This window comes from Bos mutus, chromosome 3 (genome assembly GCF_027580195.1).
Source record: "Bos mutus isolate GX-2022 chromosome 3, NWIPB_WYAK_1.1, whole genome shotgun sequence".
NCBI lineage: Eukaryota > Metazoa > Chordata > Mammalia > Artiodactyla > Bovidae > Bos > Bos mutus.
The window spans coordinates 39,927,664-40,071,842 of record NC_091619.1 but is presented as its reverse complement, the minus strand read 5'-3'; the positions used below and the strand labels follow the sequence as shown (position 1 = coordinate 40,071,842).

General features: G+C 37.9%; 1 protein-coding gene across 2 annotated transcripts; it reads right to left on the bottom strand.

Annotated features, from left to right (window-relative positions):
- Positions 1-62,098: 62,098 nt before the first annotated feature.
- OLFM3 (olfactomedin 3) lies at positions 62,099-118,299 on the bottom strand. 2 transcript variants are annotated; one of them, XM_014483121.2, is made up of 8 exons: positions 118,154-118,299; positions 108,441-108,454; positions 107,113-107,120; positions 105,096-105,236; positions 95,464-95,619; positions 90,568-90,787; positions 63,901-64,007; positions 62,099-62,776 (listed from the first exon to the last, which is right to left on the bottom strand). In XM_014483121.2, the coding sequence occupies exons 1-8, from the start codon at positions 118,297-118,299 to the stop codon at positions 62,099-62,101; spliced, it is 1,470 nt and encodes a 489-aa protein (XP_014338607.1). The 2 variants fall into 2 exon arrangements, with proteins under 2 accessions (XP_014338607.1, XP_005910296.1); XM_005910234.3 differs by lacking the exons at positions 107,113-107,120; positions 108,441-108,454 and having other exon boundaries at positions 105,096-105,242; positions 118,171-118,299.
- Positions 118,300-144,179: the final 25,880 nt, after the last annotated feature.

Here is a 144,179-nt window from a genome sequence, read left to right as displayed (position 1 = left end):
ACTGAGTGATAAAGTTATTCTATACTATTGTCAAACTGTAGTATGCAAACTAATTTTGTTCTGGTTCTTAAAGTAGTCATTGTAAAGAAAAAAAGAGCTCCAAAATGCAAGAATATGTTCCTGTTAGTAAGTTATTTACTTTTCCCATACTTTTTCAAATACTATTCTGAGCTAAATAGCATGTTTACACATTCTCTGATTAAAAACAGTATTCCAGTTACTTAAGAATAGCACATAGCCTTATTCTAGGAAAGAAAAGTAAATTTGAGAAGGCCTCTGTAAGAGATGTTTGCCTTACCTATAAGCACTCATCTTTCCTGGAGACTTCTTTCCGTGCCTACTAAATCAGGATGTACCATCCGTTACCTACTCTGTTACTCAAACTACTTTGGATTATGCTTTTTCTTAAATTAATTTATTTTTAATTGGAAGATGGTAACTTTACAATATTGTGTTGGTGTCTGCCATATATCAACATGAATCAGCCATAGGTATGTCTATGTCCCCTTTTTCTTGAACCTCCCTCCCACCTCCCACCTGATCCCACCCCTCTAGGTTTCCACAGAGTGCCAAATTCAAGCTCTCTGCATCATACAGTAAATTTCCACTGGCTATCTAATTTTACATAGAGTTATGTATATGGATTATTCTTTAATCTTTCTCTCCCTCATCCCTATTTCCTATCCTCATTTCATGCAATCAATTATCATATCCTATTTCTTCTTCTCTGTACCTATTTCTTGACTCAGTTTCATCTCTTCATTTCCTTTCTACCCAACTTGGCCAAATCAGAATGGTGTTTTGCTTATAATACAGAAAACATCTCTGAACTGGTCCTATTAAATCTATGCTTTATAGTAACAGTTTGGTTAATCTTTTATATTGGAAATTAGATCATGCTAGCTACCTCTTTGCTTAAAAGTTTGTGGATTCCACTTGTTCTTCAAATAAAGTTAAAAAGGCTTGGGATTGCGTTGAGTCTCTGTATTACCTGGTTTACTTTATCTCATATCATACTACTTTCTTCTTATTTTATACCTTGTAGTCATGCTAGCTTTATTTCAGTTTAGCCAGTGCCCAGGCTTGTTCCAGTGTCAGGAATCTTTGCATGAAAATTCTGGTGGGAATGCTCTGTTATTCCCACCCTGTCATTTGGATAACACTTGCTTGTTCTTCAGGCTGGACTTTACATATCACTTCATAAAAGAGTCATTCCTTGATTACCCCTATCTTAGATCAGATCCCACTGTTAATTGCTCTCAGCTGCTGTGTTTTCTTGTTTTAATAGACTATATCACAATAGTTTTTGGTTATTGTAGAAATTATGTGTGTAACTCAAATAAAATACAGACATTTTGTTTTCCTTATATCCTATCCTCACAGCTGAGTAGTGTGGAAAAAAAATAGATTCAGAAGATGGGATGGCAAAATATCATAAATAACTAACCTCTAAAATTTTCCCCATCATACCAGTTTATTTTAATCTCTCTTTGAAGGCAGAATTTCTATTTTGTTCACTGATGTGTTTTATGACTGTTGTACAGTGCCTGGCACAGAGTGAGTATGCAATAAGATCTGGTGATTAAATACATGAAGTTTCTCTATGAATCATTTAGAACTCTAGAATTCTACCCCAGAAGGTAGAATAAAATATAATACTGTCCAACTTATTTAGATAAATGGAAACTGTCATTAATATAATATCTTCTCTGGATCAACGGGTTCTTCTAGATATGCTATGTAAATTTTTTACATTTTTGATATTTCATTATCCTTGATAACTAATGTATTTGTTTATTCTTATTGTTTAATTCTAGAGATACTAATCTGAGCTTAATGTAATCTTATTTTTACAAATGAAGAAGTTAAGTACGGCAGAGACTTGTAGATACCCTCCATATCCTTTCTTTTCTTCCATAAAAATAAGATTCTCTACGTGGCACATAGCTCAACATTTCTTGGACTCTCTTACATTGAGCGATGGCTGTGTGGGTAATTCTCCTTATTGTCTTATGAGAGAAGCCGTGTATACTACTGCAGCCTGGAGCTTTTCAGAGAATGCGTGCCTGCAGCACATGCCTTTTCTCTTCCTCTAATTGACCCTGGATGTGGTATGGCAGCCTCCACTATCCTGACAGCAATAATCAGGGGATAGGGGAACAAGTTGCATCCTTGGTAGGAATGTTCATGTATGCAGGAAATAAATTTCTAGCATGTCTGAGATATTGAAATTCTGGATCCAGTAATTTTAAGCACAGTTTTTCTGTATATACAAGGTAGACTTGGAAGCTTAAGTTACTCCTTAAGGCCACCAGGTGGCAACCAATCTCAAGGCTCCTTGGCTCAAAGGCCATCCATCACTTCCAAGGACCACTCTTCCATGGACATCATTTAGAAATGACTCTTTAATTTGTGCACCTTTTTAACCTTAGTCGTCTATCCTGGTTCTTATGTGATTTTTTTTGTCCATTGTACTTTTTGTCTGTTGTACATGTTCAGTTCAGTTCAGTTCAGTTCAGCTGCTCAGTAGTGTCCGACTCTCTGAGACCCCAAGAATCACAGCACAGCCAGGCCTCCCTGTCCATCACCATCTCCTGGAGTTCACTCAAACTCACGTCCATCAAGTCGGTGATGCCATCCAGCCATCTCATCCTCTGTCGTCCCCTTCTCCTCCTGCCCCCTAATCCCTCCCAGCATCAGAGTTAGCATGCTTCAATGGTTCATTCAGTTATTCCTTTGTGTGTGTGTTTTATTTCATTAGTCTTTGCATCTACTGCAAAAGTGTAGGCATTCATTAAAAGTTGAATGCCTACACTTTTGCAGTAGATGCAGAGACTAGTGAAATAAAGTGGCTACTCTCAAGGAGCTCATAGACTGTTGGTGGCCCGGAGGAGACGTGGGTATCCTTAAATAAGAGTACGATTTAAAAGGTAGTGGCTGTAGTAGAATGTGAGTACAAGATTTAAATGCCACAAGAAGGAAGTGCCTGACATGTTGCTAATATTTTTAGTTGATGATTAATTAGCTAATACCCTGGTTAATTTATTTCCTGCCTTACAACTCAGTAAGGTCAGAGCACTTCTGACATCTCTATTTGGACTATAGCAAGCTTAAGCCTAAAAGAGGAGTGTCTGATGAGATTCTGGCCCTTCATCTCCTTCTGACAGCCCTTATACATTGAGCTCTACAGTCTACTAATGAGATCCGAATTGTATCATTAGGCCGGTAGTTTGGTTTCATTATCACCAATTCTTTCATTGTGGCACTGCTAATCTTTCCAATTAGCCAAGGGAAATCACTGCCAACTAATCAGATGACTGGACTGATGAAAATGGTTACTCAGAAATTGTTGTTTAAACTATGATAATTTGTCCAAAAAAATTAAAAAGACATTAGGAAGGATTAACAATCCCAAGGGGCTTACATGGACATAGATTTAAAAACAGGTCTGAATGTTTAGTTAGTTTGTCTTTGAAAATTTTCAAAGTAAAATATTTTCAGATGTTGATAAATTATCTTACTCTTTGAACACTTTCTTCTTTTCTCTGATTAAGAAGGTATTCTGTACCATAGATTATTACCTCCCCATGCACACATATTACACATGCTCACAATACACTTCCATTTTATAATGTCTGCATCATCAAAGGAAACCAAGCTTCAGACATGTTAGTTTTCTATGGGCATATTATTTAAAATTAAAACAGCATTTTATTTTCTTAAAAAATAAAAGCAAAAAGTTTATTGCCAATTGCCTGTGGTGTAATTCCCAGTATCCCAGTTGTTTTTCACAGATGAATATATCAATTTTGAACCAATATAAATCTTCATAGGTCCCACTTAAATTTAACTCCAGATTAGAAAAAAAAAAAAAAAGTATGGAATGGGCCTTTCATGCATCAGGTTGCAATCTTGTTGTGGAAACTTCTAAGGATAATGGCTCAAGGAACAGCTCTAAACTTATTTCATGGTTCTGACCTCCATAAGACCAGCAGTTAATCACTGCAACTGACTGAAGTACAGTCTAAAAATAGACTATGTTAGACATCCACTTTCTTTTGCTATGAAAAGAAATACTTAGAATTACTTTAACATTTATGGATGGCAGGAGAGTATTGAATAGCGAAAAGAATTTACTTCTTTAGCATTAGTTTTTCATCTTACTGGATGTTTTATAAACATGAAGTAGAATTTTAGATCTTGATTCCTTTGTATGTGGAATTTGAGAGAAACACATTTTCCTACTTAATGCCCTCTGATGATTATGTTTGTCCTTTTATATATGTGTGGAGAAAATGATGACAGATTTTATCACCTAAACTTTATCTTCTCTTTTCCACTTTATTCAGTTTACTTAATTCCTTAAATCTTAACATTCAAGTACTATTTCTTAAGATTCTTCTTCCATAATTCTCAATTATTATGTGCCCTTCTATTTAAGTTACAAGATATTTTAATAATAGTGCTATCCTAAGTCTTTTATGCAGATATAATGTTAACATTATTTAGAAAGAGACATTTTAAAGTAAGGTCTTCAATACTGCCTTAAACTCATCTGGAACTAATTTCTGGAGAGTCAAAAGTTATTCTTTTGGAGCTGAACAAACCAAAGGGCATGGATTACTCACTTTGTATTATTTAAATACAATCCCTTTGGTCTTACCTATCTATTTATGCAGAGTCTATCTGTCCAATATGTCTCTGTAGAGAGTTAGAGGTGATTGAGAGAAAAGAGGATTTAATGGTATTAAGTGTCAATTTCAATGAGAAGCCTGCAGTCTGACCAAGATATCTGATGGGAATTCCTTACAAGAGATGGACTTAATTGGGATTTGAACATGTTTTAAAAGCTGTGATGAATAATTCTCCTAGGGAAAATGCATCTAATAAATAAAATTACTAATTGAACTGTAACGTTGATCTTTAAAATAACATACATGATTAGGTGCATATCATCAGAGTGGCCTTCCTGTCTAAATATAAGGCTTTTAAGTGTTTTATTCCTTTCTGCCTATTGACTTTGGTTAATATATTCTGTGGATTTATACTTGACATATTCAGTAGAAAAGAATTAAAGACTCCTTAGGTTACTGTCAAGAATGATGAAGTAACAGAGATCCACAAGGCTTTCATGGACTGCTGGTCTGAAAGCATTTTAAATCTTTGGGATCTCTTCTGTAATACCTCCACTATAGCATCTTTGAGAATGAGCCTTATTTCTACTTTTTGAAAGGGATATATGATGGCTTGTAAATTTTACACAAGAGGAACAAATTTCAACAAAAGTAGGATTTGACTGGCAGGTACCAGCTAAGCACTTGGGAGATGAGATACAAATGACTGAACTCTAAGAAGTGAATGACTGATTGCTGTTGTTTAGTTGCTCAGTTGTGTCTGATTGTTTTGTGACCCCATGGACTGTAGCCTGCCAGACTCTTCTGTCCATAGGATTTGCCAGGCAGGAATACTGGAGTGGGTTGCCATTTCCTTCTCTAGGGGATCTTCTCACCCTAGGGATCAAACCAGAGTCTCTTATGTCTCCTGCATTGGCAGTTGGGAATTTTACCACTGAGCCACAGGGAAGCCCAGATGGCTAGTAAGATGCTACAACTGTGCAAAACCAGCAGGTGTAGGAGAGGAGAACGAGAGGGAATGTGAAGGTTGATTTGACTAATGATGTTTGTAGGGGTGGGCTGTATATCAGGGATATACATTTAGCAAATAGAATCTCCCCCGCCCCGCCCCGACCACAACCTTATGGAATAGTAACTATTATTTTTCAAATTTGAAAGAAGTTGAATTTGTAGACTCCTTGGCTTGTTGGATAAGGTTAAATAACTTCCCCAAAGTCACCATGCTGGAAACAAATACAGGTCTGAGAAATTCCAAAGTGATGCTCAGTTAAGGATTGTTTGGAAAACAAGATGGTGCATTTCAATGAGTGAAAAAGAATAGGTATTGTCGCTTAATATATAGGAAGGATGAAGATGAAAGGAAAGACAAAAAAGAGCTCCCATAAGGCTAACATAAAGCAGGAAGGTTTGCCACTTGAGGTGCTTTTAGGCTCAGATTGAGGATTCTCTCATAAAGAACCAAACATGTACATTTCACATTTCAGCTGTGTGCCATTTTGAAACCACAAATAATTTTAATAACTACTTTTATTTTCTACTTAGTATGCTAAGAAGAGATATACTTAAAGTGAAATGTCAAGTCAGATGGGCCTCTAATTGTTTTATATCTATTGCCTGGCTAACATTTTTAAAATCATCATTACATGATTTAGCATTGCTCCTTTTAATATAATTAAAATAGGATTCACTATCAAACTCATACAACTATCACCTTCAGCTGTTAAGAAGTCATTCATGTGAGAACGTTGAGATTTTGATGCCGAATCATTCGTCATTTTGTAGCCTATCAGAATGACCCATAAAACTAATCTATTTCAAGTGAGTTATGCAATAAAATTATTTGAGTACAATGACAGTTTGGTGTTTCAATTCAGACTGTGCCCACACAAGTGCTGAAAACTGCTTTGGGTGTGACAGTAGCATTTCACACGATGCTCTCTGTTGGTTTGGTGGAAACATTTGGCCTCTGAGCTATAATTTGCAATCCTTAACTTAGATCAGCATGCTACCTACTGAAAATATGTGGTTAAGAATCTAAGAAAAATGATAAAAGTGAGCTTATATACAAAACAGAAATAGACCCACAAACAGAAAACAAACTTGTGGTTACCAAAGGGGAAAGGGAAGGGAGGGATAAATTAGGATTTGGGAATAACATATACAAACTTCTATATATAAAATAGATAAGCAACAAAGACCTACTGTATAGCACAGGGAACTCTGCACAATATTTTATAATAACCTATAGGGGAAAAGACTGAGAAAAATATGTATATATATATATAACTGAACAACTTTGCAGTATATCTGAAACTAACACAGCATTGTATATCAACTATAATTAAAAAAAAATAAATTGAGATTTTTAGAAACATGAGAAATTTTAGAGATTTTCTGGCATTCCCTTTTGCATTTTTAAATGAGAGAAATAAAGCCTGCAAAGAAGAAATGAATAGCCTAGGGCACCATAGCTACTCAGTCACAGAAAAAGAATAATTGTGGTTTCCCAGGTCACTGTTCACATGCCTTGGTTGCCTGAAAGGAAAGTTGCTCAGTTGTGTCTGACTCTTTGCGACCCCATGGACTGTATAGTCCATGGAATTCTCCAGGGCAGAGTACTGGAGTGGGTAGCCTTTCCCTTCTCCAGGGGATCTTCCCAACCCAGGGATAGAACCCAGGTCTCCCGCATTGCAGGTGGATTCTTTAACCAGCTGAGCCACAAGGGAAGCCCAAGAATACTGGAATGAATAGCCTACCCTTCTCCAGTGGATCTTCACGGCCCAGGGATAGAGACCCAGGGATTGAACAAGGGCCTCCTGCGTTGCAGGGGGATTCTTTACCAACTGAGCTATCTGTGAAGCCCTTCAGCCACAATACCTGAGAGTGTGAAAGAACACCCTTTGGTTGTCTGGCAGGGCAGTTTTTCCTGCATTGTTAATATATGCAAATATATGCTAATTCAAAAGGAGATATTTGTCAGGCCTTAGGGAATCCACGTTTAGCTGCTACTAAGGAAGCTATCTCCAAAGAATACAAACTAGAATAAAATTGTTCCAAAGCCTGATTAATTTTTTGTGGTCTACATAGTGCTGCGTGCTCATTTATCCAATTCCATCAGCTGCATCTCCTCTGTCGTAGTCTCTTCATTTTTGCAAAGATCACACAGCACACATGCTCAGAATTATCCCTTTCATTTAAGCATGTAGCCACAACCTCTCACTCAGGCTTTGTGGTTTCTGGTGCAGTGGCAGATGTTGGAGTGCCTTTCAAGTTGAAACTTTTCATGTTGGTGATAGACTGGCGTTAAGCTATTTTTAACTTGGAGTGAGTTCTGGAGATTAAAGCAGACAGTTGACTTTGGAACTAGACTTATTTTAGAGGAGGAGACTAAAAGTAGGAGCAACTTTCTTGCAATCTGTTTTTGAAAAGAAAATGCCTTGAAAATACTAAAAGCAAACTCAATGTTTTGGACATGTGAATATGAAAATAAATCAGTAAAACATGGAAGTAGAAATTCTTAAAAAAGAACAGTGAGCATAGCTCTGATAAACACTATGATGATAAATAATTATAGAGGTCTTACTATATGGCAGATGTAGTTCTAAGTGCTTTCATATGTATTAAATAATTTATATTGTGTTCTGTACAAAACCACTTGAAGTTTTCCATTAGGTACAATATAAATCCAAAATCCTTAACATGTATATCAGTGTTTTTTTAGTACTTTTTTAAAGTTCTCCTGCATATGCCATATGCCCTATGCATTTGGTTTACTTGCTATTTTTAAAAAGTTTATTATCTCCATTGGGCTAGATACTGCTTTAGGTGTTGCAAATGCAAAAGACAGAAATTACTTTTTACTTTTTAAGAGCTTGCTGTCTAGCTTGGGAAATGACTCATTGCTGTTTCTAGACCCTGTAAACTCAATTGGAAGGAATGGATGTTGCTAAGGCCTATATTGAACTCTCACATAATTAACTAGTATTCACCTGAAACAAATAGATTGCCAGAAAGATGGGTTTATTTGGAATTGGCAGAGAATTACGATTTGGGATCTGTAGCTATGGCAAGGCACATGCAAGTCCCTATGGGGCATGGGAAGGAGAATTCTTTTATACAGAGGAAAGGGAAATTGGGAGAGCTGTGTAAAGTAAACAAGAAGTCAGTGACTTTTCATGGGCTGAATTCTTGCCAGGAAAGAAGAGGCACTTTTCTCCTTCCTTGTGGGTTCTGGTACTTTCGGGGCATGAGAACTGCCCCTTTCTGGTCTCCCAGTTCTATTTAATTGGGGTTTCTCTTTACTAAATTTTTATATTTTCCCCTTTTGATCACAGTCCTTCTCTGAAAGTATCACTGATCAAAAGTCAGGTTTTCTAATTTCAGCAACCTTTTGTCCTTTGGTGTCAGGAAAAGCCTTTCCTGGGTAGATTGCTTCACACTGGAGGGAAAGTGCATAGATTGGAAACCTATTAGGGTCACATTGAGTAACAAGGAGAGGGAGGAGGGAGAGCTCTAAGGTACTTTTTTCTAAAGTTCATGTGTTGTCAAGATCATAAACATCAGAAGTAATCGGACATGTTTTGTCATTATCAAAAGCTTGGCCTCAAACATTAACAGGTCTAACAGGTCTAGTTGGAATATCATGGGAAAGCAATGTCATCCAAAGCTGTCTACTTCAATTCTGAGAAATCTTTACTTTCATGTGACCAGATGATATGCAGGTCCAATCAGGTATGTCGTGTGAATACAAGAGTCTGTTCCTTGGAACTTGGCCACACAGGTTTGGCTAATAGGGGCCTTTCCAGAGAGATTGGATAGAGTCCTTCTGGAGGTATCTTTTCTGGTTGTCAACATCTCCAGTTTGCAGAGTGTGATGCTTAAGGTTTTTAACTCTCAAGGGCATATTGTAAAAAGATTGCTCTACCAAAACATGGTAATTTTTTAATAGAAGCAGTTAGCCTTTTGCACCATTGACGTATTTTCTCTTTTATCAGTAGTGGTTCAAAAGAAACAGGACCCAAGTTCACTGGGCATCTTGTGACTATCTTCAGAGGTGAGAGTTTATGAGTTTCAAAAGGGGTGGATCTGAGATTTAAAAGGATCAGAAACAATGCTTTTTGATCAAGTTATTTGGAGGGCCTCCACAAATTTTGCCAGTTGAGTCTTAATAATGTGTTAATGTGTTTGGCTAACACCAGAGGATTAAGCATGGTACGCACAGTGAAAATTTTGTTAAAACTGGCCATAGTTTAATGCATGTGCGATGGTGAGGAGTGAGAATCTGAGAGCCCCTGGTAAAAAAAACTAGCTTGATTTGTTCCAAACTAGAGCTTTCTCTTTTTATCAAACCAGCAATTGTTGAATTTTTAATCTTGTTTTTCTTTTTTTTTTTTTGAGGCCAGTTTTTCTAAATTATAATTTGGGGAAATATCCCTTTGGACCATGAGACAGGTTTGACTATTTTTGGTCTCTTTTAAGGATTGCATCCCTGGAACTTTCCTGGAAGGCAATTAAGATTTTGTCTTCCAATGCAGGGGATGCAGGTTCAATTCCTGGTTGAGAGCTAAGATCCGGCATGCCTCGTGGCCCAAAAACAAAAACATAAAGCAGAAGGAGTATTGTAACAAATAATAAAGACTTAAACAATGAGAAAAGAAAAGAATAGCATTCCTCCAGGAATATCAGCAAGGTGATTTCCCTTAGCTTCCAAAGAGTCAAGTTGAGAATGCCCCAATCTTAATGATAGCTGGAGTTGCAGGTAAAAGTATTAATTATTCCTGAACATAGGGGCTGTTTTAAATTTTATTTCCACTGGAAGCAAGAAAACCATATTGCTTCCACAACTTTCCAAAATCATGAGCTACTCCAAAAATGTATCTGCTATCATTATAAGTATTGGCAATTTTGTCCTTGGCTTAAAGAATAAGCCCCTGTAAGAGTGAATAATTCAGTCTATTGGACCAAGTAGCCATAGGTGATGATGCTGCCTCAACAACACCAGAAAGACTTGTAATAGCTTGGTTAATTCAGTATTTACCATTGTCACCTTTTAAATAAGAACCATCAGTGAACCATGAGAATTTAACATTACCCTATGGAATTTCTTGTAGATCATTGAGAGGAGTCAGGAGGTGGTCCATTAGTATTAAGCAGTAAAGAAGGACTTAATCAGATAGAGGGAAGAATAGCCAAGTTATTACAATCAGATCAGATCAGATCAGTTGCTCAGTCGTGTCCAATTCTTTGCAACCCCATGAATCGCAGCACGTCAGGCCTCCCTGTCCCTCACCAACTCCCGGAGTTCACTCAGACTCACGTCCATCGAGTCAGTGATGCCATCCAGCCATCTCATCCTCTGTCATCCCCTTCTCCTCCTGCCCCCAATCCCTCCCAGCATCAGAGTCTTTCCCAATGAGTCAACTCTTCGCATCAGGTGGCCAAAGTTATTGCAATGCAGAAGAATTATGTGAGGAACAGTTAACAAAAGTATTTCATAGGAGGTGAGGTGGCTGGCTGAGAAATGTTAAATGTGATGAGAATTCTAGAGAGCCTGTACTACATGAGGTACAAAAATGGTTAAAGGCAATCCTACGATTATTTTCTCCATGGCATTAGCGAAAAGGACAGTGGTCATAATGGTTCTAAGGCAAGGGCATTAGCACATGCTGAGAGTTCAATTTCTGGCTATAATACGCTATGGATTGGTGGTGATCTCCATGTTTTTGGGTGAGTACCCAATGACCATTCTCTTCCTTTTTATATAAAGAGAGTAAAAAGAAAGTCACAAGGAAGGTAAAAAGAAAATCTGATAATTGGGATGCCCAAGGGCAGTGGGTTCATCGAGCTCTCCTTTAAGGCTTGTTTGCTATGTTGTCAGGTTCTGCCCAGGAAATTAGATTAGGGTTGTTATTGTTTAGTATAACATAGAGGTTTGGCAATGAGAATTTTACAAGCCAATTTTGGCAGAGAAAACCTTACATTTGGCAGTTACTTTTGGGTTTGGGGAAACTTAGAACACCATGAAATCTATCTGGATCTAGATATAACTTTTGTTCTGATATTAGATGCCATAAATTTAGAATTTGGGTTTTGGAAAACTGTAATTTTTCTTTGAATACCTTATATCCGTTAAGGCTAGACACTTTGGCAAGTGGATGCCACCTTCCTGTTACAAGACTTGAGAAGGAAAGCAAAAGAAGCGAGTCATCCACGTATTGCAACAGAGTAGAAATTCTCAGGAACTTGATACCATCCAGATCAACTTTCAGGATTTGCAAGAAATAAGGAATCAGTATAATTCAGAGTCATTACTGTTTAGGTGAAAGGTTGTACTTTTCAAGTGAAGGGAAAAAGGTATTGGCTAGCTTCATCAACTGGAATACTAAATGCACTGCATGAAATAATTCAAGTAAAAAATTTGCTTCCAGTGAAAATGAATGTTAGTAGTGTATGAGGGTTAAAAATAATGATGTCAAGGGATAACAGTAGTTTATTGTTCAGAGGTCCTGGTCAAACCTTTACACTTGGCCTAAGGTTTTTCACTGGTAAAATGGTTGTGTCACAAGGGCTCAAAGAAGGTATAATCAGGCCTTGCTTCTTGTCATCTTCTATTATGGACTTAATGCCTTGAAGGGCTTCTTTCCTTGTAGGGTGTTGGCTGATTCTGGTAAGAGGCTTTTAGGGGTTTATTTAAATCTTGATTAGGAGGTGCATTGTGAATTTTGCCAGCATCAGTTGGAGATTTTGCCCATAAGGAAAGTGGTAGCTGATTAATAGGGCAAATTGATCAGTGTTTCCAGTGTCAGCTCTAGGACTATCAGAGCTGATTCAAATATGTCAAGGGGACATTTAATTCTCCTGGTGGGCTACTTTGATAAACACTCTTAAATTCTAGAATTATCAATATTTTCCCCTTCTGAGAGAAAAAAAAAACCTGGCTTGATAGTTCTCTAAGTCTCTGCCTAATAAATGGATTGGGGCAGAGGAAGTAAGAGGAAAAGAGTGTGTGTGTATCAAATGGCCTAAATGAAATAATAGATTTTTTAAAATTTATTTATTTTAATTGGAGGCTAATTACTTTACAATATTGTAGTGGTTTTGCCATACATTGACATGAATCAACCATGGGTGTATATGTGTTCCCCATCCTGAAACCCTCTCCCAGCTCCCTCCCCATCTCATCCCTCTGGGTCATCCCAGTGCACCAGCCCTGAGCACCCTGTCTCATGCATTGAACCTGGACTGGCAATCTGTTTCACATATGATAATATACATGTTTCAATTGGATTCTCTCAAATCATCCCATCCTCTCCTCCCACAGAGTTCAAAAGACTGTTCTATACATCTGTGTCTCTTTTGTTGTCTCGCATATAGGGTTATTGTTACCATCTTTCTAAATTCCATATATATGCATTAATATACTATATCGGCGTTTATCTTTCTGGCTTACTTCACTCTGTATAATAGGCTCCAGTTTAATCCACCTCATTAGAACTGATTCAAATGTATTCTTTTTAATGGCTGAGTAATACTCCATTGTGTATATTTACCACAGCTTTCTTATCCATTCCTCTGCTGATGGACATCTAGGTTGCTTCCATGTCCTGGCTATTATAAACAGTGCTGTGATGAACACTGGGGTACATGTGTCTCTTTCAATTCTGGTTTCCTCAGTGTGTATGCCCAGCAGTGGGATTTCTGGGTCATATGGCAGTTCTATTTCCAGTTTTTTAAGGAATCTCCACACTGTTCTCCATAGTGGCTGTACTAGTTTGCATTCCCACCAACAGTGTAAGGGGGTTCCCTTTTCTCTACACCCTCTCCAGCATTTATTGCTTGTAGACTTTTGGATAGCAGCCATTCTGACAGGTGTGAAATGGTACCTCATTGTGGTTTTGATTTGCATTTCTCTGATAATGAGTGATGTTGAGCATCTTTTCATGTGTTTGTTAGCCAACTGTATGTCTTCTTTGGAGAAATGTCTGTTTAGTTCTTTGTCCCATTTTTTGCTTGGGTCGTTTATTTTTCTAGAATTGAGCTGCAGGAGCTGCTTGTATATTTTTGAGGTTAATTCTTTGTCAGTTGCTTTGTTTACTATCATTCTCTCCCATTCTGAAGGCTGTCTTTTCACCTTGCTTATAGTTTCCTTTGTTGTGTAAAAGCTTTTAAGTTTAATTAGGTCCCTTATTTTTGCTTTTACTTCCATTACTATGAGAGGTGGGTCATAGAGGATCCTGCTGACATTTATGTCAGCGAGTGTTTTGCCTATGTTTTCCTCTAGGAGTTTTATAGTTTCTGGTCTTACATTTAGATCTTTAATCCATTTTGAGTTTATTTTTGTGTATGGTGATAAAAATGTTCTAGTTTCATTCTTTTACAAGTGGTTGACCAGTTTTCCCAGCACCACTTGTTAAAGAGATTGTCTTTTCTCCATTGTATATTCTTTCCTCCTTTGTCAAAGATAAAGTGTCCATAAATGCGTGGATTTATCTCTGGGCTTTCTATTTTGTTCCATTGATCTGTATTTCTGTCTTTGTGCCAGTACCATACTGCCATGATGACTGTGGCTTTGTAGTATAGCCTGAAGTCAGGCAGGTTGATTCCTCCAGTCCCATTCTTCTTTCTCAAGGTTGCTTTGGCTATTCGAGGTTTTTTGTATTTCCATACAAATTGTGAAGTTATTTGTTCTAGTTCTGTGAAAAATACTGTTGGTAGCTTGATAGGGATTGCATTGAACCTATAGATTGCTTTACATAATATACTCATTTTCACTATATTGATTCTTCCAATCCATGAACATGGTATACTTCTCCATCTATTTGTGTTCTCTTTGATTTCTTTCATCAGTGTTTTATAGTTTTCTATATATAGGTCTTTTGTTTCTTTAGATAGATATATTCCTAAGTGTTTTATTCTTTTCATTGCAATGGTGAATGGAATTGTTTCCTTAATTTCTCTTTCTGTTTTCTCTTTGTTAGCATATAGGAATGCAAGGGATTTCTGTGTGTTGATTTTATATCCTGCAACTTTACTATATTCATTGATTAGCTCTAGTAATTTTCAGGTAGAGTCTTTAGAGTTTTCTATGTAGAGGATCATGTCATCTGCAAACAGTGAGAGTTGTACTTCTTCTTTTCCAATCTGGATTCCTTTTATTTCTTTTTCTGCTCTGATTGCTCTGGCCAAAACTTCTAAAACTGTGTTGAATAGTAGTGATTAGAGTGGGCATCCTTGTCTTCTTCCTGACTTTAGGGGAAATGCTTTCAATTTTTCACCATTGAGGATAATGTTTGCTGTGGGTTTGTCATATATACCTTTTACTATTTTGAAGTATGTTCCTTCTATTCCTGCTTTCTGGAGGGGTTTTATCATAAATGGATGTTGAATTTTGTAAAAATATTTTTCTGCATATATTGAGATAATCATATGGTTTTTATCTTTCACTTTGTTAATGTGGTGTATCACATTGATTGATTTGCAGATATTGAAGAATCCTTGCATCCCTGAGATAAAGCCCATTTGGTCGTGATGTATGGTCTTTTAAATATGTTGTTGTATTCTGTTTGTTAGAATTTTGTTAAGGATTTTTGCATTTATGTTCATCAGTGATATTGGCCTGTAGGTTTTTTTTTTTTTTTTTTTGGTGGATCTTTGTCAGGTTTTGGTATTAGGGTGATGGTTGCCTCACAGAATGAGTTTGAAAGTGTACCTCCCTCTGCAATTTTCTGAAGAGTTTGAGTAGGATAGTTGTTAGCTCTCTAAATTTTTGGATAGAATTCAGCTGTAAAGCCATCTGGTCCTGGGCTTTTGTTTGCTGAAAGATTTCTGATTACAGTTTCGATTTCTGTGCTTGTGATGGGTCTGTTAAGATTTTCTATTTCTTCCTGGTTCAGTTTTGGAAAGTTATACTTTTTCAAGAATTTGTTCATTTCTTCCAAGTTGTCCATTGTATTGGTGTATAGTTGCTGATTGTAGTCTCTTATGATCCTTTGTATTTCTGTGTTGTCTGTTGTAATTTCTCCATTTTCATTTCTAATTTTGTTGATTTGATTCTTCTCCCATTTTTTCTTGATGAGTCTTGCTAATGGTTTGTCAATTTTATTTATCTTCTCAAAGAATCAGCTTTTAGCTTTGTTGATCTTTGCTATGGCCTCTTTGATTTCTTTTGCATTTATTTCTGCCCTAATTTTTAAGATTTCTTTCCTTCTACTAAACATGGGGTTCTTAATTTCTTCCTTTTCTAGTTTCTTTAGGTGTAGAATTAGGTTATTTATTTGACTTTTTTTTTCTTGTTTCTTTAGGTAAGCCTGTATTGCTATGAACCTTCCTGCCATTCCCTCCTGGCCTGAAGAGTTTCTATTGAAAGATCAGCTGTTATCCTTATGGGAATCTCCTTGTGTGTTATTTGTTGTTTTCCCCTTGCTGCTTTTAATATTTGTTCTTTGTGTTTGATCTTTGTTAATTTGATTAATATATATTTTGGGTATTTCACCTTGGGTTATCCTATGTGGGACTCTCTGGGTTTCTTGGACTTGGGTGGCTATTTTCTTCCCCGTTTTAGAGAAGTTTTCAACTATTATCTCCTCAAATATTTTCTCATGGCCTTTCTTTTTGTCTTCTTCATCTGGGACTCCTATGATTCAAATGTTGGCGAGTTTAACATTGTCCCAGAGGTCTCTGAGGTTGTTGTCATTTCTTTTAATTCTTCTTTTTCCTCTCTGCTTCATTTATTTCTACCATTCTATCTTCTACCTCACTTATTCTATCTTCTGGCTCAGATATTCTACTGTTGGTTCCCTCCAGAGTGTTTTTGATCTCATTTATTGCATTATTCATTATTGATTGACTTTTTTATTTCTTCTAGGTCCTTGTTAAACATTTTTTGAATTTTCTCTGTCTTTGTCTCCAGGCTATTTATCTATAACTCCATTTTGTTTTCAAGATTTTGGATCATTTTTACTACCATTATTCTGAATTCTTTTTCAGGAGACTGCTTATCTCCTCCTCTTTTGTTTGGTTTGGTAGGCATTTGTCATGTTCCTTTACTTGCTGAGTATTTCTCTGCCTTTTCATCTTGTTTAGATTGCTGTGTTTGGGTTAGCCTTTCTGTATTCTGGCAGTTTGTGGTTCCTCTTTATTGTGGAGGGTCCTTGCTGTGGGTGGGGTTGGATGGGTGGCTTGTCAAGGTTTCCTGGTTAGGGAAGCTTGTGTCGGTGTTCTGGTGGGTGGAGCTGGATATCTTCTCTCTGGAGTGCAATGAAGTGTCCACTAGTGAGTTTTGAGATGTCTATAGGTTTGGTGTGACTTTGGGCAACCTGTATACTGAAGCCCAGGGCTGTGTTCCTGCATTGCTGGAGAATTTGCATGGTATGTCTTGCTCTGGAACTTATTGGCTCTTGGGGGATGCTTGGTTTCAGTGTATGTATAGAGGCTTTTGGATGAGCTCTTATCAATTAATGTTCCCTGGAGTCAGGAGTTTTCTAGTTTTGGACTTAAGTCTCCTGCCTCTGGTTTTCAGTCTTATTCTTACAGTAGCCTCAAGACTTCTCCATCTACACAGCACCGATGATAGGTTAAAGATGAAAATCTTCTTCACAGTGAGGGATGCCCAGACAGGTTCACAGAGTTACATGGAGAAGAGAGGAGAGAGGAGGGAGATAGAGGTGACCAGGAAGAGAAGAGGGGGAATCAAAAGGTGAGAGAGCCAGCTAGCCAGTAGTCAATTCCCTATGTGCTCTCCACAGTCTGAACCCCTCAGAGAAATTCACAGAGTTATCAGAGAAGAGAAGAGGGAGGAAGGAGACAGAGGTGATCAAGAGGAAAAGAGTGGGAATCAAAAGGAGAGAGACAGATCCAGCCAGTAATCAATTCCCTAAGTGTTTCCTCAGCCTGGAACACACAGAGAGATTCACGGAGTTGGGTAGTGAAGAGAAGGAGGAGAGAGGAGATAGAGCTGACCTGGTGCAGAAAAAGGAGAGTCAAAAAGGGGAGAGAGGAATCAAGCTAGTAATCACACTCCCAAGTAAAAATGAGTACTGAAGATTGGGTTCTTAAAGGTACAAAATTGATAACATATACGAAAAAGCAAAGATTAAAAATCTGGAGTAGATGTTAGACTCTCTAAAATATAATAGGAAAAAAACAAAACAAAGTCACAAAAATTATAAAAAAATATATATGAAGTTTGCTTTAAAAATAGGGTCTTTTTTTGGCAAAGTAATAATAGGTTATAAAAATGAAAATTAAAGGAGTAATAGAGGACTTAAAAATAAAAAAAAAATTAAGAAAGATGATAGTAGTAAAAATATATCCAGGCATTTCTCTGGAGCTGTTGTGGGCAGTGTGGGGTCAGTTCAGTTTCAGATAGTTCCTTGATCCAGCTTATATTTCTCAAGATCTATAGGCCCCTTTCAATGTAGTCAGTGCTAACTACAGGGTTTTAATCTGTTGCACCTGTCACTTCCAAGGCAGTTCCCTCTATTTATTTTAGCTTCTTCTGTTTGCTGGTCTCTTCAGTGTCTAATTTCTTCCCTGACACAAGGGGGTGAAGGTGGTCACTTTTAGGCTCACTTGCTTAGTCGTGCTGTGGGGAGGGAGGAACACTGTAAACAAATATCACTGGCATCTGTGGGGAGTGCTCGCAGTGTCTAGGCCACACTGGGTTTGCCCCCGCTCACGGCGTGTGGGCTTTCCAGTCTACACTTCTCAGGCTCTAGGTTGCTCTGCTGGGGAACTGTCTGAGATGGGCCCTGGTATGTGTGCACTTCCCAGGTCTAAGCTGCTCAGGTTCTGGTTCTCAGGTTCTCCACAAATGCGCAGACTTGGTTGGGCCTGTGTATTGTGCCCTTCACAGGTCCGAGCTGCTCAGGCGACCAGGTGCTTGGTGAGCACAGTCTCCCCAGGTGGGGAGTGTGTCTTATCACCTCCCTGGTCCCAGCCACTCGGTTTCTTGTGTAGCAGCAGGCATGCCCATTTCAGGTGTGCCGTGTTTCTCTTCTGGGGAGCTGATCTCTGGCTGCGACTCTCCCAGCGGATGTCAACTGTTCAGAATCCCAAGAAGTCTTGGTTAGCAACTGGGTGCCTACTTGCAGTTTGGTAGAGGATGCCTCTCTGGGGCTGAGATTGCCCCTTTCAAGCTCTGGGTGGCCCCGCCTGAGTCCCTGTCTCCGGCAGGGGATGGGCCAGTCTGCAGCCGGCTAGCTCTCCTCTGGTATTCGCTCAGTCCTTTGTTCTGTGAGGGGCCTGGCCGTGCCTTAGGTTAGGGCTTTTCATGGGTTAGTTTTCTCTCTCTCTCTCTCTTCTCTCTCTCTCTCTCTTTTCTCTCTTTCTCTCTCTCTCTGGCTATCCCACAGTTTGGGTTGCTATCTCAGGTTAGTTCCCTCAGATTGCCCCTCAGGGCATTCAGGCCTGTCCTTATCCTAAGCAATGCAGCCCGCGCCTCCCTGTTCAGCCCCCACTTGCTGGTGGTGGATGCAAGTGCTGGGAGTTGCCATTAGGCTCGTAATCTGTGGGTTTTATTTATTTATTTATTTTTCCTCCCAGTTATGTTGCCCTCTGAGATTCCAAAACTCCCCACAGACCCGCTGTTGAGATTGTTTCCTAGTGTTTGGAAACGTCTCCTCTTTTAAGACTCCCTTCCTGGAAATGGATCTCCGTCCCTACCTATTTTGTCTCTCTTTTTATCTTTTATATTTTGTCCTACCTCCTTTCGAAGACAATGGGCTGCCTTTGTGGGTGTCTTACGTCCTCTGCCAGCATTCAGAAGTTGTTTTGTGGAATTTGCTCAGGATTCAAATGTTCTTTCAATGGATTTGTGGGGGAGAAAGTGGTCTCTCTGTCCTATCCCTCTGCCATCTCAGGACCTCATCCCAAAAAATAGATTTAGACACAGGAACCTCTTGAGGTTTGTTTTGAGATAGGTCCCCACTATCTGAACTGTTCCAGTACTCCAAGGCAGGCTCTGCTGTACAGTCGTGGGGTTGAATCTCAAGAGTTTGGTTCTGGTGTTAGTTAAAACTGGAAGAAAGTCATCCCCAATCTGGAGAAATGCTTTTTCAGCTGATTAAGAGAAGGGATTGGTAAAGGCCCTTGTAGTTCTGCAGAGCCCCGTTTTGGAGAACTGGAAGGGCATTGGAAAGCCTGGTTAGAAGGTTGAAGGTACCTAAAGTTCTTAAATTTGTGATGGTCTCTTTTCCCTGACTCTTTGCAGTAACAGGAGAAACTAGGAGGGTTTGGTTTTGTTAGGAACCTTCACTTGCTGGAACCGAAGACTAAGAATTTGGTGGTCTTCCTTAGAGGTGGCTTCTCTAGAGTATTGCAATAAGCATTTCACTCAGTTCTGGAAACTTTTGAGCTGTGTCATGTTGCAGTCCAATTTAGTTTTAAGGAAATTAAATTTAGGAGACTTAACAAGTTCCCTATAATAGCCATTGAGACTCTAAATTGCCTTTGCTCAGTTCAGTTCATTTAGTTAGAAATGTGCATGAAGAAGGACTATGTTTTTTAAACATGAAATTGGCTGAAGTCCTTGTAAGGTGGACATCCTCAAAATACTTAGATAACTGTGTTCCAGTTCCTAGTTTTTCCTCTAGAGCAAAGGATAATTTTCAAACAGCTTAAACTAGCTTATAGCACTAAAGGCTTAATCCAAACAGCTTGTATGCCAATCTCAGCCAAGTCTTATGGAGGCAGCTTGGTCCAGGAAGAGCCAGAACAAAGGCTTTTTAAAATTTTAATAGCCAGTCTTCAAAAGATAGCCCTTCTAGAGTAATAGGCTAAAGACTTCAAAACTCAGTAGTGTTTTGGAGAAACAACCTCTGTTACCAAAGGAGTAGCTGGAAGACTTAGGCACTTTCAGGAGAGGCAGTGTTCCACAGGAAATAGGCTGAGGGCTAGCCAGTTTCAATAAAACAGTCTGATCTCTAAATCAAAGCGGAGTGTCATAAGAGTACTTGCGTAAATATATCCTGAATAAAGCCAGGAGAGCTTAAAATGGAAAGAGGATGTGAGCTGGGGTTCAGAAGAACATCATTCCTTCAAACTCCAGGGTCAATGGAAAAAGCAGTGAGGGACAATGGGCTCAACTGTGGGTATTGCACTTGTTTGCGCACAGGCCCCTGAAACACTGGGAGTCTTCTCTGGTTCCTGTAAAGGTCACCAGAATATTGACCTCAGACAAACAGACTGTCAGATCTTTCTCCAGATAAGATGAGTCACAGTCACAGAGAATCACAGTTTGGGGTCTGCAACTGCGGCAAAGCTTTAGAAGAGTCCCTGCACAACAAGGGGAAGAGAGTTACATTTATAGAGGGAAAAGGAAGCTGGGAGGGCTACAATAAACCAAGAGTTCCTGGCTTATTGTTGGCTGAGTTCTTGCCAGAAGAGAAGGGGAGTCTTTCTTCTTGTTGGGATTTGTTACTGTCACATGGTGTGAGAGTTCCCTTTCTGATCTCCCAATACTAAACTGAGGTTTATGTTTATTTTTTATAGTATTTAATTGCTGTATTTTTATCAGTTACTAGTTAATCATCAACTATATTCCATATATTGATGACACATTCAAGTCTGAGATCCTGCTTATGATTTAAATGCTTTACAAAGCATTTAATACATATTAGAAAGATACATACATATTGGAAATACATACTAGAAAGATATCAGCTTCTTTAAGCTTATTCACAGTTAGGGAAAGGTAAAAAGGAGCACAGTGGAGAAGCTATTCTAAATGTAGAAGGAAAATAGGAAAGAGTATTTGCATAAAGGAAAGGAGAGCTATCAGAATTAAAATATTATTGACTATGCCAAAGCCTTTGACTGTGTGGATCACAGTAAACTGTGGAAAATTCTGAAAGAGATGGGAATACCAGACCACCTGACCTGCCTCTTGAGAAACCTGTATGCAGGTCAGGAAGCAACAGTTAGAACTGGACATGGAGCAACAGACTGGTTCCAAATAGGAAAAGGAGTATGTCAAGGCTGTATATTGTCACCCTGCTTATTTAACTTATCTATGGAGTACATCATGAGAAATGTACTCTCACTAGGCTGGAAGAAGCACAAGCTGGAATCAAGATTGCCGGGAGAAATATCAGTAACCTCAGATATGCAGATGACACCACCCTTAAGGCAGAAAGTGAAGAGGAACTAAAAAGCCTCCTGATGAAAGTGAAAGAGGAGAGTGACAAAGTTGGCTTAAAGGTCAACATTCAGGAAACTAAGATGATGGCATCTGGTCCCCTCACTTCATGGGAAATAGATGGAGAAACAGTGGAAACAGTGTCAGACTTTATTTTGGGGGGCTCCAAAATCACTACAGATGGTGACTGCAGCCATGAAATTAAAAGATGCTTACTCCTTGGAAGGAAAGTTATGACCAACCTAGATAGCATACTGCAAAGCAGAGACATTACTTTGCCAACAAAGGTCCGTCTAGTCAAGGCTATGGTTTTTCCAGTGTTCATGTATGGATGTGAGAGTTGGACTGTGAAGAAAGCTGAGTGCCAAAGAATTGATGCTTTTGAACTGTGGTGTTGGAGAATACTCTTGCGAGTCCCTTGGACTGCAAGGAGATCCAACCAGTCCATTCTGAAGATCAGCCCTGGGATTTCTTTGGAAGGAATGATGCTAAAGCTGAAACTCCAGTACTTTGGCCACCTCATGTGAAGAGTTGACTCATTGGAAAAGACTCTGATGCTGCGGGGGATTGGGGACAGGAGGAGAAGGGGACGACAGAGGATGAGATGGCTGGATGGCATCACTGACTCGATGGATGTGAGTCCGAGTGAACTCTGGGAGTTGGTGATGGACAGGGAGGCCTGGCGTGCTGCGATTCATGGGATTGCAAAGAGTCGGACACGACTGAGAGACTGAACTGAACTGAACTGAAAAAAAAAAAAAAAAGGATATTGAAAAGTGTCAAGAAGAATGAGGACTGAGTTAAGACCCTTTAATTTGTCTTCTTTCTGTAAATTGGTAGTAATAGAAGCCAAGTATCTAGTGATTACAGAGGAAATGAATGAATGTGTGCTAAGTCACTTCAGTTGTGTTTGACTCTTTGCAACCTTTTGGACTGTAGCCCTCTGTCCATAGGTTTCTCCAGGCAGGAATACTGGAGTGGGTTGCCATTTCCTTCTCCAGAAATGAGTGAATAGGGTCTATGAAGTAGTCATTTAAATAGTTTTCATTGAATGGAATTAGCCCAATGTTAGCTTTAGGAGCCATAGGGGATGTCAGTGTCCAAACCTTGAGTCTCCAACAGTTACTTTGTTGGATAATCGTTTATTGTCCACTGATTGTTCAGTTGCTTAGTTGCCTCTGACTCTGTAACCTCATGGACTGTAGCATTCCAGGTTCCTCTGTCTTCCATTATCTCTCAGAGTTTGCTCAAATTCATGTCTATTATGTTGATGCTATCTAACCATCTCATCCTCTGCCACCCCCTTCTCCTTTTGCATTCTGTCTTTCCCAGCATCAGGCTATTTTCCAATGAGTCGGCTCTTTGCAACAGGTGGTCAAAGGATTGGAGCTTCAGCACCAGTCCTTCCAGTGAATATTCAGGGTTGATTTCCTTTGATCAAATTGACTGATTTGATCTCCTTGCAGTCCAAGGGACTCTCAAGAGTCTTCTCCAGCACCACAGTTCGAAAGCATCAATTCTTCAGTGCTCAGCCTTTTTTATGGTCCAGCTCTCACATCTGTACATGACTACTGGAAAAACCAGAGCTTTGGCTATACAGACATTTGTTGGCAAAGCGAAGTCTCTGCTTTTTAATACACTGTCTGGATTTGTCATTCCTTTTCTTCCAAGGAGCAAGCATCTTTTAATTACATGGCTGTAGTCACCATCCACAGTGATTTTGGAGCCCAAGGAAGTAAAATCTGTTACTGCTTCCACTTTTTGCTCTTCTATTTACCATGAAATAATGGGACCAGATGCAATGTTACTTTTTTTTCTTGTTGAGTTTCAAAGCAGCTTTTCCACTCTCTTCTTTCATCCTCATCAAAAGGCTCTTTAGTTCCTCTTCAGTTTTATCATTAGAGTGGTGTCATCTGCATATCTGAGGTTGTTGATATTTCTCTTGGAAATCTTGATTCCATCTTGTGCTTCGTCCAGCCTGGCATTTTGCATAATGTACTCTGCATAGAAGTTAAATAAGCAGAGTGACAATATACATCTTTGATGTACTCCTTTCCAAATTTAGAACCAGTTCATTGTTCCATGTCCAGTTTTAACTGTTGCTTCTTGACCCACATATAGGTTTCTCAAGAGGCAAGTAAGGTGGCCTGGTATTCCCATCTCTTTAAGAATTTTCCAGTTTGTTGTGATCCAAACAGTCAAAGGCTTTAGCATAGTCAGTGAAACAGAAGTAAATGATTTTCTGGAACTCCCTTGCATTCTCTATGATCTGTTGAATGTTGGCAATTTGATCTCTGATTCCTTTCTTTTCTGTACCCAGCTTGTACATCTGGAATTTCTTTGTTCATGAGCTGCTCATGAACAAAGCCTAGCTTGAAGGATTTTGAGCATAACCTTACTATGAATACAATGTGAAATGAATGTAATTGCTTGGTAGTTTGAACATTCTTTGGCATTGCCCTTATTTGTAATTGGAATGAAAAATGACCTTTTCCAGTCCTGTGGCCACTGTTGAGTTTTCCAAATTTGCTGACATACTGAGTGCAGCACTTTCATAGCATCATCTTTTAGGATTTGAAATAGCTCACCTGGAATTCTGTCACCTCCACTGGCTTTGTTCACAGTAATGATTCCTAAGGCTCACTTGACTTCATACTCCAGATGTCTGGCTCTAGGTGAGTTACTACACCATTCTGGCTATCTGGGTCATTAAGACCTTTCTGGTACAGTTCTTCTGTGTATTCTTGCCACTGCTTCTTAATCTCTTCTGCCTGTTAGATTCTTACAGTTTCTGTTCTTTATCTTGCCCATCCTTGCATGAAATGTTCTCTTGATCTCTTCAATTTTCTTGAGAGATCTCTAGTCTTTCCTTTTCTATTCTTTTCTTCCATTTCTTTGCATTGTTAATTTAAGAAGACCTTCTTATCTCTTCTCTGGAACTCTGCATTCACTTGGATATATCTTTCCCTTTCTTCCTTGCCTTTGTTTTCCTTAGCTACTTGTAAAGCCTCCTCAGACAACCCCTTTGCCTTCTTGCATTTCTCTGTCTTTGGGATGATTCTGGTCACTGCGTCCTATACAATGTTATGAACCTCCATCCATGGTTCTTCAGGCACTCTATCTTCCAGGTCTAATTCCTGGAATCTATTTGTCACCTCCACTGTGTAATCATAAGGGATTTCATTTAGGTCATACCTGAATGGTCTAGTAGTTTTCCATACTTTCTTCAATTTAATCCTGAATTTTGTAATAAGGGGCTCATGATCTGAGCCACAATCAGCTCCATCTTGTTTTTACTGACTGTATTGAGCTTTTCCATCTTTGACTGCAAAGAACATAATCAATCTGACTTCAGAATTAACCATTTGTTGATGTCCACGTTTAGAGTCATGTCTTGTGTTGTTGGAAAATGATGTTAGTTATGACCAGTTTGTTTTCCTGACAATACTTTATTAACCTTTGCCTACCTCAATTTGAACTCCAAAACCAAACTTGCCTGTTACTCCAAATATTTCTTGACTTCCTACTTTTGCATTCCAATTCCCTGTGATGAAAAGGACATTTGTGTGTGTGTGTGTGTGTGTCAGTTCTAGAAGTTGTTGTATATTTTCATAGAACTGGTCAATCACAACTTCTTTGGCATTAGTGATTGGGGCATAGACTTGGATTACTGTGATGGTGAATGTTTTGCCTTTGAAACAAACCAAGATCTTTCTGTTGTTTTTGTGATTGCACCTAAGTACTGCATTTCAGACTCTTGTTGACTATGAGGGCGACTCCGTTTCTTCTAAGGGATTCTTACCCACAGTAGTAGATATAAGGTTCATCTGAATTAAATTTGCCCATTCCTGTCTCTTTCAGTTCACTGATTCCTAAAAATTCCAATGTTCACTCTTGCCATCTCCTGCTTGACCATGTTCAATTTACCTTGATTCATGGACCCAACATTCCAGGATATGCAGTATTGTTCTTTACAGCATTGGACTTTGGTTTCACTCCACTCCCCACCCCTGGCACATCCACAGCTGAGCATCATTTCTGCTTTGACCCAGCTGCTTCATTCTTATTGGAGCTATTAGTAATTTCCCTCTACTCTTCCCCAGTAGCATATTGAACACCTTCTGACCTGGAGGGAGGTGGGGGTTCATCTTCAGGCATCATATCTTTTTGCCTTTTCATGCTGTTCATGGTGTTCTCCAGGCAATAATATTGAGGTGGGTTGCCATTTCCTTCTCCAGTGGACCACATTTTGTCAGAAATCTTCACTATGATGCATCTGTCTTGGGTGGGCTTGCATGAAATGACTGATAGCTTCATTGAGTTACACATGCCTCTTTGCCACAGCAAGGCTGTGATCCATGAAGGGGACATTATCCATAGGAAGAGCAATAGAGCCTGTTTATATTAGCTCTTTTACATGAAGCATTTGTATTTTAAATTTTTTTCATACTGTGAAGATACCATAATCAACAGATAGATTATATTTTCAAGGATATAAACCCTACTGGACCCTTTCAAAAGATTTTGAAATTTTGATTGATGATCCAAAGTCTGCAATCTTTAGGAATACACAAGAGCTTGAAGCAGTCTATAGACAATGATGGAATTACTTGAAAGTTAACCTGGCTTTTTTTTCCAAGAGTTAATATACCAGAAAATTCTTTGGCTAAATTTCAGTTATGAACATAATTTTTCTTTTTGAAAAAAGAGTGTTCTTGCTCTGTTCTCAAAGTGTATCATAACTCTAAAACTTTTTTAAACTTTCCAAACACAGAAAACTATAGGTTTCAGACAGTACCAGATCTCTAACTGGGGTCTCTCTGCTCACCTTAAGCAGCGTCTGACTTAGCAGTAGAGCTGGCAGATGGCTGAATATTCATCTCTTCTTCGTTTTCTCATTGTTTGTAGGAATAAATTAAAATTTTGCTTATAGAAAACAGTGTTTTTGGTAGCTAGGTTATCTTTGTATTTCAGAATTTTGGGATGGGGAATTTAACTGACATGTTTGGCTATGAGTGAAGAAAGGTTGAATTTTGAGATGTTGAAAAAGTTGACAGTTTTGAGCTATTTGCTTTGACTTCCAAAGATTCTTGTGTGACTACTTGGTAGGCATCATAAAAGTTTGCTGGTTATTAGAGTTAGAAAAGACTCTGATGCTGGGAAATATTGAGGGCAGGAGCAGAAGGGGACGACATGGGACAAGGTAGTTGGATGGTATCTTTTATTCAATAGACATGAATGTGAGCAAGCTCTAGGAGATGGTGAAGGACAGGGAAGCCTGGCGTGTTGCAGTCCATGGGGTCTCAAACAGTCAGACATGACTGAGTAACTGAACAACAACAAGTCTATGATGGGAATTCCTAGCCTTTGAAATTTGAGGGAGTTGTAATTTTTTTTCAAACATTAGGAAACATTGTCACTATTATTTTGGCAGGACTAAGTGGATAACTGATGTTTTTGTTTAACTTGAAGTTGTACACTTTCTCTTTGCTAACAGCACCTTGATTTCATTAGGGGATTATACCTTCCTCATGATTAATATATTGTTCATAAGGATTTGATTCTTTCTCTGGATTTATGGATGGACAAATAGACTATTGGATTACTGTATCCTTTGGCTCAAATGATTGATTTGAGGTTAGTCATGTGACCTAACCATAACCCAGTAAGACTTTTCTGGAAATAGTAGGAGAGAACATATTTCATTCCACTAGTGGGGTTACCAGTCAAGATGATGTAAGCTTGAGTCTTTTGAGGCCATCTGATATCTGAGAATAAAGCCTTTAAAAATCGAAGTAAGTTTTATGATGTGAAATAAGTCAGATGGAAAAAGAAAAATACCATATGATTTATACATATGTGGAATATTAAAATAAACAGTAAATGAGCAAAAGCAAATAGATACAGTGAACAAATTGATGGGTTGCCAGAGGATGGGGACAAGGGTTGAAATGGTTAGAGTTAACTGTATTACAGATGGTAACTAGACTTTTGGTGGTGAGCATGCTGTAGTGTATACAGAAGTTGAATTATTATGCCGTACACCTGAATCTTATTTAATATTATAAACCAAAGTTACCTTAATTTAAAAAAAAAATCTGCCACCATATGTGTATATTAGAAAAAAATTAAAGAGCTAATTTTCTGCTTAAAACAAAAGCAAAAGCAAACCAAAGCAGAGCTGAGAGATAAAGAGAAACCAAGTCCTAAAAACATCATTTGAATCCTGGAATAAGCCAAATCTGAACTTTACAACCAGAAATTTTTTTTTTTTAACATTGCTTGAAGCCATAAATTCTCTTTTTAGCTTAAACCAGTTTGAGTTAGGTTTTAGTATATGCAACAGAGGGAGTTCAGACTGATAATTGGAAAGATCTTTCAGAAATACAAACAGTGCCATTTTTTATCACCATAATTTAAAAAGAATATTTTCACAAAAGATAGGAAAATAAAAGATAATTATTAAGATAGAAATAATTTAATAAGATTATTGCCTTTAATGCTCTCATTTCTTGGCAAGCAAGTTAAAACCATATCATAGGGCACTGAGGAACAGGGGGTCTAATAGAATAGTAATGGAATTGAGACTCAAGAGACAGGATTTAAGTCTTGCTTCTGCCAGTGTTGGTGATTATCAAGGAATTATTGAAGTTCTCTCATCAGTGCTCTCTCAGTGTTTAACTGGAACAAATGATTTCTGAATAGGTACCCCATATGTTCTTTCTGAAGAAAAAGGCAGGCTTGTTTATATAAAAATGTCCAAAAGTTTCAAGTCACCATAATGCACATTTATTTCTTACCTATGATTATGACTTAAGGACCAGATAAAGTTTAATCTCTAATGACTTTGACAAATTAACCTGTTCCTCTTCTTTCAAAGATTAAAATATTTGACTTTGAAAGATTAAAACAATTGACTATTCAATTTCTTGAAGTTTTAAAGTTTTTGCTAACATTCTGGATAAGATTTTAATTTGATATTATAAAATGCACTCTATTGAGTATGTTAGAGTTAAATGAAATAAAATGATTTTTTTAAAGAATGCTCACATTGTGTGAAAAATGAACATCTGTTTTATGGGCTAATTATGTGATGTATAGAAAGTTTCTTGTTGTTCATAGCTGTATTTTGAAGGATTAGTCAACGAGCCATGTCATAAACACTGTTAAAATGAGATTTTTGTGCATGAATGAATCAAGCTATTTTCTATACGCTCAGCAAATTTTTTAAAATGACAGACTTGTTTTAAATGAATTTTATGACCAGAGTGAAACAACTGACTTTACATAATTTTAGCAGGCGAAACATCTGGTTTAGTGAAGTCCAATGTTTCTTTACCAGGAGGCTATTCTCTTTGATTTTGTTATTTTCAAAGTTCTAGATGCTAAGCTGAGCTCCTGTACAATTTTAGGTCAAAGAAAAGGAACATGGGTGTGTTTCTGTGGAAGAGACCCTGTTTTATAGTGAAGAACTTGCATCACATCCAATCATGTTTGGCAAAAGTAAGAGGGAAAGCAGATGAAGCAATTACTGAGGTTGCCCTGGAGGTCCCAGGTCTGCACAGCATGTTGGTTTACACTGTCTGCTTACTGACCTCTTTCCATGCAGGTGAGGGTTTCTCCTCTGTTTGCTTTTGCTGCTTCCTAGTGTAGGAACCAGAGGTAATGGACCATTTTGCACAGTATATAGGAGCAAAGTGAAAGCAGCTATTTCTCCTTCAGATATCTACTGAAATGTCACCTGCAGTGAGAATACATTAGGGAAGAGCAAGGTCATACACTTGGCCATGTAAACAGCTTGATCAGAACCAATGGCCCCAGTTTTTTAAAGGCTACAACTTCAATTATGACTTGGCCTAAATATGTCAGCACCTTCTTTGTGTGTGTGTGTGTGTGTGTATAAACATTTAATTTTATTTATTTATTTTTAATTTATTATTATTATTTTTTTTACTTTACAATATTGTATTGGTTTTGCCATACATCAACATGCATCTGCCATGCCTTCTTTTGAGGGCAACTATCAATCAGGTGGGGACTATTTCATTTTAATATTTTCCCGCATTGAGCTGATTTGCTAATTCTACTTGTACTGAATGTCTTCCATAGTTGTGCTTTGCTGTATGACATGGATTTAGCTGCTTCTAGGTACCAGTGATAAATAGTGTGGTAGATACAGCGTGTGGACTCTAGAGCCATATTATCTTGAGTTCTGACACTATTAGCTGTATGACTTTGGGAAACTTACCTAATCTCTCAGTGCCTCAGTTTCCTTACATATAAAATTGGTTCAAGATTTGTTGTGAAGATCAAATGAACATGACTGGCATATTGTAAGAACTCTATCAGTGTAAAATATTATTTTCATTATTTATTAAGCTTTGTTGGAGAAGACTCTTGAGAGTCCCTTGAACTGCAAGGCGATCCAACCGGTCCATTCTGAAGGAGATCAGCCTTGGGATTTTTTTGGAGGGAATGATGCTGAAGCTGAAACTCCAGTACTTTGGCCACCTCATGCAAAGAGTTGATTCACTGGAAAAGACTCTGATTCTGGGAAATATTGAAGGCAGGAGGAGAAGGGGACGACAGAGGATGAGATGGCTGGATGGCATCACTGACTCGATGGATGTAAGTTTGAGTGAACTCCGGGAGCTGGTGATGGACAGGGAGTCCTGGCATGCTGCGATTCATGGGGTCGCAAAGAGTGGGACACAACTGAGCGACTGAACTGAACTGAACTGAAGCTTTGATATATCATTCAGTCTTTTTTTTTTTTTTTTTGATGATTCAGAAAAATGAATGGTATCATCACACAGTGATTCTGGAATGTTTATTCACTATATCTGTTACGTCCATATCATTGTCATAAGTGCTGCTGAAGACAGTAAACCAGATTATTAGCCCCTGAATATCTATGGTGATGTCTGACATGGGGATACTAGTGACAAAAAATTAACATTGGCAATTTTTAAGGCATCTTTGCAATTTGTTTTTACTGTGTCAGTTAAGTTCGCAAGCAAAACATGTATAGCAGATATTGCTACTCAACATATTGGAGGCACTGAACACAGCATTGGAAAGTCAAAGAAATAAACTGAATACTTTGGGCTGATGGAAGTATGTTGAACCTTAGCGTCTCATCTCTGTGCATTTATGTTTAACTTGAGAACACTACCTGGTTTCTAAGACAGGGCCTGATACACAATCAATATTCGTTGTGCTTTTAATTTACAAAGCATCTCATCCAGAATTTCTCAAGCTTGGCTCTATTGACTGTTTGGGCCAGATAATTCTTTGTTGGCATGTAAGATGTTTAGCAGCACCCCTTGTCTCTGTCTACTAGGTCCACAGTCCTTTCTCCCTTCTCAGTTGCTATAACCAAAAATATTTCCATACATTTTAAAACATACTCCAGGGATCATATTTAGCTTCATTTGAAAACTATTGATCCTAATTTTATCATCATATTTCCTTATAGGAAGAATGGCCACATCAGGCTTGTCACTTACAGCTGGGAGGATTGAATTTTGATGTTTATGTGTCTTATGCAGTGTCCTCTGGCTAGTGACTAGTGGAACCAGCAGTTGAACTTGACAGGGCTTTTGGCTGAATCCTCTACCTTCTGACTTACATGACCGTGTGTGGCATAAAGGTAAATGTGGTGGTGGAAGTGGGCAGGATTGACATAGCTCAGTAGAGTGCAAAGGCTGCCTGGCTGATTCAGCTAGGCTTGCTGGAATCATGACCACACAGCGATTCTTCAGCGATGTTTCTGTTCTTAGTGTTATCTTTGAAAAAAAAAAAAAAAAGGCCACAGTTATAGTTTCTGGGGATAGTCCCCAAAGGAATATGCTATCTACTTTACTTAGGGGCAACAAACTGTCTATCTTATTTACAGAGATGGAAAGGGTAGCTTGCTTCAGTTTTCCTGGTGATGGACACAGTTTCCTAATACGGAAAGACATTCTGATTGTGTTTATATTTGTGATAGTCTAACTTAATTTTCCTTTCTTTCTTCTAGTGAAATATTCAAATCATTCCTGGAGGGAAAAGGTGAGGAAAAGAGTGCCTGCTGTCTTAGAGTCTGGTGTAAATCACTGGTAGAGACTAGCCTGTGAAATACAATAGCTGCTGCTTCCAGGAGGTTTTTACAGACACAGGAGATCTAAATTTTACATAACTGTGAAGATAAATTAGGGCCTTCTCCAAATGATGCTCCCTGAACTATAAATCTCCTTTGCAGTTTCAAATTCTATCTAAACAACTTGGCATTAAAATTCATTCACTAAGATAAGTTGGGCTAGAGCAGGTGTAAGCAATGATCACGATTAATATAAAGAAGCCAGAGAAGAAGAGATAAAGTGGAAACAACAGAAACAGAATGAGGCAGCTGGAGAGAGTTAGAGTACAATTTGAAAATAAACTCATGAAAATGATTTATAAAGAATTTGGTTAAAAAAATGCAGGGATGAGAACTCACGATTTTAAATCAGACCTCTTTACCCATTACAGTGAACAAAAACATACTCAGGATAGGTTTTAGCTAAGAAAGTAGATACCATCAGAAGTGAGTTTAACAGAAGGTTCAGCATGGCTTCCAAACTTATTATTAACATCATCAGTAAATCTTCCTTTATTGCATCAAAGTCAGAATCAAGGTTCTTGAAGCAAAGATGGGACTAAAGCCATCTGAAATCAAAGGTTTACTATTGACTAATTCTGTAAGCTTAGATCAGTTGTTCTAAGGTTTAAGCCTAAACTGAATGATATGGGAGACTTGTAAAAACACAGATTACTAGGCTTTAACCCAGAGTTTTTGATTCAGTAGTTCTAGGGAGAGGGTCCAAGAATTTACCTTTGTGACACGTTGCCATGTGATGGTGATTGACAGGAGGCCACTGGGGTTTTCCCTACTGGGACCTATATGAGCATCATTTTCCTTAGGCATAGAATGTGACCAAAGACTATCTACCACTATAGTACTTACATGTGCAAAGTCTTTAAAGTATATATATTTTCTTAAAAATTTTTCAGCTACAATCTAAGACTATTTCACTGATTTGGCCTATTTTATTGGGAACATAATCAGATTATTCTAGTACAATAAAACTGTCAGTGGTAAATTCTAATGTCCTCTTAGAAATTCTGTATTCTCAAAAATGGACATAAATGTTATTTTTTTTTTTTTAAGAGGAGGCAGAAGATTGGCTCTCATGTCTTTTCAGATGGCCTGTCTCTGAATATGCTTTCCTTTAGCTTTCTGATAGCTTTTGACAGTTAGGAAAATGGAAAATACTCTGGTAGTAGGTGAATTCTGAAAATAATACTTCCACAGATCAGTGATAATACAGTTTTTAACCTCTCAAAATTCCATATCTCCAACAGGTACTACCCTCTAAGCAGTGTTATGATTTTTACTTGAACACTAATTTATAGGCCTGAACACTTTACAAATCTCCTGTGGAGACTCATGATTTAGAGAGTGGCTAACCTGAATTCTATGGAGTTCTAAAGGACAGAAATGTTAATTAAAAAGTAGTGGGAATTTGAATATTTTGCAATACAATCCTCAAAACTGTATATAGAAATATATTCAAGAATAAAAACTTTAAGCATCTGGGGAAGTGAAATTATTCTTTGGAGTTTTGGAGGAATATTCTCATGTTTAAACAGACATTTTGAGTCATACCATGTTCTAGATTCTATGCTAGTTGCCAAGGAAACATTTAAATGAAGGATTGATCTTAATTTTTTTTTTTTTACATATTTTTATTTATCTATTGGCTGCTCTGGGTCTTAGTTGTGGCATACAAACTATTATACATCCTTGCAGCATGCGGGATCTTTAGTTGTGGCCTGCAAACTATTAGTTGTGGCATGTGGTTCCTTACTTGCGGTATGTGGGAGAAAGGAGCAGTTACTCAACAAGAGACTGACCCAGACTTACCTGTGAGTGTCCAGGAGTCCCTGGCAGAGGCCTGGGTTGGCAGTGGCCTGTTGCAGGGTCCAGGGCACTGGACCTTTTGAAGGAGATAGACATTATCTTCATTACTTCCACCATAGTTTGGCCTCAGGCCAAACAACAGGGAGGGAACACAACCCCACCCATCAACAGAAAATTGGATTAAAGATTTATGGAGAACGGCCCTGCCCATCAGAACAAGACCCAGTTTCCCCCACTGTTAGTCTCTCCTATCAGGAAGCTTCCATACGCCTCTTATCCTTATCCTTCAGAGGGCAGGCAGAATGAAAATGACAATCACAGAAAACTAATCAAACTGGTGACATGGACCATGAAAGTGAAAGTGAAATGGCTCAGTCATGTCTGACTCTTTGGCTGCAGTCCATGGGGTCACTAAGAGCCAGGCACGACTGAGCGACTTCACTTTCACTTTTCACTTTTCACTTTCATACATTGGAGAAGGAAATGGCAACCCACTCCAGTGTTCTTGCCTGGAGAATCCCAAGAACAGAGGAGCCTAGTGGGTTGCCATCTATGGGGTCACACAGAGTCGGACACGACTGAAGCGACTTAGCAGCAGCAGCAGCAGCAGCAGGACTGTAGCCTACCAGGCTTCTCCATCCATGGGATTCTCCAGGCAAGAATACTGGAGTGGGTTACCATTTCTTCTCCAGGGGATCTTCCAGACACAGGGATAGAACCCAGGTCTCCCTCATTGGAGGCAGACGCTTTAACCTCTGAGCCATCAGCCTTGTCTAACTCAGTGAAACAATGAGCAATGCCCTGTAGGGCCACCCAAGACAGATGGGTCATGGTGGAGAGTTCTGACCAAACGTGGCCCACTGGAGAAGGGAATGGCAAACCACTTCAGTATTCTTGCTTTGGGAACCCAATGAACAGCATGAAAAGGCAAAAAGATAGGCCTGAAAGATGAACTCCCCAGGTTGGTAGGTGCCCAGTATGCTACAGGAGAAGAGTGGAGAAGTATCTCCAGAAAGAGTGAAGAGACAGATCCAAAGCAAAAAGAACACCAAGTTGTAGATGTGACTGGTGATAGAAGTAAAGCCCAATGCTGTAAAGAGCAGTATTGCATAGGAACCTGGAATGTTAGGTCCATGAATCAAGGCAAATTGGAAGTGGTCAAACAGGATATGGCAAAAGTGAACATTGACATTTTAGGAATCGGTGAACTAAAATGGACTGGAATGGGTGAATTTAACTCAGATGACCATTATATCTACTACTGTGGGTAAGAATCCCTTAGAAGAAATGGAGTGGCCATCATAGTCAACAAAAGAGTCCGAAATACAGTACTTGGATGCAATCTCAAAAACGACAGAATGATCTCCTTTCATTTCCAAGGCAAACCATTTAATATCAGGGTAATCCAAGTCTATACCCCAACCAGTCATGCTGAAGAAGCTGAAGCTGAATGGTTCAATGAAGACCTAAAAGACCTTTTAGAACTAACACCCAAAAAAGATGTCCTTTACATTATAGGGGACTGGAATGCAAAAGGAGGAAGTCAAGAGGCACCTGCAATAACAGACAAACTTGGCCTTGGAGTACAAAATGAAGCAGGGCAAAGGGTAACAGAGTTTTGCCAAGAGAGAGCACTGGTCATAGCAAACACCCTCTTCCAACAACACAAGAGAAGACTCTTTATCTGGACATCACCAGATGGTCAATACTGAAATCAGATTGATATGTACTTTGCAGCTGAAGATGGAAAAACTATATACAGTCAGCAAAAACAAGACCAGGAGCTGACTGCGGCTCTGATCATGAACTCCTTATTTGCCAAATTCAGACTGAAATTGGAGAAAGTAGGGAAAACCACTAGACCATTCAGGTATGCCCTAAATGAAATCCCTTATGATTATATAGTGGAAGTGAGAAATAGATTCAAGGTATTAGATCTGATAGACAGAGTGCCTGAAGAACTATAGAGGGAGGTTCGAGACATTGTACAGGAGGTAGCAATCAAGACTATCTCCAAGAAAAAGAAATGTAAAAAAAGGCAAAATGGTTGTCTGAGGAGGTCTTACAAATGGTTGTCTGAGGAAGTCTTCTGAGAAAAGAAGAGAAGCTTATGGCAAAGGATAAAAGGAAAGATGTATCCATTTGAATGCAGAGTTCCAACGAATAATAAGCAGAGATAAGAAAGCCTTCCTCAGTGATCAATGCAAAGAAATAGAGGAAATCAACAGAATGGGAAAGACTAGAGATGTCTTCAAGAAAATTAGAGACACCAAGGGAACATTTCATGCAAAGATGAGCACAATAAAGGACAGAAATGGTATGGTCCTAACAGAAGCAGAAGATATTAAGTAGAGGTGGCAAGGACACACAGAACTATACAAAAAAGATCTTCATGACTCAGATAATCTCAATGGTGTGATCACTCACCTAGAGCCAGACATCCTGGAATGCAAAGTCAAGTGGGTCTTAGGAAGCATCACTACGAACAAAGCTAGCAGAGGTGATGGAATTCCAGTTGAACTATTTCAAATCCTAAAAAATGATGTTGTGAAAGTGCCACTAAATATGCAAACAAATTTGGAAAACTCAGCAGTCGCCACAGGACTGGAAAAAGCTGATTTTCATTCCAGTCCCAAGAAAGGCAATGCCAAAGTGCCGGGAGCCAGTGTGAGGAACTCCGCCCATGGCAAAAGTCATGAGGAAGGAGGCTCAGCATACGCAAAAGTGGGATCAAGCCTCAGGATTCCCCCTGGAAATTCTCGAGCATCTACCCCCAAAACCAGAGTCTGCCTACTTTACTGCTTTGTGCTCTCACCTACACCTCTGACTTTACGGGGGGCTGTCGCCCACCACCATCTCTCTCTCTGAAAAAGAGTTAACTTACAGCACCAGTTAATAAAATTCCTGGGCGTGACAAGAGTGTTTCAACCTACAAAACTCCTCTGAAGTTTCTCTAGCCTGCTTGACAGGCTTGTCCAGCCACATGTGATTGTTCACAGCCTCCCAACCGTGAGAGGCACAAGATGCTCTAAACTTTCTAAAAACAGATTCTTTTGAGAAGTTAGAAAATTATTAGTATAGTATTAGTGGGCTAGTTATGAATTATACTGGTGGAGGGTTTCATTGTTGAGCCAATATTTGCTGCTACATCTCCATATCCCTTGCCCCTTATATACATTAATGAATATAACTAACATATAAGAGAAATAAGTATTAACCTTGATATTAATCACGTTGGACCTTAGGCTAAGTAAATTCTTTTCTTGATTATAGCCCACTGCACCTTTGCCCTGTAGGAATGCAAATTTATCTGGTGCCTTCGGAGAGTGGTGCCTGACTTAAGAAACCTTTGGAGAAAATAAGTTTTCTGGTTGACTAATCATCATCAGAAAGGGTCATAAAATGTTAGCAGGCCTCTTGGCCAGAAGATGATGTAAATCACCTGAGAACTTTGTATATCGGAAGGAATGCAGGAAAAAAGCGTGGTTTCAATAAGGGTCAGGACTGCTGATCCCACGTGACTTTGTATTTTCCACTTATCTCTATGTATAATTCAAAGTATAAAAGCGAACCTGGAAAATAAAGAAACGGATCAGTTCCTGGAAAGACTGGTCTCCTCATGTCGTTCTTTCTCTCACCTTCTGGCTGAATTCCCATCTGGAGAATGAGGTTCGCCAAGCCTACTAATTTTGCCTAGGCTTCTAAGATCTGACCGGGGAGGCTTTAGTGTCTCCTCTCCTTTGGGAGAAAGGGAGGATGCCTGCTGCCTATGTAGGTGGTGCAAATTCCTTGTCTTGGAATTTTATTGGTTTTCCACATAAACCAAGTTATTCAGCCTCTTTTCTCCACTGAATTTCACACTGAGCTATCCCTGTTTAACCATTTTTTATATCTTTAACTAACACTTAAATACGCTATTGTTTCCTGATCGCCAACGCTGTCTCCCCTTCGAATTCCCTAGATCCACCAGGGCAGGACCCTGGCACCAAAGAATGCTCAAACCACCACACAACTGCACTCATCTCACACTCTAATAAACTAATGTTCAAAATTCTCCAAGCTAGGCTTCAACAGTACATGAACGACTTAGAAATGGCAGAGGAATCAGTGATCATATTGTCAACATCATTGGATCATCGAAAAAGCACAAGAGTTCCAGAAAAACATCTACACTCATTTATAGACTGCGCCAAAGGCATTGACTGTATGACTCACAGCAAACTGTGACAAATTCTTAAAGAGATCGGAATACCAGACCACCTTAACTGACTCCTGAGAAATCTGTATGCAGGTCAAGAAGCAACAGTTAGAATGAGACGAACAACAGACTGGTTCCAAATTGGGAAAGGATTATGTCAAGGCTGTTTTTGTCACCCTGCTTACTTAACTTATATGCAGAGTACATTATGCAAAATGCTGGGCTGGATGAAGCACAAGCTGGAATCAAGATTGCCAGGAAAAATATCATAACCTCAGATACACAGATGACATCACCCTTCTGTCAGAAAGCAAAGAACTAAAGAGCCTCTTGATGAAAGTGAAAGAGGAGAGTGAAAAAGTTGGCTTAAAAATCAACATTCAGAAAGCTAAGATCATGGCACCCAGTCCCATCATCCCATGGCAAATAGGTAGGGAAACAATGGAAACAGTGAGAGATTTTATTTTTGGGGGCTCAAAATCACTGCAGATGGTGACTGAGCCATGAAATTAAAGCCATGAAATTAAACTGCTCCTTGGAACTGGAGAAGGCAATGGCACCCTACTCCAGTACTCTTGCCTGGAAAATCCCATGGATGGAGGAGCCTGGTAGTGTGCGGTCCATGGGGTCACCAAGAGTCAGACATGACTGAGCAAATTCACTTTCACTTTTCATTTTCATGCATTGGAGAAGGAAATGGCAACCCACTCCAGTGTTCTTGCCTGGAGAATCTCAGGGACGGGGGAGCCTGGTGGGCTGCCGTCTGTGGGGTCGCACAGAGTTGGACACGATTGAAGTGACTTAGCAGCAGCAGCAGCAGCAGCAGGTCCTTGGAAGAAAAGCTATGACCAACCTAGATAGCATATTAAAAGACAGAGACATTATGTTGCCAACAATGCTCCATGTAGTCAAAGGTATGTTTTTTTTTCCCCAGTAGTCATGACATGAATGGATGTGAAAGTTGGACTATAAAGAAAGCTGAGCACCAAAGAATTAATGCTTTTGAACTTTGGTGTTAGAGAAGACTCTTCAGAGTCCCTTGGACTGCAAGGAGATCCAACCAGTCAGTCCTAAAAGAAATCAGTCCTCAATATTCATTGAAAGGACTGATTGTGAAGCTGGAACTCCAGTTGTTTTACCACTTGATGCAAAGAATTCACTCACTGGAAAAGACCCTTATGTTAGGAAAGATTGAAGGCAGGAGGAGAATGGGATGAATGAAGATGAGATGGCTGAACTTGATTGACATGAGTTTGAGTAGGCTTCCAGAGTTGTTGACGGACAGGGAAGCCTGGCATGGTGCCAACCAAGGGGTGGTAAAGAGTCGGACGTGACTAAGTGACTGAACTGAACTGAACTGTTGTGGGATCTATGTAGTTCCCTAAACAGAGATCTATAAGCAGGGATCAAGCCTGGGTGCCCTGCACTGGGGGCATGAAGTCTTAGCCACTGGACCAACAGGCAAGTCCCCATCCTAGTTTTTAAGAAGCTTACAATATGTGAAGAAGATTCTTACAAGTAACTATGTATGATAGAATATGAAGTCTTCAGTGGGAGTATGTATGAATTGAATGAGAACAGATAAAGGGTAGAAAAAATAAAAGTATAAATGGGAAATCATTTATAGAAAGAAATATCTCATAGGTTACCAAATAAGCATTTTAAATTATGTAGGCTATTCAGAACCAAACGGACTGCTAGCTATGTGTTTTAAGCAGCAGAAGTAAGAAGCTGCTAGAAGTTTCTAAGGTATTTTTGTTGCATATTATTGAGGCCTAAATAAGGATCCTTTGATTACCGTGTCTTTCTACCTGTCCTTTCATCCTTCTCAGATCAGATCAGTTGCTCAGTCGTGTCCGACTCTTTGCGACCCTATGAATCGCAGCACGCCAGGCCTCCCTGTCCATCACCAACTCCCGGAGTTTACTGAGACTCACGTCCATCGAGTCAGTGATGCCATCTAGCCATCCCATCCTCTGTCCTCCCCTTCTCCTCCTGCTGCCTATCCCTCCCAGCATCAGAGTCTTTTCCAGTGAGTCAACTCTTCACATGAGGTGGCCAAAGTACTGGAGTTTCAGCTTTAGCATCATTCCTTCCAAAGAACACCCAGGTCTGATCTCCTTTAGAATGGACTGGTTGGACCTCCTTGCAGTCCAAGGGACTCTCAAGACTTTTCTCCAACACCACAGTTCAAAATCATCAATTCTTCAGTGCTCAGCTTTCTTCATAGTCCAAGTCTCACATCCATACATGACCACTGGAAAAACCATAGCCTTGACTAGATGGACCCTTGTTGACAAAGTAATGTCCCTGCTTTTGAATATGCTATCTAGGTTGGTCATAACTTTCCTTCCAAGAAGTAAGCGTCTTTTAATTTCATGGCTGAAATCACCATCTGCAGTGATTTTGGAGCCCAGAAAAATAAAGTCTGACACTGTTTCCACTGTTTCCCCATCTATTTCCCATGAAGTGATGGGACCAGATGCCGTGATCTTGTTTTATGAATCTTGAATTTTAGGCCAACATTTTCACTCTTTTCTTTCACTTTCATCAAGAGGCTCTTTAGTTCCTCTTCACTTTCTGCCATAAGTGTGGTGTCATCTGCGTATCTGAGGTTATTGATATTTATCCCGGCAATCTTGATTCCAGCTTGTGCTTCTTCCAGCCGGGTTTTTCATGATGTACTCTGCATATAAGTTAAATAAGCAGGGTGACAATACATAGCCTTGATGTACTCCTTTTCCTATTTCGAACCAGTCTGTTGTTCCATGTCCAGTTCTAACTGTTGCTTCCTGGCCTGCATATAGGTTTCTCAAGAGGAAGATCAGGTGGTCTGGTATTCCCATCTCTTTCAGAATTTTCCACAGTTTATAGTGATCCACACAGTCAAAGGCTTTGATATAGTCAATAAAGCAGACATAGATGTTTTTCTGGAACTCTCTTGCTTTTTCCATGATCTAGTGGATGTTGGCAATCTGATCTTTGGTTCCTTTGCCTTTTCTAAAACCAGCTTGAACATCTGGAAGTTCACAGTTTCACGTATTGCTAAAGCCTGGGTTGGAGAATTTTGAACATTACTTTACTAGCGTGTGAGATGAGTGCAATTGTGCATTAGTTTGAGCATTCTTTGGCATTGCCTTTCTTTGGGATTGGAATGAAAACTGTCCTTTTCAAGTCCTGTGGTGACTGCTGAGTTTTCCAAATTTGCTGGCATATTGAATGCAGCACTTTCACAGCATCATCTTTCAGGATTTGAAATAGCTCAACTGGAATTCCATCACTTCCACTAGCTTTGTTCGTAGTGATGCTTTCTGAGGCCCACCTGACTTCATATTCCAGGATGTCTGGCTCTAGGTGAGTGATCACACCATCGTGATTATCTGGGTCATGAAGATCTTTTTTGTACAGTTCTTCTGTGTATTCTTGCCACCTCTTAATTTACTATTATTCTTTAAATACATATATTAAAGTGCTCACAACCTCTTAATCATAGTTATCTTTGAATCCAGGTTTAATGGTAAAATTGTAGATGTTAAATTTAGTTCTTCAGACTCTATATTGTCATTGAATTGATATCAGAGCTAAACCTAAATTTAAGATCTTTTGATTTAAATATGAATGGAATTTCTGCTGTATAATATTGCTTCCTTTTGAAAGTTGAAACGGAGTTGTGTTTTGAACATACTCAAAGAAGAGTAGACCTCATATAAGGAATTTTTTTTAGACCTGGAGTGGCAGTTGTTCTGGTGAATGGATCTGGGTGGGAGAGTAAATTGTTTAAAATGTGAAACTTGAATTAAATTTCATCAGTGAGCCATGGAAATAAAGACTTTAAAGACTTTAAAATTTTAAATATATGTACATTTTTGGAATGTTAAATTATGACCTTTTGATCAGGGTTATCCCTGTGTGTGTGGTCTCCTGAACATAGCAGCAAGTCTTTTCATCATCAACTAAGATGGATGGACTTGTTATGGACTGAATCATATCCCCTCAAAATTTGTATGCTTGTCTTAACCTGTAATGTGACTATATTTAGAAATGGGGTCTTTAAAGGTTAAATTGGAAAAGGCTCTGATGCTGGGAGGGATTGGGGGCAGGAGAAGAAGGGGATGACAGAGGATGAAATGTCTGGATGGCATCACTGATTCGATGGACGTGAGTCTGAGTGAACTCCGGGAGTTGGTGATGGATAGGGAGGCCTGGTGTGCTGCGATTCATGGGGTTGCAAAGAGTCAGACACGACTGAGCGACTGAACTGAACTGAAAGGTTAAATGAGGTCATAAGGGTGGAGCCCTAATCTGACAAGACTAGTGTCTTTATTAGAAGAAGAAGAGGCACCAGAGATCTCTCTCCCCTGTGCATGCACAGAGAAAAGGCCAGGTGAGGACATGGTAAGCAGGCAGCTGTCTATAAGCTAAGAAGAGGGGCATTGCCAGAATCCAACCCTGTTGGCACCTTGGTCTTGGACTTGATCTTGGTCTCCAGAGCTGTGAGAAAATAAATTTCTGTTATTTAAGCTGATTAGTTTCTGATATTCTGTTATGGCAGCCTGAGCTGATTAATGTATTACTTAATAGTAAGAAAAACATCTATTTTATTGATTACACCAAAACCTTTGACTCTGTAGATCACAGCAAACTGTGGAATTCATAAAGAAATGGGAATACCAGACCACCTTACCTGACTCCTGGGAAATCTGTATGCAGGTCAAAAAGCAACAGTCAGAACCGGACATGGAACAACAGACTGGTTCCAAATTGGTAAAAGAGTTTGTCAAGGCTGTATATATGTCACCCTACTTATTTAATCTCTATGCAGAGTACATCATGTGAAATGCCAGGCTAGATGAAGCACAAGCTGGAATCAAGATTGCTGGGAGAAATATAAATAACTTCAGATATGCAGATGACACTACCCTTATGCCAAATAGCAGAGAAGAACTGAAGAGCCTCTTGATGAAAGTGAAATAAGAGAGTGAAGACGCTGACTTAAAACTCAACATTAAAAAGACTAAGATTGTGGCATCTGGTTCCATCACTCCATGGCAAATAGATGGAGAAACAATGGAAACAATGACAGAATTTATTTTCTTGGGCTCCAAAATCACTGCATATGGTGACTGGAACCTTGAAATTAGAAGATGCTTACTCCTTGGAAGAAAAGCTATGACCAACCTAGACAGCTTATTAAAAAGCAGAGACATTGCTTTCCCAACAAAGGTCTGTCTAGTCAAGGCTGTGGTTTTTCCAGTAGTCATGTATGGATGTCAGAGTTGGACTATAAAGAAAGCTGAGTGCCGAAGTATTGATTCTTTTGAACTGTGGTGTTAGAGAAGACTCTTGAAAGTCCCTTGGACTACACGGAGATCTAATCAGTCTATACTAAAAGAAATCAGTCCTGGATATTCATTGGAAGGACTGATGCTGAAGCTGAAAGTCTAATACTTTTGCCACCTGATGCGCCTCAATTGAAAAGACCCTGATGCTGGGAAAGATTGAAGGTGGGAGGAGAAGGGGACGACAGAGGATGAGATGGTTGGATGGCATCACCTTTGTGATGGACATGAATTTGAGCAAGCTCTGGGAGTTGGTGATGGACAGGGAAGCCTGGCATGCTGCAGTTCATGGGGTTGCTAAGAGCCGAACATGACTGAGTGACTGAACTGAACTGAACTAAATAGTAAGAAATGTTACGTGTGTGTGAACTCAGTTCTGTCTTACTCTTTGTGACCCTATGGACTGTGGCCCACCAGGCTCCTCTGTCTATGGGATTTTCCAGGCAAGAATACTGGAATGGGTTGCCATTTCCTCCTCCAAGAGATCTTCCCCACCCAGGGATTGAACCTGCATCTCCTGTTTTTTTTTTTTTTTTTCCTGCATTGCAGGCAGATTCTTTACCACTGAACCATTGGGAAAGCTCATAATAGTAAGAAATATCATATCCTAATGCTACCCATTTGACTTTATTGATCTCAACATCTATATATTATGTGACTAGAGATTAGAAGATACTTTTTGTTTTTCTAAATGGATTTTTCTAAAAATATTTTTGAAAAGGACTTACAGGCTCCTTAATTGAAAGATTAGAAAGTAAGAAACTGCTTTGTCACAAAGATGAGATGATTTTTTTATAATAGTTTAATATGATGATGGACTTTTTGGCCTTTGAAATTATCTAAATATCTATTCCCTGGATAATAGCTACTTTCTGATATGCTTTAACTCTGTTTACTAAATACATTTCTTAAATTCATCTATATCATGTGCTGTGACTAATGTAAACAGAACAGCTATCAAATTCATTTCATTAAGAGATTAGATGGAGATTTTGCAAATTTCCCATGAAATTTTAATGTACAATTCTTTCCTTAATTAAAAACAAACAGCCTTGCTTTTGGGGATTAGGCCATCTAATTATGTATAAAAAGAGAGAGAATACATTTATAAAGAGTATTTGAGTAAAAAGGGAAGAGAATACAATCAAAGAAGGAATGACATCCTGGAAAGTGGTATGCAAGAATTAAAAGCAAGAACTGTTTTTAAATCATCTGTTCTTCAGATTCCCTCAATGGTCAATGCTCCAGTGAAAGGCAAGAGTCAAGTTTATGAGACTTTGGGAAAGAGTGCAGATACTGAGATTGTTGATCCAGACTATAGAGAAAAGCTTGCCCAAGATTTCAGAGTTTATTCTGACCTCCACTACTAACTCACTACATAACCATAGGCAGGTGAGTTAATCTTTCTGTGACTTCATTTATGCCTTTGTCAAATGGAAATAATGACACCTCTTCATGGGAGAATTTTGAGGTTTAATTAAATAGTGCTTTGAGCTTCTTAGATTAAAGTTGCTGTAGAAATGCAAAGTGAAATTATTGAAGTCATTTTTCTTATTCCTGTGTGGAACATGATGATTGAAACACACTTATTTTAATAGAAAATGGACTAATTGCCTAAAGAAATATTCCTTATGGAATATGACACATGTAAACAATAGGCCAAACCTCTTTATAATAAATAGGATCATAATCTAATTCCTTAAAAAAGTTTATATAATTTTTAATGGTTATATTCCATTCACAGTTATTACAAAATGTTGGTTGTATTCCTTGTGTTGTTCAACACATTCTTGAGTCTATCCTACACCCAATAGTTTGTACCTCCCACCCCCTCACGCTATATTGGCCCTCCCCCCTTCCCCACTGGTAACCATTAATTTGTTCTCTGTATCTGTGGGTCTGCTTCTTTTTTTTGTTATATTCGCTAGTTTGCTATATTTTTTAGATTCCTCATATAAGTGACGCCATATGGTATTTCGGAGAAGACAACGGCACCCCCATTCCAGTACTCTTGCCTGGAAAATCACATGGTTGGAGGAGGAGCCTGGTAGGCTGCAGTCCATGGGGTCACTATAAGTCAGACATAACTGAAGTGACTTAGCAGCAGCAGCAGCAGCAGCAGCAGCATATGGTATTTGTCTTTCTCTGACTTATTTCACTTAGCATGATGCCCTCCAAGTTCATTCATGTTGCTACAAATGGCAAAATTTCATTCTTTTATTGGTTGACTAGTATTTCATTATGTATATATATGCCACATCTTCTTTATTCATTCATCTGTTGATGGACATGTAAGTTGCTTCCATATCCTGACAATTGTAAATAATGCTACTGTTAATATTGGGGTGCATGTGTGTTTCTGAATTAGTGCTTTGAGGGTTTTTTTTTTTTTTTATATATACCAAGATTGAAATTGCTGAGTCATATGGTAGTTCTGGTCTTCCCAGCTAGTGCTAGTGCTTAAGAGCCCTGGTGCCAATGCAGGTGACATGAGACATGGGCTCGGTCCAAGAGTCAGAAAGATCCCCTGGTATAGGAAATGGCAACCCAGTCCAGTATTCTTCCCTGGAGAATTCCATGAACAGAGGAGCCTGGCAGGCTCCAGTCCATGGGGTCGCAAAGAGTCGAACACAACTGAAGTGATTTAGCATGCACACATGGTAGTTCTATTTTTAGTTTTTTGAGAAACCTCCATACTGTTTCCCACCAACAGTGCACAAGAGTTCTCTTTTCTCCACATTCTTGCTTATATTTGTTATTTACATTCTTTTTGATGACAGCTGAATCAACAAATATGAGATAATATATCTCATTGTGATTTTGATTTGCATTTTCCTGATGATTAGTGATGTTGAGCATTTTTTCATGTGCCTGTTGGCCTTCTGCATTTCCATTTTAGAAAACTGCTCAGTTCTTCTGCTCATTTTTTAATTGGGTAGGCTTTTTTTGATGTTGAGTTGTATGAGCTGTTTATATATGTTGACTATTAACCCTTTATCAGTCCTGTAATTGTCAAATATCTTCTCCCATTCTGTAGGCTGTCTTTTAATTTGGCGATACTTTGCTGTGCAAAAGCTTTTAAGTTTAATTAGGTCCCATTTACTCATTTTTGCTTTTATTTTATATAGAAGAGAGATCAAAAAAATATTGCTGTGATTTATATTAAAATAATGCATAATCTAATTCTTAATTTAATGACAAAATTTTAATCTGTGGCAAGTGAGTGCATGCTCAGTCATGTCTGACTCTTTGTGACCCTATGGACTGTAGCCCACCTCGCTCCTCTGTCCATGAAATTTTCCAGGCAAGAATACTGGGGTGGATTGCCATTTCCTACTCTAAGAGATCTTTCAATCCAGGGATCTAACCTGTGTCTTTTGTATCTCTGTACTGGCAGCAGGATTCTTTACCCCTGTACCACATGGATAGCCTAAAAAAGACTTGTTTTTTTCAATAATTATTTAACATGTAAAAATTCTAATATCTTGAGGTAGTAACAGTGGAATCTGGCTTATAGTCTGGTCCAGACATGTGATGACTCCAACACTACAGCTTATAGGCTTGATTCATTCAGTTCCCCAGTTCTTTTTCTTGCAAATTGATTGCCCATTGCTTTTCTCGTTAAAAAACAAAAAACAAAACAGTGCTGTTTCAGAAAGTGTTAGTCGCTCAGTCCTCTTTGAGACCCCAAAGACCGTATCCCACCAGTCTTCTCTGTCATTGAATTCTCCAGATAAGGATCCCGGAGTGGGTTGCTATTCCCTTCTCCAGGGGATCTTCCCAACCTAGGGATCAAACCTGGGTTTTCTGCATTGCAGGAAGATTCTTTACCATCTGAGCCAGCTGTTTAAGTAAGGAAGATGCCAACTTTCTGAAGGAGGAAGTTTCCATGTGAAAAATCATTTGTGTGTACATTCTTATCTGGGGTATGATCATGTGAGCAAGTGGCTCAGGACCATTGAGAAAGAGGAGGTCAAGGAACTGAGGGGCTTCAGTAATAGAAGATCATCTACAGTGGTAGTGTTAGAGAGAGTGATAAACCAGGATGCAAATTCTGAAATATAAGAGTGAGACCTGAGAGTCTATAGATGATTCTACAAAGAGCTGTAACAAGTGTTGAAACCTGGAGACAAGAGGTTCAAAATTGAGTCATGGCACCATTGGAATGAAGGGAGAATAAGTAGAAATGAAGAGCAGAGGGTACCCAAGCTCTTCATACCAGAACTTCATACCAGTTCCCACCTGAAACTCTAACCTGGGGACACTTCCTGCTGGGAGAGGAAATAGCCTTCTTTTGAGAGAGGAAGTCACGTCCTTCAGGGAGAAGCAGGTTTCTTTTCGATCAGGTTATATTACTGAGCAGAGGTTTTTAGAACTGATTATGTGCTAGGACCTTATTAGAAACTTTAAAAGCAATATTGTGGCTGAGCCCCATTTCAGGCTAACTAACTCAGGATCTTTGAGGGTAGATCCCAAAGAACAGAATGAAAAATCAAACAAAACCTAACTAATATCTCTCCAAGTCATTAGGCAGGGTTCAAAAACTAGTACCATAAGCTTAGTTTGAGTTTGATCAAGGTGAAGGGAACATTGAGAGCAGAGGTTGGAAAGGTAGGGGATCTTGCTTATAACATATTTTGAGTTCTGTAGGACATTCTGAGCGGCAGTCAGAAGTCTGAAAGTGGATGTGTGATGTCATAGCAGATTGAAGTGACCTATGTTCCTAGGTTTGTTGGACAAAAAGATGTCAGACTTCATGACCACAGGCTGTGTTCATTAGACAGGGGCATTGGGGATGCTGGGAGTTCTTTCCAGGGTCACACAGAGTTCTCTGCCTTCCCTTTCACTTTTCTCCATTAGACGCAAGGAGGACAGGAAAGGGAAAAAGTTTATTCTTAGTAATCAAGGCCCCTTTTGACCCTGACAACGAAAGTAGTGATGAGTATGAGCATAATCCAGAATACATTTTCTGTTTGCTTTCTCATTTTTTGATAACCAAAATGTCAGCCTTGTTGAGCATTATTATTATTTTTAAATAACATTGACTAAGGTACTTTGTCAGGAATTGTGAATTCTTGTTTTATGACCATCTCTTATATTTAGGAAACCTGTATCTTGGGTTGAACATGTGTATCTTAGGAAACCTGTATCTCACACAGATGAACAGTTTAGGCTTTGGTGAAAGATTATTCAGTACTAGCTTATAGTTTATAGATGTTGTGCAATAAAAGTGAAATTATATTGACACAGTCTTCCTGACAACATGAAAGGCAGAAGTAGGTCTCTGCTAGTGATTAAAATTTAACATGATTATTCTGAGGATTAAATTCTGCTCTCTAGATTTGAATATCTGTAAGTTGCTGGTAAGATTTATAACTCCTAGTGTGTCTGAGGATCTAGGTTGTAGAAAAATCTACAACGTCAACACAAACTGGAGATCCTATACGTTTTAAGAATTTGGTAAGTCAATAAAGTGAACATAGCATTTATATGTAAAGAATAACTTTTAAAACTGAACTCTCCCTACCACACCTTACTCTCTTTTTATACTACAGCACTTCTGTGGCATTCAGGGGAATCAGAACTTACATGGAACTGGAACATCAGCAAATGGCTCAGGACATCTAATTTATGCAGAATTGGTGCCTGTGTCATATATAGCACTGCAGACTTTATGCTTCTCTACTCAACTGTATTCTGTTCCCTGAGACCATTACATCACTCTCACAAGGCATTTATTTCATTTTTCTGGCTGAAACAGTGGGTGTAGGCAAAGCTCTGCAGGATGTTATGGGGAGATTCTAAAGGCAAGTTACTTATGACTGCAACAGATGTTGATGATTTTTAGGGAACTGCTGACTTTATATTGTGAGTCTCTTTCTCTCTTAGGGAAAAATAAGGAATTTCCAATTTCTTGCTAGCTGTAAGAACCATAAGGGCTGAACAGCCTAGCTATAAAAGTGGAACACTAAAATTCTGACAAAGAAAAATATATCTGACAAAAAAATGAAGGCACCTCAGTTCTTATAGAAAGCAAATTTTTCTCTCAATGTTTGTCACTCCACAGGTATGAATAAAGGAAGATGTAAGAAATTTAACCCTACATTTTGAAATATGTATCTCTATCATTTGATTTTAAGAAAAAGGTGAGCACAGAAGTGCAAACAGTATCAATATTTCTAGATATTATCAATCATTCCTGCTGTTAGTCTAGTATTAGTAGTATAGTGATAATAGCTATAGAAAGTTCTTATAATAAGCATATGGTTCCACTGTTATTTCTTGACAGTATAAAACTGAAGTATTTGGCTTGTGTTAGTGTGGACTCAAGACTTGAAATTTCTCTTAATCAGCTACTTAATCACTTTGTTTAACCAATTATTCTGTTATGACTGTAAATATAAAAAATTCAAAGCAATTCTAAAATTAATGAGGAAATAAGCAACTAAACTATATCAAATATTAAGATGCACAGTCTGGAGTTCAGACTGAGATATTTGTTTATTTTCAGTAACTTATTGGTTGATTGATTCATTCAGTTATTTATTGGGATATTACTATATTCTTGGCACGAATTTAGGCTCTGCAGATAAAAACATGAGTAAGACAACTATGATCCTTACTATGATGGAGCTTCGTTGTTGTTTTCGCATTCTGTGAGAAGTAGAGAAAATAAGCAGTTTCAATGACATGAAACTGAATCTTGCAGCTACGTTTGATCAAGAAGCATTTAACAAGGTGGTCCATGTCTGCCTCCTGCTTTTATGAAAGTCACAGCACACCTAGTCAAGTACTGTGGACTTCAGAGTTCATGGAAGGAGTCCCTAAGCCTGCCATTAATTATCTTCAGTGTCCACAGTAATTAGTGCCTAGCTTATTTAATAGGTATACCTGAAATAAAGAGGGACCATAAATATTTGCTGAATCAGGGAATGGATTGTCTCAACTTAGAATCAATTTGTGTAGGACCTAAACTTACTGTTTTATTACTGAGTTTAATTCTAGTTTCTCCCATTGCCTGATTTTTTTCCTTCCTTTTTAAATCACACATTCTGGTCCTAACTGTCCTTCCCCCCTCCTCCTTTTTTTTTTTTTGGTGAAACTGAAATATTGGGGTTTTGAGAAAGTTTCATTAGACATAATAAATTTCAAAATTAGCCTAAAGAAAGCCCCAGGAAGGTTAAAGGCCCCAAGAAGGAATTTTACTGTAGCCCAGAACTGTTTATTCTTTAACAAATAGTCCAGTTCTCTTTGAGGATTCATTAGATGGGGTTCTGTTTTTTAGAAACACTAGAAATTTTGTCATTCCTCCAGAGCAACATCAACAATTTGAGTTGCTATGATATGTTGGTTCAGATATGGGGTTTATTTGAAGAGATTGTATAGCATCATTAGTCAGCTTCTGACAACACTAATCTTATGAAATAGCACACACACAGTTGCAAAAGTAATTAATTAAACTGTGAAGTCAAGGACAAGGTTTTGTGTCTGTTTTATAAATGTGACCTAGTGTTTCCCTGAAAATCATTTCACTACATCACTATATATTCTGGCAGCAACAAAATCCACATGTTTCTTTGTGAATTTGTCTGAGTCCTATTTTTCTTTATATTTTAATATCGATGCTTTATTTGAAATTATTTGGACTAAGTGAGCTTTACATTTGGCCAAGAGGCATAAGCAAAAATTCTGATAACAGAAGAGGCATGAAAACATTGAGAATGTGAATATGAATTTAGAGAAAAGAAGGCTTATAGTATGCAAGTAGACTTTATGATTGGACTAGAGAAAGTATATTGGGTAATAATTGGGAAAAAAAGTTGTAAATGACAGGTGGAATTAGAGCAGCCTGAAATTGATGTAATGAGAAACAGAAAACCATGGTTTTTTAATGAAAGGGGTGTGTGGTAATTTTTATTGAGGTGAGCCTGATGGAAGAATGCAGATTAGATTTTGTGAGGAGAGGCTGGAGAGAGAGAGAGAGATGTCGGTAGCATTTGGCGTTTTTGTAGGTAGAATATGGTAAGAACTTGTATTACTTGAGACATTGAGATGAGTCTTAAGATGGAAGAAAAATCCTTTGAAAGATAAGACAACATTTTTTTTTTGTATTTTAGTGAAAGATTGGATGTAGAGAATCAGGATGATGGAAGAGTTAAACATGTCTAGAAGAATAGTGGTATTATTGATGAAATATAATGGCTTGGCTAGTCAAGTCAGCAACATAGAGAGTTTACAGTTTGCCAGGGAATACTGTGTTAATATAGTGACCCCAGGAGACTCAGTCCAGGATGGAAGACAGGCAAGCAAACAGATACTTGTATTAAAAGTGCTGTGATTGAGGCAACTACCAAGTAGTATGACTACACAAAAAGGGGGCAAATAGCATAGCTGAGAAAATAATTAGGAAAGCTGCTTAGAAGAAGCACAATCTAATCTTTGAAACAGGCAAGAACTGACCAGATAGGAAAGATACTATAGATAGTGCTGTACGTAGAAGGAGTAGCAGGGGAGTAGGGGGAATGGGAGGACTGAAGTCTAAGTATTTATTTGTTAAGGATGATGGAGTGTTGAATGTATTGTATATTAAGGAGATTTTACTTTATTCCCTAGGGATGATCATTCAAGTAAGATTAGTTCATTTATGGATATGCCACCTTTTTATTGATGGATCAATTGTATTATAAGTACCACTTAGATAGAAATTTTGAATTTGAAGATATGACATAGATTTAAAAGTCATTAAGTAGGTAGTTGAAGCCATGTGATAGGATGAGTTCTTAAAAGGAGTGCAAAGAAGAAAGAACCATGGATTAAATAAAATCCATGGATAAAATAGATAAAACCATGATTTATTGGGGGATTGGACATCCCTAGTAAGCTTAGTCAAGGAACAGGACAGTATGAAATTTTTGTCTTAGTTTTAACACAATACAGCTAACTCTGTAGAAACTACTTGGAAACTTTTGGAAACTGAATTAGTAAACTTCCACTTTTATCTCTCCTTTCCTCATGGTGTTTTCCTTTTGAGTCTGAGATGTACAAGTATCCAAGCCCCAGTTCATGCACAGCTGTTATTGATCTTTGAGAATTAGTGATTAGGAGAAGGTTAGAGTTGAAAGAAAACTGGGGGACCTCTAGGTAAGTGGCTTTTATAATTAGGGGAAAAAACATGTTTTCTGACAATAAAATCTTAAAATAGAAGCATTTAAAAAAGTAGGTAAAATGAGTTTGCTTTCATTGGAGGTGGTGGGGTGATGGGGAGATTGTGGTTCATTGTCCCACATCAGTTAAGTTCTTTTATCACTTGTGGTAGATTCTGAGGAATCCCTCTAGAAACCTCAAACTCTATAGGGCTGCTTTTGAAAACTACTGATAGACCCCAGTGTTCTCATTTGCAGAAGCCAGCAAACTCACTCAAAGACATACAGTTAGATCCAGTTTTAGAACAAATGGTCTGCCTTCTGGGAGAGTTTCTTGCACTGTAGGAGGAACTGTTCTTCAATAATGTTACTTAGAAGGTGCATTTACTTAGAATCATTGACAGATTAATGAATATCAGATTTCTTATTTGTGCACTCCCTAAAAACACAGAATAAGGAAGAAAGGGAACACATGAGAGGGGAATGATGAGTGTTTCACTCTTCCCTGCCCTGTTAGCCCATGCCTCTTTGATAAAACCTGTTTGTTCTGCCAAGACGTATATTTCTAAGAGATGTCTTACTTTCAGGAGAAAAAAGGCAAAATAGGGAACCAGAAGCTGAGTGGGTGAAAATATAAAGGCTTTTTCCTTTTAGAAGATGAATTTTAAGGCAAGAAATAATGCAAATGACTGTGGTTGCTGTAGAAATAAAATTTACTTCTGAAATTTACTCTGTTATGGAGAGATCAGTTTAACGAAAGAGTAAATTAAGCTCAGTTTTTTCTTCTTTATATTTATGTTTAGAATCTGACCTTAGTAAAAATGGAAATTATTTTCAATAAAATCAATTTGGAGAAGTTAATTTCTTAGGGTATTCTGAGAATGGAACAATGTTTTTAATGTTTTTAGATATGGGAAGGTAATCACCTTGTTGTTTAGTCTTATACTTCTTTGGTTATTAATGTTTCAGTTCAGTTCAGTCACTCAGTTGTGTCTGACTCCTTGCGACCCCATGAACCGCAGCACGCCAGGCTTCCCTGTCCATCACCAACTCCCAGAGTCCACCCAAACCCATGTCCGTTGTGTTGGTGATGCCATCCAACCATCTCATCCTCTGTCATCCCCTTCTCCTCCTGCCCCCAATCCCTCCCAGCATCTAGGTCTTTTCAAATGATTCAGCTCTTCACATCAGGTGACCAAAGTTTTGGTTTCAGCTTCAACATCAGTCCTTCCAATGAACACCCAGGACTGATCTCCTTTAGGATGGACTGGTTGGATCTCCTTGCAGTCCAAGGGACTCTCAAGAGTCTTCTCCAACACCACAGTTCAAAAGCATCAATTCTTTGGTGCTCAGCTTTCTTTATAGTTCAATTCTCACATCCATACATTACTACTGGGAAAACCATATCCTTGACTAGATGGACCTTTGTTGACAAAGTAATGTCTCTTCTTTTGAATATGCTATCTAGGTTGGTCATAACTTTCCTTCTAAGGAGTAAGTGTCTTTTAATTTCATGGCTACAGTCACCATCTGCAGTGATTTTGGAGCCCCCAAAATAAAGTCTGCCACTGTTTCCACTGTTTCCCCATCTATTTCCCATAAAATGGTGGGACCAGATGCCATGATCTTCATTTTCTGAATGTTCAGCTTTAAGCCAACTCTTTCACTTTCCTTTTTCACCTTCATCCAGAGGCTTAGTTCTTCTTCACTTTCTGCCATAAGGGTGGTGTCATCTGCATATCTGAGGCTATTGATATTTCTCCCAGCAATTTTGATTCCAGCTTGTGCTTCTTCCAGCCCAGCGTTTCTCATGATTTACTGTGGAATTATTCTGTGTCAGACACTGTGCTAGGAAATATAAGTATAACTCATTGTCCCTATGCTTGAGGCATGTGTGTGCTCAGTCATGTCAGACTCTTTGTACAGACCCATGGACTATAGCCCACCAGTCTCCTCTGCCCATGGAATTTTTCAGGCAGAAATACTGGAGTGGGTTGCCATTTCCTCCTCAAAGGATCTTCCCCGACCCAAGGACCAAACCCGTGTCTCTTGCAGCTCCTTCATTGGCAGATTCTTTACCACTCAGCCACCTAGGAAGCCCTATGCTTGAGGAGTCCACACTAACTTCAAAAAAAACAAATAGAATGTGATGTGATAATTTTGATAATATGAGATCAATACTTTGAGAGAATGAGATTTTTAAGCTTCAACAATAAGGTGGTACTTTAAGTGAATTCTGAATGATAAATAGACATTTAGAGAGTAAGATATCAGTTTTAAATGTCAATTATGAAGAAACACATAAAATCCTTTAATGTAACTTGGAAAGTGGGGAGATTGCTTTATCAGGGGATATTCTATAAATCCATAGCTGATGAAAGTGGCCCTTGGCCAAAGCAAAAAGTATAATTATGTAGGAAATAATCAGAGGTCAGTAGATAAAAGAGGTATTTCTAAACAGGGCATCTCTTTTTGGGCATGGGGATGGAGATTAGAAGGTTAATTGAATAGAGCAGGAAACTGTAAGTGAAACCAACAAATTAGAAGGTAATATTTGAGACCAGTATCTGGAATAACATTGATTTAGATTTTACATATGATTAGGTTTTATTTGTTTATCCTAGATATCTGATAATAGAAGGAGCAGGTGTGTTGAAAGAGACAAAGGTGTGATAGAAAGCAGGGTTGTGGATGGAATGGTTTTTTTTTTATTAACTGCGGTAGGGAGGAAAAATACACTGGGGGACAAGTGAAGGAAAGATAAGGATTCTGGTTGAAACATATTGAGTGTGAGGTGCCTGTGGAATATCTATGAAGAAATATAAACATTGAAACATAAATGTCCTGTTTACTCGGTTGTGAAATCAGAATGATGTATTTTGCCCTCCCTATTCCCAAGGATGTTGTAAGGCCTTAAAATAGAAATGCAATAGCATTGAAAAATAGAAAACAATGTACAATGAAAGAAAAGTTCTTTATGTTATACTTGTTTAGTCCACATTTTCTAAGGAAGAATGATAGAAAAAGCTAATAATAAATTAATTATGCATTTTAACCACTTTACTGGGTTAGACTTTACCAGAAGAGCAACAATGTCATTTGAGTGTAAGAACTCATTACTTATATAAAGACATGTTTAACTTCTTTTTCAATGTATACTGCATATTTCAAGAGTAAATTCTAATGGAGTTTGATAAAGATATTACAGATATATATTTTTATTATTTTGGTTCATATTAGGGTGGAAGTAAATGAATGTCTTCTAAAGTAGCTTGGGAAACAAACAAAATATCACTGATGGCAGGAGCCTCAATTCTCTACTCAGTATGACTTTATCTATGTGTGTGTGTGTGTCTATATATATAAAATGAGTTATTTTTTTTAATAAAATTATTTTTATTTCCTGAAGCTATTATGCATCTTAACTGCAGTAGCTTCTAGACCAAGGCAAGTGTTATACTCTTTCCTTTTGCTGTTTATGTGCTGCTGTGGTAGTTAATTTCAGAGGAGGAGTTAAATTTCATGGAGCATACTACCTCTGCTCAATTCCAGTCAGATTCTAATGGTGCTGCCGAAAAGCTGTGTTAGCATTATAAGGGAATGTCCTCCAGACGCCAGGAAATGTAGGACAGGCCTCATAATAGGAACATGGCCTGCAGATCAGGCAAGAATGTGCTCTGAAGGCTGTGTCACAAAGCAATAATTGGATTTGGCTCAGTCATAAAAAAGTCCTATTAGAGGCTTTTTGGTTTTGTTTTGAAGATTAAGGGGACAACTTAATCTTTACAACAACAACTTAATCTTGAGTTCTTATGAAGAAAAAAAATTGCTGTTAATACTAGGATGTTAATTGCTTTGCTATGATCTTAGTTTTTTGAATGTTGAGTTTAAGCCAGCTTTTTCAGTCTCTTCTTTCACCTTCTCAAGAGGCTCTTTAGTTCCTCTTCGCTTTCAGCCGTAAGGGTGGTGTCATCTACATATCTGCGGTTATTGATAGTTCTCCTGGCAGTCTTGATTCCAGCTTGTGCTTCATCCAGCCCAGCATTTTGCATGATGGACTCTGAATATAAGTTAAATAAACAGGGTGACAATATATAGCCTTGATCTACTCCTTTCCCAATTTTGAACCAGTCTGTTGTTCCATTTCCAGTTCTGTTGCTTCTTGACTGGGATACAGGTTTCACAGGAGGCAGGTAAGGTAGTCTGCTATTCCCATCTCTTTAAGAATTTCCCACAGTTTGTTGTGATCCACACTGTCAAAGGCTTTGGTGTAGTCAATAAGGAAGAAGTAGATGTTTCACTGGAATTCTCTAGCTTTTTCTATGTTCTAACAATGTTGGCAATTTGATCTCTGTTTCCTCTGCTTTTTTTCTAAATCCAGCTTTATATCTGGATGTTCTCAGTTCATGTACTCTTGAAGCCTAGCTTGGAGGATGTTGAGGATGACCTTGCTAGCATGTGAAAGAGTGCAACTATGTGATAGTTTGAACATTTTTTTGGCATTGCCCTTTTTTGGGATTGGAATGAAAACTGACATTTTCCAGTCCTGTGGCCACTGCTGAGTTTTCCAAATTTGCTGGCATATTAAATGCAGCACTTAAAGAGCATTATCTTTTAGGATTTGAGAGAGCTCAGCTGAAATTCTATCACCTCTGCTAGCTTTGATTATAGTGATGTGTCCTAAGGCCTGCTTGACTTTGCATTCTAGGATATCTGGCTCTAGGTGAGTGATCATACCAACATGATTATCCGTGTCATTTAGATTTTTTTTTTATGGTTCTTCCATGTATTTTTGCTACCTCTTCTTAGTATCTTCTGCTTCTATTAGGTCCATACCATTTCTGTCCTTTATTGTGCCTATTTTTGTATTTTGCATGAAATGTTCCCTTGGTATCACTTGTTCCTTGGAAGAAAAGCTATGACAAATCTAGACAGCATATTAAAAAGCAGAGACATTACTTTGCCTGCCAAGGTCTGAATAGTCAAAGCTATGGTTTTTCCAGTAGTCATGTATGGATGTGAGATTTGGACCATAGAAATGGCTGGATGCCAAATCATTGATGCTTTTGAACTGTGGTATTGGAGAAGACTCTTGAGAGTCCCTTGAATAGCAAGGAGATCAAAACAGTCAATCCTAAAGGAAATCAACTCTGAATATTCATTGGAAGTACTGATGATGAAACTAAAGCTCCAATACTTTGGCCACCTGATGCAAAGAGCTGACTCAGAAAAAACCCTGATGCTGGGAAAGATTGAAAGCAGGAAGAGAAGGGAACAACAGAGGATGAGATGGTTGGATGGCATCACTGGCTCAATATACATGAGTTTGAGCAAGCTCTGGGAGATGGTGAAGGACAGGGAAGCCTGGCGTGCTGCGGTCCATGTGGTTGCAAAGTGTTGGATGCAACTGAGGAACTGAACAACAACAAATAGCTGAGGGATGTAACTTGGTACTAAACTACATAGATGAGTATGATTTACCAGCAGGTTTCTTGCAGCTCTGTTCCTGAGAACGTGTTTATATTTACCATATTGCTTCATATCTATACCTACGAGTGATGTTTTAAGATGGTTATTTTTATGAAAGTACTAGGAATGCATGACAAGGTACAAATTTATGTTCTTTCTATATTATTTTCAAGTCATGTTCAATAATAATAATTTATACTTGTAAAACTTATGTGGCAATCAGTGAACTGAGCTTCAAAGAAGGTATGTTTTCTGTCAGTGAGTTTGATATTTTGGAGACAAGGCAGACTGCAAATATGATTAAATTCTTCTAAACCTGATGAAGAGGGATATCACATAATTTTCAGGTGTGATTCAGAAAAAATCAGCCTGGTAAAGTCAGTTTGTGGAGGATTTCCTTCTGATTGGTTATGTGGTAGAGTAAACGCTTTTCTGTTCTTTGTTCAAGAGATTGCCATCAATGGAATTCATCAATTATAGTTAATAACTAAAAGTTTGGTGAAATTGGTTTTTCCTCCACAAGCTAATGTTTTCATTGTGTTTTTTTCTGGTAGAAGTTCAACAATTCAACAGAACACATTTTATTAAGCTCAGGACCTTTTCTGAAGAGTCATTGATTAGGACAAACTATCAGCTAAGAGATTTATGCTGAGCTTACTCAATTTTAGAAACAACTCATTCCATGATCTAGATGTTAGTGTGGATACAGGCCACTAAGCTGAATGATATGCAGTGCCTCTGAGCCTTTCCAGAAATGATTGTTTGTAGCTATGAGAAGTCAGAGATTAAGGCTTTGTGTCATCCTATAGTATCTAAGTTATAATTACTGTTCCTTGCGTATTGTGCTAGGTAGACCACTTTATAGTAGTTTTCTCATGGTCCACTTATCATGTGATGATGGAGAGGAAAAATATGCTTTATCAATAAACTGACATTATTTTATATTGTCATATAAGAACTCAGATTGTGCATTTAGTAAAGTGCACATCATACCTACCCTGTCAAGTTAGCAAGACGCCATTTTTAAAATTTATTTATTTTTAATTGAAGGATAATTGCTTTACAGTATTATGTTGGTTTCTACCAAAAGGGTGCCATTTTTTATTCTTTTTTAAAGGACACATATTTCTAGGAGGCTTGGTTTTTAGAAACTATACAGTGTTGATGATTTTTCATATTTGTTCTAACTTGAAGGGATACTTAATTTTGCTGACAGTTGTATCCAGATTTAGCTTTTTCAGAAAATATTTGGTAATCCTGAGTGCTAAGGAGACCAGATAGGGTTTTTAAAAAATCTATTTAAGGAGAATAAAGCTAAGGAATAAATCTATTTAGGGAGAATAAAGCTAATACCATGTAAAATTTACCTTAGTAGAAAAGCAACTGGTTTCATTTGTTTATGAACATAAGTATAATTTTATATTTATGCTTTTAAAATAATTCTTCTGTTTGAAAGATTTGTACTTTTGATGGTACTTTCAGATCTGAAGACTATTTTCTTGATAGTACTAAAAATTGATTTTATGAAAATAAGATTTCATCAGAGAAAATACTATGAATTATAAAGATGAGATATATAAATATGGTGATAGGAACCATAGATAGAGATTTTGAGTTCATGATAAATATTATCACAAACTTATCACTATATGAAATGTTGCATATGGAAACTCACTATTTTCTTTCTTTTTATCTCTACATTTTGGTAATGCTCTGACACACCGGCATTTTCTGAATGCATAGATATAAGTGCATGTGCAAGTAGTAAGTATTATGATTCAAGCTCCACAAAAACAAACGTCACACAAACACAGTCAGACCATGATCATATTATTATTTAAATGACATAGAAGTTTGTTAATGATCTGGTTAATTCAGAAAAATACCAGTTAAACAGTTCACTTAGAATTAAAACTTTCTGAGCTTGGATTTCTTTACTGATTGAATAACAAGTATGATTTTAAAACAGTCAATGTTTCCCTCATAAAATTCATTTGTTGGACATTAAAAAAAAAAAAAACAGTGATTAGAATAAGTTCTTATTTATTTCAGGCACAAACTGATAATTTATTAAGAAAACACTTTTAAACTAAGTGTTTAATGCAAATCACACTTTTAAACCTATATTACCCCCATTGCAGTGACAGTAGTAAAATCTGTGCTTGCTCTAGCAGCACATACACTATAATTGGATATGGTGATGAACTCTTCCATAGAAAACAATAAAGTGCTTTACAAGCCGTACATCTCACAAAAAAGCTGTGAACATCCAGGTTTTGAATTTACATTGTATCATATTACATTATTTCCTTGAAAGTAATGGAGACCCAGATATCCACTAGAGGCCATCTACTAAAAATTCATTCATTTCTGAAATTGACTTTCTTCATACAAACTCTTGATGTACAAAATATTGGCTTAATATTTTTGTAGTGTGTGTACAATGACAAGTGAGTCCCCTAAATTTTCTAACTCTCAAAAGCAGAGGAGAACATATGTAAGTGTTTCAAAGAGAAGACAGCATTGCAAAAGAACACAGAATGGTCATTAAATCATGCTAATATCTTTTTGTAGGTTAAAAAAAATTGTTAAATTTTAACAATTTCAAGATTGAGTTTTTCATCCTAAAATGTTGATGGTAAGATATTTGAGAATGATATTTTACTTGTGACATTTGAAGTGAATTACTCTTTAAGAATTATTTCTTTATACAATGCCTTATCTGATTTATTATATCTTTACTTTACAAAGGAAATGATGATATTATGTATATGTGAAACTAAACATTTACAACAATTTAAGTTATATATTGTTTATTATAGAATATACTTTTTAAATTGTAAAACCAACCCACACTGGTTTCCATAAAACTGCCTTAAGTATGAAGAAAGTACATCCAAAAACCATGACATGTTTCATATATATTGATTATATGTTTTTGGTGTGATTAACATAAGATATTATTAAAGCTCTGTTTTTTTTATTACACCACTTCTGCACACAATGAATCAGGGTAACAAGGGGTTGTCTTCTCATCTTGTGTTCTGAATTGATTATTTAAACATTTAAACCACTTGGGCAACTCCCAAGTTTTCCCACAATTTTCTTTTGTACAAATCTTGCCAACAGCTCTTCAGAATTTATAAGTCTAGATGACATTACAAAAATTTAATCTTAAGAGTTTTCATATGTGCTTCATGTATTTTTAGAATCCTGATATAAGGAGTTAATTATTGCCAGTTGTATGTAAAATTTAAGTTAAAACATTGATATACTTAATTATATAAGAACAAAATTTGAATGTGTAATAAATGAGTAGAGTCCAGTCCAGTTGTGACCATGCTGCATCTTTGCAAGCAACTATATGGGTTGCTCCCAGTGGAGTGAACAGAGTAGCTCATCCTTACTGAATCAGTTTTAGGATTCCATGTCAGTGATCCAATAAACTTGGGGTAAAATAAAGAATCTATGTAAGAGATCTGGCTTGATTTTCTTTTTAGTTTATAATGCTTATGTAAAGGAGTAGGTTGAGAAGATACTTCTTTCTTGACCACTCTCGAAAAGTGACCCATAATGATTACTGAGATTAAACTTCAGTGTATTTTATAAAAAAATATTACTTACTTTCACAGAAGTGAAGAGATACAATTGCACAATGGTGGTTACAATGGTAGAAATACGTATTGCCAATAAAGTGTTAGCAAGAGATTTAAAAATGACTGTACAGCACCGCATCAGAGAATCGTATAACAGCAAAATGATTAATATTATTTTCTCATATAAATAAGATCTTTAAATCTGTTTTAGAAATAAATGAGGGGAAAGTGTTTTTTCCCCTAATTCCTACCAAAATATTTTCTGATGTGGAGCAAAACACAGTAAAAAATGACAGATTAAAAAAAAAAAAAAAGACATTCATGCATTTAAGCCACCATTAATTTCTGACTCTAATATAAGGCAGATCATTAATCTTTTGTAAAAGTATGACTTTAGCCACTTAAGCTCTTTTAGTGCTTTTCATGACAAGGACATGATAGGCCTTGTAAATTAAGAAGTTAAGATGTGTTTCCAACAGGTTAATTTATACAAGTTCAGATGTTTTTTGAAACACCAACTTTATAATAAAATAACGCTTTGGAGAAATGATGAAAGTTATAATAAAGAGAAAACAGAAGGGGTCCTATAGAGTTGATCACAAATGACACTGTTTAGATTGATGACAACAAATTACATTTGCTTATGTGTCATCCTCAGTCTTAATGATGTGGAAAAGGGTGACATTGAACAGGACCTGGTGACCATTGTTCCAGGCATACAGAGCTCTATCTCTTGCATTGTAGTCAAGCATGGATATGTGAAAGTATTGGTTATGAAAGGGAATGTCCGTGTACTCATATGTGGAGGTTTTGGTGGAATAGGAATAATACACCTTGGCTCCAGTTAAGTGGGAGTTGGTGACATACAGTGTCCCACAGATCATGAAGGATTCCCCTGCACTTCTCTTGGGATAGCCAGTGTTCCAGCTCTTCATCACCTCCAGTGTATCTTGGTTAAGTTGGCTGATGACAATATTGCCTGCATTCTGGTTAGTTGCATACACAGCCCACAGCCCGATTTCATCAGCCATTAAGTCGATGTCAGAGAACCCACCCCATGTGTAAGGATAAACGTTGTGAAAACCAGCATATTCCAGGCTTCGTTGGGCAAGCACTCTCCCCAAATCAAAGCTGTATTTGATGATGATGTTACTCTGATACTTGTTAAAATAGAGTGAGCCATTGTAGACAACATGATTAGTTCCTGCCCATTTGAAAGGGAGGTTGTATGTTCTTGATTCAGCCCCACTGACAAAGTCAGCAATTGATTTGTACTCACGGACAATTTTATTGTTGGTATAACTGTCCATGTACCAAACCTGGAAAAAAGGGGGAAAATGGAATAATTAAATTATATACGTTTTTGAGAATTCCAAAATAAAGACACTAAGAATCAGGACATATTACTATTGTTATTCTCAGGCTCTGGAATGTTCTCTTTCTACTTACCTGCTGCAGTGTGATAGTACTGCAGACTTTGACAAAAAACAGGGGCATGGCCTATATGGAAAGGAACAATGTACTGCCTTGAAATCGATTTGTTTTTTTGTCCTTTCTTTTTTTATTGTTTTTAAAATTTTTGATCATTTGGTGCTTATCACTGAGTGAACCATATATCAATGCAAAACACATCACTTTGTTCATTTACCTGATCAACTTGATTAGTGATAATTGCAAAAATCATCACATTTGGAAAATTTATTTATTCCACCCCTTGCTCTGAAAAATGTATGGTCTACTTTTGTACATTCAACTTATTTTCCCTTTATGGACACCACAGAACCTTCTAGTAATAATTGTTCATTGGATCATCCTATAGGTACAAGCACCTTTTAATGAAATAATTTTACTAATTAAGCTACTAAACTTAATTGGATATAATTTGTTTGGATATAACTCTTGAGAATCCTAATGTATACTGAGTTCAGTAATAGAACATTAATAGAACCACAGTATGTTTCTAATATATTGATTTTCTTAATATGGATATTGCCAAATACCCGTAAAGTTTCAGCAATGTTTTCTTTAAAATTACCCCTAGATTCTAGGAATATGTGGCTTGTTTAGTGAATTGGTTAACTCTTGAGATTTTTACTTATTTAGTGTTTTTTTTTTTTTTTTTTACACTAAGGAGCAAATTATAGGAGTATAGGGAGAATTTTGTCCACTTATAATTAGCTCTTTAAAAGCATAAAACAGGTTTAAAACCAATAAAAATTAGGCTCACTATACTGATAAATTATAGGATAGAACATTTTACTAAAGTAAGTTTGACATATATCTGTAGATATGTTAATATTATCAAACTGAAAATATTTGCAAACAGTAAGTATAGTACTTTTCAAGTAGAAATTGATGTCCTTGAAAACAAGTGAATAATCTAGTAGACATAAAATTTAATAAAACATAATTCTAAGCAAAGGTATTTGAGGAAGCAACATACTCTGTTATTTTTCTCAGATGCTAAAGGATCTGTCATCCAAGCACCAAATCGGGTTCCAGATGTCTTGACTGTAATTGGGCCTGTGATTTTCATCAGTTTGCCACAGGCTGAAAATAGAGTAATATAAACATGTTGGGTGAAAATGGCCAATGATTCCAACACACATATTTACACCAACAGCAAAGAAACGAATCCTAAAACAAAACAAAGAGAATTAATATCATTTATTCTAAATAAATGATCATTCATGTTGGGTGCTAAGATTTAACTATAATTTGAATCATAAGTAGTGGCTTTTTCAGTGCTGTAAATCCAAAGTGTGGAGTTTTAAAATGAGAAATTATTTCTATAATCTGGACAGAAATAAATGAAGAAAGTCATTTTACCAATTCAGCTGCTGTTTCTAAGTAGTCAGAAAAGTTAAACTATCCATGGACCTGTTTACCTGATCTTCAGCTCAGCTTCTCCTCACCTCACCCTCTCTCTTCATGCTTTGAGACTTTGGACTACTTTTATAAGCCAGAAAGAATTCTATAAGCTGATTTTCAGTTTCTACTGGTAAATGAGCAGCTCCTGTGAAAGTTATTTTTATAGAATATAATAATAACACTGTAATCACAGTCTGCCTGAATGAGGTAAAGTTTTAAAGGGTAAAATGCCTTTAGGTCTGGTAGAGCAGCCCTAAGCTTTAGTAGAAGGGGAAAAAAAAAAAAAAATCCCTCAAAACTCAAGCCCTCAGACCCTGTAGTCCCATGCCATGAAAGATACAGAGTATAAATTGATATAATAAATGATACAAAATAATGACTGCTGAAAAATTATAGTTTTTATCACTCTAGTTATGAATAAAATCTTAGGAAGAGCTTAGACATCATAAGTGCCAAAGTCTAAATGAAAAAGGAACCCAGGCATTTTGTGAATTTTTTTTTTAACAGCAAAATTTAAAAGTAATTTATCATACACATTCTGAGTGTCTATCAATGTTGACTTTGGTCTAAACAAAAAATATTTCCTATTCATTTATACCACTTTTTCCTTTCTGTTCTTTTTTTTCCACTTAAAAAATTGTTCTAAATGGCCCATGCTGCTTATCCACCTCTGCCTGTCCTTAGAATTGATAAAATTCTCCTTAGTAGCTGTTGGTTCCTGTGTGTTTGGAAAGAAAAGAACAGATCCCCAAAACAAATAAAGGGCAAAACTAATTGTAGCTTTGGGCTTATCCTGGCTAATTTTTCTCTATGTATGTTAATCATAAGAATAATTTATAACTGGCAGAATACTAAGCATGCAGCTAGAAAGATGATAAATGCTAACATTATATTTTGTTCTATTACTTTATTGATAACTACACAGTAAGTAATCTCCAGCTTTTTATAAAGTCTAAGCGCAGGAGCAGCCAAGAGGAGCTACCCACCGCCCGAGGCCAGGGACAGCGGCCCAGGCGAGCAACCCCACACCCAAGGAGCAGTGGCTGCGCAGGCGCAGGAGGGCCCAGAGGAGCTATTCCACGTTCAAGGTCAGGAGGGGGGCGGTGAGGAGATACCTCTCATCCAAGGTAAGGAGCAGCGGCTGCGCTTTGCTGGAGCAGCCATGAAGAGATACCCCACGACCAAGGTAAGAGAAACCCAAGTAAGACGGTAGGTGTTGCAAGAGGGCATCAAGGTAGACACACTGAAACCATACTCACAGAAAACTAGTCAATCTAATCACACTAGGACCACAGCCTTGTCTAACTCAATGAAACTAAGCCATGCCCGTGAGGCAACCCAAGATGGGTGGGATATGGTGGAGAGGTCTGACAGAATGTGGTCCACTGGAGAAGGCAATGGCAAACCACTTCAGTATTCTTGCCTTGAGAACCCCATGAACAGTATGAAAAGGCAAAATGATAGGCTATTGAAAGAGGAATTCCCCAGGTGAGTAGGTGTCCAATATGCTACTGGAGATCAGTGGAGAAATAACTCCAGAAAGAATGAAGGGATGGAGCCAAAGCAAAAACAATACCCAGTTGTGGATGTGACTGGTGATAGAAGCAAGGTCAGATGCTGTAAAGAGCAATACTGCATAGGAACCTGGAATGTCAGGTCCATGAATCAAGGCAAGTTGGAAGTAGTCAAACAGGAAATGGCAAGAGTGAACGTCGACATTCTAGGAATCAGCAAACTAAAATGGACTGGAATGGGTGAATTTAACTCAGATGACCATTATGTCTACTACTGTGGGCAGGAATCCCTTAGAAGAAATGAGGTAGCCATCGTGGTCAACAAAAGTCTGAAATGCAGTACTTGGATACAATCTCAAAAATGACAGAATGATCTCTGTTCATCTCCAAGGCAAACCATTCAATATCACAGTAATCCAAGTCTATGCCCCAACCAGTAACACTGAAGAAGCTGAAGTTGAACGGTTCTATGAAGACCTAAAGACCTTTTAGAACTAACACCCAAAAAAGATGTCCTTTTCATTATAGGGGACTGGAGTGCAAAAGTAGGAAGTCAAGAAACACCTGGAGTAACAGGCAAATTTGGCCTTGGAATACGGAATGAAGCAGGGCAAAGACTGATAGAGTTTTGCCAGGAAAATGCACTGGTCATAGCAAACACCCTCTTCCAACAACACAAGAGAAGACTCTACACATAGACATCACCAGATGGTCAACACCGAAATCAGATTGATTATATTCTTAGCAGCCAAAGATGGAGAAGCTCTATACAGTCAAAAAACAAGACCAGGAGCTGACTGTGGCTCAGACCATGAACTCCTTATTGCCAAATTCAGACTTAAATTGGATAAAGTAGGGAAAACCACTAGACCATTCAGGTATGACCTAAATCAAATCCCTTATGATTATACAGTGGAAGTGAGAAATAGATTTAAGGGCCTAGATCTGATAGATAGAGTGCCTGATGAACTATGGACAGAGGTTCATGACATTGTACAAGAGACAGGGATCAAGACCATCCCCACGGAAAAGAAATGCAAAAAAGCTAAATGGCTGTCTGGGGAGGCCTTACAAATAGCTGTGAAAAGAAGAGAAGTGAAAAGCAAAGGAGAAAAGGAAAGATATAAGCATCTGAATGCAGAGTTCTAAAGAACAGCAAGAAGAGATAAGAAAGCCTTCTTCAGTGATCAATGCAAAGAAATAGAGGAAAACAACAGAATGGGAAAGCCTAGAGATCTCTTCAAGAAAATTAGAGATACCAAGGGAACATTTCATGCAAAGATGGGCTCGATAAAGGACAGAAATGGTATGGACCTAACAGAAGCAGAAGATATTAAGAAGAGGTGGCAGGAATACACAGAAGAACTGTACACAAAAGATCTTCATAACCAAGATAATCATGATGGTGTCATCACTGACCTAGAGCCAGACATCCTGGAATGTGAAGTCAAGTGGGCCTTAGAAAGCATCACTACAGACAAAGCTAGTGGAGGTGATGGAATTCTAGTGGAGCTATTTCAAATCCTGAAAGATGATGCTGTGAAAGTGCTGCACTCAATATGCCAGCACATTTGGAAAACTCAGCAGTGGCCACAGGACTGGAAAAGGTCAGTTTTCATTTCAATCCCAAAGAAAGGCAATGCCAAAGAATGCTCAAACTACCACACAATTGCACTCATCTCACACTCTAGTCAAGTAATGCTCAAAATTCTTCAAGCCAGGCTTCAGCAGTATGTGAACTATGAACTTCCAGATGTTCAAGATGGTTTTAGAAAAGGCAGAGGAACCACAGACCAAATTGCCAACATCTGCTGGATCATCGAAAAAGCAAGAGAATTCCAGAAAAACATCTATTTCTGCTTTATTGACTACGCCAAAGTCTTTGACTGTGTGGATCACAATAAACTGTGGAAAATTCTGAAAGAGATGGGAATACCAGACCACCTGACCTGCCTCTTGAGAAACTTGTATGCAGGTCAGGAAGCAACAGTTAGAAGTGGACATGGAACAACAGACTGGTTCCAAATAGGAAAAGGAGTACGTCAAGGCTGTATATTGTCACCCTGTTTATTTAACTTATATGCAGAGTACATCGTGAGAAACGCTGGGCTGGAAGAAGCACAGGCTGGAATCAAGATTGCCAGGAGAAATATCAATAACCTCAGATATGCAGATGACACCACCCTTATGGCAGAAAGTGAAGAGGAACTAAAAAGCCTCTTGATGAAAGTGAAAGAAGAGAGTGAAAAAGTTGGCTTAAAGCTTAACATTCAGAAAACGAAGATCATGGCATCTGGTCCCATCACTTCATGACAAATAGATGGGGAAACAGTGGAAACAGTGTCAGACTTTATTTTTTTGGGCTCCAAAATCACTACAGATGGTGATGGCAGCCATGAAATTAAAAGACGCTTATTCCTTGGAAGGAAAGTTATGACCAACCTAGATTGCATATTGAAAAGCAGAGAAATTACTTTGCCAACAAAGATCTGTCTAGTCAAGGCTATGGTTTTTCCTGTGGTCATGTATGGATGTGAGAGTTGGACTATAAAGAAAGCTGAGCGCCGAAGAATTGATGCTTTTGAACTGTGGTGTTGGAGAAGATTCTTAAGAGTCCCTTGGACTGCAAGGAGGTCCAACCAGTCCATTCTAAAGGAGATCTGCCCTGGGATATCTTTGGAAGGAATGATGTTAAAGCTGAAACTCCAGTACTTTGGCCACCTCATGTGAAGAGTTGACTCACTGCAAAAAACTCTGATGCTCGGAGGGATTGGGGGCAGGAAGAGAAGGGGACGACAGAGGATGAGATGGCTGGATGGCATCACTGACTTGATGGACGTGAGTCTGAGTGAACTCCGGGAGTTGGCGATGGACAGGGAGGCCTGGCGTGCTGTGATTCATGGGATTGCAAAAGTCGGACATGACTGAGTGACTGAACTGAACTGAACTGAAGCTGAAAATATTTCTTCTCTCTCTTATTTTTTTTAGAAAACTAGCTGTGATAGCATCTTTGTACATTTTATATAAATGAGTTACTTTATAATTTCCCAAGACTGGATAAACTGAGCCAATCAGAAGTCAAGTGGCATTATCTATATTGAATAGCAAGATCGTTGGTTAAACCTATTAGCTCAAGTTGGTATAAACTCATGAACAGTATGTGAGTAAAATGTATCAGTTTGAACTAGAAAAAGGTAAATATATCCTGGGTTGTGTTGTGCTTATTCGTGTCTAACTCTTTGCAACCCCATGGGCCATAGCCGGCCAGGCTCCTATGTCCATGACATTTTCCTGTCAAGAATACTGGAGTGGGTTGTCATCTCCTACTCCAGGGGATCTTCCTGACCAAGGGAATGAACCCAGGTCTCCTGCATTGCAGGCAGATTCTTTACCATGGCACCATGTGGTAAGCCCCAAATGTATCCTGAAAGAGTATAAGTTGAATGTATTCTCTGAATGCACTCAATAAGTGAAAGCTATATACTCTTTAATGGTGGCTTACATAAATATTTGTAAATGCACAGATGACAAAAGTGCATGAAAATTTAAAGTATACGTACGTTGAGATAAAAAGACATCCCTTTTACTAAGAAAACACCACAAGTAAAATATGTGGCTTCCTCCTTAGGTGTGAACAATAAATTATTTCATTGAACAAAATATAAATATCAAATGTAGGTGAAATATGAAAAGTAACTGACATGGATGATAGTGCTTTTATTGCCTTTATTTTGCAAGATCTCATCAAAATGATGGTAAAGAAGTAAAATGTGGGGGTGGGGGTCAAAGCAAAGAGAATGGTACCAAAGCCTTGAGAGGAGAAGAAATTTTTAACAGATTTCTAGAAGGCAGAAAGTGATGGAGAATGGTAATTAATTAAAGGTGTAGGATTAAATGAGATGCAATCATGTCTATGCAAAGCAGATAAGAGCTGAGGATGGAGCTGCTCCGCTTTGAAGAAAAGTAAGGGACTCAGCATCTAAGAGCACTCAAAATGTCAGTGCAGGAAGATCCTGAACTCACCTTCTTCCATGGATACAGCAAGTCTGCAACTACATATGGAATAGTTCCAATGGAGTATTACTCCCTTGGAAAGGGATCTGAAAGCTGAATCAACAGAGCCTCCACAACAAAGGGGACAGCATTGAGGTGGGAGAAGAGGCAGAGGTGGGCCTCTTGACAAGAGAAAAACAAAGCACCAGATTAAAAAGTTCATGGACCATAGGTGAAGAGGATCCACTTCCTGATCTTTAAGCATCTTCTGGAGATGGGTAAAGCAATTGGAATACTACCTGTGGACTGAGACACCCGTGGGAGCAATTTTGCAATCTCAGGCCACCTTGCTGAGGCCAATGCTGGTGGTTGCCATTTTGAAATTCTTCCTCTAACTTGTTAGTGCCAGTGGGTACAGAGGAGGTGACTGTTGCTTTTCATTCTAGACATACACGTACAATATTGAATTATAATTTAAAAAGTTAATATAGTTGCAAAAACTTAAAAGTGGACATTAAAAAAGCAAAAGTCACATTTATATACTGCCTATTGAAAAATCATTCCCAGATTTTTATTTGCCATGCTTCCTTGCAGGTCTAGGAGGTAGTTGGAAATTGAAGATGCAAATAGTCTCCAGAATTGGAAGCTGTGAATCCTCTGCATTTTAATTTGATTTCAGTACTGTAAGCACTAGAGTGAAATTGTGTTCTCTAAACTTCTTGCTCTGTTGTACAATTAATAATGCAATCTCTCTCTCTTCAGTTTTTTTATCTTAAAAAGGTAGAATCCATATTATGAATTTTAACATTCATCAGTCACTTCATATAGGTGTTAAGATAAGCTAGTAAGTGATAACATTGGTTACTACATTTGCAGGAGCTGTACTAAAAGGTACTGATCATGTGATTCTAGTAGAATTGTTTTTTGTTTCAGAATAGTAAGTGATTATGACCTTGGAATAATATGCGGCTATTGAATATCTTTCTCTATAGAAGGAATAATTAGATTAAAAGGTCTTAAAAAATATCTTTCAAAGGTAAATAACATTACATGATCATTAAAAAAGTAGATACAAAGAATCTCAGATGCCATTTTAAATTAGTTCTGGAGATAGATCAATATAATGTACCACATATGAAACATAAAGTAGGATAATGTTCACCCCCACAAAACTTTATACCCAGAGGAAATAACCAAATGGTAACACAATCAATAATAAATTATGATGATGTCAGACTGTTTTGATACTGAAAGTGAATAGAGATTTTGTAGTTACAAAGTTTAATATAACATTTTAGATGGACAGACCATAAAGTTACACCCCAAACTGGGGTTTTTAACCTGTCTTCTCAGCAAAATTGACCTGGTTGCCGTAGGGGGCCTCCAGTGTCTGAAGACTGAAATATAGCTTGGACAAAGCAAGAAGATGCAAAGCTCATATTTCCTTCAGTCATACACATACTTTAGATGTTAAGTTGTTTTCTGGGCTTAATGCTTTTTGGGACTAAGATTCTCACTATGAATCTTATGAATCAACATTTCTAGAAACATAACACTTTGGTGGTTTGGGGTATCTTGGCTTCTGAAGTGTTTGGCTCTACCCCAGTATTGTATCTATATGGCAAAGAGATACTGCTAAGCCTTATATTGTTTAGACCAGGAAATTAAGAAAGAAATTACACCAGAGGTTAAAAGCTTCTAAACCTCAACTAAAAATGACTTTGCTTTCCTCTTGCAGCAGTAGGATTTTCCTCTGACGTATGATAGAGGGTGAAATAAATAGTTATGATTTAAATGTGAAATAAGTATTTTTAAGCAACCATTTACTGAGAATTTACTATGTACCAGGACTGTGCTAGATACTGAGGGCATAAGGTGAACAGGAAGACAAAATAGGTTCATAGGTTCTAGCTTCTCAAAATATGATTGTTTACATGCTACCCTTTCTGTTCCTCTTCTTTTCCTTTTTTGAATTCCACTGGCAAGGAAAGTTAAGTAGAGTTTATTTCAGACCAAAACTATTTGGAGAAAAAAAAAATATGTAGCATTGAGTGCCCTAAATATCTGTTGATGATAAATAAAATTTATAGAAATTCAGCCCTGGGTACTGAACTATATAATAACACTTCTTTCATTAACACAGCCTTCTTAGATACTAGAAATTTATCTCATTTTAAGCCACATTTAACTGTACTCTTCTTCAGAACATACCCATGAATGGTCAAACATAGAAACAAGCAAATTCAACTAATCTCCCATGTTTTGTTTTCTGTAAAAAATGAAGGTGAGAGTCTTGAAAGGATAAGTTCAATGGAGTTATATTTGTCTAACAACATGGAGTTATTATGTCTAACAACACTTGATAAGGGTAGTGGTCTTATCTGTGTGAAAGTAACTTATGTCTATTATCTAGTAAATCAATATAAATTTACAAACATTTAACTCTGGGAGATTTCAGTGAATAGGTTTATAAGTTAGATGAAAAGCATTTTCAAAATATGCCTGTGAATCTGTGTTACCTCTGGTTTCAAATAAAAATGTTTTGTATTTAATCTGGCCAGGGAAGATCCTATAAATCCTTAAGAACTTTGTGTTTTGTGTACTTTGATTTTTCTCTGTATATCTTTCTGGTACCATTGTCTTTGTCTTTCCAGTACCATTCGGAATTTGATCTCAGCCCACCATAAGTTTTAATCCCAAAGTGACAGCCTTTCAGTAAACCAGTTGTTGTAATATTAATGTAAAAAGTACACTTGAAGTGAAGAATTCACTTTTGTTTTGTTGAACAAAGCTAGTGGAGGTGATGGAATTCCAGTTGAGCTATTCCAAATCCTAAAAGATGATGCTGTGAAAGTGCTGCACTTGTATGCCAGCAAATCTGGAAAATTCAGCAGTGGCCACAGGACTGGAAAATGTATTTTCATCCCAGTCCCAAAGAAAGGCAATGATAAAGAATGCTCAAACAACCACACAATTGCACTCCTCTCACAGGCTAGCAAAGTAATGCTCAAAATTCTCCAAGCCAGACTTCAGCAGTATGTAAACCATGAACTTCCAGAATTTCAAGCTGGATTTAGAAAAAGCAGAGGAACCAGAGATCAAATTGCCAACATCCGTTGGATCGTTGACAAAGCAAGAGAGTTCCAGATGCCAAAGCCTTTGACTATGTGGATCACAAAAAGCTATGGAAAATTCTTCAAGAGATGGGAATACCAGAGCTCCTTACTGCCTCCTGAGAAATCTGTATGAAAGTCAAGAAGCAACAGTTAGAACTAGACATGAAACAACAGACTGGTTCCAAATTGGGAAAAGCATACGTCAAGGCTGTATATTGTCACCCTGCTTATTTGACTTATATGCAGAGTACATCATGTGAAATGCTGGGCTGGATGAATCACAAGCTGGAATCAAGACTGCCTTGCTGGGAGAAAGATCAATAACCTCAGATATGCAGATGACCCCATACTTATTGCAGAAAGTGAAGAAGAACTAAAGAGCCTCTTGAAAGTGAAAGAAGAGAGTGAAAAAGTTGGCTTAAAACTCAACATTCATAAAACTAAGATCATGGCATCTGGTCCCATCACTCCATGGCAAATAGATGGGGAAACAGTGACAGACTTTATTTTGGGGGGCTCAAAAATCACTGCAGATGGTGACAGCATCCATGGAATTAAAAGACACTTATTCCTTGGAAGAAAAATTCAGTTCAGTTCAGTATCTCAGTCGCGTCTGACTCATGAATTGCAGCATGCCAGGCCTCCCTGTCCATCACCATCTCGTGGAGTTCACTCAGACTCATGTCCATCAAGTCAGTGATGCCATCCAGTCATCTCATCCTCTGTCATCCCCTTCTTCTCCTGCCCCCAATCCCTCCCAGCATCAGAGTCTTTTCCAATGAGTAAACTCTTCACATGAGGTGGCCAAAGTACTGGAGTTTCAGCTTTAGCATCATTCCTTCCAAAGAAATCCCAGGGCTGATCTTCAGAATGGACTGGTTGGATCTCCTTGCAGTCCAAGGGACTCTCAAAAGTCTTCTCCAACACCACAGTTCAAAAGCATCAGTTCTTCGGCGCTCAGCTTTCTTCACAGTCCAAATCTCACGTCCATACATGACCACTGGAAAAACCATAGCTTTGACTAGATGGACCTTTGTTGGCAAAGTAATGTCTCTGCTTTTCAGACCAACCTAAACAGCATATTAAAAAGCAGAGACATTACTTTGCCAACAAAGGTTAGTCTAGTCAAGGCTATGGTTTTTCCAGTAGTTATGTATGGACATGAGAGTTGGACTATAAAGAAAGATGAGCATGGAACAATTGCTGCTTTTGAACTGTGGTGTTGGGGAAGACTCTTGAAAGTCCCTTAGACTGCAAGGGGATCCAACCAGTCCATCAAAAAGGAAATCAGTCCTAAATATTTATTGCAAGAACTGATGCTGGAGCTGAAACTCCAATACTTTGGCCACCTGATACAAAGAACTGACTCCCTGGAAAACACCCTGATGCTGGGAAAGATTGAAGGCCGGAGGACAAGGGTATGACAGAGGATGAGATGGTTGGATGGCATTACCTTCACGATGGACATGAGTTTGAGTAAGCTCTGGGAATTGGTGATAGACAGGGAAGCCTGGCATGCTGCCGTCCATGGGGTCACAAAGAATTGGACCTGGATGAGCCACTGAACTGAACTGAGAATGATGAGAAAGACAGTGATGAGAAAGACATAACACCTCTGTTCTGGTGAAGCTTACATTTTGATGGGAAGAGCGAGAAAATAAATGAAAAAATAAGCAACCTAGCTAATAGATCAGATAAGAATAAATTTAGTGTATATTTAAGTAATTTGATAAAGAGGGACAGGGGAACTGCTTTAGATGGGTGAGTAGGGAATACCTTTCAAAGAAGGTGGTGTTTAATTTGGGATCTAATTGACAAGGAGGAAGCTATGGATCCTTGAAGAGAGATATATTTAGACCGTGAATCAGCTAGAGGAAGGCAGGATTCTAAAGTAACCGGAGGCATGGTTTAAGAAATTTGCCTGGATTTGAATCCTGATTTTATCACTCACTCCCTGGGGGTCTTGAACAGTTGGTAACCTCTCAGTGTCTGGTGGGTAACAGCAGTAATAGTACCTAACTCAAACACTTATTGGGAGGATTATATAAAAATATATGCCAAGTGTTTTGATTAGTGTTTTATACACAGTTAATTGTCTAATAAATGTTAGCCATTTTTATAGGTCAATAAATCTTAGCTATTATTATTGTTCTTGCAAAGGAACTGAATTTGAATATGCTTGAAAGTTAAAAGGAAAACTGAATTTAAAATGAAGAAGGCCAGTGTATCCGGAGAAAACTTGGAAAAGTAGATGGTGAGGTTGTAGAGGTGAATAGAATAAAGCTTTGCAAAATCACAGTAAGTATTTGAATTTTATTCTAGGTTAATGGAAAGCTATTGGAGGATTTTAAGAAAATGGGAAAGTGACAAAATGTAAGTTGTATTTAAAAAAGATCACTCTAGCTATACGTGGAAAATTAATTGTAGGGGAGATATAGGCAAAGAGACCCATTGAATGTTATCACATTGGGCAGATGAGAGATAATGAAAGTGGTAATGAAGACTGGATGAAGCACAAGCTGGAACCAAGATTGTTGGGAGAAATATCAATAACCTCAGATATGCAGATGGCACCACTCTTATGGCAGAAAGTGAAGAACTAAAGAGCCTCTTGATGAGAGTGAAAGAGGAGAGTGAAAAAGTTGGCTTAAAACTTAACACTCAGAAAACTAAGATCATGGCATCTGGTCCCATCACTTCATGGCAAATAGATGGAGAAACAATGGAAACAGTGACAGACTTTATTTTTGGGCTCCAAAATGAATGCAGATGGTGACTGCAGCCATGAAATTAAAAGATGCTTACTCCTTGGAAGAAAAGTTATGACCAACCTAGACAGTTTATTAAAAAGCAGAGACATTACTTTGCCAATAAAGGTCCATCTAGTCAAAGCTGTGGTTTTTCCAGTAGTCATGTATGGATGTGAGAGTTGGAGTATAAAAAAAGCTGAGCATGGAAAAATTGATGCTTTTGAACTGTGGTGTTGGAGAAGATTCTCAAGAGTCCCTTGGACAGCAAGGAGATCCAACTAGTCCATCCTAAAGGAAATCAGTCCTGAATATTCATTGGAAGGACTGATGCTGAAGCTGAAACTCCAATATTTGGGTCACCTGATACGAGGAACTGACTCATTGGAAAAGACCCTAATGCTGGGAAAGCTTGCAGGCGGGAAGAGAAGGGGATAACAGAGGATGAAATGGTTGGATGGCATCACTGACTCAATGGACATGAGTCTGAATAAACTCTGGATGTTGGTGATGGACAGGGAGGCCTGGCGTGCTGCAGTCCATCGGGTCACAAGGAGTCAGACATGACTGAGCAACTGAACTGAATGAAGATGGAGAAAAGTAGATGTATTTTGGTTTTAAATATTTTTTTCTTTCTTGGATAAAGTCAATGGGACCAGGCTTTGGATTAGATATTAGAGTGGGAAGTAGAAAGAGAAAGAAAATCTCAAATTGAAAAATAATTGGGGGTACTCTTTCTACCCCTTCTGATGCCTATGTCAGAAGCTTTCTCTATCTCCTTTATACTTTAATAAAACTTTATTACACAAAAACTCTGAGCGATCAAGCCTCGTCTCTGGCCCCGGATTGAATTCTTCTCCTCCGGGGGCCAAGAATCCTGGTGTATTCGTGTGATTCAACAACAACCTTTCATCTTGGGGGCTCGTCCGGGATCCTTCAGGACAAGGTAAGGATGCTTGGAGCTTTAGTCCTTTGTTCTCTTAGCGAACACGTTTTCTGCTGTGCTTTACTAACTCTACAGTGTGCTTGTGTAAATGAATGGCATGCCCTGCGTACAACAAGTAAGGGGCCCTGCTCTGCGGTTCCACGGTGATCTCATACGGCTTATGGCAAAAACCTGTCAGGGTGTTATACTGACCTGCCAATGCCAAGAGGCACCCAATGTCTCCTTCAGGAACCGACCAGAAATGGGCAAAGCGTGTGGACCGAACTCTCCTTTCTCGGTCAAACTTTTCGGTCTCTTTGACCATTTTATAACTCCTTGGGAATTAGAAGTACTAACCTAATCTATCAGATCATAGACTTTCAAGGGACTTGTGATCTATATTGTTATTGTGTACTGTGGCTTAGGTCCCAAACTTGAATTGGTAGTCAAGAAAGCGCCTAGCCTCACTAGGAATTGAAAGTTATGGATATTGTTCCCCTAATCTATGTAAATGAAACTATTTGTATGGTGATCTGCCCTTCTTCAAGATTCAAGTTAATCATTTTATGGCCCAGGATAAACCATTTGGCACCAAGACTACCCGAAAATGCATCTTATGGGTGAGGGGCCTAGTGCCATTCTGAATTTTAAGACATTCCTTTCTTTCATTAACAGACTGCTAGTGACTATATAACACCCAGCTGAAGACTAGCAGGCGGGTACTCTTTCTACCCCCTTCTGATGCCTATGTCAGAAGCTTTCTCTATCTCCTTTATATTTTAATAAAACTTTATTACACACACACACACAAAAAGAAAAATAATTGAAATATTGGCTTGTTCAGATGGTCAGATTATAGGGTTATTTACTCAGATTAAATGCTCAGGAAGGAATGGGTTTGGAAACAAAACTCAAGAATTCTGTATGAATTATTTTATGTTGTTTCATGACTATTATCCTTACTAGTAGAGAGGTAGAGATGACAGTATACAAATCTAGATAGTGGACACCCTTCTGAGACAGTTTTCAGAGTCTTCAGCACACTGATATTAATGAAAGCCAGAGCCTTGAAGAGAGGGCACACACAAAGAAGAGGAAAGCATATAAACATAATTCTGGGACATCACAGTATTTATAGCACCCAGTAGAGGAGCCCAATAAGAAGCTATGAATGGAATAGGGAAAATAGTGTAGTGTTAAGAAATCCTAAAGAAGAACATGTTTTAGGAAGGATGAAGTACTGACCTCAGGGGAATACAGAGATTGTTCAGAAATAATCAAAGAAATGATCATGGAATTCGGCAGCAAGAAGTCATTCATGATTAGAAGAATCAAATGAAGACAATGTTGAGATCAGAAGCTGAGTTAGAGTTGGTTTTGAAAAGACTGTAAACTAAAGCAGGAGCTATAAAAGATTATTTTAACTAAGAAGCAGAGAAAAGAGGGTGGAGAAATATGATGTTATGGGAAAATTTATTTACTGTAACATCTTGTACTGATGTTACTCTTGTTGCTTAATAAAGATTTGTTTGCCTTTATAAATAATCTAGTAAAGAGGGAGAAACTTATAATACAAATGGAAAAAATGAATTTCATAAGCAGATGATAGATGGTGATTGCAGCCATGAAATTAAAAGACAGTTACTCCTTGGAAGGAAAGTTATGACCAATCTAGACAGCATATTAAAAAGCAGAGACATTACTTTGCCAACAAAAGTCCGTCTAGTCAAGGCTACGGTTTTTCTAGTGGTCATATATGGATGTGTGAGTTGGACTATAAAGAAAGCTGAGTGCAGAAGAATTGATGCTTTTGAACTGTGGTGTTGGAGAAGACTCTTTAGAGTACCTTGGATAGTATGGAGATCCAGCCAGTCCATCCTAAAGGAGATCAGTCCTGTGTGTTCATTGGAAGAACTGATGTTGAAGCTGAAACTCTAATACTTTGGCCATCTGATGCGAAAAGCTGACTCATTTGAAAAGACCCTGATGCTGGGACAGATTGCGGGCAGAAGAATGGGACGACAGAGGAGGAGATGGCTGGATGGCATCATGGACTCAATGGATATGGGTTTGGGTGGACTCTGGGAGTTGGTGATGGACAGGGAGGCCTGGCATGCTGCTGCGGTTCATGGGGTCGCAAAGAGTTGGACACGACTGAGTGACTGAACTGAACACTGAACTATCTTTTTATGGTTTTGTTGTTGTTTGTCTTTCTGTTCTTACTTCCACAGTTTCTCAGGAAATGTTCTTTGTTCAATGTATTTCATCCAGGTTAGAATCCTGAGGTGAGTGATAGGAGATCTGGTTTCTGAGTCATAATATTAAATCATCATATTATATTGGATAATGTACTTATTTTCCAGGATGGAGTTTTCTCATCTCTGAGATGCAAGTTCTGAAGCTTAACATTTTGTTACTTTAACTAAGGGGACATGGAATGGATAGAAGCTTCTCTTAGAAATGGTTATTAGATTCCTAAGCTAAAGTTCATCTTGTCAAGTGAAATTAATAAATTAAAATTTCAGGAATTTATAAAAACTGGCCGCTTTTTTAGTTATAATTTGTGGTAGTATTAAGTAAACACAGGTATTCTCATTCTGACCAAGCACAGAAGTTACACAGTAAAATAAAAAATAAAAGTCATTTCTGTTTCTTGGTTCCCTCGAACTGGCTTTTGCTCAAGTAAACATTATTTTTCCGACTTTTCTCTCACTTCCTATGAGGACAAAGGAAGCCAGACAGAAAGGATAATTTCCCAAAATGCCTGAAAGATAAATGTTCCTGCAAAAATGATTGGCATAGAAGGAAGTTAGAAGTCTTGCTTCATTGATTTTCTCCTGCTGTGCTCTTCTGTCTGCTGTGAGACACATGAAAATATTAACATTTCTACATATGCATGGTTTTGTATGTTCAGAAAATATACTGAATGGGTAGTTGAAAAAAGTAACCATTTTAATACTCTGAGGATTTTGAGACATTAAGTTTTTTATGATCAGTTGCAATCCATATTTATCAGTAAGTAGTTCAGGAAAAGATATCATTTGGGATTCCACAGGAAGATCAGTTGTTTGGATCAATGAAGCATAAAAACCATCTGTCTTTTTGTTTATTTCTTTAATATATAATTGTACTTTGTAATATCCTGGACTAGTAGCTCAGGCTTTGAATCCTAAGGCCATGACCATATAAATAAATGGAGTGGCAAATATGTTTATGACTGAATGTTATTTCTTTTCACTTAAGGCTGTTGGAGAACTCATGTAGCAAGAAGTAGATATGATTTGATCTTTGAAGTCTGTTTATTAAAGCTGCTTAGGTTTGTCTCCATCATATATTGGATAGTAAAATCTGCTTATATTTATATTATTTAACCTTTTATTTGCATGTCTAATCTCACCCACTGCACTGCTGAAGGAAAGTTGGGGGATAAGAATGGACATATAGATGCTGTATTGCATGGCTTAGAATGAGTTTTCAGTGCGTGTCTGGTAAATGGGATCAAGAATAACATGTGTCTAAATACCTCCACTATCCAAAATTAACAGAATTTTACTCTTAAATTATTTTAAAAACTGCGTGAACTTTTTCTGAGCTTAAGCTTATATTATGCATGCATCTTTAAGGAGAAACCTATTTAATATCCAAACTAAATGGAGCAGAATTGTATCCTGAAAACCAGTAATTTGGCAATTCACGCTTGCCTCTGAAAAACACAGGTTTTATATTGTTAAAAGGCTTATAATTTAGTTGTAATCTAGAAAAATGTAGGAAATAGAAAAGGAAGATAAATAATAAACAATTTATGGTAGAACAAAATATATAAAGTACTCCCAAAATGTCATAAAATCACTAGGATTTCAGGGTTCCAGAAGAATGAATCATCAAGTTCATGGACACTATAGAAGTAGCATTCTATATTGTAATTTTGAATTTTAGGAAGAATCAGTTCAGTTCAGTCACTCATTCAAGTTCGACTCTTTGCAAACCCATGGACTGCATCATGCCAGGCTTCCCTATCCATCACCAATTCCCTATCCATCACCAATTCCCAGAGTTTACTCAAACTCATGTCCATTGATTCAGTGATGCCATCCAACCATCTCATCCTCTGTCCTCCCGCCTTCAAATTTCCTAGCATTAGCGTCTTTTCCAGTGAGTCAGTTCTTTGCATTAGGTAGCCCAATATTGGAGTTTCAGCTTCAGCATCAGTTCTTCCAATGAATATTCAGGACTGATTTCCTTTAGGATAGACTGGTTGGATCTCCTTGCAGTCCAAGGGACTCTTAAAAGTCTTCTCCAACATCACAGTTCAAAAGTATCAATTCTTTGGTTCTCAGCTTTCTTTGTAGTCCAACTCTCACATCCATACATGACTACTGGAAAAATTGTAGCTTTGACTAGACGGACCTTTGTTGGCAAAGTAATGTCTCTGCTTTTTAATATATTGTCTAGGTTGGTCATAGCTTTTCTTCCAAGGAGGAAATGTCTTTTAATTTCATGGCTGCAGTTACTATCTGCAGTGATTTTGGAGTGCCACCCCCCCCCCCCCAAGTAAAATCTCTCACTGTTTCCATTGTTTCCCTGTCTATTTGCCATGAAGTGATGGGACCAAATGCCATGATCTTAGATTTCTGAATGTTGAGTTTTGAGCCAAGTTTTTCACTCTTCTCTTTCACTTAGGAAGAATAGGACTTAGGAAGTGCTTATTCTTCACAGTGGAAAGTGCTATTCTTCACTTAGGAAGAATAGGATTCGAATCACTCAGTAGTGTCTGACTCTTTTCCACCCCATGGGCTGTAGTCTACCAGGCTCCACCATCCATTGGATTTTCCAGGCAAGAGTACTGGAGTGGGTCGCCATTTTCTTCTCCAGGGAATCTTCCTGACCCAGGGCTCAAACCAGGATCTCCCACGTTGTAGGCAGATGCTTTACTGTCTGAGCCACTAGAGAAGTTCTCAATTTAATTTGAGGAGGTATTCTTATAAATATCTCCCATTAAATCTCCAAGTTAAATCCCAGGCACACAGTTTGACTTTTCTGTTAATTCTTCCTTTCACTGAGATTTTTACTGTCTATTGCTTTAAGTGGTAAGTAGAGCAAAAATATAAGGTATTCTGAATGAAATACTGCATTGCTCTTAAAAGAACAGATGGCAACAAAAACCAAGACTAAAAAAAATGGTTGTGTTTTTGTTGTCTTTTTTCCCCAAAAGATAGTTATTTTACAGTTGATGTACACTGATTTATTTCTTGAAAGCAACATAAAGCTTTTTATTTTAAAAATAGTATTTGCTCTCAGAGACCCTATAGACACTAATTTTTACCTATTATGTTTCAGATATTTTATCATATTCTATATAGATTCAACTGAAACAAGACACAGATGATCCCTGACTTCTCAGTGCAGGGATAACTCCATAACGTAGTAAAGATTAAAGAAAAGCAAATGGGAATTTTGTGTAAAATATCTGAAGTGCCATGGGGGAGAGGGGTGGGGGCATGTGGGAGACTATGCTAAGGGAATTCAGCCATGTTAAGGAGCAATCAGAGAAGTCTCCATAGAAAAGTTGGTATCTGGTCTAAAATTAAAAAGCAAGCTTTGAATTTGGATAAGTAAGGTGGAGAGGAAATTCAGAGTCCAGGAGGGGAAGAAGCATGCAAGATTGAGAAATTGAAAGGATTAGAGTGAGTGCATGATGAGAATTGGAGAGAAAAGGCAGAGTGAGGCAGAATCCATGTCATCGAAACAAACCATGAACAGCTATTTAGATTTAATTTTAAAGGAAAATCATTTAAACATGGTGTGCTATAATTAGATTTGCATTTCAAAAAGAGTATAAATATCTATTGTGGTGGAGCAGGAATGACTTCAGGTAAGGGGAGTGCTTCAGAGGTCTTTGTAGTATTCCATCTGAGAGGTGATGAGTGGTGTTCTTGATTAGGGTGGTGGAAGTGTGGATGTAAAGAGGTGGCTTTGAGAAATCCATGAGCAAGGGGTAAAGATGTGGTAATTGTGTGTGAGTGAAGTTCAGGGAAGAATCAAAAATGACTCTGACGTCTTTCTACAGCAATTGGGTTCTTTTTTTGTTGTTTTTTTTTTTTTAATTTATTAATTTATTTTTTTACTTTACAATATTGTATTGGTTTTGCCATACATCAACATGCATCTGCCATGGGTGTACACATATTCTGGCCTGGAGAATTCCATGGACTGTATAGCCTATGGGGTCTCAAAGAGTTGGACACAAATGAGCAACTTTCACTTTAGTAACAAAGAAATGCCCAGGATACCTCAGTACATTTAACTCAGTAAATAAATATGGGTTCTGTTTACTGAGTTAAAAGTACTGAGGTATCCTGGGCATTTCTTTGTCACTAAAGTGAAAGTGAAAGTTGCTCATTTATGTCCAGCTGTTTGGACCCCATAGGCTATACAGTCCATGGAATTCTCCAGGCCAGAATACGGGAGTGGGTAGCCTTTCCATTCTCCAGGGGATCTTCCCAACCCAGGGATTGAACCCAGGTCTCCTGCAATGCAGACGGATTCTTTACCAGCTGAGCCACAAGGGAAGCCCACTGTGGCTCTGTTACTATGTACCCAACAAAAGATACCATGCGTGAGAAAGAAATCTCAGTCTTTGAACTCAGAAGGATTTGGGATTAGAGTTGCTGCCTCCAACATGTACTTTTGGCAAATTTAAGCTGAGTATCTGTTCCATAAATTGCTAGTAATAATACCCGACCCACAGTTGCTGCAGCAGTTATGACTAACATACATAAAAAAGCTGGCAGTGTCTGTCAAGCAGTAGGCTCTCAGCATTGCTGCAGTTGTCTGCCTATGTGCTTATTCCCCACAATAATGCAAGCTTCTTGGCAGTAGAATGGCACTGCCTGCTACTCATCTTTGTATCCCCAAATACCTGGTTAAGTGCCAATGCACACTGGAGAGTTAATAAATATTTATTGAATGTACAAATAAGATTATTGTCACAATTTGGTTTTTCTTTTACAACTAATTTGGCATAAACATGATAAAGATTGTAACCCCAGTTGAAATTACTTACAATTTCAAGTTTCTAATGCTGTTACTTCTGTTAAACATCGAGGCTTAGAACTGTTCCTGTAATAGAAGGGTGTGTCTTGTATTTCACTAGATTGCACCAAACCATTGCCCTAAAATAGAACTAACATAAAGAAGTGGGAGAGGAGTGTAAAGGGCTGGAAAGTCAGAAAGCCTGATTATAATCAACATTAGATTTCTATTGGTGATCTCAGGGGTTGTACAAGAGCATTAACTGTGCTTTTCCAGTTAGATTCTCACAGGCATATAATTATAGTTTGCATGCCTTGGAATGTGATATGATTTAATTAAGCACAGGGGACTTATTCAGTCCCTCACAGGAGAAAATTAAGTACTTAGGAAACAGCATTACTGTACCTTATTCAGGCCACTAGGGTGCATTGCTGTTGAAGCTTTTTTTTTCTTCTAATTTTTATTTTCTCTAAAACTTTAATTCCCTAGAAGAAATAAGCTGAATGGTGCCCTAGTGATCTCAGTGTCTTATGACTCCTTCTCATGACCTTATTAAGTTAAACTTTGCAGGCAATGACACTAGTTTGTTTTTTAGTTTCTTAAAATTCGTGTGATGTACACTGACATTTTCCCTAAAAACAAATCAGCTGCAAAGGTGAGTGGAAATGTATTCCTCATAGTTGAAGTTTTATTTTCTTTCCCCAGTCCATTTTTACACTCTACTAATTGCCTGTTGTATGTTGAGGATTTTGTGAAGAACAAAGATGTCACTGATGGATAAGCCTTCTTGCTCCTGTTACTATATTGCTGATATCATAATTATTCAATATCCCACTCTACATCTGAGCAGCATAGTAGCTGGATTTTAGACCTTTTTGGAACATTGAACTCCTGATATGTTTGTTTTTTTTTTTCCCTCTACATTTACTGTGAATGGTCCTAATTTTATTTAACATCTATTTTCTGAGTCTGTATGTTCTAATATTTTGATATTCAGGCACTTCTTTATGAGATACTGCTGGGTAGGCAGCTAGAAGTGTTCACAGAGATAAGTTGGTCCAATCTGTACAAATTTTCAGGGATTATAAAAACTAAGTAAAGTGTTACTCAAATTATAACTTGGTGTCACACAAAGTTATATATATATGTATTTTTTGATGTAAATATATGTACCTAACCAAGTACTTCCATTGAAATTGGAGTAATTCTTTTTCTAATGAAAAAATATGAAGATTCACTTATTTTTTCAAGAACCAGTGTGACTCTCACAGTGTCAGGGCTGTCTCTCTCTACCTGGAGATGTTTTCTATATTGTAATTAAGCCAATAGCAAACCTCTTTGCTCAGAGAGTCTCAGTAAATGGTTTTGATGAATTGGCATAAACATGGTGTGATGGAGAAAAGTACCCAAATGTTCCAAACCATTCTTGGGGCAAACGTATAAATGAGTTAGAATCACTGGTTGTGGCACTGGCCTCTTTGTTAAGTGAATAGGGATCTGAGGGTTACCGATAATCTAAAGTGAAGTACTTGTGATGTGAGACTATTTTCAGTATTTTGTAAGGTCATATCAATTAATCAAAGAGCATTCATCTCATTAAATAAAAAAGTAAATACTAATGTTATTGCTATTTGATATCTATATCAAATAGCTGGATGAAGCTATTTGGGCTGGATGAAGCACAAGCTGGAATCAAGATTGCTGGGGAAATATTAATAACCTCAGATACACAGATGGCACCACTCTTACGGCAGAAAGTGAAAAAGAACTAAAGAGCCTCTTGATGAAAGTGAAAGAAGAAAGACAAAAAGTTGGCTTAAAGTTCAACATTCAGAAAACAAAGATCATGACATTCAGTCTCATCACTTCATGGGAAATAGATGGGGAAACAGTGGAAACAGTGGCAGACTTTATTTTTTGGGCTCCAAAATGACCACAGATGGTGACTGCAGCCATGAAATTAAAAGACGCTTACTCCTTGGAAGAAAAGTTATGACCAACCTGGACAGCATATTCAAAAGCAGAGACATTACTTTGCCAACAAAGGTCTGTCTAGTCAAGGCTATGGTTTTTCCAGTAGTCATGTATGGATGTGAGAGTTGGACTACAAAGAAAGCTGAGCGTGGAAGAATTGATGCTTTTGAACTGTGGTGTTGGAGAAGACTCTTGAGAGTCCCTTGGACTGCAAGGTGCTCCAACCAGTCCATCCTAAAGGAAATCAGTCCTGAATATTCATTGGAAGGACTGATGCTGAAGCTCAAACTCCAATATTTTGGCCACCTAATGTGACAAGCTGACTCATTTGAAAAGACCTTCATGCTGGGAAAGATTGAAGGCAGGGGGAGAAGGGGACGACAGAGGATGAGATGGCTGGATGGCATCACTGACTCAATGGACATGAGTTTGAGTAAACTTAGGGAGTGGGTGATGGACAGGGAGGCCTGGTGTGCTGCAGTCCATGGGGTCGCAGAGTTGGACATGACTGAGTGACTGAACTGAACTGATATCTATATTGTTGCTAGATTGTATATTTTTGATTAGGTAAAATAAAAATAGAATAGCATGTTTTCAGGTTGTTTTACTTGTTCTTCATTACCTAGATACAGTTTTGGTTCAATAAACTTTTTGTTGTAGTTACCAAAAACATGTTAACTAATTAATACAATTTATTTGACACATTCTTTCAAACTTGTGGTCCATGGTGGAAAATTAATAAAATGAGTCTTTGATATATATTGCTGATTGCAGTCCTGAGGCCTAAGGACACCATAGAGACATTATCCATGTTTCAGTAAGGAGAAATATGTTGAATTTGTGTCTGCATAGATTAACCCTTTTTGTCCCAAATATAATTTTTAATATTGGGGGAGATTCTGTGTCAGAAGTTATATGTGGATTGGAAAAAACAAACAGCATTGTGAAAGAGCTGAGATGAGTGTAGAATTACCTAACTGTAGTAGACATTTTTTTCCAGCTAAGCAAACTTAGAAAGAGTATATGTCAAAAGTAAGTGAGTAAGTAATTGTTAGTCACTCAGTCATGCCAGACTCTTTGTGACCCCATGGGCTGCAGCCCACCAGACTCCTCTATCCATGAGACTTTCCAGGCAAGGATACTAGAGTGGGTTACCATTTCCTTCTCCAGGGGATCTTCCCAACCCAGGGATCAAACCTGGGTTTCCTGCACTGCAGGCAGATTCTTTACTGAGTGAGCTACAAGGGAAGCCCTATATGTCAGAAGTAAAGTTCACTTCTAAATAGCAAATCCCAAGAGTTTTCTGTGTTATTCCTTCAAAAACATAACTTGGCACACTCCAAGGTGATGACTAGGTGTAGAGCGTTTCTGTTCCTTGTCTTTGTTTTAGTAGAATCCATTTGTGCTAAGTAGGTGCCTGGACTTAGCATACAAAACCAGTGGCTTGGGTTTATTGTAAAATGGTAGGAATGACAGAGCGAATTGATATACAAGGTCTTTAATGGTTCACTAACAACAAATGGACCTCTTCCACATCAAACTGAAGCCCTACATAGACCAGTCCTATGTACTGTCATTTACAGAAAATCTTTACCCAGATGTTTTATGGGCTAACACCACCCTTATGGCAGAAAGTGAAGAGAAACTAAAAAGCCTCTTGATGAAAGTGAAAGAGGAGAGTGAAAAAGTTGGCTTAAAGCTCAACATTCAGAAAACTAAGATCATGGCATCTGGTCCCACCACTTCATGGGAAATAGATGGGGAAACAGTGTCAGACTTTATTTTTTTGGGCTCCAAGATCACTGCAGATGGTGACTGCAGCCATGAAATTAAAAGATACTTACTCCTTGGAAGGAAAGTTACGACCAACCTAGATAGCATATTCAAAAGCAGAGACATTACTTTGCCAACAAAAGTCCGTCTAGTCAAGGCTATGGTTTTTCCAATGGTCATGTATGGATGTGAGAGTTGGATTGTGAAGAAAACTGAGCGCTGAAGAATTGATGCCTTTGAACTGTGGTGTTGGAGAAGACTCTTGAGAGTCCCTTGGACTGCAAGGAAATCCAACCAGTCCATTCTGAAGGAGATCAGTCCTGGGTGTTCTTTGGATGCTGAAGCTGAAACTGCAATACTTTGGAGTTTCCTCATGTGAAGAGTTGACTCATTGGAAAAGACTCTGATGCTGGGAGGGATTGAGGGCAGGAGGAGAAAGGGACGACAGAGGATGAGATGGCTGGATGGCATCACCGACTCAATGGACATGAGTCTGAGTGAACTCTGGGAGTTGGTGATGGACAGGGAGGCCTGGCGTGCTGCAATTCTTGGGTTTGCAAAGAATCGGACACAACTGAGCAACTGAACTGAACTGAAATATGCATTTTAATACTTCTTTGAACCACTAAAGTAACTTAGATATTGAGAGCCCTCAAACAATTCTTTATTTGGGATTTTTTTCTTGTTTGGTGCAGACATCATTTAGCAAGCTATAAAATCAGTCTGTACATAGAACTAAATTATTTCTTGATTAAAAAAAGAATAAAATATAACAGCAGAATTTATGTCAGTAATGTTTACCTATTTTCCATTTGCAGTAAACTCCACAGTTTGAATTATAAAAGCAAACCATATAAAGGAGTTTTTAAGTGTTGTATTAAATGACTTTTCCCTTGCTTAGTCCTATGCCATCTTGACACAAATATGTGGCTGAAGGAGATAATTTTTTTTTGTAAGTAAAAGAGATTATTCTGTTAGTTTTTGAAATACCTAATATTTACTCTGTTGAAAGTTTAGAAATTGTTATAGGACTGCTTATAGAATTAATTTATTCAGCAAACTTTACTAATTTAATAAGATTTTTAGGCACTGAGAGATACAGTACTTAGAGTGAATATCATAGACACTGTACTTATTCTTGTGGAACAAAACTCTAACAAAAGAGTCATCCAGTTACACACAAAATGATAATGAAACATGGAAAGTCCAATCATTGATGAGATATCAAGATTTGAGAGCACCTAGCAGGAATGCAGAGGGTACGGGGGGAGGGCTGTGAAGATTCTGGTGAGGCATAACATTTAAATTGAGACCTGCAAAATGAATAAGACTTTGTCACCTGTGGCAAGTGAAAGTGTATTTATTGATAAAGAAAAGATAAACAGAGGAGAGAGTGTTTCAGGAAAAGGGACAAACCAAGCCTCAATACGGTCCTATGGTTAGAGTGTAGACCACGTGTGAAACTGGGACGTAGTGTGTAAGGGGAGAAAAGACAGGACCTGAAGTGAGGATGTGGGCTTCCCAGCTGGTACTAGTGGTAAAGAATTCACCTGCCAGTGCAGGAGATGTAAGAATCATGGGTTTGATCCCTGGGTCGGGAAGATCCCCTGGAGAAGGAAATGGCAGCCCACTCCAGTATTCTTGCCTGGAGAATCACATAGACAGAGGAGTCTGGTGGGCTGCAGTCCATGGGGTCACAAAGAGTTGGACATTACTGAAGTGACTTAGCAGCAGCAGGAGCAATGAGGATGTAGGGAGGACCACACATGAAGGGCATCCTAAGCCTCATGCCCCAGGAGCAACTGTATCCTAGGAGCAACTGTATCCTAGGGCATAAGGGAAGCATAGGAGATTTTAAATAGAGGAAAATCATTTCAGATTTATATTTTAAAAAATCTCTTTGGCAATAATGTGGACAGTGGGTGGAGAAGAGCAAGTAGTGGAATCTACTCAAGTCATGACCTTAAGTGAAAAAGTATGGACCTTGCATGATGAGAAATAAGGAACTGAGGGTTACTGCACATGTGTTTACCCTTGGGGGTTTATGTTACTGCCTTCTGATTAATTTTGTTGGATTCTCTTGGAAATCCTGAGATGACTGCTGTAGGGCCTCCCATGTGGTTATTCCCCACTTTATTTTGAGATTGTGATTATTGAATGCAACATTTTGCAATTCAGCTGTTTTTATCATTTGGATTGCATCTGTAAAATAAGTAGTCTTTAAAATGTTCTTGTAAGTCATCCAAATTTTGAGTATTTATATTTATTCTCTGAGTGTTTTTTTACTAGAAATTCTTGTTTTCAAATTCTTCAGTCCTCTTCCCAGTTTATTTCATATTCTAGAAAAGTTTTTCTTTTCCTTGAGAGAACACTTTCTATGGTTATTGAGCACCCCCCTTCCAAATCCTATCATATCACATCAACAACTAAAACATTATTTCTAAATGGACTTACAACCCCTCCTTATTCAATTCGTAGACCCTTATTTATTTCATATAAGTTACAAACTAGCCTCCTGATGACTTCAATTGAGTAATTAGCTTATACATGCAACAGAAAAGTTTGTAAACTCAGACCAGGTTGAACCACATATTTTAGTAGTTAAGAATTCGAGTCCATGACTCAAGTCAAATGCTTGGCCCCTTGTAGAGCAAATATGCATTTGAGTAGGTGCCTCCTTTTTATTTCTTGAGTGGATCAGATCATGTGATGGCAGCTCTGCATGGTAGAGGAATGGTTGTCGTTTCCTTTAACATCGCTGTTTCACATTTGTTCCCAGGGCAATATCCTTTTCCCCAGTCTCTAACTTGCTCCACTACCAGAAATGGCTTCCCTCTTCCCAAGCAGTGATTGATCATCACCTATCCTCTCTGTCTGAAACAAAACTTATTATTTTCATAGTGTAGCTGATAGAATTGCTGTGTCTGTCAGACCTCTTTATTTCAAGTGATCAAACAGTCACAGGGTGCTCTGAAAGTCAGGCAGCCATTAATCAGAATGACCAGGAATGCTTAAGCCTTTAAGGAACACTTGCTTTACACTTAGAAAGCAGGCACTAGTTGCCCTATAATTAGGAGTTCATGACTATTTGCAAAATGCAAGAGAGCAGTTTTCATTGACACTACTTGAAAACACAAGCTGGACAAACGGAATTGCTCTACTCACTTAGCTTCTTCATGCAGTCACGAAGTCTGGTTTCCAAGCTGAGCACCCTCTGATGTAGCTCCTCATAGTCATAGGCACCGATCTCCTCCTGAATTCCCGTGAGGACAGCAGACAGATTCCGGATTTCCTCCTTGAATTGGGTGATTAACTTGGCGTCTGTTTTGTACTGTTCTAGCACAGGAATCAAAGGCAGGAGCTCGTCCATCTTCTCTTTCAGCTCCTGTGAAAAGCAGCCAGTTGTTTCTGAGAGTCACTTAACCAGATCAAGCAGCTACATTCTTCGTCATGATGCTACAGGAAGATTATTAAAAAAGATTCATAATGCCTTACTGATTTTTTTATTGAAATTGGGTATTTCAGGAGCATGTAAGTGGCCACATGATCATTAGTAGTAAATCCACTTATCTCACGATTCAGTACAAGAACATCTCTTTAAATGGTTAGATGATTTTCTATGCAACGAACTGATCCTTATCATAATGACAGAACTTCCTATGGTAGCAGTTAGGGGTTTATGTAAAATATTGCTTTCTGGTGACTTTTTATAAAGTGAACAATGCATTATTTAGTCAGGAAATATCAGTATGGTCCATCTTCTAAATATGAATTATTATAAATAGGTCAAATACCCTGTTTAGCCAAGTCTACTTACCCATTAATTAATTATCAATAATATAAGGGTATTTATAGAAAATTTTGAACCCTGGAAGAGCTTTACACTAACAGAGTTTTTCCAATTTTAGGCTTGTTCCATTTCTCCCTTCTACTCCTCGCTCTTTTTAATATCCTTCTTAGCATAGCATCATTAGGAATGTAAGTTCATCAAGTATAAAAAAAATCATGCAAAGCTTTGCAAAGCTCAAAGAAATGTATGTTGCTGTTTACTGTTTTGAATTATTACTTATACTCTGACTTCATTTGCCTTAGCATAGGTAATTTAGAGCTCTTTATGTAGGGCAGAGTTGCTTACCAGTGTAGTGAATTAACTCTTTCAAGGACTAAGGTGGTTATGATTTATGTAATAAATGAGCATAGAGTTTTTTGAAATGGAAACACTGATTTTTGTCTAGAGAACAAGAAGTATACTTTGCCAATGCAGTTTTTCCCTCATTCTTATTTTAGGAATGAGCCAGACCTCCAGTTTCACTTTCAGTTTCTGGCCATGTCACCTTTTTTTCCTTTCCTTTAAGTTGATGGTGGTACCCAGTAAAAATATTCCATGAGTTTGATTCAGTTGTAAATTTATTACAAATGTTCTCATTTGTGGAAGAGCTGTTACTGCTATGATCATTTGAGAATAATCCATAGGTGTTGTCAGAAACCATGCTGTATGCTAACTAATTTAAGGAGCTGAAAATTGCATTTTACAATTACGTTTAGAAGATGTTATTACTGTCAATGTGTTAAAATAACAAGAGCTCCCATTGCCACCCTGATTTATGGGCTTCTGTATCTTGTGGGGAAATTTCCATGTGTTCTGTAAGACTGGAATTCTCAGCATTTATCTGTATGTCCATGTTGAGTGGGAGGGGGCAGAGGGTCTTAATGATGAGAAACATTAATAAATATCACAGTCAAAAGGCAGAGTTGCAGAGCTTTGCTCATTTTAGTGTCTCATTTTGAAATAAACTTCTTAGTTTGAGCATTTTGTGCTATCCCTAAAGGAAGACACAATTGCTTCATTAGAATTTTAATGAGAAGAGTTCTGATAGTACCATTTACTGCACATTATAACAACTGTTACAGTGATGAGTTTTACATTCTACTTATGGGTATATTGAAAAGAGGGCAATTCAGATGACATTTTTGGTGGCATTTTATTTCCCCTAAGCTAAAATCTATATATAGATATGGGTAAAAGTGTTAGTCACTCGCCCATGTCTGACTCTTTATGGCCCCATAGACTGTAGCTCCTCAGTCTTCTTGTCCGTGGAATTCTCCAGGCAAGAATACTGGGGTGGGTTGCTATTCCCTTCTCCAGGGGATCTTTCTGACCCAGGGATCGAACCTATATCTCCTGCATTACAGGCAGATTCTTTACCATCTGAGTTACCAGTTTATATGTATATAAATTTTGGAATCTTTTCAAAAATTTATAATTCAATTATTGGCAGTCAGTTCTAACTCAGGGCAATTGTCAGAGAGCAATGGAAAGTCTAACTAATGTATGTATCAAATACTTCAAATATGAAAGTAGAGTAACACAGATCTGTGTGCTTAATAATCCTTTCTTGAATTTCACATTCTACTACATTGCTCTTATAGCAAAGAGTATAGCTAGACTGTCTTACCCAACCAAGATCTCTTCATAGAAGAATGACAGTCTCAAGTATGATATTGAGACAAGTTTTTTTTTTTTTAATCATAAAGGATACGGAAGATACAACATACTTAGATTTTTTGGCAAGTTGAAGATGGTGTGCTAGAGGAGGATTTTCTTCCAAGGTAAACGTATTAAATGGTAAACTTACTTTTGGAATATGCCATTTCTTCTTCTCAAATATGGCAGCTCAGCAGCTAGAGCAAAATCTGACTCGTGGTAGGACTTGGTGAATAAACACATTCAGCAAGTATATATTGAGCATTTAATTATTATTATTATATTTAATTCAGAGAACTATGGTTTAGTTGGAGAGGCAATGTAGCATTGGTTTAAAGAGGTTTAACTTAGGAGTTGGACTTTGTAGTTCTGATACATATTAGATATACGATCCTAGATGAGTTGCATGATTTCTTTGTACACGAGTTTCTTCATCTGAATGATGGGAATAAGCATAGTGTCTACCTTACAGGATTTTTGTGAGGATTAAAGTAGTTAATATATAATATATTTAAAGTTATTGAAACTATATGTTGAATACATGTAATTCTTCAGAAAAAATGATGCTATTATCATTATTGCTACATGAATTTTGACATACAAGTTCAGTATATACATGGATTACATGAACTAGGAAAATCAAAATCATTATGTTCTATGATGCTGCCTGAAAATTAAGTTTTCTTATCGGCAACTTGTCTGCTGCTAGACACACTTACAGAATAGGCAGTTTTCTCTCTCTTTTATTTTTTCTCCCAGCCTTGTATCTTTTTGTTTCTTTGTCTCCTATCTTCTCCCTAAAGTTCCCATAGATGCACATACATCATCATGTGTCACCAACTCTGCCAGCCCTGGTCCTGCAAGCAGTTCTTTGGCATGAGTTCTATGTTGTCCATCTAACTTTGAATGATTTTCACTTTGAGCCAGAAACTCCGAGCTCCTCTCCTTCTGTCCCTCTTCCTTTCTGGGAATGCTCCCTAGGCACTCTAAGTGCCAGCTTGTCATTTCTTACTTGGTTGATGGCTCCAGCATCAGGCTCACTGTATTGCTGTATACCCTAATCTTGAATATTGAAAATTGACATAGAAAATCTTTTGGTTTTCTTGCTCTCCTGTGTGATTTAATATTTTCTGGGGAAGAAAGTGAGCACTAGTCCAAAACCATTTTCTTGATTATTGGTAAATCTTTCCCTGAAAAGATTTTTGATAACCCTTCCCGTGAAGTTGTCTAAACAAAATTAATCACTTCTCCCTTTGTGCTGTCAAGTAATGTTTATGCCTCTTTTTACTGTCAGTGTGACCAGTTTGTTAGGTCTCTTTCACAGAAGAGAGTCTATGTGTTATATACCCAGCAGAGGGCCCAACACTGTTTTGTGCACACTATGTGCTCAATAAATATTGGTTAAAATTAATTTGTTTGCTTGTCAACCTTATATCCTTCTGTGTTTACCATTTCTCCATAAATTCTCTGTCCTTCTAAGTTTGCTTATTGTCTCATTCACAGTAATCTTTCAATTTATTTTTATCTTCTAGGCCTTGCTCTGATTTGTTATAATTTCTTAACCTTCTGGCTTTGCTTGCTTCTTTCTTTAACCTCAAGATTCATCACGTTAGTCCCCTCTCTCATCAGTACCCTGAACTTTCTTACCCTCTTGTCCTTCTTTTGTATCTTTCTGATAAAACTTTAAAACTGGCTCTCTATTCAGGCTCCTGAGCAGCAATGAAGGAAATGACAAAACAATGATAATTTCTGCCATATTATACTGTGTCATCCAGAGATCCTATTTTGTGACCCTATCTCCCTGCCAGTCACAGTTATGTGTGAAAATAACTTCTGATGTTTGACCAAGAACTTGAATTCAGGACCATTCCCTCAGCCTTAGCAACGAATCTTACTTCCTAATTGGCAGGGAAAGCAGAGGCTATTATGTTTGTAAAATCTTAGTCTGTTTTATAAACTATGTCCTGTGCCTTTGTCAGGCAGACTGTGTCTTTTTCATAGAAGATCAAATGGCATTATCATGGTCAGATTTTATTTCAGTCTATGACAGTGTCACATAGTGTGCTCAAAAGCACCATTTCTCCATTTTCAGTGTTTCTAGATACTCAATAATGGCTTAAAACATGAAAAAAAAAAAAAAACTTTATTTGTAAATAGTGAAACCAACCCTCTTCTATGTGCGGTTAATAATGGTGGTATTATTGCTTCTTTTAATAATTTATATTCTCTATATTTCTCCTCATATTAGCAAGGCATAAAATCATCATAAAGTCTTTGACAAATTTAGTTATTGATTTTCCTATATTTCCCATTGGCATACACATTGAAATGCCTTTAAATCTATCCACAATATCCATCTAGCTCAAGGAGGGTGAGGCTGTTTTCAGAGTAAGTTTTCTATGCATTCCAACCAGCTAATGGTCAGTTTCAGTGGAGAGATGATTGATGTCCCCATTGAGTCTTGAACCTTATGCATATGGGCTGATGAACAGTTATTTCTAGCTGAGTGTCATGGTGGCTGTCCGTTGTACTCAGTGTCTTATTTGTATTAATAAGACAGCTGAAGTCACACCTACTTGAAAATGCTTGGTCATTAGTGTCTTCCGGTCATCTTCAATCTGCCGAAACTTGGCTTTCAGCCCTTTCATTTGTGTTTCCATTTTTAGGACGTATTGGAAATCTCTTTGAGTTCTCAAGTTTAAGACTTCAATAGATTGGGACATATTCTGAACCTGTTAAACAAGAACACTGGCTGTACATTATTGTCTATACTACTGAGGTATATGCAAAAAAAAAAAATCAGTTTTTCCCACTAATAAAACTGTCAGTGCCAAGTCCATAATTACATTTCCACAGGACATACTTTCAGAAGGCAATTCTTCATACGAAACATTCCAATAATGTAGCAAAAGAAAATTACTGCTAGGCAGGAAATAATAAAATGAACATTCTAGCATTAGAAATGACTAAATATAAATAAGAATTTGATATATCATAATAATAAATTAAAAAAAAAAGAATATTCATTCCAGGGCTTAGTAAGCTTATGATGGCTCAATCTGTTAAATGTTAAGATAAGTTGTTTCTATCAGTACTAAATCTGACATCCTCAAAGTCTGGGATGCAGAGCAATTTTGGGGGTAGTGAAGTGTCCAACAGATCTAGAATGCATTTATTCCAGTACAGTCACTTCAGGCTGCATGTGCTATACTCCCAGGGGTGAGGCTGAATTGAGCAAGACGAATGGTAGTAGGGCTGGGACACCTCCTAACTTGGAGAGGGTACTATTGAAAAGACCTGGAAATCCCTTTGCTGTTCACCTTTAACTGTCACAACATTATAAATTTGCTATTCCCCAATACAAAATGAAAAATTTTAAATGATGTGCATCAAGATATGGAAGGATTATAAGAGTACATATTAGGTGGTTGATATTATTTTCCTGGTGGGTGGTGAGATATGGGTGAGAAGAGAAGTAACAAAATAAATATTGCAGAAAGATGTCCCTGGTAATTACTATATAGAAATCCATCTGCATAGAATTATATTTTTACTTACATAAATGAATACATGAAAGCATGGTCAAAAATGGTGAGATTCCAGGTGAGTTTTGCTTCATTTGGGCTTCCCTGGTAGCTCATCTGGTTAAGAATCCGCCTGCAATTCGGGACACCCTGGGTTCAATCCCTGGGTTGGGAAGATCTCCTGGAGAAGGGAACAGCTACCCACTCCAGTATTCTGGCCAGGAGAATTCCATGGACTCTATAGTTCATGTGGTCACAGAGTCAGACACAGCTGAGTGACTTTCATTTTCAACTTGCTTCATTTAATATATTTTTATCTGTTATTCCATATGTTTTAAAATAAACATGTATTATTTATATAACACATAAAAACTTATTTTCATTGTAAAACTTGTGAATTACAAATAAGAAAGGGATGATTTGTTCAGAGACAAATTTCTGTCATCAGGTAAAGTCACAGAGCTTAGTGGACCAGCTAGTTTTAAAGAGCCCATTGTCAATACATCCCTCAGATCTAGACTATTCAGAAAAGGTAGTGAATTCTTCTGCTTTGGCTTGCCTCAGTTCCTCCACTGTTTTTTCCCCAGAGGTCATATTTTTCTGTTTCTCTTTCAGCTGTCTTAATGGATAGTCCTGTCCTTTACAAATCTTGTCTTTCAAGACATACTACAATCTCACTTATATTAACCTAATTGTGAATTGTGTGTGAATGGGAAGCACAAAAGTGGCTGTCCTTCTGTAAATTCCCTGAGGTTAGATGCTGTGTCTTATTCATACCTTTTACTCCCGAGACCTTACACAGAACCAGGGATGGAATAATTGCTCAATAAATATCTACTGGGTAAAATTATCTTATTTTTATCTATTGGGTAAAATTACCACAGACTTGTCTAACTCCATGAAACTGTGAGCCATGCCACGTAGGGCCACCCAAAACAGATGGGTCATGGTGGAGAGTTCTGACAAAATGTAGCACACTAGACAAGGGAATGGCAAACCACTTCAGTATTTTTGCCTTGAGAACCCCATGAACAGTATGAAAAGGCAAAAAAGATAGGACACTGAAAGATGAACTCCCTAGGTCGTTAGGTGCATAATATGCTACTGGAGATCAGAGGAGAAATAACTCCAGAGAATGAAGAGAGGGAGCCAAAGCAAAAACAACACCCAGTTGTGGATGTGACTGGTGACGGAAGCAAGGTCTGATGCTGTAAAGAGCAATATTGCATACGAACATGGAATTTAGGTCCATGAATCAGGACAAATTCGAAGTGGTCAAACAGGAGATGACAAGAGTGAACGCTGACGTTTTAGGAATCAGAGAACTAAAATGGACTGGAATGGGTGAATTTAACTCAGATGACCATTATGTCTACTACTATGAGTAAGAATCTCTTAGAAGAAATGGAGTAGCCATCATAGTCAACAAAAGAGTCTGAAATGCAGTACTTGGATGCAATCTCAAAAACGACAGAATGATCTCTGTTCATTTCCAAGGCAAACCATTCAATATCATGGTAATCCAAGTCTATGCCCCAACCAGTAATGCTGAAGAAGCTGAAATTGAATAGTTCTATGAAGACCTATAAGACCTTCTAGAACCAACACCCAAAAAAAGATGTCCTTTTCATTATAGGGGACTGGAATGCAAAAGTAGGAAGTCAAGAAACACCTGGAGTAACAGGCAATTTGGCCTTGGAATACACAATGAAGCAGGGCAAAGACTAATAGAGTTTTGCCAAGAGAACACACTGGTCATAGCAAACACCCTGTTCCAACAACACAAGAGAACACTGTACACATGGACATCACCAGATGGTCAACACCGAAATCAGATTGATTATATTCTTTGCAGCTGAAGATGGAGAAAGCCTATGCAGTCAGCAAAAACAAGACCGGGAGCTGACTGTGGCTCAGATCATGAACTCCTTATTGCCAAATTCAGACTTAAATTGGAGAAAGTCGGGAAAACCACTAGAAAATTTAGGTATGCCCTAAATCAAAACCCTAATGATTATACAGTGGAAGTAAGAAATAGATTTAAGGGACTAGATCTGATAGACAGAGTGCCTGGTGAACTATGGACAGAGGTTCATGACATTGTACAAGAGACAGGGAGCAAGACCATCCCCATGGAAAAGAAATGCAAAAAAGCAAAATGGCTGTCTGAGGAGGCCTTACAAATAGCTGTGAAAGAGAAGTAAAACTCAAAGGAGAAAAGAAAAGATATACCCATTTGAATGCAGAGTTCCAAAGAATAGCAAGGAGAGATAAGAAAGCCTCCCTCAGGGATCAGTGCAAAGAAATAGAGGAAAACAATTGAATGGGAAAGACTAGAGATCTCTTCAAGAAAACTAGAGATACCAAGGGAACATTTCATGCTAAGATGGGCTCAATAAAGGACAGAAATGGTATAGAACTAAGAGAAGCAGAAGATATTAAGAAGAAGTGGCAAGAATACACAGAAGAACTGTACAAAACAGATCTTCATGACCCAGATAATCATGATGATGTGATCACTCACCTATAACCAGATATCCTGGAATATGAAGTCAAGTGGGCCTTAGGAAGCATCACTATGAACAAAGCTAGTGGAGGCGATGGAATTCCATTTGAGGTCTTTCAAATCCTAAAATTTGATGCTGTGAAAGTGCTGCCCTCAATATGCCGGCAAATTTGGAAAACTTAGCAGTGGCCACAGAACTGGAAAAGGTCAGTTTTCATTCCAATCCCAAAGGCAATGCCAAGAAATGCTCAAACTACTGCACAGTTGCACTCATCTCACACACTAATAAAATAATGCTCAAAATTCTCCAAGTCAAGCTTCAGCAATAAGTGAACCATGAACTTCCAGATGTTCAAGCTGGTTTTAAAAAGGCAGAGGAACCATAGATCAAATTGCCAACATCCACTGGATCATCAAAAAAGCAAGAGAGTTCCATAAAAACATCTATGTCTGCTTTATTGATTATGCCAAAGCCTTTGTGTGGATCACCACAAACTGTGGAAAATTCTTCAAGAGATGGGAATACCAGACCACCTGACCTTCCTTTTGAGAAACCTGTATGCAGGTCAGGAAGCAACAGTTAGAACTGGACATGGAAGAACAGACTGGTTCCAAATAGGAAAAGGAGTACATCAAGGCTGTATATTGTCACCCTGCCTATTTAACTTCTATGCAGAGTACATCATGAGAAACGCTGGGCTGGAAGAAGCAAAAGCTGGAATCAAGATTGCCAGGCAAAATATCAGTAATCTCAGATATGCAGATGACACCACCCTTATGGCAGAAAGTGAAGAGGAACTAAAGAGTTTTTTGATGAAAGTGAAAGAGGACTGTGAAAAAGTTGGTATAAAGCTCAACATTCAGAAAATGAAGATCATGGCATCTGGTCCCATCACTTCATGGCAAATAGATGGAGAAACAGTGGAAATAGTGGCAGACTTTATTTTTGGGGGGCTTCAAAATGACTGCAGATGGTGATTGCAGCCATGAAATTAAAAGATGCTTCCTCCTTGGAAGAAAAGTTATGACCAACCTAGACAGCATATTAAAAAGCAGAGACATTACTTTGCTAACAAAGGTCCATTTAGTCAAGGCTATGGTTTTTCCAGTAGTCACGTATGGATGTGAGAGTTGGACTATAAGGAAAGCTGAGCGCTGAAGAATTGATGCTTTTGAACTGTGGTGTTGGAGAAGACTTTTGAGAGTCCTTTGGACTGCAAGGAGATCCAACCAGTCCATCCTAAAGGAGATCAGTCCTGGGTGTTCATTGGAAGGACTGATGTTGAAGCTGAAACTCCAATACTTTGGCCACCTGATGTGAAGAGCTGACTCATTTGAAAGGTCCCTGATGCTGGAAAAGGTTGAAGGCAGGAGGAGAAGGGGACATAGACCATGTGGTGGCTGAATGGCATCACTGACTCAATGGACATGAGTGTGAGTAAACTCTGGGTGTTGGTAATGGATAGGGAAGCCTGGCATGCTGCTGTCCATGGTGTCGCAAGGAGTAGGATACGACTGAGCGACTGAACAGATCTGAAAATTATCTTTGGCTTTCAGTAGCAGTAAAAGATAACAAGTTAATATTTTAAGAAATATATCTTTCTCCTGTCATTGGTTAGGCTATAGTATTACATGGCTCTGAAATATTTCTTAATTTACTATCATTCCTACATTCAGAAAGCTTTGTTTAAAAAAATCTTTGATTCAGCACAAAATTATGGAGGCAACATTGAAAGCCTGGTGACTGCATCTTAGATAAATGCAGTGCTTTCAAAATAATTTTCAGCTCCCTTATGAAAGCATGAAAGAGGAAAAGCCATTTGTGTTAAAGAAACACTTGACACATTTAAATGCGGTATTTGTCTATGAAGACAGTCATCATTTGCATGGCCAATATTCTCCTAGGATTTCTGTGTACTTTGGCAGAGTCCACAGAGTTAAGGAAGATCCCCTGGAGGAGGGCACGGCAACCCATTCCAGTATTCCTTTCTGGAGAATCCCTGTGGACAGAGAAGTCTGGTGGGCTATAGACCATGGGGCCAGAAAGAGTCGGACCTGACTGAGTAACTAAGCACAGCACACAGAGTTAGAAATTGATAGACAAGTGAGATATTTTGGATAGTTAAAACACTCTCTCTTTTATTTTGCCTCTAAGTTACCCTATGAAGTTAATTTTCAACTTTATTTGTGTTATGGGAAAATGTACTGAGAGAATTTTTGCTGAGACTTAATTGTGACCTTCAATATTGAATAATCATATATAATTATAAGAACTACCTTTGGGGTGTGACTAGAAATGGAATAGTCTAGTTGGGAAGGATGGTTCTGGGCTGCCTTTTGCTCTTCCTGATGGCTGTACCTCAGACCATTTACTTTCCCACTGGTCATGGAGACCCACTGAGAATCAGTTTCTTGCTGAGACTAGAGACTGGACCCCCACCAGCATTACACTTGTGGGAAGGAGACTTCCTCCTCTGTTAGTCTGCTTATCACTGATGTTCTTCCATTCAGCTGCCTACTCATGTCTCTCTCCACAGTGTGGCAAGCTTATTGTCCCCCTTCATTCATAGTTTTTTTTTTTTTTTTTAATTCTTTATTTATCCTGTTAATTAGGATAAATGAAATATCTGAGTCCTTTCTAAACTTAAACACAAATTAACTTAGATTTTCACCCCCATTTATAATTAGCGTCCAACTCTTTGCAGACCCCATGGACCGTAGCTGGCCAGGCCCCTCTGTACATGGAATTCTCCAGGCAAGAATACTGGAATGGTTGCCATTCCCTTCTCCAGGGGATTTTCCTGATCCAGGAATCAAAGCTGGGTCTTCTGCTTTGCAGGCAGATTTTTTACTGTCTGAGCCACCAGAGAGGCCATGATTAGTGCAGAGGCTACTTAAAAAATTAATAATAAAGCCCTACAGTTCAATATGCTTGGATAGCATTGGGGTTAACACAACTAAACAGGTATTTCACTACTGTAGGTCTCCACAGATCCTTTAATATTAAACTCAGTGATGGAAATCTTCAAGAGTGATGTATCATGTACTGTTGTTTAAAATTATTTTATTGGAAGGATGTCACCAGCTTCCTTTTCCAAAAATCACATTTTAGGCAATATTGACCTAGACAATGGAGGTATGTACAGAGAAGCTAAATAGCTGACAGACAAACTTTTTTTAGGTAAAAGATTTTAGCTGGGACACACTAAGGCCTGATGTATTGTAAAACCAATTGTAATCTTTCTAATATTTAGAAGTATAAATGTACTTGTTTAAAATATTTTACAGAGCTTGTATTAAATAATTGTGGGTACCATAAGTGGCATTTTGAATGACGCTGGCATGGTGTTAGAAAATGCAAAATTGATCTGGTATGGATTCACAGTCTACTGATTGAGTGGCAATGATAAGGTTTTTAGCCTCAAAGAGCACCATTTTCCTTTTATGTAAACTTCGAAGGACATCTGCCTGCTATGAAATTGGAATGGAGCAGATACAAATATAATAGATGGGAACTATTGTTATTAATATTATTCTTATTATGAGTATTCCCTTATATGATTAAATCAATCCTTTGGTTAATAGTGAAATGGGCTACTTAATGGTCAGGCTTCTATTTGCTGTCTGGTACCTTGGATATTTGTAAAGCTATGAAGTCAATAGGGGCTTCCCTGGTGGCTCAGATAGTAAAGAATTTGCCTGCAATGCGGGAGACCCAGTTTTCATCCCTGGGATGGGAAGATCCCCTGGAGAAAGAAATGGCAACACTGTAGTATTCTTGCCTGTAGAATCCCATGGACAGAGGAGCCTGGTAGGCTATAGTCCTTGGGATCGCAAAGTGTCACAAAGAAGTGACTGAGCCACTGACCATTTCACATTTTCAGAGAAGTCAGCAAGGGACTGGCTGAATCTGAGTGAACTCTGGGAGTTGGTGATGGAGAGGGAGGCCTGGCGTGCTGCGATTCATGGGGTCGCAAAGAGTCGGACACGACTGAGTGACTGAACTGAACTGAACTGAAGATACTGTTAATAAATTTTGTCTTTTGTCATTTAGGTATTGAATTTTTAAAGATGTAATTTTCTAGAATTTCTTTAAAGCTAAACAAATTGCCTATTGAATGGTGTGGTCATATAAATTTCAGTGATTGCTTTCAATCGGTTACCTGTAGTTGTACTCTTCTTGCCTCATTCGTCCCTCACAAATTTTAGGTTTTATTATAGCTCTGGAATACATTTCACTCTGGACATGTAGAGAGTATTATCTACTTCCTGACTTTCCCAGTTTATTTTAATTTTTCAACTGATTTTTGAGCCAATGTCTATTTTTAGATGTGTGTATGCAATAATATTGGAGAAGGCAATGGCACCCCACTCCAGTACTCTTGCCTGGAAAATCCCATGGACCGAGGAGCCTGGTGGGCTGCAGTCCCTGGGGTCGCTGGGAATTGGTCACCACTGAGCAACTTCACTTTCACTTTTCACTTTCATACATTGGAGAAGGAAATGGCAGCCCGTTCCAGTGTTCTTGCCTGGAGAATCCCAGGGACGGGGGAGCCTGGTGGGCTGCCGTCTATGGGGTCACACAGAGTCAGACACGACTGAAGTGACTTAGCATAGCATGCAATAATATACTTAAAATAGTAATACAAATAAGACAGTCATGTCTAAGAAAATGTTTCTCATCAAACTTGTAGAAAGAAGATATTTTTTGTGTGTAGAAAAGAAGATTGGAGTAGAAAGTAATCTGAGAAGAAATACAAACTAATAGAAAAGCAAAATTGGACTTAAAAGATTAAATCTTTTTACCAGCCTAATTAATTTTGTTAGTAACCAAACAATACTAAACTGCATGTTTCAATTTTTTTCAGAGATATAAAGAAAATCTAGATTGGAAAACAATACACAAGAATAACCATAGTTCATATGTCATGATTTCTAACAGGTGATAGCTGGAGTCATTAACTTGAATGACAATTAAATTTGCTCTTGTCTGGGAGACAGATTTTGAAGGAACAGGGAAGACTGGATCTTGTTTAAAAAGAGTCTTAAGAAAAGAGAGCAAATAGATGATGATAACTCTGAGGATAAGGGCATCAGAAAGACTAATCTCTGTATGAAAATATGAAAAAAAATCTTCTTAAAATCTTAGGGCATCAAAACACTTTCAAATAATGTGCACTGAGGAAAGTTATTTTATTTATGTGGCAGTGGAAGAGAGTTACTGCAGCTTAAATTCCATAAAATAGGAATGTCTGTATTAACAGATTCAATGCTTTCATTTTTCTAGTTTCTCTATTTTCTGTTAAAGCTTCCTATTTTGTGCCATAATTGTGTAGATGATCATGGAAATGATATTACACAGAGTGAATTGTTGAGCATGATATCCTCTGAAAACACATACTACCTAATTTATCTTATTATCCCCAAGGGTATTTAAAGTTCAAATATGTTGTCATCCTTCCATGAGTCTGGCCACTCCGGCTGTCCAACTGTATTCAGGGACTGACACAGTGAAAGTCTGAATGAGAAAAATTGAAAGAACCATTCATTGTTTTTTTTCTTTTGTCCCTAAACTAAACATAAATAACCTTTCATGAGATGACTTTCATCTGTGAAAGAGAATAAATCAAGGGCATTCTGCATTTGATTGTTATGGATCCAGCTTAAGTAAATTATATGGAGAGAATGCTCTTGAATGAAATTGAAGAACTTAATGTTCAAAGGAATAACTTAGAGGATGATGATAAATACTTAGAATTATTCATTATCTGTCCAGATAGCTTGCATATTGTATGCCATTATTTTTACTTCCTTGCAAGGTTGTTAATGAGATCCAAAAGTATGAGCTCAATGAGTTTAGTGTGATCTTGACAGCTGAGGCTAAATTTCTGACACAGGAATAAGGCTTTGTACTGTTTTTTTTCTTAAGGGGAGATCAATTGGATATTGAGAAATATGATGGAAATTAGTCTTAGAGCAAGATTGGAAACAGTAAGAGTCATAAATAGAACAGTAGAGCAGGAATCTTGAGGTACTGCTTTCAAGGGGGTAAAACATTTATTTGAGAAGGGGGAAAAATTGAAAGACTCCTCCTTACGCTAACCTGCTTTCCCATATTTCCTTTACAAAGAATGGTAGATTTCAGTAAGAATATTCACACGGGATAGAGGACACCTACCTTTTCCAGCAGCTGGCGAAGCTGCCTGCTTTTGGCATCCCGGGAACACAGGTTTTGTTCTGGAGCAACCACTGTGCAAATGCATCGTCCATCAGGATCCTGTGCTGAGCTATATACCTGCCACCCTTCTTTGGGACTAATCTGAGTCTGAGGAAACCAACAGCAAACATACAAAACACACAGAGAGTTAAAGAGAGCATGAGTTTGCATAATTTTAGGCAAAGTATCTTTTTATTTTTACAGTTTTTCTCTAAATAGTTTTCTCTTAAATAGTTTTTCTCTAAGTTAAAAACGAGATTGAACAATTCAAGTAGGCAGCACATGTTCATTCACTTACAACTTCCTTTTCAATGGACAGAAGGAGACTCCACCTTTTTCTGTTGGTTCCATATTATTGATTTTGACTGTATATTATTGATTGTTTATCCTACACCACTCCCTAATGCTTTCTGTCATATTTGGACATTTTAATGCAACTTTAGAAGTATCTGCTAAATACTTAGTCACATATCACCAGTCTTTCTGCATAAGATCTGTTAGTTTGTCTTTTTCAACACAAATGGTAATTAGTAGTATATATATATATTTTATGATTATTGTTCATGTGTAATCTTCTGAAGCAAAATTCTCTCCCAGAGAGCTTCCTATGTATTGAAGGGTCAATTATTAATAAAGCTGGAAAGGTATCACCTGAGAACGTAGGGTAAAAGTAATTAGACCAACATTGTTTCGCAAAGGATATAGAGTCTCAGAGGAGTTAAAGACAGTATTTTGGCAGAGGCCAAATTACTCTGGCAATATTGATCTTCCCAGATTACTTTTATGCACTTATCACCTGCCTCCCTAGAAGCTTATCTCAAAATGATGTTTCTGTTCTATTGCAGTCTGCCTCCTATTTATGTTTCTAGTTTTACCCCCTGTATCTTCCTATAAGAAACTTTTTCCCATCCAAATTGGTCTTGGTGTGTCCTGAAAGCATGCCCACCTAGATTCACACCTTTGTATATTTTACTCATTTTGTTCTATTTGAAATACCTCCCTAATAAACCTTCATTTATTCAGCCCTTATGGTTTCCCCTTTGGATTCCCTGGTGGCTAAGCTGGTAAAGAATCCACTTGCAATGCAGGAGACCTGGGTTCGATCCCTGGGTTGGGAAGATCCTTTGGAGAAGGAAATGGCTGCACACACTAGTATTCTTGCCTGGAAAATTCTACGGACTGTCTAGTCCATGGGTTGGCAAAGAGTCGGACATGACTGAGAGAGTTTCAGTTTCACTTTATGGTTTCCCTGGTGGCTTAGTGGTAAAGAATCCACCTACAATGCAAGGGACATGGGAGACATGGGTTCAGTCCCTCGGTCAGGAATGTCCTCTGGAGGAGGAAATAGCAATCCACTCCAGTATTCTTGCCAGGAAAATCCCATGGACAGAGGACTGTGGCAGGCTATAGTCCTTGGGGGTCTCAAAGACTTGGACACAACTGAGCATCTGATAGATAGAGTGCCTGATGAACTATGGAATGAGGTTCGTGACATTGTACAGGAGACAGGGATCAAGACCATTCCCATGGAAAAGAAATGCAAAAAAGCAAAATGGCTGTCTGGGGAGGCCTTACAAATAGCTGTGAAAAGAAGAGAAATGAAAAGCAAAGGAGAAAAGGAAAGATATAAACATCTGAATGCAGAGTTCCAAAGAATAGCAAGAAGAGATAAGAAAGCCTTCTTCAGCAATCAATGCAAAGAAATAGAGGAAAACAACAGAATGGGAAAGACTAGGGATCTCTTCAAGAAAGTCAGAGATACCAAAGGAACATTTCATGCAAAGATGAGCTCGATAAAGGACAGAAATGGTATGGACCTAACAGAAGCAGAAGATATTAAGAAGAGATGGCAAGAATACACAGAAGAACTGTACACAAAAGATCTTCATGACCCAGTTAATCACAATGGTGTGATCACTGACCTAGAGCCAGACATCCTGGAATGTGAAGTCAAGTGGGCCTTAGAAAGCATCACTACGAACAAAGCTAGTGGAGATGATGGAATTCCAGTTGAGCTATTCCAAATCCTGAAAGATGATGCTGTGAAAGTGCTGCGCTCAATATGCTAACACATTTGGAAAACTCAGCAGTGGCCCAGGCTTCAGCAATATGTGAACCGTGAACTTCCTGATGTTCAAGCTGGTTTTAGAAAAGGCAGAGGAACCAGAGATCAAATTGCCAACATCCGCTGGATCATAGAAAAAGCAAGAGAGTTCCAGAAAAACATCTATTTCTGCTTTATTGACTATGCCAAAGCCTTTGACTGTGTGGATCACAATAAACTGTGGAAAATTCTTCAAGAGATGGGAATACCAGACCACCTGACCTGCCTCTTGAGAAATTTGTATGCAGGTCAGGAAGCAACAGTTAGAACTAGACATGGAACAACAGACTGGTTCCAAATAGGAAAAGGAGTTCGTCAAGGCTGTATATTGTCACCCTGTTTATTTAACTTATATGCAGAGTACAACATGAGAAACGCTGGACTGGAAGAAACACAAACTGGAATCAAGATTGCCAGGAGAAATATCAATAACCTCAGATATGCAGATGACACCACCCTTATGGCAGAAAGTGAAGAGAAACTCAAAAGCTTCTTGATGAAAGTGAAAGTGGAGAGTGAAAAAGTTGGCTTAACGCTCAACATTCAAAAATGAAGATCATGGCTTCCGGTCCCACCACTTCATGGGAAATAGATGGGGAAACAGTGGAGACAGCGTCAGACTTTATTTTTCTGGGCTCCAAAATCACTGCAGATGGTGACTGCAGCCATGAAATTAAAAGACACTTACTCCTTGGAAGGAAAGTTATGACCAACCTAGATAGCATATTCAAAAGCAGAGACATTACTTTGCCAACAAAGGTCCGTCTAGTCAAGGCTATGGTTTTCCTGTGGTCTTATGGATGTGAGAGTTGGACTGTGAAGAAAGCTGAGCACCAAAGAATTGATGCTTTTGAACTGTGGTGTTGGAGAAGACTCTTGAGAATCCCTCGGACTGCGAGGAGATCCACCAGTCCATTCTGAAGGAGATCAGCCCTTGGATTTCTTTGGAAGGAATGATGCTAAAGCTGAAACTCCAGTACTTTGACCACCTCATGTGAAGAGTTGACTCATTGGAAAAGACTCTGATGCTGGGAGGGATTGGGGGCAGGAGGAGAAGGGGACAACAGAGGATGAGATGGCTGGATGGCATCACTGACTCGATGGACGTGAGTCTGAGTGAACTCTGGGAGTTGGTGATGGACAGGGAGGCCTGGTGTGCTGTGATTCATGGGGTCGCAAAGAGTCGGACAGGACTGAGCGACTGATCTGATCTGATCTGAGCATCTGAGACTGAGACATGGTTTCAGCCTCTTCTGAAGGATTTTCTGTACTATTCACTGGACATTTAATATGCATTGTCTAGTAGTATTATCTATCTTTCTTATGTCTTGTTTAAATATTAGTCTATATCCAACTATGGGATATATTGGCTATTTCCTGTCTGCTATATTAATTACATTCTATCAAGTACAAAAATAAGTAACTCATTTTTGCCTAGTTATTTTTCAGAAGAGCTGTGCTTTGAGCGTAGATTCTGCATTGACAATCAGAAATTGTGGTTGCCTTGAGGCAGTTTTCAGAGAGACTCTTTTTCATTCCTCCAACTGCTGAGGGTATCAGAGGCTTGACCCTCAACTGAGTTTTCTCTGGGGTTTGTTGAGGCTGAGGAATGCTGCCTGCTCAAGATTAGACCCTATTCCAAGGGACAGCTCACATGCATTGACTTGCTAATGGAAGGATACAATCAAGGATGCCAAGAATCAGGAATAATAGTTATTCCCATTTCACAGAAGAGAAAGTTAGTTAACCTGCTTAAGAATGTGCAGCTTATATGCAGTAGAGTTTTGTATGAAGCAAGAGTGGTACTGTTTAATAGATTGAGAGCCACATGGATAATTTTAAATTTTCTAGTGGGCAGGTTTAAAAAAATAAAAGGATATAAGTGAAATTAATTTAATAATATATTTTATTTAACCTGATATATACAAATATTATATATATACATACATATACAACATGTATAATCAATATAAAAAATATTCATGAGATATTTTACATTGTTTTTCCTCCTTTTTTGCACACTGTTTGAAATTGATTGTGCATTTTACTCTCATGGCATACCTCAATTTGGACTAGCCACATTCCAGTAGCCACAGTGGCTCCCTTATTAGACTGTATAGCTATATTGTCTTGCTGTTAATTCCAATGTTATGGCCATATTAATATGATGCTGAACATCTAGATAATTATTCTTAAAGGTCAATCATATGGATACTGAAAAAACTACATAACAGATGTTACATAGACAGACTATCCAGTTTGCGTCTGAGTTTCTTTTTCCTGTGAAAATACTAGATAAATTGGTGGGCCTCTTTCTAGCTAAGCTCTGACTAACTTCTGCAACTGGGATTTGAAATTCTTCGGCTTTTCTTTGCCTTCTCCTCTATGTTTCCCAGGGAATCAAAATAAAAGGAGGTATTTCTTAAATGATCAGGAGAAGAGAGAGATGCATTTTGTCTATAAAAGAAGGTATTTAAAGACTCAGGCTGAAGGGACTAGAACAAAGGAGGATGAGAGAAGGACTGAGGTGGGGTTAGAAACAAGGAGGTGAATGGTGACCAGCAGAGAACTATTTTGCATAATGCTTGGTGTAACTGCAGTGGTGTGTTTGCCTAAATGTATACTGAGGCACTTTACTTGGTAGGAAGCAGATTCTTAAGCAAACTCAGCCTGGCTGAACTCTCTACACAGAGCTGCTGTAGAATCTACTGTCTTGGAATTTGCAGAACAGATATACTCTCCTATTCTCTCCCAGGCCATGGCTTATCACATACCATCAACCAACACACAGATTTTTTTTTTTTTCAAGAGCTTTAGAGATAATCACTACAGGGTGCTTAAAGTCATTCCAACACCAATCATGCAGAGGCTATAAATTTTAAACTTATGAAATTCAGATGTCATAGTCCTTGTCCTTGGTCTGTAATGAAAAGCAACTGATATCAAACCTACCTTTTAATCTCCTTTTTCAGATAATTCATAGAAGTATCCTGCGCTGCCATTTATTTCTGGGCTGTTGGATTCATTACCACTTCTTTTTTTTTTTTCATTCCCCTTGCTCCTTCTTTCTAGCATTTATGCCTGACTACTGATTAGGATAGAAAAAATGTACTTAGAATTATATATGACTAGAATAGATAGGATCTTAAAGATAGTCTTTTTTTTTTTTTTTTTTTTTAAATAAGAAGAAAAATGCAAAGAGATTATCTACAGAATGGGGATAGGTACAGCTGAGAGGGTAACAGGCAGGAAGGCCAGGGATCTCAAAATGGAGAAAATAGCCTGTAAGTGTCAGACATTTTTCTCTCTCTTAAGCAGCAGGAGGAAACAAACTAGTGATATTTTTTCCTTCTCTATACAAATTTAAAAGGTTTCTCTTAAAATACTGTGTTGCCATAATGACACCTGGTTTCACCTGAAGTTAACCAATGCCTTTTTCTTATGGAAATGTTTGTCTTAAGCTATGCTAATGTACTATGCATTTACCCCAAACTCTGTCTTCAAGTTGGTTCAGCCTCTTGGCTCCGGAACCTACTTGACAAACCAGTATGTTATACTCAGATATTGTTCCCCTAATCTATGTAAATGAGACAATTTGTATGGTGGTCTACCCTTCAAGATTCAAGTTAATCATTTTATGGCCCAGGATAAATTATTTGGTGCCAAGATTATCCCAAAATATATCTTATGGGTGAGGGGCCTGGTGCCATTCTGAGTTTTAAGACATTCCTTTCTTTCATTAACAGACTTCTAGGGACTATATGACATCCAGCTGGAGACTAGCAGGAGGGTACTCTTCTGCCCCCTTCTGATGCCTATGTCAGAAGCTTTCTCTATCTCCTTTATACTTTAATAAAACTTCATTACACAAAAGCTCTGAGCAATCAAGTCTCTGGCCCTGGATTGAATTCAATCTCCTCCGGGGGCCAAAAATCCCGATGTCTTTGCGTGACTCAACAACAACCTTTCACAGTTTAGCAGAGTACTTTTAATGATATAATTAAAGGTTTAAGCTGAGTGACTGTGTGGAACAAATATATCTTGACATAGGTCCTATAGTTTCAACTAAGCTGCTCTTGACATTGGACACAAATCTCAAATGTGTCAGAAAACTAAGGCTTCTCACTAGAATGTGTTTAGCTTTTGTATAAAGGAAAAGGGGCCGCACAATTATAATACTGACATATCTTTAACAGCAGTGCAAATACTGATTATTAAACCTGGCAGCATTAATATTGATGTTTGCTTGCCAGGTGTTTGGCTAACCAGTGAGAAGCTTATCACATCTGGGCAAGGTGTCAGTTGCTCTCTGGAATGAGGGAAGCAGAAAAGGTGAGTAGAATTTGACGTTCATTTATCATTCTTCCTGAAGTGTCAGCTTAATAAGAATAGACTCTGGTCTTGTTTGTACGTTCAATTGTCTTCTTCTAAGTATTATTGAGAAGAACCCTGGCCTTATCTATACAGAGTTAGTTTGAATGATCTCAACTTTGGCAGCTTACCTCTTTGGCAAGAAAAGGTAACTCAAAAGAGAAATAAGCTAGTATAAAAGATGAGGGCTTGACAGTTGTGTGGGTTTGATAGAGATTTCTGTGTCAGGTTTAGTGATGAATGAAGGAAGCTTTGTGAGTAGCTCTAGTGTCCTCATTTGTGGCACCCATACTGGCATTGAAAAGAGGGTAAAAATAAAACCAACTAAGACCTCAGGTAGAGAGTTATATTTAGATGGGTTTTAGATACCAGTGAGAAAAGACCTGCTCCCATTTTAACTTAAAAAGAAAAATGATTCCTCAAGTGTCAACATGAACCTCATGTAATAGTAATAGAAACATTTATGGAGCTCCTAGTCTTCAGTTGGCAGTTCACATGCGTTACTGCCTTTGCATATCACAGTAACTCTATGGACCAGATGGTATCATTCTGCCCATTTTACAGGTGAGGAAACTGCGAATTTGAGACAGTAAGAAATTTGCTCAAGGTCATGATGGTGGTAATCAGCAAAGCTTGGATTTGCATACTTGCAGTCTGGCATCAGAGTTTGAAAGTTTAACCACCACACTGCACCACCAGTTGTCTGAAATTCCCTTTTTTGTATAGTGAAGATGATCCTCATAGCATTTTCTGAACTCCCAAGGAGCTGACTGCTTGGACCTGGAGGGTGCAGGGGTTTATTACTACCCAAATCATTGCTATGCACAGTGATTACTGATGCAGTTCTCTGAACCTTTTGTGTTAATTAGAAGAACTAAATGAACTATTTAGCAGTTTTTAATATTACAAACTCATGAAATATTTAAGAATGCTCTAAAGAGGAGAATTAAAATGATAATTTTAACAATCGGATTTCAAGTTGGGGTTTTTTGTTTATAATTTAGTTACAAACCTATGCTTTATAAATATAGAGCTATTACTGCATGAGAAGCTCTCAGAACTTCAAGGGCTTTGTAACAGAAAAGAAAGATCCTGAAGACTGGGGTAAAAGTAAAATTATTGTATATTTCAGCATATTTTTCTTTTTATAAGATCCCTTCTCTTGTATTTGTTTCACTTCTTTTGAACCACCTATCCTTAGGAATAGGCATCATCTTATTTATGAGGTATCTGAAATTCAAAGAACTTAAGCAATTTTTTTCCAAGTCACCTGTTTAGTAAGTGGCATCTATGGGACTTATACCAGTTTTTCTCCAGTTTTCAGCCCAGAGCTATTTATGTTTATGCCCTGCAGATAAGTGCCTTTGTCCATTCACCAATAGCTGAAAAAACTGTAGAGGATGTGTACCCAGGCAGGTGGATGGCATTATCCAAATTGTGGAAACAGGCAGAAACTGGAACTCTAGAGGAGTGGTTAGCAGTAGTCTTGGCAGGACACAAGTGCAGAGGCAGGTGAAGGGACAGAATCCTGATCCTTTGAAGAGGACAGAATCAACTAGTTGCACATTGCTAGGTCTCAGGTTTTATGCTGAGTGCCTGGGCATTTCTTAAAAGTACAGACTGAGGCAAAAAGAATAAGGGCTTTAGCTACTAAAAGTGGTGTACAGGCAGGGGAAAATAAAGTAGGAAAAAATCTGTTTACTAAAACCTGTTTGATTTACAGTAGGAGATACCTGATGCATTAGAGGAGATACCTGATGAAAACTCCTTATAAATTTTCTGTCTGAGGATACGTTTGGTTTCGGATAATGAAATGTGGTTTAGCATGCTAATGGCTTTAGTTGTGGGGAGCAAAGAAATGTGAGGACAGAAATTACAGAGATGCTGACAGACCCCGCTAAAAGAAGCTGTGTTATGGAGGATGTGTTAATAAAGATGTCACTGCATTGCAGTTCTCTTCCCATTTCTTATGAGACTAGTTGGAACTGAAATAAGAAATGTATATTCTTCACTGAAGAGAACCTCAGAGCTCTATGAAAAACAACTATAAATACAGAACAAACAGTTAAAAGACTGAAGGCATCATCAAAGTTAGGTTGGTTGGTCATTTCTGCTCGTATTCTGGAAATCACAATGACAGAGTTGGGAAAGACTTAGAAGTCGTACCTGGGACTGTCTTTCCACTCAGTGGCACTTCTGTGTATTCTGGTTGTGTTTCCACTTAAACTCTGCATGATAGGAATTTCAGGTTTTCATAGGCAGTCCATTTCATTGGTGGAAACCTGAAGGACTGGATCTCTTTGTAATTTTCCCCTTTGGCCCTACTTCTTTAAGTACTTGCTGCTGCTGCTACTAAGTCGCTTCAGTCGTGTCCGACTCTGTGCGACCCCGTAGAGGGCAGCCCACCAGGCTCCCTCGTCCCTGGGATTCTCCAGGCAAGAACACTGGAGTGGGTTGCCATTTCCTTCTCCAATGCATGAAAGTGAAAAGTGAAAGTGAAGTCGCTCAGTCGGGTCTGACTCTTAGCGACCCCATGGACTGCAGCCTTCCAGGTGCCTCCGCCCATGGGATTTTCCAGGCAAGAGTACTGGAGTGGGGTGCCATTAAACAGGAATAAATCTACTCTCTTACCCACTTCACAATTCTACTCTACAAAGGCAATTATCACATTCTCTGTGTCTTTCAAGATTTACCATTCTGTTCTCTCATCCATCTCCTTAATGTGTTTAGTTGGTCTTTCACAAAATGGACATTGCCTAAGGATTTGGGGGAGTAAAATAGTGGTACAAAACAGAGAAGTCAGATATTTTCATCCAGAACGGAAAATAAAATTGGTGAGTTAAGAAAGTTGGAAAGCTTTGAGAGTTTGTGTTAGGTAGTCTACTCCTTTTCCAGAACTTAAAAGTGACTGCCTCACTGAAGTAGTTATTTGTGAGGAGAAGCTATTTGAAAATGTAGCAAAACAAATCACTTATGCCCAAGGCCCCCTCGAGGCCTCTTCCCACCACAGCGGTGGGGCTGACTGAGAACAGCTGGTGTGAGCCGAATGTCCTGTGCTTATCTAATTGCTTTTTACCAGGTTCTTCCTGGTGTGGAATCCACAGCATGGGGGATTTCTCAGAAGCTCAGCCTCAGGGGGAAGTTACTCTGCATCAGAGAGATGTGCCAGAGGGAGCCTGAGCTTTTTCAGAGCCAAGGCTTTGCCTTTGCAGACAACAGCTCCTCCGAAGGCTGGAACAATTAGAAGGAAAAGAAAACAGGGCCAAAGAGAAGGATAAAGGCATGTTTCAAGATTCTAAGAGAAACAGAGAGCTTTTCCCCCTAATAAGGAGCTGTGTTTAACTTACTTACTAACAAAAATATCTTGGAAATTTAAAAACCTGTTTAAGCTTTTGAGCAATCAAATGTACACTACCTCTGAAAGACCATATCCATATTTGTGTAAATCTGCATTTTTTGCCATCTGTGCATCCCACAGACTCTCATAAAACAAATGTTAAGACCTGCATTATTTATTTATTTGAGCTGGTATCACCAACTCAATGGATAAGAGTTTGAACAAACTCCAGGTAATAGAGAAGGACAGGGAAGCCAGGTGTGCTGGGATCATGGGGTCGCACAGAATCAGACACGACTGAGTGACTGAACATTATTTATTTATTTATTCATTCATTCATTTTGGGGGATGTTTCAGGCTTATATCATTTGTACCACCTAAAGTGAATATAGATAGAGTTTGAGAAGGGCTGGACATCATAGCTCTGCTTGCTACAAAGGGAATTGTCTACCAGGTAGAGAGACTCTCATGTGGCACCAGGGTCCGGGAGAAGTAGGGAGAGCAAAGGTGTGTGAGATGACTTCCCTGGCCAGGACTGCAGTCAGGTGGCTTGCTTCCACCCTTGGCTCTGCCATTAACCAGAGAGGGGAACTCTTTTTAGTTGCATACACATTTAGACTGCAAGTCAGTCTTCCCACTTGCAGAATAAGGAGGTTGGATTAGATCAGTCATATTTCCAGCTAAGCTCCTGAGAGTTTTAAGGTTCCCTTGGAGGTATTTTGATCAGGGAAGGGGGTTGATTATGTGGGGAGGGAACAGATGGTAGAGGCCCAGTAAGGCCTCACTCCTCCATCATTTATTTTTTGACCCATAACCTGTTTTATATATTAGATTTCCACTTCAAGATTCATTCAACAAATATTTATTCTGCATGTATTACATAAGTTTTAATTAAAAAAAAAAAAAAAGATGCACCACTGCCAAAAGTAATGCAAAAATAACTGGCCTGGATAGTTTTTAAGATCTTTTCCAGTGTTAACATTTAATGATCTTAATCTAGGAAATATATATTCATTCATTTTTCACCATAGGAATCCTAAGATATGAGCAATTATCTTGTATAGTTAAGATGGAGAAAGTACTTCTGTAAAGTTTGCACTTCCGTAAAACATGCACATAGAAACACATACACACTCACTCGCATACACTTTTGTAACCTGATTTCTCCATTCTAGTGAATAGCATGGAGAAGGCAATGGCACCCCACTCCAGTACTCTTGCCTGGAAAATCCCATGGACAGAGGAGTCTGGTAGTCTGCAGTCCATTGGGTTGCTAAGGAGTCGGACACGACTGAGCGACTTCACTTTCACTTTTCACTCTTATGCATTGGAGGAGGAAATGGCAACCCACTCCAGTGTTCTTGCCTAGAGAATTCCAGGGACGGGGAGCCTGGTGGACTGCCGTCTCTGGGGTCGCACGTAGTCGGACACGACTGAATCGACTTAGCAGCAGCAGCAGCAGCAGTGAATACCATAGTGTAAACTTCTCTGAATTCTAGTTTGTTTTTTGTCACTCAAAGCAAGATTCGGTTGTGTTAGAACATTTGTAGGCCATACCAATATTTTATATTTTTCAACCAAGATTGCTAATCAGAAAGTAAAGGAATGAATTTACTTTAAACTCATAAATGAGTAAGAAACCCTAAACGAATCTTTGGAAAGTTGATTCTCCTCCATCAACAATAAATAGAAGATAACCAAACCAATATCTATAGATGCAAAAATATATATATATATCAGAACCAAGGTACCATGTTTGAAATATAATTTGTTCATGAATTGCTTCAATGGTTCATTTCCTGAAAGAGTTAATTCAAAAACTAAGTAGTTAAAAATCACCAGGTACTTGAACATTGAAGATACTTGGTTTGGTAAATATTAAATAGTTTACATTTTTTGTTTTGTCATTGCTTATTGCTGCCACATCAATAAGCTTGTGTTATATGCTTTCTTTATAACTATGAATAATCCCTTTTACATCCTTCCTGCCACACACATCATACAGGGAAGGAGGGCATTCTCAATCATGGAAACACTGAGGCAGCAGCAGTGACTGAGGGAGGTTAAGATGTGAAAGCAGGTCACACTGTGCCTCACGTGTGCTCTGCTGGTGCCCTGAGCACTGGGTGTTGCTGGCAAATTATGTAATTAATTTGATCTGACTCTACTCAGTTAATTATACATTGATTGATAGAGTAATTATTAGTAGTAACTGCAAACAGGTCTTAAAGGCGAATTGCTTTTTTTTCTTTTGAAGTATCTGACTTTTTCTGATCTGTTGGAGCAGTCCAATGATAAAAAAAGATTAAAAAAAAGTAAAGGACTCCCAATACTAATGATTTCTGTAATTTTTATTTGCTAACATAGAAATTGTTTTTCTAGGATATTCCTTCTATTTTAATTTGTAACCTTCTATTTGACAAAACAATAGTTTTTATTTGAAACATTTTCGGGTATTGCTAACTAAACCATGTTTCATAAACTATGAGAAAAGACATTTGTTATCATGTGGGAAGGGTTAAAAAAACATTAATGAGCAAAAACTACAGGAGTACAGGAGTTAAACTTGTGACAGGAGAAGTCTTTATCAAACAACACAGGGAGATGATTGTATTAAGTAAGTTTTCTGTTGTTCATGATCGTTAGCTCAAAAAAAAAAGAAAAGGTTTTTTTTTTGGTCAGGCTTTAAATTGTTGAGCTTTTTTTTTATTATTATTATTCATTCATATTTAGTACAGATTGGTTTCTCTGACTGAATACATTTCAAACACAGGAATTGAATTCTGAAGAAGAGCCTGCTATAGTAAAACTAGATTAGCTAGAATATACTCTGTAGCATACTCTGTAGGACAAATTATGAGGATTTTACATATGTTAAAAGAAGTGAAATCATAAGAAACAAAACACACTTTAAAAAGAAAGAATCCTTTAAAACCTCAGAATAATATAAAATAAAGCTTTGCATTAAGAATTTAATGAATCTAGTATTTCCTGTCACAGCTAATTTCTCAGGCAGTTCATTTATTCTTTGATGTAACTTTAAAGTGTTCATAAAAGAATAGCCATGACTATAGTTACCACATAAATACTGTATCGTTGAAGTAGACCTGTGAATAGAGAAGCAAAATCTCAGCCTTTGCAGTTTATTAAAAAAAAAAAAAAAAAAAGCCACTGTTTTAATGCACTTACTTCCCAAGACAGCCAAACCCACCAGAGTGACTTACTAAGGTATCTGGCGTTGATAGCCTCGTGGTGTTCAGTCCTACCAAGGATGGGAGAGTTTGGGACATCCAGTTTGAGATCATTGCCATGGTACTAAGCACAGCGCCAAGCTTCAGCAGTGGAAGGCTCATTGCTGTGGAGCTAATGAGTTTTCATAGTGACTGATTAAGATCCTGGTGCTGGGCTGGCAGCGGGAGGCGTGACTGCAGCAGCCACATCCACGGCATGAAAAGAGATCAACTTCCTTAGCTCTAATCACGCGGGAAAGCTCACAGAACCTCTTTCCCCCACCCTCTCGGGAAGTGCCCTGTTCTTCCTTTTCCTCCTTTACTGCATACTTTGCTGGATCATCACACAAAATATTCTTGATGGGGCTTCGTTGGTAATTTTTAGAGCATAAGGATAAACGGAGGAGGAAACTTGAGCTTTTCCTGCTCCACTGTAGTCAGTTACCATGAAGAGTTCACTGCCTCTGGGATTTCTGTCAGGATAATCTGCTGTTCCTTATTCTTCATAAAAACAACAAAAAAACCCTCTTAATTGAGGTCTGTCACAGCACACGTTTCAAACTCCAAACTTACTGTCTACAGATTTCTCTGAGCATGGAAAAAGTGGTTTTAGACAAAACATGAAAATAAAATCTGCAAAGAATATCCAAGATCATTAGATACTGTGTAAGAAATTGTTATTTTCTTTAATATAGTAGCCTAAAATTAGCACTGTTGCTTCTTAAAAAAATTGTCAGGGATTGATAGCTACTGCCTGTGGAGGACACTGCCCTAGGCATACAACATGTGAGCAGACAGAAAAGGCAGCCTTGGAAAAAGGCTTCTGATAATAAAATTTCATAGGTTCCCAGTTTTGCTTTCATGAATGAATGCTTAGCAGCTTCACAGGCACACAGCAAACTCAGTTAAATCTATTTTCACCTTGTGCAGAGTGACAGACTAATATTGGAAGTCTATATCATGAGAGAACATTAAAAACGCACAGGACTTGGCTTCAGGGAATCTTAGGGTCTAACTCCTTGTTCTCTTTTAGTTAGTTGAGTGACTGACCAGTGAATTAAAACTCCTTAGCTTCACTTTGTTTTCCTTCAATGAGTAGAGGTTGGATTCTCTGCTCTCGAAGGCCTCGTCTAGCTTTAAAATCCAATGATCTGTTTATTAGAGTTATGTTGGTAAGTGTGTGTATTGAATTTGGGCTTATGGGTAATTTTAATATATTCTTTTTATAAATACTACAAAATTGCCCACATCCAAATCTCAGGTCCCAGATGGTATAAATCAGAGGCCCCTGTCTTATATAATATATGTGATTTAAAATAAAAATGCAGAGAGAAGACATGAAGAGAAATATGGCTGAACGAAAATTAAATGAAAAGAAATATTATAAAAAAAAAAAAAAATATGTTTTGATTCCTTAGGAGAATTCTGTAATTATTTATATCTAGAAAGATATATATATTTTCTTCAACAGTTTGGCAGAAGAAATAAAGAAAATATCTTTAATAAAATTTAAATATATATGTATATATATGTATTTATAGAGGTGTGTGCCTTTATCCTTAAAAACAGCTTTAAACTGGGGTGAGTACTGAGACTCCTCAAATCTTTCTTGCATATATTACCTTGAAATCCAGGCTACTTTTTTTCCTTCAGAATATATCCAGATGATTTCAGCTGGCCCTTATTGTTTAACCACAGTGCCCATAAAACCAAATACTTCTTAGTTTTGTCTTTTTCAAAAAATTGTATCATATGGTAAATTTAACGTAAAAGCCCAATAGTTTATATATTAAACATAATATTAAATAACAGAGTATTCATGGAAAGGACTATGAAATTTGACATTATTATTACAATATGGCAGTAACAAAACATAAAGTAGATTCACAAATCTAATTCTTTAAAAAATTACCTGGTAAAAAAAAGAGAAGAGTGTCTTTTCAAGAGCTTAATTTACAAAATTGAAAACTAATATACGTGCAATTACTGGATAATTTAAGATGCAACATGTCAGATGATAATTATACTTATTAATGAACTATCAGTCAACAAAATAATAGCATCCTTAGAAGACTAATAGCATGAATGTCAGGGGAAATCGGTACTCTTATTTGCAAATCAAAGAGAAATGAAGAAAAATACAATATAATTGGAAGCCTTCTTATAATTTCCCAGAAATGCAAATACCTGCACTGAAGAACTAAAAGAAAACAACAGTGAAACTTTATGGTTTGATAATGTTTATAAACAACATAAAAGCCATAATGTGTTTTCAGAAAAACAGATTTAAAAGGCACACACTGAAAGAAAAAAAGCTTAAATTATGATAATTGTTAGTTATGGAAAATAAAACATAGCTATGATTTGTTAAGGTTAAACAGTTTGCATTTCTCTCATAATCTAGTAAATTGATTATAATTTCCATTTTATAGGTTGAGTTCTCATTTGCCGATGGGGGGAGCTGATTTTTCTATATAGATGTAACAACCTGTGTTCAGGACTAGAAACCCAGTGGTTACAGAAGCTCTATTAATACAAGCATGGTGTGAATGTTGATGGAGGAAGTAGCAAGAAATGAGCCTGGAAATACTAGCAGTTACCAATTCCCAGGGCTTCAGGGTCAACCAAAGATGTTTGGACATTATCTTGGATGTAATTCAGGAGTCTTAAGCAGGGCTCTGAAGTCATTTGTTTTGTGTCTGAGTTTATCACATTGGCATTTTTATGATTTGGGATAGGCAGATGGGGTTGTAGAAACAACAAAGCATATCAGAGGTAAGAGCATCACTTTAGGAGCATATTCTCGTAATTTGGTCAGGAAGTGATTTCCTAGAATACTGTCAGTGGAATTTAAAAGGATGGATTCCATAAAGAATTGGGGTGAAATTAATAGCACTTAGTGATTAAATAGATGTGAGAAGTCTAGGAGAGGAAGTTGCTTGGGAGAATTTCCAGGTTTGGGAATTTGGGTGGTGAATGTTGCTCATCAAGGTAGTAATACAAGTAGAAGTATGACTTTAGAGAGACAGTAGATTTTATTGTTATATACTGGATGTTAGTTGCCTGTGGTAGAGAATCCCTGGATGGTGAGGTACTCACATACCACAACTCTTCAGAAAAGAGTTACATTTCATTAGACCATGCAAACTTAATGACCTCATAATATAATAATGTGTCCTACTTAGATAACAAAAATGGTTAATTTTATAATATAGTGTTAAACTACTAAAAATTTTATTTAGACTTTAATTCAATCTCTATATTTAATTACATATACATAATTTCCTATATGCTTTTCTTTAAAAATAGCAAAGTAAGCCATACGTTCCTGATCCTGTTTTCTCTTCATTTATTTCCCCTATTACTCACTATCCCTTTGCAGCATATCTTCTTGAGAGTTGTCTGTATTCACTATTTTAAATTTATCTTTCCCTAGTGAACAAAAACTTTCATTAATGGCAAGTTTGTGTTCATACTTCTCTGCTCCACTTGATACTACTTTTATCAAGGCTATGGATAATACCACATTGCCGGATCCAGCAGTCAGTTCTTAGTTCTCAACTTTCTTGACCTATGAACAGCATTCGTCAGACAGTTACTTTCTCCTCCTTGAAATTTTTTTTTTCATTTTTTTATTATTAGATTATAAATGCCTTATAATGTTGTTAGTTTCTGCTATACAACAAATCAGCTGTAAGTATACATATATCCCCTCTGTTGAGCCTCCCTCCCACGCTCCCACCGCTTCCCACCACTTGAAGGATACCACATTCACCTAGTTTTCCTTCTACTTTCTGACAGCTCTTTCTCAGTCACTTTTGTTGATGCTTCTTCATCTATATGCTAATGACTCCCAAATTCATTTCTTCCTCACAAACCTCTCCTATCAATTCAGACCTGTATATCCAATTATCTACTTGACATCTCCACTTGGATGGTTAATAGACATCTTAAATTGAACATGTTAAAAAAAAATGAGCTTCTGATATGCCTTTCTGCTCTCTAGTGAACAAAACAAAAGAAATAAACCAAACAATTATATACATGCAATCATTCCTAAATTCTTCTTTATTTCAGCTCCATAGTTGAACAGTTAGATTTCAACCTTAACTTTTTATTTTATTTTTCACATCTTATCAGTTTCAACAGCATATCTTTTCATCTCTACTTTCAAAATATACCCAACATTCACTGTTTCACGTCACACTCACTGCTACCAGGCTGCTCCAAGTCATCATCATCTTTTCATCTGTTACAAGAGCCACCAGTTATTGACCTTGTACCATTTCAGTCCTTTTGTAATCCCCAGGAATGATGCTAAAGCTGAAACTCCAGTACTTTGGCCACCTCATGCGAAGAGTTGACTCATTGGAAAAGACTCTGATGCTGGGAGGGATTGGGGACAGGAGGAGAAGGGGATGACAGAGGATGAGATGGCTGGATGGCATCACTGACTCGATGGACGTGAGTCTGAGTGAACTCCGGGAGTTGGTGATGGAGAGGGAGGCCTGGCGTGCTGCGATTCATGGGGTCACGAAGAGTCGGACATGACTGAGCGACTGATCTGATCTGAATCAAAGTGATTCTGTTAAGTTACAAGTCAGATTATATTATTCTTCTACTTTAAGTTATTTACTAGATTCCTATTTCACCCTGGCTAAAGCAAAAATGTTTAGCATGATCGTAAGGGTCTGCATAATCTGCTTTCTCTTACTTCTCTAATCTCATTTCTTATAACCCTTCCCTTCATTCTCTTCAATGGAGTCACTCTCGTTCTTCAGGGATGCAAGATAATTTTCTACCTCAGGGCTTTTGGAATTGCTCTTCTCTGGTGGAATTCCAGTTTCTCAAATGTCTTCTCACTTCCTTTCTGTTTTAATTCAAAGATCACTTTCTTATAAAATCTTTGCTGACTATGCAGTCTCAGATTGCTACACTTTTCATCTAATCATTTCATGTTATCCTTTGCTGATTTGTACTTTTTTTTTTTTTTCCCATAGAATTTACCACAGGTTAAGATCCTATATAATTATTCATCTTGTTTTTTACTTGGTTTCTCCCCTAGAAATAAAGCTTCAGGAAAGCAGGAATGTTGCCTATTTTGTTCACTGGGGTATTTTCTATGCCTAGGAGAGTGCCTAGTACATGGCAGTACATGCCTAGTAAATGTGTGCACAAATTAATATAGTACTGTTTTGTCCTTGAATTTCCCTCATGTTAAAAGGAGACCCTTTTAAATGCAAAAATTGAAATAAAGCACCCCTCTATTTTTTGCAAAATAAGCCAGAGTAATATTATTGCATTTTGCATGTGTGTGTTTGTGTCTGCATAATGAAAGTATACCTGAGTATAAAGATAGTTTATACTTAAAAGTTAAGAATGTTTTTTCCTTCCAAAATTGCGATTTAGAATGCAAGCACTTCTGGTGTAAGCCAACAAGTCCTGTCTCTAACTTGTATTCTGACTTCTCCTGATACGCCTCAAGTCACTGGAACCCTAAATAAATATGAAAGCAGTCTTCTTTCCCTTTTGCCTTTGGCTAATGAAGTTTGTCTCTGATAACACAGGGTGAGATGGAAGAGACTGTAGGCTATGGAAAGGATGGGTTTAAATAAAATGAATTGGAGAAGATGGAGATCTGAGTGTCCATTCACTTGACTTCCTTTCATTTGTCCCTTGGCAATCAATTAGGGACTACTTGTGGCTCCTGGAATTCAGTGCTTTGCCATTCTTGCCTTGAGGTTTCAGTGTTGTCTTAAAACTGTTCACTGAGAAAGAATGAATTGAGTGAAAAACATTAGCAAAGTTCTCTAAAGGAGGGATTTCTGTCTTCTTATCTTTGCCTTCATCTGTGAAGCTGACTGATGCTGTATAAGCCCGGGGGATCCTCTGTTGGCAGCTGTTGTTGCTACTTCAAAGGAGAGAAAAATGGATGTGTGGGGGAGGAATATATTCAGGGCAAACATGGTTTTTTCCTCTGACTTTCTACTCAAAATTGAAGAAGTGAGAAAATATAAATCTAGGATTGAGCTAGAGGGAAGGAGGATACAAAGTGGTACAAAGAGAGCCCCTCAGACTATAAGGCAAAAGACTTAAATTCTGCATCATCTTCTTCATTGCCTTGCTCCAGGTTGTTCTACTGGGAAATTAAGAAATTAAACTGAATTTCCTGTATAGTCCATTCCATGATACAGTGCCATATTTAAGAGCTCAGGTTTGATCTTTGCAGTCACACAGGCCCTTCCTTACTTTCTGCTTTGACGCTACTAGACTAGATGGCTAGCTGTGTGACTGTCCAGACCCTGTGTATAAATTGGGGATAACAAGAGAATCTGATTCCTTAGGAATTTGTGGGGATGAAATAATCATCTGCATATATAACCCTTATCACAAGACCTGGAAAACAAGGGGTTCACAATCAGTATTTGTCATCATTATTCTAGTGCAAAAGATGTTTATCTTTTCCCCACAGTTATAGAAGAAAGAATAGAGACAGAAATTGTTAGCAATGAGGAAGTGAAGATCACCAAACTTTGTATAAATTACTGACAGAAAGGTTTAGATTTAAGAGTTTTAAAAGTGGAAAATATTCTTAATTCTAATATGATTGATTCAAAGGGAATGACTGCTCACAATATCCTAGAAAGGATTTAAAACATATACATCCCATAGGCCAGCTTTGAGGAGCTTCTTATTTAAGCCTGTCTGCCTGGCACTGTTCTTAGAACTTCATTTGTATGAATTCATTTAGTTCTCACATGACCTCTATGAGGTTGGTATTGTTACTATAACCAGTTTGTAGATGAGGAACTGAGATACTGTAAGGTTAAGTAAGCTAGGACTTCCCTGGTGGCTCAGACGGTAAAAGTATCTGTTTACAATGCGGGAGACCCGGGTTCGATCCCTGTGTTGGAAGATCCCCTGGAGAAGGAAATGGCAACCCACTCAAGTACTCTTGCCTGGAAAATCCCATGGACAGAGGAGCCTGGTAGGCTACAGTCCATGGGGTTGCAAAGAGTCAGACACGACTGAGTAACTTCACTGACTTCACTAAGTAAGCTAGCTGAGGTCACACAGCTAATTAAGGGTAAGTGTAGTATTTGAACCCCAGCTGTCATGTTCTAAGTATGCTCTTAAGTGTTATGCACACACACATACAATAACAGTATTAAAGCAACTACTAATTTCAAACTTTATCTTTTTTAAATAATTGGGATTATTTGGGGGAAGCATTGCAGTGAAGTCATTGCATGATCTCAGTAAATGAATACTTAAAGCTGAACATAAAAATTAAAAGTAATATGTCTTCACTTATTGAGTTCATCTTTGAATGTGACAGAGCAAGGCTGTCATCAGGGAGACACTGACTCTCAGGTAAGTGTTTACTCCCTGCTTCATTTTCTTTGGAATCTATTTTCAGATTTTTCTAACTCAACCCAGCTTATGAGGGCAAACTGAAGTGTCAGATTATTGCCAAAATCTTTTCTGGAAGAAATTGTTTAGGAAGAGAAATCCCAAAAGAGGTTGGAAAATTGCCTGGTGATCAGAAAGAAGACTATTCCAGTGGTAACATGAAAGAATAAAATTGAATCTTGAGAAGTGCAATTTTCTATAAGGTTGTAAGTTGTTTCTTAAAGCATATCTACCTCTTGACATTTGAAATGTTTAGCTGGAACTAAAATTCTGATAGTAGTAAATAACTCTGAACCTCAGAGTATAAGAGAAGGTTACATTTGTAGACTGCTTTTTAGCAAATTCACAGAAATAGCAGGAGCTCTGGAGAGTTAGTGTATATGTAGCAGCATTAGCTACTTATTTGTCAGCATTGTCCCCTCCTCAGTATGTGTAGTCAAGGTTGTTCCGTAATTTTTCAAGAAAGATCCAGCAGACAAACATAGTTAAACATAAATGTCTAAAGATCTGAACTTGAAACATCAGGCAAGCTTTGTCACTGAAAGTGTCATAAGAGTTGTGTAGTTCTATGAAAGGCGGTCAGTAAAACAGTTAAGGCCAGGTCGTTAAAATAACTATCACATAAATGATGCTGCACAAACTCATTACCTCATTCCCTTGTCCTTTTCTGTTTCAACACATTTAAGAACTACTGGCCTTGTAGAAACAGTTTTAGGAGGGCATAAGTAACTTAACTTAGAAATAGTTGCCTTTGTGAATACTCATCTAAAAGGAGTCCAGTGACATATGTATGAACTTGACAATGGATAAGAAAAGGAAAACAGTGTTGATAGAGGTTGTCTCTTGTTATTGAAATCAAATACTTTTTTCTGCTTCTTAATTTTTTTTTATTCTCTCTGTATTTCCCAGATTAATTATGTATTATTTTCTGGTAATAAATTATTGATAATGAATTTCTGATAATAAATTGTTGTTAGAAAAACAAGCAGAAGTATGTCATTATCTTGTCATTGACTTTTAAAGACACTAATCTACTAAACATTTATTAGATATTCAATATATTCCTTGGTCCAGAAAGAGTACTATACTGAAAAATGCAAGATTGATTGGGTACAGCATCATCTTTTGGGTAATTTACCAATCTGGGAATGTAACAGAGTATAAACAAACATGCACACATGAGCTAAATTGTTCCGATCTTATAGACATACTGGAGGAGTAAAAGAAAAGGAGACGGTACCTCATAGTGAAATGGCCAGGAAAAATATAGTGCTTGAACTGGTTTTAAAAGTTTAGCTCTAATTCTCTTAATTTTTCACTCCAGGAAATGGACAATGTCATTTACTATGGACCCCAAAATAAAATTTAAGTCACAGGAATTTTGTTTTATGCTTCAAAAAGTAGAGAATTATATTCTTCAGCCCTTCCTTTGTTAATATTCACCATTTGTGCTAGTACTTTACATTTTTACTTCTCTTCCAATTTTAAACCCATTATATTTACTTAAACCATAACAATATAGGGCTACTGAGTGAAAAAGAGACTAGAAAAAGTGAACATTATTGTGAAAACAGCATTTTCTCTGAGAAGGAGGTGATGCAATAGAAATATCAAAACTCTTAAAGGACATTGAATTATCAAGAAAACTGTATTTAAAATTACATGTCAATCAGCAGTAAGTTTGAATTCTAATATTTGTACATAATCTGAGTCATAAAGCATTTGGCTGAAAATTTAATTCTAGTGTAGAGGCTTCTTGTCAAGTGTCTGCTAAAAGATATGAAGACACAGTATAGCGTGAAGAGTGTTGAGATATTGCCGTTATTGAAAGCAGATCATCTTTGCAATGTATTCTTTTTCCCCCTCCCCCCTCCCTGCTTTCCCTTCTCCCTTTTTTCTCTCCCTTCTTTTCATCTTCCACTCTCCTGTGATTCTGACGTGTTCCCTAGGCTGTATGGCTACAATTTAAGCACAGGTAATTCTAGTATTTTACATTTCCAATTTGGAAGTTTTATGTTTTACCTCTCTACTCATTCAACGCTATTTAAGAAAAAAACAAAATAAAAGTTCCTTTTTCTGAACATTCATGCATGCTAATGCTATAGTTGACCTCCTACTGTGGTCCTTAAAGTTTTCAAGAAGTTATTGAATTTAAAGCTGGAGATTGTTCATAACTTCTGTTCAAAATGTATGTCATTCATGTGCACATCATTAATAGCTTTTTCTTCTAAGAGTGATTCAGAAACATGCCCATGATAAAATATGTCCTTTCTTATATAGTTTACCTTTCAATAATATATAACATCTATCAAAATACATGTATAAGTTAGTATTTTCTATAAAACCTCCATTTAGAATTATTTGAGGAGCAGTGTTTATTGCATGGTGAATTACTTATGCATTCAACAGGGATTTATTGATCAGCCTCTCTATGTGTGTGCGTGTTAAGTCACTTCAGTCATGTCTAAGTCTGTGTGACTCTATGGACTGTCGCCTGCCAGGCTCCTCTGTCCATGGAATTCTCTAGACAAGAATTCTGGAGTGGGTTGCTATTTGCTTCTCCATGAAATAGAGTATTGAAGAAAAAGTGCTGAGGAATCACCTAGAACAGGGATAAATATTAAGGTACATATGAATCACTGGGGGGTGGGGATATTGTTAAAATGTAAATACATTCTATTTCAGATGCTGAGAGCAGGGCCTGAGGTTCTACATTTTTAACAAGTTCCCAGGCAATCAGAAGTGGCTGATCTACAGACCACAGAAGCCAACCAGAGACAAGAGAACTAAGTGAAGAGCTGATGTTTGTGGACACATTCTGTGTCCAACAAAGGAGGTACAACCAAGGAAGGAAAAAAAGGTCAAGCTCTGCGAGAGAGGGGAGTGAGGATTCCCAAACAAAAATTTCTTATTGAAAAAACAGGTTGAAAAGTTCCCACCATCCAGAGAGTTGTTAGCAGAAAGCAGACATTTAAATTTAATGCATTTTAAATGGGTCCTAAAATTTCTTAGAAGTAAAGTTCTAGTTAGAATTTTATCTTGAAAAAGAAAGGGGAACACAAAATAAAGTATCTTAAAATTGTGGGGATATATTAGCATAGATAAGAATAGATGAATAATATGTGTGTATGAGATTATTATTTTTTTAAATCTTATCATTTGGTTTCATAGCACAATCATAAAGAGATTTGTTTTTGCAAAACTCTTCAAGAAATTCCCTAACTTTTTCAGAACCTCTCTTGTTCCTTTGACATGCAAATCATTGTCTCTTAAAGAGCTCATTCCATAATTTCTCTCTTCAATTGTTAAAAGATATAAATTTGCCAGTTACTGTTTAATAATTCCTATGTATTTTATCAGGGCAGTTCTCTCATAACACTTCCACCACTGCATGAAATTATGTATTTTGGATGATTTTGACTAACTTCTCTTATATTTGCACTGAATAGCATTGGATACTTGCCAACCTAAAAATCAGTTGCTCTTGATGGATGCTATCATTAAGGAGTAAGGGATATTTTAGTAGGATTTGAGGGGTTTCATTTTAAAAGTGGCCATAATTAGTAAATATTTGCATTTTGATGGTTGTTGCTGTCTTATACAGCTTCACAATGGCAGGACTTGGGTGACATGAACTCAGGGTTCACTAGACACTTAGCATAGGCAGTTACCCATGTACTCTGATACTGGGATGAGTGGAATAAAAGAGGATGATGTTTTCACATAATTCACTCATTTTAGGGAAATAGTGGGGCTTCCCTCACAGCTCACTTGTTAAAGAATTTGCCTGCAATGTGGGAGACCTGGGTTTAATCCCTGAGTTGGGAAGATTCCCTGAAGGAAGACATGGTAACCCACTCCAGTATTCTTGCCTGGAGAATCCCCATGAACAGTGGAGCCTAGCGGGCTATGTCCATGGAGTTGCAGAGTCAGACATGACTGAGCAACTAAGCACAGTACAGTCTATTAACTATATCTAGGAAGTTGATGCATTGTGTTTCAGCAGTTATGAAAGCTGAAATGTGTACATTTGATTTGGTTATATTCTCGTCCATCCAGGGAGGAAATAATCAGGGGATATGTGGAGCTCTGGGTACTGCCTTAAGTTACCAGTGTTAGAGTCTCACTGAAGGCTCCAGGTATCCCCCAAACCCCAGGAACATACTGGGCCCACAGAAGGTTCAAACTAAAGGAAAAACCTGAAAAGTTGCTGATTGGCAGCTTTACAAAAATGAAACTACCCACCTGATGAGGGTTGGCAGGTGGGGATACCTGGATTCTAATCCTAGTTCTTCATTTAAATTTAGCAGTCTGGCATACCTGAGTCACCTTTTCAGCTCCAACATCCTCTGACTCTGTGTACATAGTATTAAAAGCATGGGTTTTGAAATTGTATAGACCTGGGTTGGAATCCCAGTTCTGTCACTTACTATGTGATCCTGAGTACTTTCTGAAACTCATTCTACTGATCTTAAAATTAAGGATTTTAATAACTACTGATAGAACCCATCTGATAAAGAACATTCAGGCCATGTATATAGTCCAACAGAGTTAGGCCTATTAACTTGTCATATCAAGAGAGGTGGCACACCGGGATAACCATGGAGCATCTCACCACGTAAAGGAAGGAACAGGGTTTAAAATAGGACTTGAGGGAAGGATAGAGTTTACATAGCATTTAAATAGAGCAGAATTTTGATAATGCTAAAAAAAGAGCAAGGCTCTGATGTAAAGCACTGAACATGAAGACTGAGTTGAGAAGTGGACTCTGGATTCTGTTTCCTTGGAAACTACAAAGTTAGGATGAATGCTAAACATGGTGTTCCAAAAAACCTTATCTAAGTTTTGTACCTGGGTTGGAATTTGAGGCTGCTTCTCAGTGTCAGAGTCGCTCAGATCCTCTAGGCAAGAGTGGACTGTTCCGTTTTTACCGATCTGATTTCAAACAGCTAAGTTTCTCGTAGTCTGTGGTTTCAGCAATCCAAGTATCCTGACACTACCTCCTCCAGGGAAGTAACAAAAGCTGTTTTTAGAGGTTGACTCATGAGCCTGTATTGGAGTGTGTTGTCATGCCCTTCTCCATGTCATCTTTCCAACCCAGGGATTGGACCGGGGTCTCTTAAGTCTCTTGTACTGGCAGGCAGGTTCTTTATCACTAATCCACCTGGGGAACCCTACTAATAAAATTAGACAATGCGTTTTAAGTGCTAGGCACAGCTCCTGTCCTCTAAGCAATTATTACAGTTAGTAGTAGTAGTACGATTGTTTAGCTCTCCTTTCACACATAACCTTTCTGTAATAAAATTGGTTGTTGATTTTAAAGTGCCCAGTCTTTCATCACTAGAACACAACTTTGAAAGCCTAATCAGTCAACAAAGGGATGGAGTCCACTGTGACCTTATGAGCCCAGTGCCTTGAACAGACGTCTGGATGCAGTATCGTCACTCATTGCCCTTGAAAATACAGATTTCCTGCCCAGGCTTGATCAGAAATACTCCTCAAGGGGCTTGGAATGGGACATATATTTGTACTTTTCAAAAATTCCTGGTGTTGATGCCCAGCCAAAATTTCAGAAACATCCATATAAGCAAATAAGCCCAGGGAAGCATCATCACAGTCCGTACATTATCCCCAAATGGTTAAGAGTAAAGATTTAAAATGTCAAAGAGTATGGCTTAAAGGTCATCTAGTCCAGATTTCACTCAATACTGAAATGTACTTTGCAACATCCCTGATACTAGCATTTTTCATCCAAGATACTTTCAGTGTTGGTAAAATCAATCTTACACAACTAGCTACTTTGATATTAGATATGTCCTACTATGAGTAAGACCTTGTTGCCATTCATATTCCATTGACCATTTTGGTTCTGCCTTGTGTTATACCAACTGAGAGGTCTACTTCTTTCTGTTATGATATGGCCCTTTAAAATAACAAACTCCCTAACCTTGCCTTTTTTCAAGTCGAATATGCCCAGACTTTTTGGCTCTTCCTCTAATGATATGCTTGTAAGGCTTTTACCTTATTCTTATTTGGACACACTCTCGTTGGTTAATATTACTATGCTCAGAACAGAATGAAACTCTCTGAAATATGCCAGGTTTGTCTGATCATCCTAGATCAGAGAAGAATAAAAAGGCTTATTCATACATGTTTTTCTTTTGCAGGATTAATGAAATTTACTGTAATTTAAATATATTATCCTTCCCTTAATGAATTTTTATTATAACTGACTTAAAATGTTTTCCACTCTAACAACTGATGTTTATTAAAGTCAAATCCAGTTTGAGAGAACATGGAAAATTTGCACGTATGATAATCTATATCTCAGTGGTGAATGAAATTAAAATTTTCTCATCAGTCCATAGGATGATTTAAGAAACATTGTATTTTTAAAATTCCTTAAGCAGTCGCTATGCTCAGATTTCCCAAATAGCTGATCTGCCGAGAATTTGAGAGTCTTACATTCTGGATCTCCAGGCATCTTGCTGATTGAGAAGTGGGCTGCAACTCAGTGGAGAAAACAGCTTAGAGGCTACCAGTGCTTTTTCTGTTTTATGGCTTTGAACTCTAAAATTCAATACTCTTCCTCTTTTCCTTACCCATTTAGCAAACTCAAATGTATTGGATTAGCTCACATATAGTTGGTTAATTCAGGGAAGATGTCAATATAATGTGTATTTAGATTGGTTCATATGTATTTTTTCCAAATTATTAACATCTTGCACCAAAAGTAACAGAAGCAAAGTACAGTAGCACAGCTGAACACAGCAAGCTGAAGTTATGTGCTTCTTTATACATTGTCCAATGTCATTTTTCCTCCCTTGAGGGGGACATGCACTTTGTCCTTTAGCTGAGTACTCCCAGATTGTGCCTTTTGCTCTTTATAGCTCAGTTGACTCAATAGGTCCTTACCTCCCTTTCCATCAAGTTGTCTTCAAATTTTCTTGAAAGCTAAAATCCTATATTCGCTGAAATATTTCCTTACTTATTAGAAACTATATTATAAATAAACATATATATGTTTAACCATTTTAGTATGCTAGCACAGTCATTTTTTTGTTAGTTCTCTAATCAGATCATATAGATGTGAGTGGTTTGACATAACCAATTATCTTGTAACCCTTCTTGTTTTTAATGCATGATTTTGGAAATGTGATATTTTTCATCAGGTGTTTATTTTGCATTTTATTTGCAGAGTGCTTAGGACTTTCCTAGCCAGGATTGGTTGAGGGATAGTGTGGTTTGAGGGGTTTTGTGGGGCTGGGATCCTCTAACCCTCAGCCAGCTCAGTACCTGTGCTTCTTCTAACTCAAGTGTTTGGGGTCACCCTCAACATCAGTGCCAATATGCCTCACTAAATGTGAACATCTAATGGCTGAATAGATGACACTTTTCTCTGTCAGGAATTGTCAGCCACCTCAGTACCACCACATGAAGAGGCTGGCCCATAAAAACAGATGCTCAGGATTCCTACATTTTTGCCCCATGGTGATATAGCCACTATCCCATTCCATTTGGCATTATCCAATATGATTTTGCTTTATCTTTATTCCTTGGCTTTAATTTCTTGCCTCAGACCCCAGAGTTGATAAGTATCTCTTTCCCCTCCACACATGGAATTCACTTTTGCTTTCCTCAGGTGTCTGTACCACACAAACTTTATTTCTGTGTGGTTTCTTGTTTATTCTGTCTTTTCTATTATGTTTCTAAGCACAGTGGATCCTTCTCAACCAGGCAGATTTTTCAGTAGTGTCTCTGGTTGGAACAGCCTTGGCCAGTCCTTAAGAGGAAGTTGATTTAGATAGACTCTGTCATGGGAGCACATAATGACATTTTTGATCCTGAGGGCTTACTTTCAAAGACACTATTACTTTCCAATAAGGCTGTGCCTTTTCAATCTTTATATCTACAAAAGCAATCTATTTATTAGCACAAGACCAGAGTGGAATTCAATTTATGCTGCAGACCTCTATGCCTTTCGTTCTTCTTTTATAATGTTTTTTTAATGTTATTTTATATTCTGGTAGATTGTTCAAGTATATTGACAATTTTATACATGGGGAAGGATATTAGTGTAGATGGTAAAGGCATATTAATTTTTCCAGGTCAGTGGCAGGTCATTCAGGAATATTTTGTGCCATATAAGAATGTCCTATTCTAAAATCATTAGTCTTTATCCTCGCATATCTAATACCCCCATAAAGTCACAGCCTGGACAAATCCTGGGAGACACTGGCTGTGGTGCCCTCAGCCTAGGACTGGTAATGTTCACATGGACTCAGAGTTGGTGAGCTCAAGGACTACTAGGTCAAAACATGAAACTCTTAAACATTTAACTTCACCAGGTGTTCCTTTAAGAAAAGAAAAAGAAAGGTTTTTATTAAGGTCCCTAAGAATTCACACAACATTTTTTGTTGGTTGAATGTTTATATATTTGGTCAGAATCTTTCTCAGAGAAAGGTAATCCAGTGATTTATCATTATATGTAACAAAGCTGCTTGCATTTATAATAGCACCAAAAAACGAAAACAGCCATTATGTTTAACAAACTGAAAAAAATCTATCAGTATGTAGAGCACTAATGACCATTCATTTCTATATTTAAACATAGCCAGATGAAACAACTTGTCTCTAATTCCCAGAAAATTGTTTTACCAGCCAAGTATATTTAAGGAAACACCATTTATGTTTGGTAAATATAAACTAATAAACTACAATTATTTCTACTTTAAAAATGTCATTGCTATTTTGGAAGTAGGAGCTCAGTATTTTGTCTCAGTCAATAGAATCATTGATTCTGATTAAAATGTATTTTTGTGCTTGATTTAAATTGAATAAAGCTTCTTTAACTATATCTATATTATTTCTTTTACCAAAATTAAATGCTTTCAATATCATTGCTCAAATACTGTAATTTCATGTTGAATCTATAGATCATAAAATTTAAAAATACATAATGCCACCTCTGAGTTTACAGTGATTAGTGCCTTAATTTAAATGCTTGGCTTCATAATATCATAAGTACTTTGTTAAATGTTATAGTATATTAGGAATGCAATCTCTGTTTTAAAATCCGGTTAGTGTTCATTTTAAAAATAGCTATAAAAGAATATGGGAAATTGAAGAGCACTTATTGGTACTTAATGTAAGCTCAGTAAATTATCCAAATAAGCATTCATCTCCATATTAATGTTTTTACATATGCATTCTGCATAAAACTTTGTAAGTTAGGTAATCATTGAACTGCAACAGGTAATGATCATTTACTCAAATATTTGAAATAGTTTTTTAAAATAAATAATAGGTATTCAAAGTAATTTTTTAAATAAACAATAAGTGTAGCACAGTACTGGAATATGGTTTCACTAATTTTAGGTTTTATGTGTGTCAATGATTTAAAATATTTATTTGTTTTGACTGTTTGTTGTGCCTGAGAGAAACCAAATAAAAATATTACATTCTGATGATGTTAAGAGGACAGTGCCATTCTCTAAAATGCAAGCACTTGGCTCTTTGCCTACACAGTGGTGACTTACTGGTCTGCCTTTTGTGTAGTCTTGGAACAGCAGTGTGTTTATGAGCCCCTAGAAGTGGCTCTAGTGGTAAGTGCCTGCCTGCCAATGCAGGAAATGTAAGAGATGGGGGTTTGATCCCTGGGTCGGGAAGATCCCCTGGGGAGGAGCATGGCAACTTTCTCCAGTATTCTTGCCTGGTGAATCCCACGGACAGAGGACCCTGGTGGGCTACAGTCCTTAGAGTTGCAGAGTCTGGCACAACTGAAGCAACTTGTCTCACACACACGCACGACGTTGTATTACCAGTACTTTACAACAGGCTTTTGTGGTTGCTTTGTATTGTTAAACCTATTTTGATCATGAACAACTGGAAGTCCAGAGAGTTTAAAAGCATTTGTCATACAGCAAGGTGGCAGACAAAAAAAAAAAAAAAAAATTGAAGCATCTGATTCTTCAAATCTGGAAATTATAGTTACTGGTAATTTTAGTCTTTATGATCCTCTACAACTAGGACACTTTTGCTGTCATAACTTGAGCACTAATCTAAAAATGATAGACTGCCATAGCACTGTATATAGCAATGTTCTTAAAATCCAGGAAGGATTGTTACACCTTGGCAGTTACACAGTGTTTATTAAGAGGATGTGGACTACAGTGTTATTCCTCTGCCTGGTTGTTTCATGTTAGGCAGTATTCTGCTCCTTGAAGAAGAATGAGGTTCATAATTATTTATCCCACCATGTCAAAATAACTCAGTGATAAAGAGCTTGTTCCCTAGATTTAGCCAGAACTGGCTGTGAATTTTGGTTCTGTTACCTTAACAATTCTGTAAGGAAGTTACTTAACTTATAGATACTTCAGTTACCTTATCTTAGGAATAAATACTACTACTTAACTGATAAAGTTATTGTGAGGATTACCATGGAATAATTGACCATCTAAAATGCTTAGTATAGTGTCTAAACCATATTAATATTAAAAATATTAGCTATTGCCTATATTGACTTCCAAGAAATACCATGTAGTCAGTAAATAATTGTGAATTTTACTTGTCAATTAAAAAATCAATTTCTTTATCGTCCCCACATAATGTGCATATTATCTCTTTGTACTTAGACATTTAAAAGATCTCTGAGATGTCGTTAGCTTCAGAGATGTTGCTCACCATTTTAAAAACCGTCTATAATTCATCAGTAACATTGTGCTAACTTTTGCCCCTAACAATCTTCCCTGACACACGGTTTCAGCTACACTGCACAACAGTGACCTCATTGCCCTCACTGGTATCACTGAGACTAGTAAATGTGAAATTATCCATACTTGAATTGGCTGCAGATAACACAGGCCTCATCATACAAGCATGGGATTTACAGTTTTTTCATAAAGTATATGTAGTCCCTGCCTGGCTTTCCAATTGCTTATTCTACTTTGTCCTCATAAGTCACAGTATAAGACATCCCAATAACTAAGTTTCTGGTTCCTCTGTGCCCTTGGATACTATTTCTTTCTTCTAGAATATTAAAGGGTTTCTTATCCATAAAAATTTAACTCAAAATTTGTTTTCTCTCTGAAGGTTTTCTCAGCGCCTGCCTTTCAGCTAACTTAGGGGAAATCAGAGAGGTGTTTTCTTACAGTGGTTTCCAGTGGAGATAGAAGTAGAGTCAGAATTATAGGGATTTTAAAAATATTTGTATGTTAGGGACTCTACCGAATGTTGTGGGGAGCACTGGAATGTATGATATAAATTTTTTCCTCACATATTTCTAAAGCATCCACTACTTCTTTCTGTCACCCCATAGAGAAGCACTGAGTCTTGATTCTGTGGCTCTTACACTACCTAGTTAAGGTGTCAGTCAGCCAGTTCAGTCGCTCAGTCATGTCCAACTCTTTGAGACCCCATGGACTGCAGCACGCCAGGCTTCCCTGGCATAAGTGTAATATTTCTGTGAATCCCCTCATGACTAACAATTTCATTAATTAGAATTATTTCTGAGCTCATACTGCTTGGTGAAATCAATTTAAAGAAATTGGTTTATGAAACAAAGTAATTAAATCTAGTAGTAATGAAGGAAAGTGAAATGACTCTGTATACAACAGAATTTTTAGATAGATAATCTCCCTTATACTGAAAGGGAAAGTACTGAGATGTCAGTTGGTGAGCAATCTGGAAAAGTACTTAAAATACATATTGATTAAGGGTAAGTGAAACAAATCTGTGTGATATTGTAATGGTGGATGCATGTCCTTATACATTTGTCAAAACCCATAGAATGAACAGTACAAATAGTGATTCATAATGTACACTGTGAGTGAAAGTTGCTTAGTCTGTCCGACTCTTTGCGACCCCATGGACTATATAGTCCATGGAATTCTCTGGGCCAGAATACTGGAGTGGGTAGCCTTTTCCTTCTCCGGGGGATCTTCCCAACCCAGGGATCGAACCCAGGTCTCTCGCAATACAGGTGGATTCTTTACCAGCTGAGCCACAAGGGAAGCTCAACGTACATTGTGGACATTAGTTAATAGCAATGTGTTAATATTAGTTTGTAAGTTCTAACAAAGGTACCACATTGTATTAGTTTGAGCTGCTGCTGCTACTGCTGCTGCTAAGTCGCTTCAGTCGTGTCCGACTCTGTGTGACCCCATAGACGGCAGCCTACCAGGCTCCTCTGTCCTTGGGATTCTCCAGGCAAGAACGCTGGAGTGGGTTGCCATTTCCTTCTCCAATGCATGAAAGTGAAAAGTGAAAGTGAAGTCGCTCAGTCATGTCTGACTCTTCGCGACCTCATGGACTGCAGCCTACCAGGCTCCTCCGTCCATGGGAGTTTCCAGGCAAGAGTACTGGAGTGGGGTGCCATTGCCCTCTCCATAGTTTGAGCTACTGTAACAAAATACTGGGTGTCTTGGTGTCAGAGGCTTATCTTCTCACAGCTCTGGAGGCCGTAAGTCAGAGATCAGGGTACCAGCATAGCAGGTCCTGGCAAGATCTCTCCTGACTTGCAGATGACTGCCTTTACATTGAGTCCTAACATGGCAGTGAAAGTTCTGATCTCTTCTGAGGGCACGAATGCCATCATGAGAGGCCCACCCCTCATGATTTCATCTAAACCTGCTTATCTCCCAAAGCCTGAATTTCAAAATACCATCACATTGAAGTTTAGGGATTCGATATGAAATTCAAGTGGCATACAATACAGTTCATTGCATGCATTAATGCAAAATATTAATAATAAAGGAAATTGTGCAGATATCTGCACCAGGAAGTTGTATTTGGTAGACTGTACTTTCTACTCAATTTTTCTGTAAACCTAAAACTATTCTAAAAATGAATTTTATTCATCTAAAAGTTTGAAGTACATATTCTGGGACACAGGAAGATTTAAATGAGCAAATGTAAATTGCATACAGGAAGTGGCAATTCAATATACTGAATATTGACCTTCCCAGATGGAGCTAGTGGTAAAGAACCCACATACCGATCAAGGCAGGAGGCCTAAGAGATGTAGGTTTAATCCCTAGGTAGGGAAGATCCCCTGGAGAAGGGCATGGCAACCCACTTCAGTATGTCCTGGAGAAGCCCATGGACAGAGGAGCCTGTTAGGTTGCAGTCCATGGGGTCACAAAGAGTTAGAACAACTGAAGCGACTTAGCACATACTGAATGTTATAAAACAGTATTATTTCAGATATGCTGTTTTTCTGTCATTAGACCATTTGTCCCATTTTGAAGCTATAACAAGATCCCCAAAAATGTTTTTATGGAAGAGAATTGGAAAATATCAATTCTTATATGTAACTTCATAATCTTGCAAAAATGGCCTTGCCAGTTTTGAAATAACTACAAGAAAAGGTTTCAGTGGCGTGATTTAAGTGAGTGTCACAAAGTTGACTTTAGTTGAATAACAAAGCTTTTTAATGTTTCTTGAAATTCATGTCAGTGTATGGCAAAAACCACTACAATGCGGTAAAGTAATTAGCCTCCAATTAAAATAAATAAATTCATATTTGAAAAAAACAATTTGTGCAAAAATGAGGAAACAATTTACATAAACGGCTGATTTGCTCACGCTAAAGAGAATTTATCAGAACTCTCTGGTAGATTCAGTGTTGCTCTCCTAATTTATTTACTGTACTTCAGATTAAAGGATTTCAGAAGTAACACAAGGAGGTTGTAAATATTTAAAAGATGGTGGCTTAGATCAGCAATTCCTAAGGTTCTTGGTTTAAAATTTATTTTTCTCTTATACTTAAAGTGAAGATTGGGATTGTTCATAAATATTCATTTCATGAATATCTTTCCACAACTCTCTTCCTACTGCGGAAGCCACCTGCTCCGAGCAGCCTTAGAGTGCAAACCATATCAGAGAGAATTGGTGTATGCCAGAAGGCAGTGGTGCCAAGTGTTGGATGCCTTCTCAATCTCCTTCCTCCAGACAGCAATTCCAAAGACACCTGGACAGTGAGTGCTGAGAGACATGATGGCTGCTGGGTAATTTCATAATATATGCTCTAAAATGCTTTACAAACTTACATATTTTAAAGTATTTCTGTATCCTCTGGGATGAAGTCTGGCTAAAACATAAGTGTTAGTTTCAGAAATTTGGGGTAGTCAGTTAAATAGTTCTGGCTCTGTTGTTTTATTTGTATATGTTTTAAGATAAAAATGAGTTTAAGGTGGTCCATAGTGAGAAATAATTTAATGTGAATATTCTACCATGTCTGACCCTTCGCGACACTATGGACTATAGTCCGCCAGGCTTCTCTGTCCATGGGATTCTTCAGGCAAGAATACTGAAGTGGGCTACCATTTCCTTCCCCATGAGATCTTCCCAACCTAGGGATTGAACTTTTGTCTCTTATATCTGTTGCATTGCCAGGCATGTTCTTTACCACTAGCGCCACCTGGCAAGCTCCAAAAGTGAGAACAAATTTAATGTGAATATTCCAAATTGAGTAGTCATTCATCTAGTTTAAGCTTTTCTATATTTCAGTTTTTCCATTTTTTGTTCATAATAACCATTCTACCTTAATTCTATATGTCAAAAATTTTTACAGGACTGCATGGTTTGTCTAAGGGTTTCAGCATGAAAAAGTGAAACAGTAAAAGTGTTAGTCACTCAGTCTTGCCTGACCCCATTAAGTGTAGCCCACAAGGCTCCTCTGTCCATGGAATTCTCCAGGCAAGAATACTGGAGTGGGTAGCTGTTTCTTGCCTAAGGATTTCAGAATAGGCTGTAGCAAATCATCGCATCACATAATTGATGTTAAATTACCTTGTCAGAGGGAGTATCCTTTAGTAGGATGAACATGGGATGAAGTCACCATATTTGGATCCCATATCTAGTTCTGTTCACCCTTTTATGTGTGACAACAAACTGTTTTTCAACAAACATTTTCAACAAATGTTTTTCAACATTTACCTTACATTTACCTTACCAATGGAAAGATCCATTGGTAAATGGATCTTTCATTGAGCTAATTTAAAGAGTGAGTGAGCTTGCATGTGATGGTTCTTTGCGAACAACAAAGTAGCATGCAAAGATTAGTTATTAAATATGCAGATAAGCACAATATTTGACAAGCAATCAGTGGCATGAGCCATGATTATTTTTCATTTGTTGATAATTTGAAGCAGTGTAGAGTTGAACCATAACCTTAAAATTTCAACCCTCCTGTTTGTTTAAGATAAATCCATAAGAATGGCCCCATCAGAACTCTGTAGGGAAAAATGAAATCCCTCTCTTTTCATCTATTTTCCACCTAAATCCTGACAGAATTCCTGACTCTAATTAGGTTGTCTTGACCTCTACTTTGTAAGATGGAGATCAGTAGATCAGAATATTGAACATGTATATTGCTCTGGTTAAAGATGTTTAGGTTTCACTGATGCCATTGTTACATTTTAAAAACCAGTTTTGCAAAGAACTGTATTTCCAAAATGGCATTAATAAATAAAAGAGCATCATCAGATGTTACCTTTGTATATTTTAATGTTTATGAGGAAGTGTTTAATAATCATTCTGAAATGTGAAAAGGAAGAAAAAATAATAAATAGGTAAAACTTTTTCTGGGCTTGTAGATTTCAGTGCTACCTTTAAAAGGAAACTATTTTTAACTAAATTCCCCCCAAAGTTGTTGTATGCATGAATAATCTTACTAAGACATGATCTTAGTTTAAGTATTTAAATTAGTTGGTTACATGGTACTTCCATACTTAGACTTTTAATGAAATACATCTTTCTTCAGATTTTATTTATACAACACAATTTTCATTAAAGCTTAGTTGTGACTTTAATATCAGCCATAAAGTCATAGGACTATTCAGATTTCCTTAGAGTTTGCTGGAAGTTTTCTCTGTTTGATAGTTAACGGCTGGTATAGGATGTGTGTGGCAGGTCACATCACTTTAGATGCAGCTCGGGACCTGAGAGGATCTCATGATCCTGCTCTGGAGGCACCATGGGATTTAAGTGACTTCTTCATCCAGTGACCAGAGAAGCTGCAACTGAACATTGAGTCTTCCATTTCAATGAAAAAATGTGGGCCTCCTGAAATTGACAAGTCTTTGGAGAGACCCCAAAAAAGTTTTATGCCTTCAGTTCAGTTCAGTCGCTTGGTTGTGTCCAACTCTTTAGACCCATGGACTGGAGCACACCAGGCCTCCCTGTCCATCACCAACTCATGGAGTTTACTCGAACTCATGTCCATTGAGTCGGTGATAACATCCAAATATCTCATCCTATGTCGTCCCCTTCTCCTTCTGCCCTCAATCTTTTCCAGCATCAGTCTTTTCAAATGAGTCAGCTGTTTGCATCAGGTTGCCAAAGTATTGGAGTTTCAGCTTCAGCATCAGTCCTTCCAATGAATATTCAGGACTGATTTTCTTTAGGATGGACTGGTTGGATCTCCTTGCAGTCCAAGGGACTCTCAAGAGTCTTCTCCAACACCACAGTTCAAAAGCATGAATTCTTCTGTGCTCAGCTTTCTTTATAGTCCAACTCTCACATCCATATCGACTACTGGAGAAACCAGAGCTTTGACTAGACAGACTTTGGTTGGCAAAGTAATGCCTGCTTTTTAATATGCCGTCTAGATTGGTCATAACTTTTATTCCAAGGAGCAAGTGTCTTTTAATTTCATGGCTGCAGTCACCATCTGTAGTGATTTTGGAGCCCCCAAAATAAAGTCTGTCACTGTTTCCATTGTTTTCCCATTTATTTGCCATGAAGTGATGGGGCCAGATGCTATGGTCTTAGTTTTCTGAATGTTGAGTTTTAAGACAAATTTTTCACTCTCCTGTTTTACTGTCATCATGAGGCTCTTTAGTTCTTCTTCACTTTCTGCCATTAAGTGTGGTGTCATCTGCCACCATAAGGGTGGTTTATGCCTTAGAATGAGACGAAGTGTAATATTACCTAGGAAGAGAGGCCTTGGCAATATTTTTAATCACACGATGATGTGGAGGACCAAATTGTTGGTTCAACGGTCATATGCTTTACTTCAGGGTATTGACTGATATGCAATGCTAGTATAGCATGCCTGAGCACACCTCTGCCTAGACTGTTCTACTGTGGATCTTGTCAATGTCAGAGGAACAGATACAGTTATCATGGAGAGCCCACAAAGCACACAGGTATTCATGGATGTTGGTCAGCCCATTAAAACATCACACTGGAAAGAACTGTCTGCCAAAAGCTGATACAACTTGTATCAACTACAATAAGGGCTAATGGTGCCATTTGTAGCACTGAGGCTCTAACACTGAGTTGAGTTTGGTGGTTTTAGGTAGCAGCAGGGGGAGAAATAATAGAGGCAAGATTCTAGTATTAACCTGGGCTCATGCCAGAAGCCATGGCCTGTGAACTACCAGCATAGTAGCATCTTCTGGGTAAATCTTTTGAGTAATGGCAACAGAGTTCTAGGAAGCAAGCTTACGATGGTAGCAAAAAAGTCTACTGTAGAGTTTTGGAAAACAAGAGCTGCCAGAATCCCTGAAAACTGATTCAGAATTAGCCTCTATACATATTTTTTTCTGCTTTAATCATATTTGTTGATGTATTGACCAGAAATGATTGTAAAAATTCTGAGGCATGTTGCCAAGGGAGAAAAATGTGAAAACGTGATTTGGAATGAGCTAAATTATCTTCTTAGCCTTGTGGTTCTAACAAAATTAGAAGAGAGCTATAAAACTTCGTCAGAAGATTTCGTGGGATCCTGATGGACTGTGGTACCATTCTTTTTTGAAGGATTAGTGAAAACACATTTCTGTCTAAAATACAAAGGATAGGACTTTATGTTTGTCTATTAATCATTATATTTTCTTTTCAATATCAGTTTTTATGGTATTATGTGTTGCTAACTATACAACAGAGTTTGAATGGTACCTTCTGAATTTGTTCCTATTTCTTCCTATTTTTGATAGTATCTGTATTTTACAAAATGAAAAACTATTCCCTAAAAATATAACCTTCTTTCAACTCAATATTTCAGCTATTTTGCTGTATCTTAAATTATTTGTTGCTGTGCTCTGTGTCATTTCATCTTCTCTTTGTAAAAGTTTTCATTTTATTTTTGTTAGATATTTTATTTATCTTTCTTGGACTTAATGAGCTGTTTTGCCTTTTGGTGCAATACATTGGATCTGATTCCAAAGTCCTTTTCTCCTATCTTTTTATCATGGCTGGAATATTACTAATTCACATAGTCAAAGGGGTTTATATAGAAACCTAGGTTTAGCTATGGATTGATTGAATTTCATTGCGATAAATGCAATTCTGAATAACAAATAGCCACATATCTTATATTCAATGTTCAGAAAATCTTTATTTATAGAAAGCTGATACAAAGCCCATTTTGTTAATACATTTTCTAAAGTTCTCAAATATTCACAGCATCAGCAGTAGCATAAATTTGTAAGAGGTAAAACTGCTTAAATATCAAGTTTCTTCTAAATTACATTCTCATTGAAAGGAAAAATAGTCCATCCATAGTAGATGGAAAAAACTCCATTTTAGGAGATATCCTCCATACCCTATAATCTGGAATTATAAAAAGAGCAGTTGATACAAGAAAC

What these genes read in the sequence shown, in the direction of transcription:
- OLFM3 (XM_014483121.2), bottom strand. Translation starts at nt 118,299, where the DNA reads ATGAGCCTTCCACTGCTGAAGCTTGGCGCTGTGCTTAGTACCATGGCA. An exon ending in TGACTGCATGAAGAAGCTAA is followed by an intron (nt 64,008 to 90,567) that starts GTGAGTAGAGCA and finishes CTCTATTTTCAG; the next exon opens with CCTGTGGCAAACTGATGAAA. An exon ending in CATCTGAGAAAAATAACAGA is followed by an intron (nt 62,777 to 63,900) that starts GTATGTTGCTTC and finishes CCTTTTTTCCAG; the next exon opens with GTTTGGTACATGGACAGTTA.